The 135,797-nt window shown below is 43.3% G+C and overlaps 1 protein-coding gene across 1 annotated transcript; it reads left to right on the forward strand.

Annotated features, from left to right (window-relative positions):
* Positions 1-31,870: 31,870 nt before the first annotated feature.
* On the forward strand, positions 31,871-109,277 carry NAT8L (N-acetyltransferase 8 like). The gene is made up of 3 exons (XM_040335296.1): positions 31,871-32,254; positions 57,302-57,466; positions 107,048-109,277. The coding sequence occupies exons 1-3, from the start codon at positions 31,915-31,917 to the stop codon at positions 107,413-107,415; spliced, it is 873 nt and encodes a 290-aa protein (XP_040191230.1). The 5' UTR covers positions 31,871-31,914; the 3' UTR covers positions 107,416-109,277.
* Positions 109,278-135,797: the final 26,520 nt, after the last annotated feature.

Genomic DNA, 135,797 nt, shown 5'->3' on the forward strand with positions numbered 1-135,797 from the left:
TAGAGACAGCCAGCCCCCAGTGACCACATAGAGACAGACAGCCCCAATGACTACATGGAGACAGCCAACCCCTCGATGATCATATAGAGGCAGCCAGCACCTGATGTCCATATAGAGACAGCCAAACCAGCCCCCTGATGGCCACTTTCAAACAGCCAAGCCAACCGCTGATCACCACATAGAGAGAGCCAGCCCCCCCCTCCCCCGATGACCACACAGAGACAGCCAGCCTCTGATGTCCATATAGAGAGAGCCAAGCCAGCCCCCTGATCACCACATAGAAATAGCACAGCTAGCCCCTGATGACTACTTAGAGACAGCCAGCCCGCTTAAGACCACATAAAGACAGACAAGACAGCCCCCCGGTGACCACATAAAGACAGCCAGACCCTGATGACCACATAGAAACAGCCAGACTCTGATGACCACATGGAGACAGCCAACCCCCGATGACCACATAGAGACAGCCAGCCCCCGATGACCACATAGAGACAGCCAGCCCCCGATGACCACATAGAAATAGCCAGACCCTGATGACCACATAATATAAGTGTAGTGTAATATACTGTAGGTCTCATTTATGTGCCTGCAATATGAACTGTGCTGTTCAACTACAAATATTTGAGCCCAACCTAAACTGGACAATAACAGCAGGAATCTGAGAACTGAAATCTGATTGGTAGTTGTGGCGCAGAAGATAAAGTTTCCATTTCAAGTAGACTGATAACTGAAGCTTAGTGTCCTCTGTGTGTTTCTAGGTCCCCTTCTAATAACTGAAGCATATACATGAATCCATTCCAGAGGGGATGCGTATATATGCGGTGGCGATGAGATCAAGCTGCATGCACTGCAGCATTAAGATATGCTGTTATCACTGGGAAACATGAATGAGAGGGAGCTGCTTTCACTGTGATTCAGCTTCCTCCAGGACGAGGCTGCCGCAAGCTGCAGCGTCACATGTCCTCCAGCTCGCCTTCCTTGCCCACAGGCTCGCATTGTGTGACTATGCTCAAGTACAGACATCTGTGCCACTGATAAGAGCTCCAATCTTCGACAGCAATACCTAATGTAAATAAATGGCCCCTTCATCTCCTGGGCACGGCATAAAAATAGATTGCATCGAAGCACAGTGTGGTCCGTCTCGCAAGCATCTGTCAGTCAGTGCACAAGCTATTACAAGAGGAAATGTGGCATTGTGAATGAAACAGAGGAAGCCAATGTAATGTAATTCCTAAATGTTGAACTCCAGGAATGATCTGACCAAACAAGAGTCTAGTAGGCATCCCGGGTATGATTTTTTTTTTAAAAACAAAATTATAAATTATAATATAATAAATAATTATAAATAATTATAACAAATAATAATATAATTATAATAAAAATTATTCAATAATGTAATCAACTCAAAATCACAGAAATTTGCTCAGTTGCAGAATTGTCGCTGTCATTACTTTTATTTTTTTATGACGCATTTTCCCACAAATCGCTATCGCACAATTCTGCAAGTGATTATAATTTATTATCGCTGTTTTCTAGCTGCTCTAAAACCATTTTTGACATAAAGGGACACTTTTGGTTGTTATGGACAATCTACAGTTTGCAGGCAGAAAGAACAGTTTTTATTATATAAAAGAACATGTAGGGCACTGGGCAGACCACTAGGGACAAGGGGGGGTGTGTATTTTTTACATACAGTACTGTAATCTATAAGATTACAGTATACTGTATGTAATGTGTTTGTTTACTTTTTTGAATTTGGCGCCGTTCTCCTCCCCCGTGCGTCGTAACGTGCTTCCAGCATTGCTGCAGAGGTTGAAGGGGTGGGGGGTCAGCCTGTCAGTGCTCAGACCATACGCCACACACTGCATTAAATTGGTCTACATTTCTGTCATCCCAAAAGGAAGCCTCTTCTAAAGATGATGCACAAGAAAGCCCGAAAACAGCTGAAGACAAGCAGACTAAGGACATGGACTATTGGAACCATGTCCTGTGGTCTGATGAAACCAAGATAAACTTATTTGGTTCAGATGGTCAAAAGTGTGTGTGACATATACTTATATACAAAAGTGGGACTGAATTTATATACAAAAGTGGGACTGCATTTATATACAAAGGTGGGGCTGCATTCATATACAAAAGTGGGACTGCATTCATATACAAAAGTGGGACTGTATTTATATATACAGTGGGGCTGCATTTATATACAAAAGTGGGACTGCATTTTTATACAAAAGTGGGACTGAATTTATATACAAAAGTGGGACTGAATTTATATACAAAAGTGGGACTGCATTTATATACAAAAGTGGATCTGCATTCATATACAAAAGTGGGACTGCATTCATATACAAAAGTGGGGCTGCATTCATATACAAAAGTGGGGCTGCATTTATATACAAAAGTGGGACTGCATTTATATACAAAAGTGGGGCTGCATTTATATACAAAAGTGGGGCTGCATTTATATACAAAAGTGGGACTGCATTTATATACAAAAGTGGGAATGCATTAATATACAAAAGTGGGGCTGTGTTCATTTATACAGTGGGGCTGCATTCATATGTACAGTGAGGCTGCAATGATGGGCACTCATCGGCTGCATTGATCTCTTGTACCATGTCTTCAGTCTCTGACCATCTCTTGTACCATGTCTGCAGTCTCTGACCATCTCTTGTACCATGTCTGCAGTCTCTGACCATCTCTTGTACCATAAGTGAAAGAATTAGTGAAAGAATTGAAGGGGTTGTGGCGCTGTCTGAAGCGGCTACACGCACACCCACACGCACTCCCGGACCGATCAGCTGTCTTCCAGTGGAGCGCACGCCGTTCCCCAGCTGGAGCTGACACTTTCGATTCACCGGCTATCAGTGCTGTGGTGGGAGGCTTATGCTATCGTAAGATAGCAGCCTGCTATTTTGTTTTTGTTTTTATCAATTTGTCCTTCCTTTTTCTTTTATTTTACATTTTTTATCTCTTATGGAACCCGGTTCTAGAAGTTTTTTGTAACTGCCTGCTGTGTTGCACATGCCTACTTGGCAGTGTTAAATAAAACTTTTTTACTCTGAATATACTGCGCTATGAGATTATCTTTTTCCTTGGAGGATTCCTGGATAACCTAAAAAGAAGTGGAGACATCCAGACCAGGAAACCCGTGCACCCATAGGATCCAGGAAGACGAAATCGCAGTTGCTGGAGAGTAATCTTACTTGCACTTTACCCCTGCAGGGGTGAGTGCCTTCGGTGAGTAGGGACCCAGGAGGGGGAGCACCGGAGCACTGTGCGAATTCACACAATTGTATCTTGTGATTTATCACCCAGAGTGGGTGCACCGGTTCACGGACACTTTTATTGTTACTTAACTTTTACTTTTTGACATAGTTTTGGACTGATGAGCTTTTTTGCTATACCATAACCACTGGACTTTTATATTTATCCCTATTTACATTTGTTTATAGCTTCACAATTTTCACTGTTGTGCTATACACCTATTGGTTATTCACCACCACGTTGGTAATTTTTGATTTCACCTATCGCTGTATGGCGATCACGGCTTAGTCTGATTTCAGTTTATGTGATTTTATTATTTTTGTACTACACTCTAACCTCTGGTGGCTATTATATTTAGTAGCTCACCTAGTGGGTGACCACCTTTGTGGCCAAGTGCCACTATTGATTCATTTTGTATTTTTCAACACTTGTTGTATATTATTATATATGCTTTTATCACATGCTTGCTAGAGTGCACAGTACATGCCAATTAGGATTTCACGTACTAATACACTCAGGCACTTGTATTTCTTTCAATTTTTTGATCACATACAAGTCTTTTTTGTACCTCTCTATTGGTACATTTAGCCTCTAGTCCAGACAGCGCCACAACCCCTTCAATTCTTTCACTTATTTTGTTTGTGTCCCCAAGGGGATTACTCATTAGGGGGGCTGCAGTCTATAGCCACACTCATACTTAGTTTGAGTTCACTTATATTATTGGTACCACCCTAGTTCTTTGCTCCACCCATACTATTCGTTCCTAAGCGCGGCACCCCCCCCCCCCCCCCCACTTCATCTCTTGTACCATGTCTGCAGTCTCTGACCATCCCTTGTACCATGTCTGCAGTCTCTGACCATCTCTTGTACCATGTCTGCAGTCTCTGACCATCTCTTGTACCATGTCTGCAGTCTCTGACCATCTCTTGTACCATGTCTGCAGTCTCTGACCATCTCTTGTACCATGTCTTCAGTCTCTGACCATCTCTTGTACCATGTCTACAGTCTCTGACCATCTCTTGTACCATGTCTGCAGTCTCTGACCATCCCTTGTACCACGTCTGCAGTCTCTGACCATCTCCTGTATCATGTCTGCATTCTCTGACCATCTCTTGTACCACGTCTGCAGTCTCTGACCATCTCTTGTACCACGTCTGCAGTCTCTGACCATCCCTTGTACCACGTCTGCAGTCTCTGACCATCTCCTGTATCATGTCTGCATTCTCTGACCATCTCTTGTACCACGTCTGCAGTCTCTGACCATCTCTTGTACCACGTCTGCAGTCTCTGACCATCTCTTGTACCACGTCTGCAGTCTCTGACCATCTCTTGTACCATGTCTGCAGTCCCTGACAATCGTCTACAAACTATGGGATAGATTTATGGCATTTATATTTAAATATTTTTTACTAGTAATGGCGGTGATCATTGATTTTTTTAGCGGTACTGCAACATTGCAGCGGACACACCGGACACCTAATTGAGTTCTTGAAGCAACACCTTATTTTCTGGCAGTGCCCCTCCCGAGACTAGACTCTGGATCCGCCCTTGCCTGGAGGAGGCACAAGTGCGACCGCAGCTAGGAGTGCATTAAAAAGGGAGCTTCATGGGAACAATCACATCACTGGAGGAACCCTGTTGGAGTGTGGAATAAGGTAAGTATTACTCTTTGGGGGTTATTTACTAAAGGCAAATCTACTTTGCACTACATGTGCAAACTACAAGTGCAAAGTGCATTTGCACTGAAAGTGCACTTGGAAGTGCAGTCGCTGTAAATTTGAGAGGTGGATCTGAAATGAGGGGAAGCTCTGCTGATTTTATTATCCAATCATATGCAAGCTAAAATGCTGTCCCCCCTCCCCCCCCCCGCTTTGCATGTCCCCCTCGGATCTACAGCGACTGCACTTCAAAGTGCACTTTACACTTGTAGTTTGCACTTGTAGTGCAAAATGGATTTGCCTTTCGTAAATAACCCCATTTATCCCTATACCCAAAGACTGAACAAGCAGTTAACGCTTGCAGGGTGGGGGTCCCACTACTAAGAGAGATTTTATCTAATTCCTGGAGTTGGGCTTTAAAACTACAGTTGGTCTAGTCGAAGGCAAAAAACAATTATGCTCCAACCTGCTCTAACAGAAGAAATAATCCTTCTTGATCCCTAAGGCAATCAAACATTTCTTAAATCAACAATCTAATGCATCCTTTCCTAACCTTTTTAATATAGAGGAATCCTCAGTATAAAGTTCAGGTCTCAGGGAACCACTGCTAATAACTGCTATATCTACAGCTTAGGGTTCAGTGGTGTGAACAGTAGGTTGAGCTATAAGGATAAATAAACGCATAAAGGATGTAGTTTGGTACCAGTATTTGATCGCATGGGCTGATAAATTTTCAGTAAAATTATGAAACAAAGGATAATGGCAACAAAAGAAATGCAGACAGTAAAAATTGCAGGTTTCCTTTACATTGATGGTAAATGGAGAAATGCCCCCCTTGGTGGTTAGTAGAGAAAAACTCTTCACATTGGTAGTCAGTATAGAGATGCCCCCTTGCAATACTGGTTAGTGAAGAATTGCCCCCTTACGCCGTGTTCACGCGATCGGAATTTCCGACAAGAAAACCATGGATTTTTTTCCGATGGAATGTTGACTCAAACTTGTCTTGCATACACACGGTCACACAAATGTTGTCAGAAATTCCGAACGTCAAGAACGCGGTCACGTACATCACTACGACGAGCCGAGAAAAATTAAGTTCAATGATTCCGAGCATGCGTAGTATATTTGTGTGTCGGAATTGCATACAGACGATCGGAATTTCCGACAAGAACTTTTCCCGTCGGAAAATTTGAGAACCAGCTCTCAAATTTTTGCTGTAGGGAAATTCCGACAGAAATTGTCCGATGGGGCCTACACACGGTCGGAAAATCCGACCAAAAGCTTGCAGCTTGCATCAAATGCGTTTCGTGTCATAACACGTCATCTGGGGGGTGACGTGTTATGACACGAAACGCGTCGGGAAGACTCCATTGCCGCCTCATCTTTAATCATTACATGCGCTGTTATTTTCAATTTCATGTAAGTGCAATTGCATATTTTACGGTATTACGCTATGTTGCCTCCTCTCTTCTTCTCTATATTCTCTTATTGTTGAATAACCTATCTGAGGCACGCTGTAAGCAATTTGAGCCAGTGCTTACTCATCACCTGGGCGCATGCAACTCCGTTGAGGAGCGATTGATCGATTCCTTGTTTCACAAAAGAGATCCTTCTGGAATGTATGTCGATCCTTAAGCCTGTTTGACTCATGAAATATACATTTCTTTGAGTCCATGATTTCTGGTAAGCCTACATCCTTATCGGTGGTGGGTCGTTTTGCCGCACTTGAGAAGTCACTTGTAACAGATTTATGTCTCATCACTTCAATGTTTGAGTTCTAATCACAGTTGTGACACGTGGTGGATGTTTTGTCACATACAGTTATATATGGACATTCAACCATTTGGTTCAATTATTGCACACTAATTACAACCTTTGTGCGATTTACTGGACTAATTTTATGATTCATTTGTTATCCACTGTGTATTATTTTTTATTCATTTGTATATAATTATTTCACTATATATTATATTTCACCAAGCGCTACACATATACCCACATAATTTTCTATTTTGTTTTTTTTCAATTAGCTGTGTTAGCAGCTTTACTTTTACATTAGCAGCCCAGTGTTACTCACCTATTAATTGTTTGTACGCAGCATTACATTGTTTGTCAGTGAAGAAATTCTTCTGTGCAAAGGTGTTTAGTAGAGAATTACCCCCTTATGTTGATGGTCAGGGAAATGCTTCCTTGCGTTGGTGGTCAGTGAAGAAATGCCCCCTTACCTTGGTGGTCAGTGGCCCTTGCATTGGTGGTGAGAAAGGAAATTCCCCCTCACATTTGTGGTCAGTGAAAAAATGCCTCCTTACATTGGTGGTCAATGGAGAAATGGTCCCTTTCATTGGTGATCAATGAAGAAATGTCCCCTTAAAGTGCAGAAGAACCACCTTTTTTTAATATACTGATGGTCAGTGGATAGAAGGGCCAATTATTCTGATGGTCATTGGATACAAGGACCAATTATTCTGATGGTCATTGGATACAAGGGCCAATTATTCTGATAGTCAGTGGATAGAAGGACCAATTATACTGATGGTCAGTGGTTCGATGGGCCAATTACAATGGTGATCAGTGGGAAGAATGACACATACATTGTTGGTCAGTATGCCCCCTTACATTGGTGGCCAGCAGGAAGAATACACCTTACTTTGGTGGTTATTGAAAAGAATGCACCTCTTACAGATAACTAGAAAGACCATTGATGTCAGTGGTTACTTATCTGAGAGGCAGATATTGGGGAGCCCATAGCGACCTCAGGAGGAATCCTAGGGTACCACTAAATGCTCGTTGAGAAGAAAAATAATAAAGATAAAAATTGCAGCACTTACCACCTATGTGCATAAATGCCTTAAATGATATCTGTGATTTACTAAAAACACACATTCATAAACTGTGAGCTGTAAATCCACACCTCAAACAAACAGCAACAATCAATAAATGGTGTTGAATACTGATTTTATCATCAAATTTCACTGGCCTTCACCTTCTGTCATAAAGTTTCACCATGCACCATAAATTCCAATGGGAAGAAGTCACTGAAACAACAGAAATCTACCAGTGAATAATTGTGTGAAGCAAACAACCGATCCTTCACTCCTTTCACCTCATCAGAAATGTACAATCAGTAAGTACCTTGGATAGAATGGCTGAAGCATGTAACGGCCAAAGTAAAAAAATAAATAAAAACCAGTGGTGCTGCGCTGTTGGATGACTGGTGATAATTGCTAAATAAAAATCTTCCGTAAAGTGCAAGTGCAAATTGCATTGATGTGCCAAGATGTGTAAATAATCCCACAATGAAGTAATTACAAACACAATAAACATATAATGTACAATAAATAAGTAAAAAACATAAGGTGCAAAAAAGACAGGTAAGTAAACACGGTGCAGTGAAGTCAAATGTCCCATGTGCCACCCTAGGCACAGAAACAATCGAAAAGTAATAATATAAGTCAATCAAAGGATGATGGATAAGTGATGAATCCCTTCACCAAGAATAGTGAGTAAAATGCCAATGCCTAGCCAATGTGATGACACCTCAATGTGCACTAGCCTCTCACTTACTGCTGTAAGGTAACATCATAGAACAAAGCCAGATACTGCGGACTGCCTCGGGGGGTCCTCTAGGGGTCCCTCTCAGCAGGTCTGACTGGTGGTTCCTTATGATGAACAGTTAGAATTTATTAAAAGTAAAATATAGCTGATGCACTCACTTTAACCACTTCATTACCCGCCCATAGTCATATGACGTCCACAGATGGGATCTCCCATCCTGGGTGGACGTCATAAGATGTCCTTGAATTTGTGGGGGGATATCTGAATGATGCCTGCAGCTAGAGGCATCATTCAGATATTATTCTTTCATGCCGGCGATTCTGTGCATGATAAGAACGATCATAGCAGCAGTCCTGCCGCTTGATCGTTCTTATAGGCGACAGGAGGGGACACCCCCCCTCCCACCGCCACTCGGTACTTCTCCGTGCTCTCCCGTGCCATCGGGGGCCCGGAGAATGAATCGGCCAGCGTCGCATGAGGATCATAGAGATTTCCGGTCACCAGTCATCTCTATGCCCGTCAGAGGCCCGAGTGCAACATTACGACGTCACGCCCAGGCTCCAGGAAGTAAACATATGTAAACGCTGTTCAAACCACACATGTGAGGTATCGCCGCGTGCGTTAGAGCGAGAGCAACAATTCTAGCACTAGACCTCCTCTGTAACTCTAACTCCTCTGAAAACCTGTAAAAAATTTCAAAGCGTCGCCTATGGAGAATTTTAAGTACCGAAGTTTGGCACCATTCCATGAGTGTGCGCAATTTTAAAGCGTGACATGTTAGGTATCTTTTTACTCAACGTAACATCATCTTTCACATTATACAAAAAATTTGGGCTAACTTTACTGTTTTGTTATTTTTTAATTCATGAAACCATTTATTTTCCAAAAAAAGTGATTGAAAAATTACCGCAAATACCATGCAAGATAAAAAGTGGAAATGACCGTAATTTTATTCCCTAGGGTGTCTGCTAAAAAACATATATAATGTTTGGGGGTTCTGAGTAATTTTCTAGTAAAAGAATGATGATTTGTACATGTAGGAGAGAAGTGCCAGAATAGGCCCGGTATTGAGGTGGTATAAAAGCCCTGTATTGAAGTGGTTAAAAAAAAAACCTCACAAACAATCACAGAGCGGCAAGCTCGTACTTCTGCGTCACTTACGGTTTTGCCTCAATCCCGACACGTAGCATCACATCCACGTGACTTCATCGGGGGAGTGGCCAACATTCAGATTCCACACATTTCCCAAATAAGGATTCCCAGCCGGGACCACTTTCTACCCAGTTAAACATAAAAAAGATACCTAATGCTCTCCGTAAAGTATTTAATAAAATTATAGATGCATGAAATATACTCACATAAAAAAAAACGGCCCACGTATCAAAAACTGCTGTATATTAAGCTACTGACGGGGCTCGGTGGAGATTACGTGTTGGCCTGCTGACGTCACACAGGGGCACAGCGCCTTCCAAGTGAAACTTCTTCAGAGGTACACCAGCACGTAATTTCCAGCGAGCAACCCCCCACTCTCCTCGTCCGTTATCGCTTTTCAAAATCGACGCAGCTGTGCGGGGCGCTACCCATATAGCCGTGTCTTTCTTTGACAGGAATCTGTGAATGAAGAATCTGCATGAAGCAAGGTCCCGGACCTCTAGAGGCCTAATGGTGACCTCCAGAGTCAGGGAGAGCTGAAATCCTTCTTGGTAGAGTGGGTTACAAGGCATGGTGTCCGTAATGCAAGCTGAAGTGATGGGTGTAAGACACTTTTTGAATGCAAAGAGATTTATTGTCTCTTGAACAAGAACTGTGGGAGAGAGGGTTAGGGCCAGGACACCCTTAGGTAGATGCAATGCTAATTGGCAGACTCCGAGACTTCTATAGGTAGACAGCTATACAGTGGAAGGCCTCCAGCCGGACACCACTTTTGTATAGGTATTACCGCTGTCTCCTATAGCAACAAATCTTGTAGAAGTCACTAACTGTACTTGCATTTAACTATTGGTCACACAAATAGTTCTCCTCGCCCTCTACAGTCTCTCACTGTAGGTCTTTACTCCCTAAGCTCCTAGTCTTATATTAGACTCTCAGACCCAATCGCCACTGGATCCCCTGAGCTCTTCTACTTCCATAACTCGGTATCTTCCTCAAGCGTCACCTCCGCTTCCCTGCTGGGTCCCTGGCTTGGCACTTACATATACTCCTCAAGCATCACCCCTGCTGACCCGCTAGGCCCCTGGCTTGGCACTCACTGATGCTCCTCAAGTGTCACCTCTGCTGTCCCTGGCTTGGCACGTGCTAAAGTTTTCCCACTTCTTCACCATCCCCGGCTGGTGAGAAGACTGCCCTGGTACTGGCTACAGCTTACTCACAATGGTCTCTGGTGACAAGGTGGATGTTCCCTTAGTGGCGACAGCTTCCCCTCTACCTTCGACCACAACTGGTTCCCCATCTGGGAGAACCGTTACTCTTGGTTGGACTCCAATCCTGCACTGCTGCTCTTGCTTCTGTATAGGCCCTCAGACAGCCTAGCAGCCAGATGTCCCTGGGATAGGCCTCAGGCTTATGGCCTAGCAGCCCGGGGCAGCATAACACACATCCACTCAGATAGCCATCCCGGTGGCACAGAACCCTGATCACCTGACTCCACCCAAATAAATAGGCTCTCCCAGGAGGCCAAGGGACTGAAGAAACCCCTGCCAATTGGCGGAGACACCCCATCCCTTCAAAACCTGACCTTGCTAAGCCCCAGTCTATCTAATGTCACCAGCATAATGCCACCTAGTGAAAGAAGAGAGAAGGTGCAGCAAGTACCAGAACTAGAGAGGAATCAGTGGATCTACTAACAATTAACCAGGGCAACTACTGCCTGGCAAACTAAATTTACTAGCATCCCTGCCTAAACACCAGGGTGCTTCATCCAGTAGACCTCAACCTTCTTCTACGCTGGCGGCCTGCAGGCTATGATGAGGGGTGGTCGGTTTTGGTCCATGTCTCTGTCAGGTGGGGGGCCCGGTCAGGTAGGGTTATGAGGCCCTGTGACTTCTAATGGCAGCCCTGAAACCAGGTGTTCAGTCTGCATGAGGTATGGGCTGCACAGCAGTTGCTCAACTGCCATTGTAAAAGAGCTAATCGAGGGAGTACTTAGCAGGACACTCCTACAAATCAGCAGCGTTGGGACCTTGTAGAGGTTTTTCATTTTTCTTTCCGAAAGTGGATTTTTTTTTTATAAAAGACACTTACCATAACAAGAGAAGGCAGCATCCAGACGATAGATTTATTTTTGTAAATGAAGTGTTGAGTCGGGATGTGTTATGTACATGTGGGGGCACAGCAGCAAGCCTTAGATAGCAGCTACATCATCTTGAGTGCTCTAGTGACATTTGCTGAAGCTGCATTCTGTTTATTTGTCATTTGTCAGGATCTGGCTGATCTAATGTCTTGTGATAATTTGCAGCATACAGCTTGAGAAGTTCAGTTCCAGTGATCAAGGCTCAAGGATATGAGTTCTCAGCCAGTAGGGTACTTTTTATGCATCCAGGGGTTTATTATGATTAAACGCTAAGTTCACCTTTTCAGGCAGAATTTAACTTTTAGTAATAAATAGAAGCCTTTTCTAATGTCTTTTCTGCCCAAGCCATCTCTCTCTTTCCTAATCCATGTCAGCTTTGAGTCTGCACCTCCCTGTTCAGAATTTCCAGGAAACTTCATGTCCCATCATGCACTGCCTTACTGCATCACATAATAGAGCATGTTTACCTCTCTGGACCACATCGTCCTCATTACAATACCACCTCTTTTTTTTATCTCCACCCACTTTCCTACTTTTTCCTTTTGGGTGGCCATATACTGTACAATCTGATTGTATAATCTCCCTTAGATCTACCATCAGCTATATAGTTGTAGCAAGGTCCCAGGCCTCCTTCGGTCTAATTAGAACCTCCAGAGCCAGACATAGCAGACATCCTTCTGTATGGAGTGGGTTGTGAGGCATAGTGGGTGCAAAGATGGTGACAGTCATTGGGCGCCAGACACTTTTTGGATGTAAAAGAGGTTTTATTTCTCTTAACAGTCCTTTTTGTATTTTGGGGGAAAAGAGGGTTATGGCCAGGACACCCTTAGATAGTTGCAAACTCAATTAGCAGACTCCGAGACTTCAATAAGAGGACAGCCGTACAGGGAAAGGCCTCCTGCAAGAAGCCACATCTGCAAATGCAGGAATGCTGTCTCCTATGGCAACAGTACTTAACCACTTAACTACCGGCCGCCGTCAATTGATGGCGGCACGATAGCTCCATTGTTCTGAAGGGACGTCATATGACGTCCTCGTCTTTAAGAGCCACTAGGGGGCGCGCCCGCCCCCGCCACGTTACTGGGGACACGATGCGTGTGCCCGGCGGCCGCGATGGCCGCCGGGCACGCGCGGTTGCCCAGTAACTGAGCAGGATCGTGGATCTCTGTGTGTAAACACAGAGATCCACGTCCTGTCAGGGAGAGGAGACCGATGCTGTGTCCCTTGTACATAGGGACACAGATCGGTCCCCTCCCCCCACAGTTAGAAACACTATTCAGGGCACACATTTAACCCCTTCCTCGCCCCCTAGTGTTAACCCCTTCCCTGCCAGTCACATTTGTACAGTAATCAGTGCATATTTATAGCACTGTTCACTGTATAAATGTGAATGGTCCCAAAAATGTGTCAAAAGTGTCCGATGTGTCCGCCATAATGACGCAGTCCCAATAAAAATCGCAGATTGCCGCCATTACTAGTAAAAAAAAAATAATAAAGAAAAAAAAATGATGTCCCCTATTTTGTAGGCGCTATAACTTTTGCGCAAACCAGTCACTATACGCTTATTGCGATATTTTTTTTTTTACCAAAAATATGTAGAAGAATACGTATCGGCCTTAACTGAGAAAAAACATAGTTTTTTAAAAAAAAATTGTATATTTATTATAGCAAAAAGTAAAAAATATTGTGTTTTTTTTTTTTTTGTTTATAGCACAAAAAAAAAAAAAAAAAAAACGCACAGGCGATCAAATACCACCAAAAGAAAACTCCATTTGTGGGGAAAAAAAAGGACGTCAATTTTGTTTGGGAGCCACGTCGCAATTGTCAGTTAAAGCGACGCAGTGCCGGAAACTGAAATTTCGCCTGGGCAGGAAGGGGATATATGTGCCCAGTAAGCAAGTGGTTAACCACTTAGCGACCGGCTCATGTACCTATACGTTGGCACTTTAAAGATGCTGCTGCTGCCACAACCAAGATATCCATCTTTTCAGCGGCCGGTCCTGTAAACGATAATGGTGGTCTCTGCGGCGGATTCGCTGAGAGATCATTGTTATCGGTGGCGGGAGAGGGCCCCCCTCCCACCACTCACCTGTGGCCTCAGCCGCTTACCGGAGCGGTCGATAGCGGTGGAGGTGGTCGGGACCAGTCAATGGCTGGGTATGGATATGAGTGAGGGCAACATGCCCCCCCCCCCTCCATACCATAGCAGGGCGGAAGCCACGTCAAAATGTCACTTCCACCTATACGTCTTAAAAGGGAATTTTTTTTGTTGTCATTTCTTTTTCTTTTTTTCCAAATATGAGATCTGAGGTCTTTTTGACCCCAGATCTCATATTTAAGAGGACCTGTCATGCTTTTTCCTATTACAAGGGATGTTTACATTCCTTGTAATAAGAATAAAAGTGATCAAATAAAAAAATAAAAAAACTGTTTTAAAATCAATAAAATAAAGTAAAATAAATAAGAAAAAAAAACCTATTTAAAGCGCCCCGTCCCGACGAGCTCATGCGCAGAAGCAAACGCATATGTGAGCAGCGCCCGTATATCAAAATGGTGTGTGAGGTATCGCCGCGATCGTTAGAGTAATAATTCTAGCTCTAGACCTCCTCTGTAACTCAAAACATGCAACCTGTAGAATTTTTTTAATGTCGCCTATGGAGATTTTTAAGGGTAAAAGTTTGACGCCATTCCACGAGCGAGCGCAATTTTGAAGCGTGACATGTTGGGTATCAATTTACTCGGCGGTACATTAGCTTTCACAATATAAAAAAAATTTAGCTAACTTTACTGCTGTCTTATTTTTTATTAAAAAAAGTGAAATTTTTCCAAAAAAAGTGCGCTTGTAAGACTGCTGCGCAAATACGGTGACAAAAAGTATTGCAATGTCCGCCATTTTATTCTCTAGGGTGTTAGAAAAAAAATGTACAATGTTTGGGGGTTCCAAGTAATTTTCAAGCAAAAAAAAATTGTTTTTAACTTGTAAACACTGGCCCGGATCCAGATAGGAGATACGACGGAGTATCTCCTGATACGCCGTCGTATCTCTGAGTGCGGGCCGTCGTATCAGAGAATCAGTTATGCATAGATTTCCCTAAGATCCCTAAGATCCATAAGATTTCCCTAAGATCCGACCGGCGTAAGTGTCTTACACTGTCGTATCTTAGGCTGCATATTAACGCTGGCCGCTAGGTGGCGCTTATGTATAGTTACGCAAGGAATATGCTAATTAGGTATTTACGCCGATTCAGAAACGTAGGTCCCGCCGGTGCATTTTTTTATGTCGTTTACGTTAGGCTTTTTTCGGGCGTATAGTTACCCCTGCTATATGAGGCGTAGCTAATGTTAAGTATGGAAAGTAGCAAAGGACGGATGGACGGCCGCACACCAAAGAACTCTTGAGTTGTCTTTATTGAAGGAACATGAGCAGACACCGCAAATACACAGCAGAAATCAAAAACAGCCGACGCGTTTCACACTTAGTGCTTATTCATGGCCAGTGTGAAACGCGTCGGCTGTTTTTGATTTCTGCTGTGTATTTGCGGTGTTTGCTCATGTTCCTTCAATAAAGACAACTCAAGAGTTCTTTGGTGTGCGGCCGTCCATCCGTCCTTTGCTACTTTCCATTGCCTAGTGCAGTGTTCCCCAACCCCCGGTCCGCGGCCCACTACCGGGCCGCGGCACTTCTGCAGCCGGGCCGCGAGCAGGCGGCATGAGAGAGCCCCACATGCGGACCGCGGCACTCTGCCATTCGGACCGCAAGGAGACTTTTCTTTCTCCTGCGTTGCTCATAAGAGCCGACAGAGGGAGGCGGAACAATTCTGGGTGGAGGGCGGAGCTGCCCGAGGTTATCAAACAGGCGATTGGCTGCTAGGACTGTCCTTCATCCTAGCAGCCAATCACCTGTTTGTTACCTCGGCCTCCATCCAGAACTGTCCCGCCTCCCTCCCTGCAACTTTTCTCCTCATGCTGTGCCTCCCTCCGATCTGTCCCTAAGTGTGGGGAATGGAACCGAGGACTGTAATGTGTGGGGGATGGAACCGAGGACTGTAATGTGTGGGGGATGGAACCGAGGACTGTAATGTGTGGGGGACGGAACCGAGGACTGTAATGTGTGGGGGACGGAACCGAGGACTGTAATGTGTGGGGGATGGAACCGAGGACTGTAATGTGTGGGGGATGGAACCGAGGACTGTAATGTGTGGGGGACGGAACTGAGGACTGTAATGTGTGGGGGGCGGAACTGTGGACTGTAATGTTAGGGGGGGAAGGCTGAGGACTGTAATTTGGGGGGAGAGGCTGAGGACTGTAATGTGTGGGGGGGGGGGAAGGCTGAGGACTGTAATGTGTGGGGGGGAAGGCTGAGGAATGTAATTTGGGGGGAGAGGCTGTGGACTGTAATGTGTGGGGGGGGAAGGCTGAGGACTGTAATGTGTGGGGGGGGAGGAGGCTGAGGACTGTAATGTGTGGGGGGGGGGAGGCTGAGGACTGTAATGTGTGGGGGGGACTGAGGACTGTAATGTGTGGGGGGGGGAGGAGGCTGAGGACTGTAATGTGTGGGGGGGGGGAAGCTGAGGACTGTAATGTGTGGGGGGGACTGAGGACTGTAATGTGGGGTTATGATATAAATAGGGGCAGATGACAGTACTGTTAATGGGGGAGCCCAGAGTATGACAACACTACCAGTGACAGGGTGAGTGTGAGCAGGGCCTAGTGAGGGCACTAGCTTCATCTGTTGGGGCCTTACCAAATCTGGTGGCAGGCAGCATGGCAAGTGACAATCCGCATCTGGTGGCAGGCAGCATGGCAAGTGACACACTCAAAGCTCCCACTGATTCTGCATTATGGTGGGTTTAACTTTATTTTTTACTACAATGTAATAGATAGAAATAATGCGCTGACAAATTGCCCGCGAAAAATCGCTTACCCCCCGCATGCCATCCCCAACCTCCCCCCAACCGGGCCTTGGAAAATGTTCTTCCATGCAGCCGGTCCCCGCTGCCAAAAAGGTTGGGGACTACTGGCCTAGTGCATTGCCAGCGCCCACATCCACCAGGACTTATCCACAATTGCACTTGGGATTTTCCTGGAGCGGTGAACACCACCTCGCTCTGTTCTAATGTTAACTATGGACGTCGTTCCCGCGCCGAGTTTTGAAAATGTTACGTTGTTTGCGTAAGTCGTTCGCGAATAGGGCTGGATGTCATTTACGTTCACGTCGAAACCAATACGTCCTTGCGGCGTACTTTGGAGCAATGCACACTGGGACATTTCACGGACGGCGCATGCGCCATTCAAAAAAAAGTCAAAAACGTGGGGTCATCTTAAATTTAAATAAAACACGCCCACAACATCCCCATTTGAATTAGGCGGGCTTACGCCGCCACACATACGTTACGCCGCCGTAACTAAGAGCGCAAGTTCTTTCTGCATACGGAACTTGCGCCCAAAGTTACAGCGGCGTAACGTATCTTACGCCCGCAGATAGATAGAGCATTCTATCTGAATCCGGGCCACTGAGTCTGAAAAACAGGCAAGGTCCTTAAGTGATTAACTGTTCCTAACACAAAGCGTTAACAGTTCTTTCAGCTTCACCACAACTTCTCCTTGTAGTTCTTCCATACACTGAGCTCCCAGTCTCTCACTAGACCCACTGATTCACTGCCACTGAATCCCTTGAGCTCCTCTAATCTTCAAGTGGTATTTTCCTCAAGCGTCACCCCCGCGTCTCTGCTGGGTCCCTAGCTTGGCACTCTAGATGCCTATCAAGCTTCATAGGGACAACTTTTTATTTTCTACAACAGAGGTACATTATTGGTATGTTGGTACATAGGGAAGCTGTACTTTAGTGGAAAAACGTGAACTTAGCCTTTAATTGCACCAGCGCATTTATAGTGCACCAACAATTACATTTACGCTTTACAGTACTGTACATTTACATCTGTCCCTGCCCCAAGGAGCTTACAATCTAAGGTCCCTATCTCACATTCATACATACTAGAGCTAGGTTAGACAGGAACCAATTAAGCTACCAGCATGTCTTTGGAGAGTGGGGAGCGCATGGAAAACATGCATACTCAATGCCTTAGTTAGATTAAAAGGGGCCAACGTCAGATGCATTTTTTTACATTAAGTACATGTATACCCAGGGCAGGTGCAAGGATTTTTGTCTACTAATGCGAAGGTGCATTTTGGTGCCCCCACCCCCACCCCCCAACCGTCAGAGACTGTATACATGGCACAAGAGACTGTGGACATGGCACAAGAGACGATCAGAGACGGCATACATAGCACAAGAGACGGTCAGAGACTGTGGACATGGCACAAGAGACTATCAGAGACTGCGGACATGGCACAAGAGACGGTCAGAGACTGCGGACATGGCACAAGTGACTGTAAGAGACTGCAGACATGGCACAAGAGACTGCAAGAGCCTGCGGACATGGCACAAGAGATGGTCAGAGACTGCATAGATGGCTCAAGAGATGGTCAAAGACTGCATACATGTCTCATGAGATTGTCAGAGACTGCGGACATGGCACAAGAGATGGTCAGAGACTGCGGACATGGCACAAGAGATGGTCAGAGACTGCGGACATGGCACAAGAGATGGTCAGAGACTGGGGACATGGCATAAGGGACTGTAAGAGACTGTGGACATTGCTCAAGAGACTGTAAGAGACTGCGGACATAGCTCAAGAGACTGTAAGGCCTCGTACACACGGCCGAGTTTCTTGGCAAAAACCAGCAAGAAGCTTGCTGGGTTGTTTTTTTTGCCGAGGAAACCGGTCGTGTGTACACTTTTCGACGAGGAAACCGACGAGGATCTCGTCGGGCCAAAAAGAGAACATGTTCTCTATTTCCTTGACAGCAACGAGAAAATTTGGGTCATCGAGATCCTCGGTGTAAGAGACTGCTTACATGGCTCAAGCGACTGTAAAAGACTGTGGACATGGCTCAAGAGACAATCACTGCTAATCTTCTGTCTGCAGCAATTGCAAAAATACCTCTTCTCAGCTGAGGGCCGGGGGAAGAAATTGGACTATTTAGCCCCCGGGCTCAAGCCCTTACCTCTAGTAATTCTGTTTACTATTCAGGGCAGCAGCAGGCTCTTTTTGCAGTGGTTAGGACAAATAAATTAGAGTAATGATCTCCTCTTCTATACCACTCCATCTGGGCTTTGAAATTGCCAGGAGCCGCAGCACAAGGATTACTCCTCCTCTGCCCTAAATCATCAAATAGTCCCGGCGGAGAAATCTTTGTGCTGCGGCTCCCAGCCCGCAATTTCAGAGCCCCGGTCCTCCCACACACCCCGCCCTACCTGCTCCGCTTTGAAGCCCAACGGGGCAGAGGGACTCCCTATAAGGGAGTGAGAGGATTTGCCCGCTCCACCAGCCCCGTTAGTCCTTCGCCTCTCTTTTTAGAGACCGCGTGGTCAAAGTGCGTGCATGTTAACCCAATTTCGAGTGCGTGTAAGTGTGGTGGTTTTTGTGGGAGGGTGGTGGGCGTACTAAGCGCAGGCTTACCTCGCATAGCACACCCACCGGGAGCCGGGCTGAGACCACCAAACTCAATTCACATGTAGCAGAGACCGGGATCCGAACCCCTAGCTGCAGAGGTGAATGGCTTGTCAGCGCAGTGCCAATCGCGTTGAGCCACCACAGCTCCCTGGTACAATTCCAATTTGTCATTGCAGTGGTGGGACATCAAGTTCTCAATGGAGCACAAGTGGTCCATTGATACTTCCTCCAGTTCCATAACAAAAGGTCCTTACCTCTGTATAGACCTGGGGATGGAGGACTAGTCTGCAGGAACTTGTGCATGGAACCTACAAGCCACTGATCATCAGGGGTCAAGTCCTGGGGAAAAAAGTGTGGGAACTCCCACCCAAGATCCACACCCCTACCAAAAAAAAAAAAAATGATACGCTCATATGCATAATTACTAAACCGCATGTTTGGTTTTTTTGATCCACTGTACCTTAGTAATCCTTTATGTTACTGGCCACTTCCTGTATATGGATTCATCGGGTATTCCGTCACTTCCTCGATGCCGCAATGTCTCCTGGGAGCTTTTGTCATTGTTCCCAGGAGACATTGCGGAGGTCTGCCGCGAGTTATTGCAGGATTTAGAAAGAACTTTAAGCCAGTGACTCGAGCTGGGCATCGCCGCTTAGTGAAGGATTGGCTCGGACGGCTCGGCTGCTCTCGGCTGCAAAGGGAACTGCGTTCCTGCTGTGAAAAAAGTGCAGGGACTCCGTTCCCATGCGTTCCCGCAGGACTTGAGCCCTGCTGATCATGGTTGCAAAACTTTGCAGGCTCCAGTGCAGAAAATTAATAAATGTACATTTTGTTTTCTTTTTGCAATATGGGAGCATCTATAATTATTTTTATTTTTTTTACAAAAACGAAGACTGTGCCTTTAAATTAGAAGTGTGGATAAAGGGTGATTTGTGGTTTAGCTGGTCTGCACTGAAAAGCAGAGGAAGACATCCCTGGAACACTGGCTGAAGCTTGATATAGCAATGTTAAGCTGTTCCCTGTATGGTGATAGTGCAATATTAGTATATAATTTGTCATTGATCCTGCAATATTCTGCTCTCATACCCAATATGATCCTTATGCACCAAGTCAATAATCACATTTTTTTACTGCAAGTAGCATAATGCTGAGTGTGACACTGCAGTAATGTTCGTCTCTTATGCCCTCTCTGGTCCACATATAATGATACACAGTGAGTCAATAGTATATTTGTAGCTCTGCACGAAGCTTAAAGTACAACACTCTCCTTCATTAATCCGCTGTCAAGTCTTGTGTGATCCATGTGAAGAGATCTGTCTTCTGTGCTCCACTGCATTCAGTATGTGTTGAAAACATCATTCAGTAGCAATGGGGCGTGCACAGGGGGTGTGCCATATGTGCCTGGTCACACCCTAATCACTACGTGCAGATCCCCCCCCTTTGCCCCCCTCCCTGCCCACAGAGTGGGGGAAGGGGCTAGTAACTATGTCATTTACCAGAGCCTTCTATTTCTACATGAACACATTCACTCACTGTGTTCATTCATAACTGAAGCACAGGAAACTGCGTTTCCTATCATTTATTTTTTGAGTGAACAGGAACAGCTCAGCACAGAGCACTTCCTATTCATTCACTGTCCAGTGCAGCTGAGGCTGCAGAGAAAGGCGCGTGTGTTTGAGCTTTGGGGTGCACATCCTAATGCAATAGTCTGTGCACAACTATGTTCAGTAGAGTGATAGAGAAAAAATGTTCGTCTGCCCTCTCTACCCATGTGCGGTGAGTCAGTTTAGTCATTGATCATCAATCATTTTTGTCTTCTCTCTGTGTCCCATCTGTAGAAAATCAATATAGCTGAATTCCAGATATAGACTTTATTGCATAGCTATGGCCACTGTTTTCTTTGCATCCTAAACAATGTTCCTGGCAGTTGTAGCTGAAATTTTAGTTGGTCTACCTGGCCGTGGTTTGGTTTCAATAGAAACCCTCATTTTCCACTTCTTGATGAGGCCCCGTACACACGACCGGATCGATCCGCTGGGATTGATCCGCGGATCCGTTCCAGCGGATAGATCCGGTCGCGTGTACGACCTAGCGGACATTTTCAGGCGGATAAAAATCCAGCCGACGGATTCCCAGCGGATAAAAATTTCTTAGCATGCTAAGAAATCTATTCGCTGAAATCCAGTCCAGCAGACTGATCCGGTTGTCTGTACAGACTCACCGGATCAGTCCGTCCGCTCCCATCCCTCGCATGCGTCGTAAAGATTCAACGAATGCGTGGAAGTATTTACCTTCCAGGGTCGCGCACATCGCCGCGTCATCATCGCGGCGACGGCGTGGCCACGTCACCGCGGATGTATTCCGCGGGGATTTCGATCTGATGGTGTGTACAGCCATCAGATCCAAATCCGCCAGAGGATTTATCCGCTGGAAACGGTCCGGTGGACCGTTTCCAGCGGATATCCTCTCGTGTGTACAAGGCCTTAGAGTTTGAACACTGCTGATTGGTATTCTCAATTCCATGGATATCTTTTTATATCCCTTTCCTGTTTTATACAGTTCAACTACCTTTTCCTGCAGATCCTTTGACAATTATTTTGCTTTCCCCATGACTCAGAATCCAGAAACGTCAGTGCAGTACTGGATGAAAGATGCAAGGGTCTGTCAGGAGTCCAGAAACTCATTGACCTTTTATACACATACACTAATTGCAAGCAAACAGATCACAGGTGAGGATGGTTACCTTTAACCACTAGCTGACCAGCCGCCACAGTTCTACGGCAGCAGGTCGGCTCGGCTGCATGAAATCACGTAATATAACGTGATTACGCATTTCAGCCACTAGGGGCGCGCACACCCCCTGCTCGCCCCTGGTGCCGATGCGAGTGCTCGGCGGGCGCGACCACCGCCGGGCACCCGCGACCGCTCGTTACAGAGCGAGAACCGGGAGCTGTGTGTGTAAACACACAGCTCCCGGTCCTTTCAGGGGGAGAAATGACTGTTCGTCTGTATGAACAGCGATCTGTCATTTAACCTAGTCAGTCCCACCCCACCCTTCAGTTAGAACACACCTAGGGAACATAATTAACCCCTTCCTCGCCCCCTAGTATTTCATATAACTACCCCCTATTTTGTAGACACTATAACTTTTGCGCAAATCAATCAAAAAACGCTTATTGTGATTTGTTTTATGAAAAATATGTAGAAGAATATGTATCGGCCTAAACTGAGGGAAAATCGTTTTTTTATATATTTTTGGGGGATATTTATTACAGCAAAAAGTAAAAAATATTGTTTTTTTTTCAAAATTGTCGCTCCATTTTTGTTTATAGCGCAAAAAATTAAATCCGCAGAGGTGATCAAATGCCACCAACAGAAATCTCTATTTGTGGGAAAAAAAGGATGCCAATTTTGTTTTGGAGCCACGTCGCACGACCGCGCAATTGTCAGTTAAAGCGACGCAGTGCCGAATCGCAAAAAGTGGCCCGGTCATTGACCAGCAAAATGGTCCAGGACTGAAGTGGTTAATAGCCATTCAAACCCATTTGTGTCAACTTGTGTGCATGTTATCAGGCCAAAATCACCAGGGTATGTAAACTTTTGATCAGGGACATTTGGGTAGTTTCTTTTGTCATTATGATTTAAAAAGAGTAAACACAGTTGATTGATAATAAATGTCTTCAGCCAAACACTAAGCATGAGTGGAAGAAAAGTTTTTGTGTTATCATTCATATTCTCTGAAAAATGGGCAAGAAATCATAAATTCTGCCAGGGTATGTAAACTTATGAGCAAAACTGTATATATATTTTTGTTTGCATGTAGAGTAATGTGATGGGTAATGGTGGCACAGTGCACCTTTCTGCGCTCTATGCCCATGTGCAATGGATCATTAATTAATTGGTATAACTGCATGTTGTGTGATGTACAGTGTGATCCTATAGTACTAATCTTATGCCCTTTGTGTAATGAACAAATCAATATAATTCAAATGACTGCATGTTGTGCATTGTGCAGTGTGATTTTAACCTCTGCTCCCAGAAATGATTTGGTGCAGCACTGGATATATATCTATAGATTTAGATATATATCTATATCTGTATATATACAGATTATAACATAAGAGAGTACACCCCTCACATTTTTGTAAATATTTTATTATATCTTTTCATGTAACAAAACTGAAGAAATTACACTTTGCTACAATGTAAAGTAGTGAGTATACAGCTTGTATAACAGTGTATATTATCTGTTTCTTTCGCAAGTCAGTGGTCGTCTTGGAGGTGTATTTGGGGTCGTTATCATGTTGGAATACTGCCCTGCGGCTCAGTCTCTGAAGGGAGTGGATCATGCTCTGCTTCAGTATGTCACAGTACATGTTTTCATTCCTGGTTCCCTCAATGAAATCTAGCCCCCCAGTGCCGGCAGCACTCATGCAGCCCTAGACCATGACACTCCCACCACCATGCTTGACTGTAGGCAAGACACACATGTCTTTGTACTCCTCACCTGGTTGCCACCACACGCTTGACACCATGTGAACCAAATAAGTTTATCTTGGTCTCATCAGACCACGGGACATGGTTCCAGCAATCCATGTCCTTATTCTGCTTCTCTTCAGAAAAAGTTTCAGGGCTTTCTTGTGCATCATCTTTAGAAGAGGTTTCCTTCTGGGATGACAATAATGCAGAACAATTTGATGCAGTGTGCGGCGTATGGTCTGAGCACTGACAGGCTGACCCCTCACCCCTTCAACCTCTGCAGCAATGCTGGCAGCACTCATACGTCTATTTCCTAAAGACAACCTCTGGATATGATGCTGAGCACGTGCACTCAAATCCCTTGGTCAACCATGGCAAGGCCTGTTCTGAGTGAAACCTGTCCTGTTAAAACGCTGTATGGTCTTCGCCACCGTGCTGCAGCTCAGTTTCATAGTCTTGGAAATCTTCTAATACCCTAGGCCATCTTTATGTAAAGCAACAATTCTTTTTTTTTCAGATCCTTAGAGGGTTCTTTGCCATGAGGTGCCATGTTGAACTTCCAGTGACCAGTATGAGAGAGTGAGAGCAATAACACCAAATTTAACACACCTATTCCTCATTGAGTGAGTGAGTGAGTGAGTGATAAAATTATATAGCACAACCTGAGACCTTGTAACACTAATGAGTCACATGACAATGCAGAGGGAAATGGCTAATTGGGCCAAATTTGAACATTTTCACTTAGGGGTGTTGTTGCCAGTGGTTTGGACATAAATGGCTGTGTTAAGTAATTTTCACGGGACAGCAAATTTAAAATTAAAATTTTCGTGTTCGATTAATAGATTTTTTTTTAATCGATTAATCGACTAATTTCAACATCTCCCCCACTGTAATATCCACAGACATCTCCCCCACTGTAATATCCACAGATATCTCCCCCCACTGTAATCCACAGACATCCCCCCACTGTAATATGGTCCACCTCTCCCCCACTGTATAGGAAGATTAGTGCTTGCTTAGTCTTACCAGAGAAGTCGGCTGAACACGAGCAGTTGAGGCCGGGTGGTGACGTCAGCGCGCCACTCTAGGCTCACCTAGGCCGCCAACGGGTGGACAAAGATGGCCGTTACTCCGGGAGCTAGGCTGAAGTCGTGGCCTTTCCTATGGCTGAGGCAGCAGTGGAGCTCCGCTCTGCGGATCACGTGGTGTGCCGATCCGCATATGGTGACCCGTTCGGATCACAGATCATTTACGATTCGTTGCACCACTAGTTCCAATCAAAAGAATTTTAATCGATCAAAAAAATTTACGATTAATCGAGGAATTAATCTTTAATCTCCACAGCCCTAGTGTATACATATACAGTATTAGGGCTGCAACTAATGATTATTTTCATAATCGATTAGTTGGCCGATTATTGTTTTGATTAATCGATTAATCGGATAATAGCCTTTAAAAAAAATATTACATTTTTTTGGGCCAATTTGTTGTTGGGCAGATTACAAAACACAAATTGCCACAAAAACACATTATATGTTTTTCTGCAGCTTCTCCATTGAAGTATAGTGAACTAAAAAAAACAAAATAGCACCGCTTTGCGTTAAAAAGTCCTTGCCCTTTCCAAATTACGCAGCAGCTGAAAAAAAATCATGGATGTGAACGTGTCCCATAGGAAAACATGTAAATGAACTGTAGTGTGTTTCTGCAAAAAGCACCAAAAAACAGAGGTGTGAACCCAGGCCTGAGATGTTTAGTAACATAATGGGGTTAAAAAAATAAAATAAAATAAGTACAAAAAGAGCAAATAATCGCTACTGTAAGGGGTTCATTTTTTTACTGTGGGACAGTGAAAGTAATATTTACAGTAGCAATTTGCTTTTTTGTACTATAAAGGGCTAATTTTAGTTGTTTTAACCCCATTATGTTACTGGCCGATTATGAAAATTGCAATCGATTAATTTCATAATCGATTAGTTGTCGATTAAATGATTAGTTGTAATATATATATATATATATATATATATATATGCATGATATAAACATATACTGTATATTTAACGCATGTACAGTAACTTGCAGAGTGAATCTACTTTTCTGCCCTCATTAATTATTGTAATTATAATGGCTACATGTTGTGTAGTAGGATCCTGTACATGTCTGCCCCCTTTGCCCCATGAATAATTCTATATTTATGTGCTGGATGATAATGACATAATGTGCTCTTCTGCCTTCTATGGCCCCTCTGCAGTGAGTATTTGTAGTAATTAATATGTCATTTATTATATGACTGCATGCAGTGTAATGCGCAGTATCATGCTGCACAATACATTAGTGCCCTATGGCACATGTGCAATGACTCAATAGGGTTGATTTACTAAAGGCAAATCCACTTTGCACTTGGAAGTGCAGTCGCTGTAAATCTGGGGAGAAGGTCTGAAATGATGGGAAGCTCTGCTGATTGTAATATCCAATCATGTACAAGCAAAAAGATGTTTTTGATTTTTCTTGCATGTCCCCCTCGATCTACAGCAACTGCACTTCCAAGTGCACTTGTAGTGCAAAGTGGATTTCCCCTTAGTAAATAAACCCCAATATAATTATAACGACCGCATGCAGTGTAATGAGTAGAGTGATCCTACACCAATATTGTTCTGCCTTCTGTGCAGTCATTAATACAGAATACCTTCATGTATCGCAGAATGATCCTACAAGAATAATCTTCTGGCCTCTGTGCTCCATGTCTAGGTATTACTGTAATTCTAATGATTGCATGCAGTGCAATGTGATGTGTACACTTCTCCCTCTGTGCCCCATGAGTGATTCAGTGCAACGATTATTATAAAGGGTCATGTACTGTATGTGCAGGGGTATAATGGCACAATGTGCTCTTGTGCCCTCGCTCTGAGCAGTAATTACTGTAATTATAATGACCACATGCAGTGCACTGTGCAGTGTGAACCTGCAAGAATATTATTCTGTTCTCAGTGCCCAACGAATGCATATATATAGAATTGTTATGGTATCATGTAATTTGCAGAGTGACCCTGCACTAATATTATTCTGCACCATGTGCAACCATAGGCATTGAATGAAGTACAAATGTAATCCAGTATAGGTCTCCAGTAATGATTCTGTGCGGCAAATAATATAACTGGTATGTATGCATAGGGTAATGATGATAGCCAATGTGCTCTTCAGCCCTGTGTGTGGTCTTTAATGGAAATATAATGACTGCATGTAGTACAATGTGATCCTGGACAGGTCTGCCCTCTGTACCCTATGAATGATTCTGTGCGGTGATTGATAAAACTAGTGAATGTGCCTGTATTGATAATGACACAGGGGCAGATCCACAAAGAGAGTACGCCGGCGTATCTACTGATACGCCGGCGTACTTTCAAATTTCCTGCGTCGTATCTTTGTTTTGAATCCTCAAAACAAGATACGACGGCATCTGGGTTAGATCCGACAGGCGTACGTCTTCGGATCTAAGATGCAATTTTTTCGGCGTCCGCTGGGTGGTGTTCCCGTCGTTTTCCGCGTCGAGTATGCAAATTAGCTATTTCCGACGAACCACGAACGTACGAGCGGCCGTCGCATTTTTTTACGTCGCCTCTAGTCGGCTTTTTTCGGCGTATAGTTAAAGCTGCTATTTGGTGGCGTACTCAATGTTAAGTATGACTGTCGTTCCCGCGTATAATTTTAAAAATGTAATTTAGTTTGCGTAAGTCGTCCGTGAATCGGGCTGGATGTAATTTACGTCCACGTAACAAAAAATGACGTCCTTACAAAGTGCAATGCACGGCGGGAAATTTAGGAACGGAGCATGCGCAGTTCGTTTGGCGCGGGGACGCGCTTAATTTAAATGAAACACGCCCCCTACTCGTCGATTTGAATTACGCGCTGTTACGCCGCGAGAGATAGACTACGCCGCCGTAACTTACTGCGCAAATTCGTTGAGGATTCGAACCTAACAAAAGTAAGTTACGGCGGCGTAGCGTATCTCAGATACGCTGCACCGGGGCAGATCTTTGTGAATCTGCCCCACAATGTTCACTTTTGCCCACTGTGCAGTGACTCATTACTATATATTGTATATCGTTTTAATGACAACATGTAGTGTATGAAGATAGTAGAGTTGTGGTAATGGAATAGAGTGCTCTTCTGCCCTCTGTGCAATAAATGTATATAGTTATAATGAGTCTAAATAGTGTGCGGTAATTACATATAACTGATATGTATGTGCAGGGTGGTGAATGGCACTTCTCTGCCCTATAGTGTAGTGAACCATTAATATGATAATATCTAATTATAATGACTCCATGTAGTGCCATGTGCGGGGTTTTAATGGCACAATATGCACTTCTACCCTCTGTGCAATGTGTCAATCTAATTACAATGACTCCATGTCATGTGCCAGGTGATGATGATGGCACAATGTACACCTCTGCCCTCTGAGGCTGTGTAGTGTGTAGTCATTTAATATAACTGGTATGAACAATATATTCTGGGTGGGTGATGATATTGACACTGGTGCACTTTTGCCCTCCCGGTAGTGAATTATTATTATAATTATAATGTCATATTATATACTGGGTGATGATAACTAGGTGCTCTTCTGCACTCCCTGCAGTTAATAATTAATATATCACTGTAATGACTGCATGTAGTGTCTTATAATAAGTGACGGTGAGGGCATATATGAATTATATGAATATTAATTTAACGAGGTGTGCAGTAGTTTATATAACTTGTATATAATGTGCAGGTAGATGACAGTGGCCCCATGTGCACTTTTGCCTCCCTTCAGTGAATTATTATAATCATATGGCTGCATGTGGTATTATGTGCAGGATAGTGATAATGACCCCTAAGTGCACTTCTGCCCTCCCTGCAGTGAACTATTATTATAATTATAATGACTGCATATATTAACTGGGAGGTGATAATGGCACTAGGTGCACTTCTGCCCTCCCTGCAGAGAATTATTATAATCAAATGGGTATATATACTGTAGTTTCATCTGCAGGATGATGATAATGGCCCTATGGGTGCACTTCTGCCCTAGCTACCTGCAGTGAATACAACTATAATGAGGCCATGTAGTGGGCAGTATTTAATACAATTTGTATGTATGTGCAGGGGGGGGGGTGATATTAGCCCTAGGTGCACTTCCGCCCTCTCTGCGGTGAGTATAATTATAGTTACTTATAGAGTAAGGGGTCGATCCCAGCCCCTTACCACGTGATCAGCTGTCAGTCAATGACAGCTGATCACGTGATGTAAACAGAAGATCGGTAATCTTTATTTTTTCTAGGAAAAAAGCCAATCACCGGCTCCTGTGTAAGGGACATCGGCCAACCAGTACCGTCTGCCAGTGCCCACACAGTGCATATCAGTGCCCACCAGTGTATATTAGTGCCACCAATAAGTGCCAACTATCAATGCCCAGGAGTGCCACCTATCAATGTCCACCAGTGGTGCCAATCACTTCTTCATCAGTGCCACCTAGCAGGGCTGCCTATTAGTGTCACCTACCAGTGCCCATCACTGCCACCCATCAGTGCCAGCTATCAGTACCACCTATTAGTGCCCTTTAGTGCCACCTATCAATGCCCTTCAGTGTCGCCCATCAGTGCCACCTCTCAGTGCCCACCATTGATGCCTCATCAGTGCCCACCAGTGCTGCCTATCAGTACCCACAAGTGCCGCCTTATCAGTGCCCATCAATGCAGCCTATCAGTGCCCATCAGTGCAGTCTCATCAGCGCACATAAATGAAGGAGAAAAATTACCCGTTTGCAAAATTTTATAACAAAATATAAAACTGTTTTGTATTTTTTATTCAAAATTTTCGGTCTTTTTTTATTTTTTTAACAAACAAACAAAAAAAAAAAAAACAGAGCTGATCAAAATACCACCAAAAGAAAGCTCTATTTCTGGGATTTTTTTGTATAAAAAATGTAATTTGGGTACAGTGTAGCATGACTGCGTAATTGTCATTCAAAGAGTGACAGCGCTGAAAGCTGAAAATTGGTCTGGGCAGGAGGGGGGTTTAAGTGCCCAGTAAAGAAGTGGTTAATATAACTGGATATATGCACTTCAGCCCACCGGGCAGTAAATATAATTATAATGAAGCAATGTAGAGGGCAGTATTTAAAACTTGTATGTATATGCAGATAGATGATATTTGCCCATGGTAGATGATATTGGCCCTAGATATATGATATTGGCCTTAGGTAGATGACATTGGCCCTAGGTAGATGATATTGGACCTAGGTAGATGACATTGGCCCTAGGTAGATGATATTGGCCCTAGACAGATGATATTGGCCCTAGGTAGATGATATTGGCCCTAGACAGATGATATTGGCCCTAGGTAGATGATATTGGCCCTAGATAGATGATATTGGCCCTAGGTAGATGATATTGGCCCTAGGTAGATGATATTGGCCCTAGGTAGATGATATTGGCCCTAGGTAAATGATATTGGCCCTAGGTAGATGATATTGGCCTTAGGTAGATGACATTGGCCCTAGGTAGATGATATTGGCCCTAGGTAGATGATATTGGCCCTAGGTAGACATTGGCCCTAGGTAGATGATATTGGCTCTAGGTAGATGACATTGGCCTTAGGTAGATGACATTGGCCCTAGGTAGATGACATTGGCCCTAGGTAGATGATATTGGCCCTAGGTAGATGATATTGGCCCTAGATAGATGATAATGGCACTAGGTAGATGATTTTGGCCCTAGGTAGATGATATTGGCCCTAGGTAGATGACATTGGCCCTAGGTAGGTGACATTGGCCCTAGACAGATGATATTGGCCCTAGGTAGATGACATTGGCCCTAGGTAGATGACATTGGCCCTAGGTAGATGATATTGGCCCTAGGTAGATGATATTGGCCCTAGATAGATGATAATGGCACTAGGTAGATGATTTTGGCCCTAGGTAGATGATATTGGCCCTAGGTAGATGACATTGGCCCTAGGTAGGTGACATTGGCCCTAGACAGATGATATTGGCCCTAGGTAGATGATATTGGCCCTAGGCAAATTATATTGGCCCTAGGTAGATGATATTGGCCCTAGATAGATGATATTGGCCCTAGGTAGATGATATTGGCCCTAGGTAGATGATATTGGCCATAGATAGATGATATTGGCCCTAGGTAGATGATATTGGCCCTAGGTAGATGATATTGGCCCTAGGTAAATTATACTGGCCCTAGGTAGATGATATTGGCCCTAGATAGATGATATTGGCCCTAGGTAGATGATATTGGCCCTAGGTAGATGATATTGGCCCTAGGTAAATTATACTGGCCTAGGTAGATGATATTGGCCCTAGATAGATGATATTGGCCCTAGGTAGATGATATTGGCCCTAGATAGATGATATTGGCCCTAGGTAGATGATATTGGCCCTAAGTAGATGACATTGGCCCTAGGTAGATGATATTGGCCCTAGGTAGATGATATTGGCCCTAGGTAAATTATACTGGCCCTAGGTAGATGATATTGGCCCTAGCTAAATAATATTGGCCCTAGGTAAATTATATTGGCCCTAGATAGATGATATTGGCTCTAGGTAGAGGATATTGGCCCTAAGTAGATGATATTGGCCCTAGATAGATGATATTGGCAGTAGGTGCACTTCTGCCCTCCCTGCAGTGAGTGTAATTATAAAGAGTCCGGTAATTAATATAACTGTGTGCTCTCCATGCAGTGAATAATGACTGGCTACAGTGTCATTTGATGGTCCAGTTTCCTCTCCTTTCCCCCGAGCTGAGTAATGTGACAGCTCGGTCCCGGGCTCCACCTGCAGCGTCATGCTGGTCCCTTGTCATCGCCTGGATGGGGGGTGTAAGCTGGGGTGATGGTTCCTCCCAGGCATCACATGGAGGGTTCTGGCAGCCAATGTGGTCGGTGCTAGGGCCCTGGAAGCTCGGTGCTCGCACAGTGTACCGGCATTGCTGCAATATAAATAGTGGTGTAACATGCAGAGCACATTCTTTACCGCTTCCCGGCCGCTCAGTGCACATCGTCCCCAGCCAGCCCAGCTCTCCATCCCAATCCCCACTCTGCAGCTCTTGCCCCCCCACCACCACCACCCCCTGTGCACCCCTCCGCACCCCCTATCTGCATGCATTTCCTGCCTCCAAAGATGGTTTGTGAGACGGGAATCCTGGCAGACGATCCCAGCTCCATAGCGGCGCCCCAGAAGGACCCCCTGATTGTCCCCCCGGCCCAGATGTGGCCCCCATTGCCCAGCTGCAGCAGCAACTCCTCTCTGGCGCCCCCTAGCTCCAGGGCCGAGGATGGCATCAAGGAGCAGCAGCTGTATATTCGTGAATTCCAAGCCGCGAACCAGGAGGTGGCCAGGAGAATTTTCTACGAAGGGATTAAAGAGAGGATCCCCAGCTCGGCCTTTAGGGGGTTAAAGTACCAGCCGGTGCTCCAGTGCGTTTATGCGGTGCTCACAAGTAAGTAACAGATTCCAAGGATGGCCATGATGGCTCTGACCCATCCATCCATCCATCCATTGCACCTCTGCTGACTGCAGTGCAGGCCTCCCCATCCCTTCCAGTGTGCCAGGGCAGGGTGACAGTGTCTGGTCTGTAGAGGATGGGTGGCACCAGCTGACATTTGGGGAAGGGTACACTGGCACTGTCTGCACACTTTGCTGGGTCACATGCTTGCCCGCTGTCATCGGATGCCACCAGCGTCCAATCAGCAGCCCCCCTGACTCAGGTTCACTGGAGGACTGCATTAGTGTGGTCACCTACTGCAGTCTTTTCCATCTCAACATCAATGATTGCAGAAGAGTTGGGGGGAAAATGGTAACCATAAAAAAAGGATAGTTGGGTGGCTCCATTCACCTCCAGATTTGTCATCATTCGTTAGTACAATTGCATCAAACGGATCTGGTAAAGTTAGTCGAAAAATAAATAAATAGCCTAAGCGGTCCTAATTGCTTCCATAGACCTAGAGATCTCTGTACAATCCAACCAAAGAATTGTATCTCAATAATTTCAATAGACCTTGAGATTTCTGTGCAATAGACATTACAATGGCTTTACTATCCATCCCAAGAGTTGTATCTCAATCACTGTCATATACATTGGGATTTCTGTACAATTCAGGGCAAGGGTTGCCCCTTAATTGTTTCCATAGAACTGAGTATTCTGTACTATCCATCCCAAGAGTTGTATCTCAAAAGCTTCCATAGACATTGAGATCTCTGTACAATCTGACATAGGGGGGGTGTATCTAAATTGCTACCATAGACATTGAGATCTCTGTACAATCTGACACAGGGGGGTGTATCTTAATTGCTTCCATAGACATTCAGATGTCTATACAATCCAACATAAATTGTACAAGCTGATTGCAGTATGTGTATCAGGCATGCAAACAAACTTATTCACGTACTTGTAGCAGGATCTGGGGCATTGAGCAAAGTGCAGTATCCCTTAGGAGCTAATCCTTTATTACAGGTATTTATATAATGCCAACAATTTATGCAGAAATTTGCATATCGTACATTCACATCAGTCCCTGCCCTCAGGAGCTTACAATCTAAGGTCCCACCTCCCGTACAGACTAGGGTCGATTTAGACAGTCATCCTCCCAGTATGTCCCTGGAGTGTGGGAAGAAACCGGAGTAGCCGGAGGAAACCCATGCAAGCACAGGGAGAACATGCAAAGTCCAGTGTCTTGGCCCAGATATTAGGAATCATCCTCCTGCACTATGCTAACGAGATCAGCGCGGATGGCGCAAGGGATGTGAAATGATCCTCTGTGCTCTCTGCATGACCGTGTGATGAAGGGGGTGTGTGATTGTCAGAGACTTCAGCCGCTATGCAGAACTACCGCTGCACTGATCGGAATAGCAGAACCTCCAAATCATTTTTCTCCTTTTCACCGGTTTAATGCGTCCTGATGAACACCGAGAATGAGCATTGAGGTATCAGATTGGTATGGGTATGAACCAGTTGGATCCGGTCTGGCCTCACTTACAGGGCTGCTGCAGTGAACGGGGCGTCCCATTGGGTTAGCTGCAAAGTTGTGCTGGGTTAATCACGCTGGGGGTGATTGCAGCCGTATTAGTGCACTTGCAACAAAATAATAAAAGAAGTACTGTCTGTGATACTTTCTTTGTGCGAACGGTTACATTTTCAGGACACGATTTCAGGGTGTTCTCTGGCAACGCCACAAACGCTTGTCCTGAAAATGTAACAATTATTGCAAATTGGGGAAAAAAAATATCATGGACAGTACTCGATTGTTTTGCTGGGATAAGGCTTATTTGCACCATATGCAAACAAACGCTTTTCATGATATAAAAGAAACATTTATGTATTTTGATAAGCCTAGTTTACATCATTGCGGTGTTGTTACGGGCGAAAAAAAAGAAAAAAAGTACAGCATGCTGCATTTTTTGCATCAGAATATGGAATTAGTAAAAAAAATAAGCCAAGAAATGCATGTGGATGTGGACGCAGGACCGCACAGGGACCGCACGGTGACTGCACAGGGACCGCGGGGGTTGCAGTGTAAATGAGCCCTTAATCATACATACTGGAAGCAGTGCACTTGGGAAGTTCCAGTCATGTACGGTTAGGCTGGGATACCTCTGGTGGTGCAGTACTGGATCACACCTATCCCTCTGATAGAAGAGACAATGCTGCAGTACGACTCTCCTCTCTATATCACATCTCCAGAGTCAGAAGGAAAAGTTTATAATATTTTATATTAAGGTGTTAGTATTAGGATGTTATTATTGGGTGTATCAGAGCTCTGATGACTTGCTTTGGCATCACTGTAACATTTAAAAACTCGCTTTTATTATTCAATATATTTATTTTGTTTTCTAAAAATAGAAAACATTCATACAGTTTACAGATAATTAGAAGTGAATATACAGGCATACCCCACTTTTAAGTACACAATGGGACCAGAGCATGTATGTAAAATGAAAATGTACTTAAAGTGAAACAATACCTTTTTTCACTTCTAGGGTGTAGTGGGGGGTCAGGGGCTGTAGTGAGGGTGTCAAAAGCTGTAGTTTAGGTCTCAGGGGCTGTAGCGGGTGTGTCAGAAGCTGTAGTTAAGGTCTCAGGGGCTGTAGCGGGGGTGTCAGGGGCACACTGGAACAGGGCGGGCTATGCTCTGGCAGCTTCAGCTCCTTATACTGCGGCTGCACAATGTCTGTACAGTACTTGTAAGGCACTTTACATACACTGACGGGTATGTCCTTACTCACGAGTGTATGTAAAGTGAGTGTATGCCTGTACTATATTAGTATAGGACTTTTTACAAATGTGTAGTACCTGACTGGATACAAATTGAGTATATTAGTTATGTACCCATATTACATTTTCCAATTTTTAAAGGTTGATTGTAGAAAGAATGTATGGTCAGATTATAATGATGACTCTAAAGCCCCGGCCAAATATCGGGCAGTTTAATAGAAACCAACCAACATTCAAGCTGGGGGGAAGGCAGCCGGTTTGGCTTCTGTCGAAGGGGCATGACCAAAAAAGGTCTGCCAATCGGCATCCAATCAACGCTTTCAGCCAATGGCTGTGAGCAATGTTTGGAGTGTTCTGGCTGGGGTGGGGTGTCCCCCTAATAGGGGGACCCTATCAAAACACATTGGGGGTTATTTACGAAAGGAAAATCCACTCTAAGAGTGCAAAGTGTACTTGATATTGCATTGGAAGTGCATTGGAAGTGCAGTCTCTGTAAATCTGAGGGAAAGATCTGAAATAAGGGGAAGCTCTGCTGATTTTATCATCCAATCATGTGCAAGCTAAAATACTGTTTTTTATCTTCCTTGCATGCCCCCCTCGGATCTACAGCGACTGCACTTCCAAGTGCACTTTCAAGTGCAATTTTCACTTGTAGTGCAAAGTTGATTTGCCTTTCATAAATAACCCCCCAAAAACTCATTAGGGGAGATTGCTGTACTAACATCAGATTGTTAGTACATGATTTCCTCCTGAGCTCTTCCGTTTTTTTTTTTTTTCATTTAGCCTGCTGGGTTGAAAATAAATAAATAAGTGTGTACCAGGGGTAAGGCTCACCACATACGGTAAAATCTGACTATACAACCTCCTTTAGACCTACCAACAGCTGTGTAGTACAAGGGCCTGTCTGATCAAATACAGGTGGGATAGTTGAGGTAGGCCCTTGTATTACATAGATTTGGTAAAGTTGATTGTACAAAGTTTGTATGGTCAGATTATCCTTCATAACTTTTTTAATGGGCCTTGCCAGACTTGCATATAATCACAGGGCGACTAATCACTGTGAATGCACTCATTTTAATGTACCGACGTCCGGGGAAAGTGACTATGGAAATTAATGGACTAATAAATTAGACTTTTGGCGGTACAGGTAGTTAATGTAAAAGATCTATAAATATTTATTTTGTAAACAATGCATAAATAGAAACTTGTATACATTATTTCATAAAACAGTATCAGCATATGATATCAGTGCATCTAACACAATGTAAGAGATACATTTGTACCTATACAGATACATTCATGGCATAAAAGCACATAGCGTCAAGAAGGTATAGAACTCTTAGTCTTTGAAGCTGAATCCGATATGCATAATGGTAGATCTTGCATTTACTCTTGACATGTTTCGCGTACAGGACGCTTCATCAGGAGCATAAAGGTAAATCAATCGAATCTCAAAGAGTCGATCCAACTACTGATTGTGTGGTAAAGAGTGTAGAATGCTTTTAACCTAACCAGCCTCCTGGGCATGTGGTAGGTACTCGTTGTGTCTAAAGGTACAAAGGTAGGACTATGGTACAACAGAACAACAGTTTGTACCATAGTCCTACCTTTGTACCTTTAGACACAACGAGTACCTACCACATGCCCAGGAGGCTGGTTATGTTAAAAGCGTTGTACACTCTTTACCACACAATTAGTGGTTGGATCGACTCTTTGAGATTCGATTGATCCACCTTTATGCTCCTGATGAAGCGTCCTGTAAGCGAAACATGTCGAGAGTAAATGCAAGATCTACCATTATGCATATCGGATTCAGCTTAAAAAACGAAGAGTTCTATACCTTCTTGACGCTATGTGCTTTTATGCCATGAATGTATCTGTATAAGTACAAATGTATCTCTTACTTTGTGTTAGATGCACTGATATCATATGCTGATACTGTTTTATGAAATTATGTATACAAGTTTCTATTTATGCATTTTTTCCAAAATAAATATTTATAGATCTTTTACATTAACTACCTGTCCAATTTATTAGTCCATTAATTTCCATTATCCTTCATAACTACCAACCTTCCTGGTTGGATACTGTTTGATTGGATAGTTTAGGTAGGTCCTCATGTTACGTTTGGTAAATCTATGGGTCACCTTACATGTTACAATCTGATCATATAATCCTTGTACAGTCAGCATTAGATGTATCAAAACGATGTAATATGAGAACCTACCTAATATATCCAATCAAATTGTATCCAGCTAGGCAGACCTTTGCACTGTAGTTGTTGGTAGATCCAACGTCGCCCTTGAAGTAGCCAAAAGTAGTGCAGGAACTACCTTTGGAAATCGGGGTGGCGTTGCACCGATTGGGACGTTCCTATTGCCGGGGTCCTGTCGAGAAATGCCCAGCCGGAACTGCGCATGCGCAGTATGGAGCCGCCGAAAGTCGCCAAACATCAGAATTTAGGATCAGCTGTAGACTGCGCCTGCGCACAATAGCTGACATTGTGCCACACGCTCCTGATGCTCGTGCAAGTCTGTAAGGGGCCGATTTCTTCATGATGGGCATGTGTGAGGGACGGATGCCTACAGAAGGGGGCGTATTTTGTAAGAATGGGCAGTGCTATTGCTTGTGTTAGCTCGCTAAATTGGCCCTGCAAACTTGCCCATCAACACTGAAAAACCCGACCTTCAGTTGGCTAAACACACCCCGCTAACACGTGTAGGCAGTATAGCAGATTAACAGCACTGACCATCATTTCAAAATACGCCCCCTTCTGTAGGCATCCGCCCCCCACACATGCGCCCATCATGAAGAAATCCGCCCCTTGCAGACTTGCACGAGGAGCGTGTAGCAAAATGTTGGCTTTTGTGCGCAGGCGCCGTCTACAGCTGTTCATAAATTACGATGTTTGGAGGCTTTTGGCGGCTTCATACTGCGCAAGCGCTGAGCCTGCGAAGTACCGGGCGGGCACTATTTGACGAGGGGCATTTCTCGTCATAATGCCGGCACTAGGCTGCGATTTGATCTGTCAAATCGCACCGATGTGAAACGGGGGGGCTAAAGCACATTTGTTTGATTACCTTCTGCAGTGCAAACACTCAGCAGCCATCTGCTGCAAGCACTCAGCTCTAAATGGATAAATCAGCATCTCTGTGCTATGGATGAGTGCACTTTACTCTTTATATCAGCAGCACTGCTAAGTTCAGAGAGTCTCAGGGACTGCAGTGGGGATCAGGGATGGGCATGATTTGCTGATGCCTGTCGGCTGCAATTTCATGCCAACCAGTCAGATTGCAGACTAGGTAACCTAGTGCCCTCTATTGCGCAGGGCATGCTGGGATTTAGAGGTTTGCCAGAGCTGGAGGGCACCAGGAGGGACCTGATTGGCTGTGGTCCTTCATTGTTTCTCTAATGGTTGTTTGGCAGTAGACTATTGCGTTTATGTAATAAAGGAGTGTGAAGTGCATTTAAAGTGCCATGGCTTGTATCGACCAATCACATTTCAGTGTAGTGCATTGTAAGGTGTTTCTGGTTATCACTGCAGTTTTCACATCCTCATTGCCCTTTGCATAGCAGTGCTGAATAAATCCCAATGACCTCAGGGATATGGGAAGGTGGTGCCAGGGGGTGTGCCCTGGAAGTTTCTCTTAGTCATAAGGACTTCACAGTGTTGGCACAGCTTTTTGCCACTTTCCTGCCATCCTTTCTTCCTTTTGTTCTAGACTCTTTATATAGAAAAATGGTTGCTGGGAGTAAAGAGGTTACCCCAGCATGTTCTGCAGTGACCAGGAGGGTACCTTTCAGTGTAATCTAACTTCCCCCTCCAATGCAGCAGTCAGGAAATCCAGTATTCTGGGCGTGATAATGTGCAGCAGATGCAGTCTTCAGCCTGAGCAATGTGATAGCGAAGCAGCATGGAGCGTCAAGCCTGCGAGCCCCATCTCCTGAAACAGTTACCTAGTTACAGAATGGAATGTAGGCCAATGAGACTGCAAGCCTGCTGGGGCCCCGCCCCTTCTCCCACCCTTAGTGCTGTAATACAATGCAGATGCACAAAACCAGCACCCTTCGTACCTCCGCAGGGACTCCATCAGTTCGAGGAATCATGCACTGCTCTTGCCGTCCCTGGTTAATGACAGATTGTTCTTCCTTACTGAGAACAAATGGTTTTAGAAACTTCTATGCTATATATATATATATATATATATATATATATATATATATATATATATATATAAAAGTGAAAAGTCTTAAAACACGGCATGCTGGCAAATACACTATATTACCAAAAGTATTGGGACGCTTGCCTTTACATGCACATGAACTTTAATGGCATCCCAGTCTTAGTCCGTAGGATTCATTATTGAGTTAGCTCACTCTTTACAGCAGGGCTTGACAAATTTGCTTGGAATCTAGGAGCCAGCTAAAAATGTTAGGAGTCAGGAACGCACCCCGTCCCGCCGAGCTCACGCGCAGAAGCGAAGACATACGTGAGTAGCGCCCGCATATGAAAGCGGTGTTCAAACCACACATGTGAGATATTGCCTCGATTGGCAGAGTGAGAGCAATAATTCTAGCCCTAGACCTCCTCTGTTACTCAAAACATGCAACCTGTAGAATTTTTTAAACTTCGCCTATGGAGATTTTAAAGGGTAAAAGTTTGTCGCTATTCCACCAGCGGACACAATTTTGAAGCGTGACATGTTGGGTATCAATTTATCAATTTACTCGGCGTTACATTATCTTTCACAATATAAAAAGAATTGGGCTAACTTTACTGGTGATAGAACACCTTTGGGATGAATTAGAGCAGAGACTGCGAGCCAGGCCTTCTCGTCCAACATCAGTCCCTGACCTCACAAATGCGCTTCTTGAAGAATGGTCAGACATTCCCATAGACACTCTCCTAAACCTTGTGGACAGCCTTCCCAGAAGAGTTGAAGCTGTTATAGCTGCAAGGAGTGGGCCAACTCAATATTGAACCCTACGGACTAAGACTGGGATGCCATTAAAGTTAAAGTGGTAGTAAAGTCTTTACTACCACTTTTACCTACAGGTAAGCCTATAATTAGGCTTACCTCTAGGTATAAAGAATATCTCCTAAACCTGCATGGTTTAGGAGATATTCCCCTAACAATGCGCCGCTGATTGTAGCAGCCGCCGGACCTTGCCGGAATGAAATCTCCCGCGCGCATGTGCGGGAGTGAGGACATCGCTGCTCCAGCCAATCACAGCGCTGGAGCAGCGATACCCAGAAGACACGCCGAGGCAAGATGACATCTCGCTCGGCGTGGACCAGGTAAGTTCTCTACACCTCGTTCCAAGGTAAGTATTTCATAATGAGCTAGTATGCGGTGCACATTGTTGAGCTCTTATCATTCTTTGACACATGGATTACCCCATCATTGTCTAGTGTATTACTAATTGTATCCATACCTTAAAGTAAACCTGTCACCAACAGAGCATGTGATGAAGCAATGAAACAAGATGAAACACGACTAAGCTGAGACTGTGGACTTAGTGGAACCAACATGTTAGAACCATCAATAGATCCAGACATTGGTGACTCGATCTTGCCTTTTCCTGCATTACAAGCCTGCCTATTGGTCTGTGAGAGCACCCTGAACTTCCAAGGACCAATTGACTGAAAGGCAGGAGGGATGGGGGTGGACCCAAATTTTGCACATCCCCGTCACATTGTATATCTAGAAAGGTGACACCACTGTCTTTACATGTGATACTTACCAGTGCTGGATGTCTGCATTTTATCACAGATCACTGCAGCACAGCTCCAGGCTGCATGTACAGTGATGAAAATAAGTATTTGAACACCCTGCTATTTTGCAAGTTCTCCCACTTGGAAATCATGGAGGGGTCTGAAATTGTTATCGTAGGTGCATGTCCACTGTGAAAGACATAATAAAAAAAAAAAAAAATCCAGAAATCACAATGTATGATTTTTTTAACTATTTATTTGTATGATACAGCTGCAAATAAGTATTTGAACACCTGAGAAAATCAATGTTAATATTTGGTACAGTAGCCTTTGTTTGCAATTACAGAGGTCAAACGTTTCTTGTAGTTTTTCACCAGGTTTGCACACACTGGAGGAGGGATTTTGGCCCACTCCTCCACACAGATCTTCTCTAGATCAGTCAGGTTTCTGGGCTGTCGCTGAGAAACACGGAGTTTGAGCTCCCTCCAAAGATTCTCTATTGGGTTTAGGTCTGGAGACTGGCTAGGCCACGCCAGAACCTTGATATGCTTCTTACAGAGCCACTCCTTGGTTATCCTGGCTGTGTGCTTCGGGTCATTGTCATGTTGGAAGACCCAGCCTCGACCCATCTTCAAAGCTCTAACTGAGGGAAGGAGGTTGTTGCCCAAAATCTCGCAATACATGGCCCCGGTCATCCTCTCCTTAATACAGTGCAGTGGCCCTGTCCCATGTGCAGAAAAACACCCCCAAAGCATGATGCTACCACCCCCATGCTTCACAGTAGGGATGGTGTTCTTGGGATGGTACTCATCATTCTTCTTCCTCCAAACACGGTTAGTGGAATTATGACCAAAAAGTTCTATTTTGGTCTCATCTGACCACATGACTTTCTCCCATGACTCCTCTGGATCATCCAAATGGTCATTGGCAAACTTAAGACGGGCCTTGACATGTGCTGGTTTAAGCAGGGGAACCTTCCGTGCCATGCATGATTTCAAACCATGACGTCTTAGTGTATTACCAACAGTAACCTTGGAAACGGTGGTCCCAGCTCTTTTCAGGTCATTGACCAGCTCCTCCCGTGTAGCCCTGGGCTGATTTCTCACGTTTCTTAGGATCATTGAGACCCCACGAGGTGAGATTTTGCATGAAGCCCCAGTCCGAGGGAGATTGACAGTCATGTTTAGCTTCTTCCATTTTCTAATGATTGCTCCAACAGTGGACCTTTTTTCACCAAGCTGCTTGGCAATTTCCCCGTAGCCCTTTCCAGCCTTGTGGAGGTGTACAATTTTGTCTCTAGTGTCTTTGGACAGCTCTTTGGTCTTTGCCATGTTAGTAGTTCGATTCTTACTGATTGTATGGGGTGGACAGGTGTCTTTATGCAGCTAATGACCTCAAACAGGTGCATCTAATTTAGGATAATAAATGGAGTGGAGGTGGACATTTTAACCTCTTGACCACTGGGCACTTAAACCCCCTTCCTCACCAGACCAATTTTCAGCTTTCGGTGCTCTCACAATTTGAATGACAATAACTCAGTCATACAACATTGTGCCCATCTGAAATTTTTGTCCTTTTTTTCCCACAAATAGAGCGTTCTTTTGGTGGTATTTGATCACCTCTGCGGTTTTTATTTTTTGCGCTATAAAAGAAAAAACACTGAAAATTCGGTAAAAATAAAATTCTCGTTTCTGTCATATTAGAAGGTATTGCAGAGTGTGGGGGGTATTGCAGAGTGTGGGGGGTATTGCAGAGTGTGGGGGGTATTGCAGAGTGTGGGGGGTATAGCAGAGTGTGGGGGGTATAGCAGAGTGTGGGGGGTATAGCAGAGTGTGGGGGGTATAGCAGAGTGTGGGGGGTATTGCAGAATGTGGGGGGTATTGCAGAGTGTGGGGGGTATTGCAGAGTATGGGTGTTATTTATTGCAGAGTATTGCACAGGGAGGGAGGGATGGATCTGTGACTGCATTTGTCACAGATCCATCCCACAGCAGCTGCTGCTGCTGCTGCCGCTCTCCCCCCTCTCCTCTCACACTGTACCGATCGGTACAGAGAGGAGAGGGAGGAACCGGCGTCATTACATGACGCCGGTTTGTTTACAAGTGATCGCTCCGTCATTTGACGGAGCGATCACGTGGTAAACCGCCGATATCAGCGGCGATTTACCGCGATCTGTGATGCGCCGGGTCTTCTAGACCCGGCGCTCACAGATGCTTCTGGGAGCGCGCCGCAGGGGGCGCGCGAGTGAAGCATTCTGGGAGGACGTCCCAGGGACGTCGTCCCGGAATAACTCCACCGCTCTGTAGACGTCTTTTGTCTATGGAGCGGTGGGGAAGAGGTTAAAGGCAGACTAACAGGTCTTTGAGGGTCAGAATTCTAGCTGATAGACAGGTGTTCAAATACTTATTTGCAAATAAATAGTTAAAAAATCATAAATTGTGATTTCTGGATTTTTTTTTTTGATTATGTCTCTCACAGTGGACATGCACCTACGATGACAATTTCAGACCCCTCCATGATTTCCAAGCGGGAGAACTTGCAAAATAGCAGGGTGTTCAAATACTTATTTTCATCACTGTATAGGACACACAGAAAACACTTGTTTTAGTGCAGTGACTGGTGTTTTACAAAATCGAAAAAACGCCACTCACAGCACTAGTGTGAATTGGTTCTTAACCACTTCAATACAGGGCTTTTATACACACCTCATTACCGGGCCTATTCTGGCACTTCTCTCCTACATGTACAAATCATCATTCTTTTGCTAGAAAATTACGCAGAACCCCCAAATATTATATATGTTTTTTTAGCAGACACCCTAGGGAATAAAACGACGGTCATTGCAACATTTTATCTTGCACGGTATTCGCGCAATAATTTTTCAAACGCCCTTTTTTTGGAAAAAAATTGTTTCATGAATTAAAAAAATAACAAAACAGTAAATTTAGCCCAATTTTTTGGTATAATGTGAAAGATTATGTTACACCGAGTAAATAGATACCTAACATGTCACGCTTTAAAATTGCGCATACTCATGGAATGGCGCCAAACTTCGGTACTTAAAAATCTCCATAGGCAACGCTTTAATTTTTTTTTACAGGTTACCAGTTTAGATTTACAGAGGAGATCTAGTTCTAGATTTGTTGCCGGCACTCTAACGCACGCGGCGATACCTCACATATGTGGTTTAAACGGCGTTCACATATGTCGGCGGGACTTACGTGTGCGTTCGCTACTGCGCGCGAGCTACCGGGGACAGGGGCGTTTTAATTTTTTTTTTTATTCTTTTATTTATTTTTTTACTTATTGTTTTCTTTTTTACACTTCTTTTCTAATTTTTTTTTTTTTTTTTTTTACTTTTATTCCTATTACAAGGAATGTAAACATCCCTTGTAATAGGAATGTGTGTGACAGGTCCTCTTTATGGAGAGATGCGGGGTCAATAAGACCCTGCATCTCTCCCCCAGGCTGGAAACCATGAGATCGGTGAAAAAAAATTCACCGATCTCATGAATACTGTTGCTTACTAGCCGCAATCGCGGCTTTGTTTACTTACGGGGACCCGGGTGTGACGTCATCACATCGCGCCCGGGTCCTCCGACGGTCATAGAGATGACTGGTGACCATCTATGCTTCCTGCGAGCGCCGGACGATTCTTTCTCCGGGCCCCCGAAGGCACGGGAGAGCCCGGAGAAGCACCGGATGGCGGCGGAAGGGGGGGGGATGTCCCCTCCCGCCGCCTGTAAGAACGATCAAGCGGCGGAACCGCCGCTATGATCGTTCTTATGCTGTGCAGAATCGCCGGCAGAACAAAAGAATATCTGGATGATGCCTCTGGCTGCAGGCATCATTCAGATATTCACCCGCAAAGCCCAGGACGTCATTTGACGTCCACCCAGGATGGGAGATCCCATCTGTGGAACGTCAAATGACAACGGGCGGGTATTGAAGTGGTTAAAGGAGTTGTAAAGGAAAAAAAAATGTTGTCTAAAATTAATGTCTGCAAGGTAGACAGACAGAATAGTGTAATGATTATATTAAAAAACAAGTGAATACCCATTAAATTCCTTCATCTATATCACCTCCAGCATTCTAGTTTATGCTCTCTCATTCACTTCCTGGTTTGCGGCGCTCGTTCATGTAAGAACTACATTTCCCAGTATGAATTGCGGCACGCCCAGTAATTCACACCTCCTTGAAGTCTCTAACACGTAGAGAGCGTCCTGCCGCACAGATGTAGCTCCCAGGAGGGGGTGAGCACGTTACTGACCACCGCAGTAAAGCCTCCCTTCACGGTGGTCAGTAAAATCAGACAAGCAGGAAGTGAACAGAACAGAGAAGAAATAGAGCAACTTCTGAGCAAAAACGAACAATGAGGTAAAGGATGCTTATTATGAAAAACATTTTTTTTCCTTTACAACCCCTTTAAAGAGATTTACTTTCACTTTTAGGTCCCCGCACACTAGTGGACTGATTGGGCCGCCTGGCAGTTTTTCAGGCAGACCTGATCAGACCTTTCAGTCTCCTCTATGGAGTGGTGGGTGTCAACGGACATGTTTTGACACCTCCGACATCTGAACCACTAAAAACAGACAGCTGGGGATCCGTTCCCCATCCGTCTGGTGGATCAGATTGGATGGCAGTTGGGTGTAAACGGATAAGATGTTCATTACGTCCGACCGCCTATAGAGAAGAAGAAAAGTATACCGCTCTATAAAACAATTAATCCCCGTTGCTTCCGTCCCAACAAACCAAAAGGGTGCTGGCTGTGCTCAATTAGCATGGGATGAAAGAAAAATCCTGGATCGCCGCACTCCTCAAAAAACGATGTCTTTATTCAAAACATGAAAAAACAACAAAAATTCATATGGAAAAAACAGCCAAAATTCATGCAGTCAAACAAGAAGTGGACTAGGAAAAAAGAGCTGACATGTTTCACATCATGTAATGCTTACTCGTAGCTTATAGAGAAGAGCGGGCTGTGTCTGTGTCCACTCTGCATAAGCAAAGCAGACATAAGCCAGCAATCCACCTGCTGAGCAGTGATCGGCGGACAGATTCCCCGCTGAGCAGGCACACTCCACTGGAGCCCGTCCAATGTAGAAGGGGCCTTACACGTCCATTGCTGGCAAATGTTTTACCAGAGAGGAAATTAGGGAACTCTCCTAATGTCCATAGGTCAATGTTATAACTGGGATTAGACACATGCACTTTTGCCTCTGATGTGTTTCCCATGGAAATCAATAATCAATCAATGATATTTAATATGCATGTCATCCTGTGTTGCAATGCACTTTGCATTGGATGTCAACACATAGGTGTGGATTGATGTGAACAAGCCATAAGACTTGCAATGCACAGCCAATATATTCTCCAGTATTATGTTTATCCATTCAAGCCAGAATGGCAGTAGCAGATTCCATTTATCATTTATTTATTCCAGGTATTTATATTGGGCTGACAGTTTACGCAACACTTTACAAATTTGTACATTAACATCAGTTCCTGCCCCCAAGGAGCTTAAACAATCTAAGGCCCCCTACCTCATATACATACATACACATACTGGGGCCAGTTTAGACAGGAGCCAATTAACCTACCAGTATGTCTTTAGAGTGTGGGAAGAAACAAGAGTACCCGGAGGAAACCCCATGCAAGCATAGGGAGAACATGCAAACTCCAGGCAAATAACATGGGACCCCAGTGCTGTAAGGCAGACATGCTAAGCCACTATGCTTCCCTAAATTCTATTTGCTCATTCATTAATATTTAGAATTTGGCATTCAACCTTGTGGTCAACATGCTGCTTTTTGCTGCTTAGTCTCCCTGAGTTATGCATACAGTAGATCCTAGTATCTAATGCACCAGTGTTTCTGACTAATTAGTTATGCACTATATTGATCCAGCTCAAGTTGCTGACATTTCTATTTTAACTGCCTTTTATTTTTTATTTTACTGCTTACCACTCATCCCATTAACGAGGAGGACTAGCAACACAGCATGATCAAATTGGATGTACTCCTACTGCTGCAAAGATTAGGACCATAACTAATGCACCTTTATCAACAGTTGAGAATTGTTGTAGCCGCTGACCAGCAGTTTTCAGAAGTGGCCTGTGGTGATTCCCTGTATAAGAGGATCCATTATCTCTGCTTTTTATAGCTGTAATATGCAGTCTTTTAGAAATAAGTTCTATTCCTTCACCCCAAAGGAACTTAGGGCCAGATTCACAAAAGGGATACGATGGCGTATCTGCTGATACGCCGTCGTATCCCTGTTTCTATCTATGCGACTGATTCATAGAATCAGTTACGCATAAATATCCCTAATATCCGACAGGTGTAAGAGTTTTACACTGTCGGATCTTAGGATGCAGTACCGCGGCCGCCGCTGGGGGGAGTTCGCGTCGTAAACCAGCGTCGGGTATGCAAATTAGCAGTTACGGCGATCCACAAAACTTTTTCCCGTCGTTACGTCGCCGCAAGTGTTAGTTTGCCGTCGCAAAGATAGGGCACCTTTTACAAGTGTAAAATTACTACACCATGTAAAAGTATACCCGTCTTTCCCGCGTCGCTTTTAAATTTTTATTTTTTTTTTTCCGGCGCAAGTCTTTTTCACGTTGCAATTCACAAAACATTGGCGCGTCGTAATTTCGCGCAAAGCACATCGGGAAATTTGCGTCGGGAGCATGCGCAGTACGTCCGGCGCGGGAGCACGCCTAATTTAAATGGTACCCGCCCCATTTGAATTGGCCCGCCTTGCGCCGGATGGATTTAGGATACACCGCCGCAAATTTCCAGGTTTGTGGATCGGGCACTTAGACAGAAAATTTGCGGCGGTGTAACCTAAATCGGTTACGTTACGTTGCGCCCGGGCTACGTGAATCTGGCCCTTACAGTCTAATTTCCCCATTACATTTATGCACCCATGGCCATTTTAATGAGACGTTATTTATCCTATCAGTAAGTATTGGAGGAAGCTCTATGCAGATAATGCCTCTGGATTACAGCATAGGACAGCAGTGATAGTGTACCAGCCAGGGTTAGGACAATCTAAAAAAAAAAAACAGATTCATCTTCACTTTTTGTACTGGGGACAATACAGGAGAAGGTAATTCTCTACAGCAGGGACACAGACAGTGATAAAAGCCTCCGGATGTCTTCAGGCATTGTGGAGCGCTGGATTGCTCAACGTGTATTCAAAAGGGTTTAAGTTTTTGTTTTGGAATAGACTGGCAGTTCTAATTTTCCTAAGGGGAGTACAAAGGAAATAACAACATTAAATTAGCTGTCTTTTATATACTAATATCTGGTCCAGATTTTTCCAGATTTCATCCCTGAAGAAGGAGGACTCTATCCCCTAAATGTGGTGGCATTTCCTTGGCAATTTTAAATAAAATATAATTCTGGACTTAGAGTTGTGCTTCTGTTCCTTAGGGCCCATTTACAAAGCTGTTCCTAGCTGTACACCACAGAGATTAGCGTATTTTTGTGGCGGGTACCTTCTGCAGGGGCTGTGTAACCTGTACAAATCAATGACAGGTTGAGATGCTCTGCAGCCGTCCACATTTAATCGCATATGACCTGTGGTTATGATCAAATGAGCAGCCATGGAAGCAAACAGTCTGCGTACAGAGCCACACATCTGTGCCTAGCTGCATGTAATCTATTACATATGAGCAGCCGTGGACAAAGTCAGCCAGTCATTGATTTGTACAGGCTTCAGTCAGCAGCTGATTGTAAATACTAGGCCATACTTGCTCTTCTGGAGGGGTGTACGGCCATGAATGGTTGTGTTAATTAGCCCTAATCCTAAAGCAATAAAAGCCTGACGGAGGTTCTAATCCCTTCCTACTCTACCCAAAACAGTTTTGTCTGGAGCTGTAGTTTAATGCCGCGTACACACGATAATTTTTCGGGTTCTAAAAAATGACTTTTTTTATTTTAATGTCATTAAAAATGATCATGTGTGGGCTTGAAAGGATTTTTCGGGTTCTAAAAAATGGGCAAAAAAAATTCGAACATGTTCTATTTTTTAACAACGTTTTTCGGGTTGTAAAAAATAGTCGTGTGTGGGCTTTAACGACGTGAAAAACCTGCGCATGCTCAGAAGCAAGTTATGAGACGGGAGCGCTCGTTCTGGTAAAACTACTGTTCGTAATGGAGTAAACACATTCATCACGCCGTAACAGACAGAAAAGCACGAATCATCTTTTACTAACGCAAAATCAGCTAAAGCAGCCCAAAGGGTGGCGCCATCCGAATGGAACTTCCCCTTTATAGTGCCGTTGTACGTGTTGTACGTCACCGCACTTTGCTAGAGCATTTTTTTTTCACGATCGTGTGTAGGCAAGGCCGTTTTTTCTAGAGCCATACATAATTTTTTAGAACCCGAAAAATGATCGTGTGTACGCGGCATTAGACTTTGACATATACCTAAACAAAGTAACCTAGTGAGGTACAGCAGAGTACCACCCATATGAACAGATTTCAGATTACTGTAGTCAGATCTATATTACGTTTGACTTTGTTTTCTTTAGAATTACTGCACTTACCAACTCAACACTGCTCAGTTTATTGCATACTACACAAGCCTAATAAATAATGTAGGATTGAAGAGTCAAATATGCGCGCTAGCAGGGTCTCGTAACGGTCCTAGAATATGTAACTATTTGCTTTCAGTGAAATTAATGGAAATAGCCCAACTTTTGATGCAAATCCCCAGTGCTTTGCCCACTTGGCTGATCCTGGAATTTTCCCTCTAGACCAGTGGTTCTTAACCTTGTTGGAGGTACTGAACCCCACCAGTTTCATATGCGCATTCACCGAACCCTTCATAATTGGAAAAATAAAATATGATTTTTTTAAATTCAAAACATAGGTATATATTTATACATAGGTGCACAAAATGAACACAACCATTAAAGAACAAAACCATTAAGAACAAAGAACAAAACCATTAAAACATGATTTTCACACAAAAACAAAAACATAATAATGAAATTTTACTGCAAATCAGTGTGTCTTTCAGAGCCCAGTTCAGAAATGCGCGGCTTTACCTTGGCAAGTGCCACTCTCATGTCATTTTCGCAACAAAGTCTGTTACTTTTCTTCGTTTTTATGTCCAGCATCCTCAAAGGATGGCTCGCAAAGATATGTTGTAACAAACAATATTAACATCTCCAGAGCTTTCTTAGCAATAACAGGGTACATTACCATTTGTTGACACCAAAACGTTGAGAGCGTTGTTGTTTTGAAGAGTTGCTGTTGAACCTGGCTCTGCTGAAGTTTAATGTAAATTAATTCCCAACCGAACGGCGCATGCTCAGAATCACGTCGCATATACACCCTAAGATACGTCGGCTCAATGCTTTCGACGTGAACGTAACCTACGCCCAGCCACATTCACGTACGACTTACGCAAACGACGTAAAATCCGACGGCTGTTCCGACGTCCATACCCTAACATGACTTACCCCTGCTTTATGAGGGATAACTATACGCCGGACGTACGCCTTACGTAAACGGCGTAGCTTACTGCGACGGGCGCAAGTACGTTCGTGAATCGGCGTATCTAGGTAATTTACATATTCGGCGCGTAAATCAATAAAAGCGCCCCTAGCGGCCAGCGTAAATATTCACCCAAGATACGACGGTGTAGGAGACTTACGTCGGTCAGATGGAGCCAGAATTCAGGCGTATCTGGTTTCAAGAATACGGAGCATAGATACGACGGCACATCCTAGAACTTACGCGGCGCATCAACAGATACGTCGTCGTAAGTTCTCTCTGAATCTGGCCCGTAGTTTCCGAATGCAGCCGAACGGTCTCAGAGTATTTCCGAGTCTCTCTGGTGCCCCCCACCTCTGGCCACATGCAGTATTGCATGCCATAGAAGTTGATGTGGAACAAATTATTTTAGTTTCAATTGACTTCTATGGGGAAACTCGCTTTGATATGCGAGTGCTTTGGATTACAAGCATTCTCCTGGAACGGATTATGCTCATAATCCAAGGTTCTACTGTAATCCGATTTAAAAAAAGAAATATCCATTTTTGCTCTTCCCATACCTGTAGGCCATTTGTCCATGCAGTGAAGCCTGCCCCAAATACTTCTGATATTTTTCACAGCTCTGTCCTGTCCTTTTCTCTTGTCAGGACCAGCTGTTAGGACGCGTGACCCCTAGTGGTAGAGTGAGTGAGAAGCAAGCGCTGTCCTTCTGAGCCCCCCACATACACAGAGCTATCTCTTGTTGTTGCAGATGACCTCAGTAGCTGCAACGCTCTCTCTCCCGTCACAGCTGGCCAGCTCATCTGCACAATGGGCATGTGCGGGGTTCAGAAGAACAGCAGTTCTCCTGGTATGGCACAGAGTGGTCCCTAACCTCTTCTGGAGTTCTCCACTGGAACTATTTGCTCATACTCTTCTCCCAGTGTCCCCTCAGCAAGCCGTGTGCTATGAGGGGCACCCGTGTGAGCGTCGACCTTACCTGGGCTGTGTGCATCCATAGACATGCACAGCATGGCTTAGCCATGCTCCACACCCTCCTCACAAGATGTGACTGGCAGCAGAAGGAGCCAATGCCTCCCACTGCTTTCAGTGATACCCGTGAATCCAGGAAGAGAGAACAGCACAGTTGTAGATGGGCACAGCGCTGGATCAATGGAGAGCTACCAGATAAGTGTTTGGAGGTGGGGGAAGCATTAGTGGGAAGTTTTTACCCTAATGCAGAGAATGCATTAAGGTAAACGTTCTTTAGTGTTTAGTTGATGTTTATCGAAGTTCTGCCCATACCTTCCCAGAGAAAAATACATGCAATAATGTAATGAGGGTAACAAAAGTTTTAAAATAAGGTAGATATTTAAATAAAAAATAATTATGCAAGACTTTATTATTTAATGCTTCTGGGGATAAAATGCTGAAGGTTTACCTTCAGGGCAATCTGCAAATACAGCTCTGTACTAGACATGGGCAGCTGTAGGTCTGGGGACCTGCTATAACAGGACCCAATTTAAAGGGCCTTGAGTAGCAGTTGTCCATGTCTGCTGAAGATACTGCATCCGATTTAAATTGGAAAGACATTTTTTATTTGGCTGATAGCTCAACTGATGCAAAAACATATTTAAAACAATATTTTATTACTGTGCGTGCCCCCTTTTGAAAATAACTGTGAAATCTAAAACTTTGGTGGGTGTAACAAGATGTCCGCTTGCCCCTTTCTCACTATAATTACTGTGCAGGAGTGTGGGGTGTATCAAGATGGCGACGACGGAGCGTCACTTCCGGAGCAATCTGTGATGGGGAGCAGAATGTGACAACACACAGGCAGTTTAAATAGATGCTTGTCAAGTTGCAGCAACTTTAAAAAGGTTCCTGCACTATTTTTTTACGATTTCATTGTGACTTGCATTGACTTCTGTTAACCTCCCTGGCGGTATGATTCTTTCAGAAAAAAGATGCTGAAAGCGGTACAATTATTTGCAAGGAAATTTGGTGTTTTATACTGTAGGCCTGTAATTTTTAGGAATAACTCACTTAAATCTGACCAAACAAGAGTCTAATAGGCATCCCGGGTATGACATTTTTTTAAAAACAAAATTATAAATTATAATATAATAAATAATTATAAATAATTATAACAAATAATAATATAATTCTAATAAAAATTATTCAATAATGTAATCAACTCAAAATCACTGAAAATTGTCGCTGTCATTATTATAATTTTTTTTATGACGAATTTCCCCACAAATCGATATCGCACAATTCTGCAAGTGATTATAATTTATTATCGCTGTTTTCTAGCTGATCTAAAACCATTTTTGACATAAAGGGACACTTTTGGTTGCTATGGACAATCTACAGTTTGCAGGGAGAAAGAAAGGTTTTTATTATATAAAAGAACATGTAGGGCACTGGGCAGACCACTAGGGACAAGGGGGGTGTGTATTTTGTACATACAGTACTGTAATCTATAAGATTACAGTATACTGTATGTATTGTGTTTGTTTACGTTTTTGAATTTGGCACCGTTCTCCGCTCCCGTGCGTCGTAACGTCGCAGGGAACTGAGATCGGCGGCACAGGAGGACGCTGTGTGAATCGAGTGAGGTCCCGCTCGCTCACACAGCGCGGTGGCATCGCTGGATCCAGGGACAAGGTAAGTAAACACAGTCTGTGGATCCAGCGAGGCGAGCCCGAGTCTGACTCGGGGTTACCGCTTTTGGTATGAAAATCTCACCCCGAGTCAGACTCGGGAATACCGCCAGGGGGGTTAAATGAAGTCACAAGCTGCAATGAAATGGCGAATCAAAACTGCACTGATTGGCAGCTTTGAAATTTCACTGAAGTAGTGCGATTTCAAAGCTGCACTGGTGTGAACCAGGGCTTAGGGTCCTTTTACACAGGGTGGACTCTGGCTGCGATCCACTTGCTCATCAGGGGAATCTGTCCACTGATCCCCGCTGAGCAGGCGGAACACAGGTCCGCATCCACTCTGCTTATGCAGAGCAGACACGGACACAGTCTGCTCTCCCCTATGGGCAGTCAGATGTAAATGGACCCCCTGTCCATTAACACCCAAGTGCCATCTGATCCGATCCACTTGACCAAAAGGCAAACTGATCCCCATCTGTCTGTTTTTAGGAGATCAGATCGTATTGGATGTTGGTGTGTGTAAACGGACACAAGTCTGTTTACACCCATTGCCCTATAGAGAAGAATGGGGGTTCTGATCGGGACCGCCTGAAACAGACAGGCAGACCCGATCGTAACAATCAAATGAAAGGACCCTAAAGGGGATTGCCAGACACTCTACATTTTCCAGTTAGAAGGTTTTCTTGTATGAAGGTGAAAATGAGTTGCCTAAATATTCTGGGAATGGAAATTGTGTTGACCAAAGTAACCAAACCTACCTTTTTTAAATGTTATGTTTTGGCATCTTGATTGGATCGGACTTTACACGGTAAAAAAAATGTTTACCTGAAAAAGAATTTTTTTTTTGTAAATTTACCAAATTAAACTTCAATCTAAAAATATCAAATAATAAAATTCTCTTGACCAGGGAATCAATGTGCACAGCACTCACCATCAGAGCCTTTAGGAATAACATGCTGGTGGGCTCCTCAACTTTTCAGCATGTAAATAAAAATAAAATATACTGTAGTTATGAATAAACCAGCTGTTGTGAAATTTGAATGAACATGTATTTCTTGAGTATTGCATTTCATTTTACATTTGTAAAGGCTTGTTTTTACGTTTTTTTTTATTATTATTTTTATTGAGGCTTTCTGTTTTGCATGATATTGAAGCTCAAATTCACAAAAGAGGTCTATTGGGTAAATCGGTATACATCTTCAGTTCTGCAGTTTTCCAAACCTTTAAAGTGCCTGCTTGCTGCCAAAAAGTGCAGCTAAAACGATGGTAAAGCACCACTAAAACTAGCGGCGATTTACCGCCAACGCTCTCGTCGCCCCAGTGTGAAAGTAGCCATAAAGTGATATTAAAGGCTTTTTTTTTATATTTTAAAATAATAAACATGTCATACCTGTCATACTCACCTGCTCTGTACAGTGGTTTTGCACAGAGTAGCCCCGATCCTCCCCTTTTCGGGTCCCCCACTGGCGCTCCTGGCCCTTCCCTCCCACAAGTGCTCCCAGAGCAAGCAGTTTGCAAACAGGGCACCGAAGCAGGCTTGCTCCCGAGCTGCGGCTCTGTGTGTCCATTCACACACAGAGCCCCAGCTTGTGATTGACAGCCAATGGCTCCCGCTGCTGTCTCGGCCAGGAGAAAGGAGAGTCCCTGGAGGGCTGAGGCTTTCATGCACATCGCTGGATTGAGATGGAGCTCAGGTAAAAATTGGGGGTGGGTGGGACTGATTAACAGAGAAGAATTTTTACCTGCAGAACCACTTTAATGCCTCTGTTGTGAATTATGATTATTAATTACTCCACAATGACACTAGCTACAGCAGTCAGTGTTTGCTCTTCTTAAACTGTGTTTGCTGGTTAGTTAGAATAGGCAAATACTTTAGTGTGTTTAGTCTGGGCACGGGTCTATTTAATGGCCAATCTGATTCCAGGTGACATGTTTTTTATAGCACAGCTTGAAAACTGAATGTCTCCTATTTATTGTTATGGTTACCTCACATTTGTTGTTGTTTACCGTATGTCTTATTGTATTATGTATTTATTTACTAGCGTGTTTCTGTACTATTTTACAAGCCCTTCAGTTATCCATTCTGCCCAAAGGGAAATGTTTGCATTTTGCTAACACCCTCATTGTCTACACTTTACAATGGGATTTTCATATAGACTCCTATAGACCGCAGTAAAAGAAAACATGCCCACCAGCAGTATTTTAACATTTTCTGCTGAGCTCAGTGGTATTATTAAAGTATAACTAAAGGCAAAACTTTATTTTTAATTTTGGATAGAGTGGGGAGGTATTAGAACCCACTTCCTGTTTGGCTATGGGACAGGCAGTGAAAGGAAATCTCCAAAATACCCCTGCCTTGCTCTATCCAGAATGGGGGAAAACAAATACGTTTTGCTCTTAGTTCTACTTTAAGTGCCTGTAAATACTGGTAATTAAACTAACCCGTTTCACTTTGTCCAAAAAAGGGAATATGACAGGTTCTTCTGTAAGAACTACCACTCGGCCACTGATTTAACTTTGTTGCTCTCCTCCCACAGTATCATTCCGTGGGCAGCCAGTTGCCAGACCCAGACACTGTCCCATGAGGCGGAAGCTTACCAAATATAAGCTCTGATACAGATCGCACAGGGTTTGGTCTCCTGATGGAAGGACAAGGGCTGCGTGAGCATTTGCAGGAGGTAGTTGTTTTTACAAGAGAACCCATCACTTTTCCCTGAGTCAGCAAAACCTATTAAAAGCAGAACACTGTGCAAGACTGTGCATACATCTCTATTTTGGGTGGAAAATGGCAGGATTATTTTGCTCCACTGTGTTTTTGAGTCTAGGACTCAAGTGTATAGCTCTTCCTCAACTCACAGCATGGCTGCGACAGGCAGAGAATGGTTTTTCATTTGAGCTACAGTTGTCAAAAGCACAGGTGCATTTTCCATATGTTCCTATCAAAAACTCACTACAAGGCAGATGAGGCAGCAGTTATATATTATTCTCTCTCTATTGGATTCCTAAGGTAAACATGTAGGGTGATGGTATTGGTGAACAGCCAAGACCATCTTGCCACAGTCATACTGAAGGTAGGAGGGTGTGCTACCAATGCAGTCAGAGAGCACTAAGGCCTATTCACACTAACATGTTGCCACCAAGCATGGCAATGCAGGTTACATGCATTGGTGTTATGTGGTGCTATTGTCACTCTGAATGGCACTCTTGTGCACCTTGCTGACAAATGTGCATTACAGAGTGCTGTGGTGCGTTGTGCTTCTAAGCAGTCCATACATGGTGCAAATTTGTGGTTTGCATGATTCCCCCATCAACATAGGAAGTCATCCCCACCGGGAGAAGACAGTGATTATCGCTAGTGGCTATAGCAGCCGCTGGCTATAATCGTAACAGAATCCGGCAGGCTGGTTGTACCCAAGTTGATCGATCAACTAGGTACATTCAGCCTGCCCATTAACAGTTCAAATCTGGGATGGTTCCTGCTGAACCGACCAAGATTTAAATCATGTATGGCCAGCCTAAGAGCGCATGCACAATTTTGGTGGTGCAATTGGGCAGTCCATTCTAATGATTAGGCTGTCCTAATGCAACGCACCTTAACAAGTGTCCATTTAACATACTACTGCAGACTAGGTTAGTGTAAATCGGCTCTAAAGTTCAACTTCTGCAAATACGATTTGTATAGAAGGTTTCTCCTCACTTCTTGTCTGATAGGTTGAACAGGAAGAGAGGGGAAGTCTCATCAAGGGGTTATAGACAGCAATAATAACCTGACAGTTTCTTATGAAGAAATAATTCCGGACGACTGCACTTCCAAAAATCCAAAAGTGGTTGACAGATGGAGCAGGGGACAAAGAGGTAGACGCGTTTCATGCAAATGTTAGCGATTTGTCATTACCTATTGGAACTAGTCACACATTTGCACGAAAAACGTCTACCGCTTTGTCCCCTGCTCCATCTGTCAACCACTTGTCATATGAAGCTTCAATAAAAGGATTTTTGGAAGTGCAGCCGCCCAGAATTTCTTAATGCGAGCTGGGCTAGCACCCGACTAGTGTGTGTGGGGATTAACCAGAGACTCACTCAACTGGAGCAGCTTTTCTTGTTTCATGACAGTTTCGTAAGCTATCCTACATGATCCAAAACAAACGTTTCGACTGGAAAATGATTTAAAAGAAATGAAAGCAATTTGATCTTGCTTTACTCCACACAAAACAGAGATAATGGGGGAAGTTGCTTTTAAAAAAAAAATGTTCTTTATTTTTTTATTGATATGTTTTTGACTTTATATATTTTGTCTTATATCTAATATGTTCTGATTCTTGTTGTTTGGGTTTTTCTATTCCGAAATCAACACTAAATTCTCTTTTCTGACAGGTATCGTTTATTTTTCTTCCTTATCTCCATAGTAATATGCTTTGTTGTGACCAACTCCTTGATGCTGGCGTGCTGTATGCCCATCTTTCTGTTGGGCATGAGGTACTACTACAGTAGGAAAATTATCCTCAATCACCTGGAGGGTGCTCTACGCACGGACATGTCTGATATTGAGAAATATTACATGAAACAACCGGGTGAGTATAACCCCTTCAAGGGATGATCCCCCCGCTAAACCCCCTCACATATCCACTAAACCAGACATTTAATTCTTGCTTCAGATGAATGCTGAAAATGGCACTGTCCTACTATTATTAATTCTTTTAAAAGGTCGGTCCAGCCAAAAACCTTTAATATATGATTTCAACTGGAAGTGGAAGACGGTGAGATGAACCACCCTCTCGATTCTTTGGGTGTAAAACCTCCCCAACATTCCTTCAGCCCAGTGAGACCCACCAGCTAAAACCATTAGAACTGGGAACTCGGCTATAGAACATCACTGTTGAAGTCTACAAGAGATATAAGGAGCTGTTGGGTGGTTCAACCCCAAACTGAAATATTCGTTTTGGAGGACTGACCTTTTATTTGGGAATCTGTAACCTCAACGCTTAACTGGATGAGAAGCCTCCAGCTGAATCGGCCCATCCTCTGATCCCTCGGCTGTATACGTTTTTTGGAGGATTAAAGCACCTGTACAGCTTCACTCTATGGGTGATATCATCTTGGAACTGGTATACGTCCCAGGGTTTGGAGAAGGTAATAAAATCAAGGGCTTCTCAGCCAGATAAATCTTAAAAATAATAGATTCCCACTTAATAAGCTAAGAAATGTCCATGCATGCTGCTTTGTCTAGGATAGGAATACCAATCCTGCTTTTGTGGTTATGCTTTGTATATGTATATGTGACTTTGAAGATTAAGCTATTGAAGATGATATTTCTAGGAAGAGCAATGCAAAGTAAAGGTAGGTGTGTGTGTGTATGTATATATTATTTATAATGCCAGGTTTTTAATAATTGTTATTGTATGTAGTATGTCATACATCTTTTTGTGAATTCTAAAAACATTAGGATTTACTTTGGGGTTCAGTAGCCTTATAAAAAGGATACACACTGCCACTTGTAGACAAAAACATTATTCATGGAGGAACGTAAACCGTAACGATACACACAGACATTGGCAGAACCAAACCATAACAGATAACACTTAGCAATATCCTACCAATGTCCTGCGAGTATTCCAATCAGGCTTCAGGAGGTACATAAATGGCCTACACCTATAGCAAGGACAATATTCAACTTTAGTTGCACAGTTTGTTTTTATCGACAGACGTCCCTTATCTGCATAGGCAGTTTTTTGGTAAAGGCGAACTTACCCTTTAAAGTGGATGTAAACCCTCTCCTATACCCAGTGAAGTGAACAGCCTCAGATGATACAGGGATGAAACAAATCTCCTTACATAAGTTTTACATGCATATCTGCTGTCTTCAGCTTGCTACATTGTTTAGAGTTCTCACAGTGTGTTAGAATTTTTACTTCCTCATTCATCATTAGGAGTGGTGTCTTGGCATACACGGTGTGTGAGCTGATTGGAGGAAAGGCGCACACACCCCACCTCCACATAGACAGAACGAGGAAGGAATGTGCAGAGCTGTGCTGTGACAAGACAAGCTCTCTGCTAATCTATTTATAGCACCCACCCCGACACAAATTTCAGGCTGGTTTTATCTCCCATCTTGGAGAGCTTGTCAGAAGTTATCCTAATTATAACGGCGGAACAAAACTGCAGAAAGACACAGGACTTTGTGCTTTGGAGAGAGATAAGAAAACACTACAGATATTTGTGCCCAGGTCAAATTTCATGAATCAGATTTACACCCACACAAATGTTTTACCATAAAAAGAATTCACTTCTGCTTGAGCCACATGCAGGAAAATGACACACGCTGAAGGAGGAACTTCGTTACAGTAAATTGCTTGAAAACCTAAAGTTATGCAAGTATTGGGGTTTGCTTTTGTATGTATAGATTGTTCCTAAGACCCCTTTCACACTGAGCCGCCCCGGGCAGTAAAGCGCTGCTTTTTAGCGGAGCTTTACCGTCATTTTTGCGGTGCTATTCGACCGCTAGCGGGGCACTGTTAACCCCTACTAGCGGGTGAAAAAGGGTTAAAACCAACAGCAAAGCGCTACAGGTGTATTCACCGCTCCTAATACTCTGCAAAGAAGCTGCTGGCAGGACTTTTTCTGACACCCTGCCAGCGTACCGATCCAGTGTGAAAGTTCTCTGGCTTTCACACTTGAGTGAATTGAGCCGCTCTTTCAGGGCGCTTTGCAGGCGCTATTTTTAGCACTATAGCACCTGCAAAGCACCTCAGTGTGAAAGGGGTCTAAAGGAATCCCAGAGCATTTTGAGTTAGTTAAAAAAGCATTATTACAGCAGAGGCAGCCAGCATCTAACTCATTCAGCTTGAGCCTCTTTTTTGCGCAACTGAAAGCTTAAGGCCGGCCATACGCATCAGGAACCTTCCGAGATCCGAACCATATATGGGCAGGCCCAATGTTCCAAGTCGATCAATCAATCGCTCAACTTGGGTACAATCAGCCTGCCGGATTTACTTGCAATCATCGCTAACAGCCGCTATCAATAATCACTGTGTCTCAGCAGGAGGGATTCTCCTGTCAGCACTGTCTGTGTTGATGGGGGAATCCTGCAAATTTCTTTCCTGAAACCCGTGGTTGCAGGAATGAAATTTGCATTGTCTACAGCCTGCCTATATAGCTAATAATGTGAAAATAGGACTAAATCTCCACCTGCTGACTGTGCAGAAGACTACATAAATGCATATAGGATATTTTGTATTTATCTGCCTAAAATAAATCTTTAAATGTTTAATTTTTTTTTGTTCCGTCTATAAAAATTATCATTAAGGGCCAGATTCACAAAAGGGATATGACGGCGTATCTCCTGATACTCCGTCGTATCTCTGTTTCTATCTATGCGACTGATTCATAGAATCAGTTACGCATAGATATCCCTAAGATCCGACAGGTGTAATAGTTTTACACTGTCGGATCTTAGGATGCAGTACCGCGGCCGCTGCGGGGGGGAGTTTGCGTCGTAAACCAGCGTCGGGTATGCAAATTAGGAGTTACGGCGGATCCCCGACGGATTTTCGCGTTCGCTACGTCGCCGCTAGTCTAGTTTCCCGTCGCAAAGTTAGTCGTCGTTTTAGGTGCCCTAACTTTAGTCAGCAAACATATTGCTGTCTAAAGTATGGCCGTCGTTCCCGCGTCGAAATTTAAAATTTAACGTCGTTTGCGTAACACGTCTGGGAATTTTGAAGTACGCTACGTGCGTCGCCGTTCTAAAAAATGACGGCACGGCACGCAAAGCACGGCGGGAGTTAGGAAACAGAGCATGCGCAGTATGTCCGGCGCAGGAGCGCGCCTAATTTAAATGGCACACGCCATTTGAATTGGCCCGCCTTGCGCCGGAGGCCGCGGCCGTAGTTTTCATCGCAAGTGCTTTGTGAATTAGGCACTTGCGATGAAAACTTGCGGCGGTGTAACGTATCTACGATACGTTACGCCGCCGCGATTCTACGTGAATTTGGCCCTAAGTGCTTTCAAGTAGATGTCAGCTCTTGGCAACACATTGAACAGTGTTTTTTCAGAATAATCTGTCTTTTGTTTATGTCTTAATTCTTTGCAGCATCATAATTTTCTGAGACTGTCCGTTTCTGGCCATCCTCTTCTTCTTCTGCCTTTAACTTTTGCAAACATAATTGTCTTTTCCAGGGAAAATGTATGTACTTTAAAACCTTTAGGCTGGATTCACACCTATGCATTTTTAGTGCTTTTTGCATTTTGCAGATTTGCACCACAGAACCTGACCCATAGGAAACAATGTTAAATGGACTGTAGTGCAAATCAGCAAAATGCAAAAAGCACTAAAAATGCATAGATGTGAATCCAGCCTTAAAATGTATATAAACCCAAGACCAAAAACTGATAGTATTGCTGCTACCGATTCAATAGATGTAGTGGCTGCATTCGTTTTCATTTCTCAAATCAGTTTTTAGTGGTATATTTAACAGACCATAAGGAAGCAAACAAGAGAAATTTACTGTTAGGCCGCGTACACACGACCGGTCCAAACCGATGAAAACGGACTGAAGTTCAGTTTCATCGGTCCAAACCGATGGTTAGTACACAAAAGCATCGGTTCAAACCCCGCGCATGCTCAGAATCAAGTCGACGCATGCTTGGAAGCATTGAACTTCGTTTTTTTCAGCACGTTGTGTGTTTTACATCACCGCGTTCTGACCCAATCTGTTTTTGGAACGATGGTGTGTACGCACATCAGACCATCAGTCTACATCAGCGGTGAACCGATGAAAACGGTCCGTCGGACTATTCTTATCGGATGGATCGACCGTGTGTACGCGGCCTTAGAGTTTAAACACACTTTAATAGTTAAGTGGTATTTTGAGGCTATTTGGGTTTGAATGATTGGATTGTGATGCGTTAGGGTCAGAGACATATAGGGTTGATGGATTTGCATACCAAACCCAGACAGGTTCAGAAAGTACATTGGTTTACTATCTCGGCACTGTTTGAACTATACACAAAAATATAAAGGTACTGATTAATCTCATTGTAAGTCATGCGATACACAGTGAAAGGTTATATTAGGTAAACTTTTAAAGACGCTAGGAAGGTGTTGGTGAATTTTTACTGATGCAGGAGCAGCATGAGTGAGCGTGACCAAAGCAAAGTCCAGGAATTGTTTTTTGTCTGTAAACATTCCTGAATATAAATTGATTTCAATGGGCAGGGGCGCTTTAGGAGCTGCTTCTGCAGCGCTGCAATGATGTGGTTTTGTGTCAATAAAGAGGAGATGAGCGAGACTAGGAGACTCAAAGGATATCTTAGTCCTGGTTCACACTGTTGCGTTTTGACATGCGATTTGTGCAATTTGTCAAATCGGCGGCATTTGCTGGCAATGGCAGCGTCCTAATCGGTGCGATGCTGCATCTGCGGAGCCGCACCGATTTCAAAAAGTAGTTTCTGTACTACTTTTTGCGATTTTGTGCCACGATTTACATTGACATCTGTGCAGAAACCTGCAAAGACGTCTCTGAAATCGAGTCCGAAATCGGGACTGACAAGTGGGAGTGAAAACGTGTCAGTAAACCTGAGAACAAAAACTGTCAATATATTGTGAATTACCAGTCCTTAGATTTTTCAGATAAAGTACGTTTTCTGGTACCGATGGTGTCAGAAATCTTGTGTCCTTGTAACATCTTGTGGTCTGAAATGAAATCACAAACCATGTTATCAGCTGTTCCAATGTTCTTTTATGAACCACAAAACACCTACAAAATATGTGGTGGAGATAAGAAGAGGGGAGGTCTCTCTTGTACAAATAAAAAGCGCATCCTAGGGTAACATTGTTGCTTCCCCATTCCGGTTCACATCGGTCTGTGCATTCCAGCCACTATGATACATAGTATAAGTGTTTATTTCTAGTAACCTGGCATGTAACCAGGAGTAGGCCACATTATCTACACATACTCCACATTCTTTCACTCCTAAGCCAAACAGGCCTACCGTCCCCATAAAAACAATGATCTTTCCTCTGCATAGTGAATGCACTCTGATTTTTAGATGTTGCTGTAAGCTGAAAGAACTGTCATTGAGTCATACACCTATGATAGGCACTTTCTTTCTCACTCATCGCATTCCGAGTGGATCAATCTGGAACTTATCAAACTAGCGCTTTACCACAGCAGGCACAGTCCCAACACAAAAGAGGAGACACAAAGCAGCGCCTTCTGAGCGTAGCAAGTGTATTTAATATTGGAAATGTATTAAAACATATAGATCACCTACTCACATGTCTGATGTAGGTAAAAGCATAGTCAATTTTAAAGGGTTCATCCGCGGGGGTCCCGGAGAAGACGAGATGTCATCATGCTGGCATGCAGTGTCCTGGTCCGTACTGCAGCGGCGATGGGAACCAAAAGCGCCCTCGGAACTGAAGTGCGCGGTACAGGTCTCCACTGTGTGCTGCTGTTGCTGCCGACTTCACATCCGGGCGCGGGAGGTGCACGCGTTCGAGGCTTTCAAGTCTCTTCTTCAGGCATAGTGCCTGAAGAAGAGACTTGAAAGCCTCGAACGCGTGCACCTCCCGCGCCCGGATGTGAGGTCGGCAGCAACAGCAGCACACAGTGGAGACCTGTACCGCGCACTTCAGTTCCGAGGGCGCTTTTGGTTCCCATCGCCGCTGCAGTACGGACCAGGACACTGCATGCCAGCATGATGACATCTCGTCTTCTCCGGGACCCCCGCGGATGAACCCTTTAAAATTGACTATGCTTTTACCTACATCAGACATGTGAGTAGGTGATCTATATGTTTTAATACATTTCCAATATTAAATACACTTGCTACGCTCAGAAGGCGCTGCTTTGTGTCTCCTTTCTTGTTGTTTCACAGATTGCTTCATCTGTCAGCTGGCAGCCGTCTAAGCAAGGCATCGTTTGGTTATTAGTGCTGTGGACATTTTATTGATGGACTATAGTAATTCCATATGAGCACTATATTTTTCACTTTTTGATACTCACAAAATTTGTTTGGAGTTCTATTGTTCCCATCTTTTACCCTTTGTTTATTGTCTACAGAGATATCTATAGGGAGTGCGCTTGATATTATGTTTTTTTACAGTCCCAACACAGCTTGTTTAACGCTGACCTCCAGGCAGTGCTGGTGCAAGGATTTTTGACACCCTAGGCAAGACCTCATTTTGCTGCACCCCCCTTTGGCTCCACCCCCTTTGCTTCAGTATGTCACAGTACATGTTGGCATTTATGGTTCCCTCAATGAACTGTAGCTCCCCAGTGCCGGCAGCACTCATGCAGCCCCAGACCATGACATGGTTCCAGTAAACCATGTCCTTAATCTGCTTGTCTTCAGCAAACTGTTTGCAGGCTTTCTTGTGCATCATCTTTAGAAGAGGCTTCCTTATGGGACAACAGCCATGCAGACCAATTTAATGTAGTGTGCGGCATATGGTCTGAGCACTGACAGGCTGACCCCCCACCCCTTAAACCTCTGCAGTAGGGATGAGCCGAACACCCCCCTGTTCGGTTCGCACCAGAACTTGCGAACACACCAAATGTTTACACTATTTACACTTCCTTCGTGAAATGGTAGGGGTACAGTGTACCCCATTACCAATTCACATAGGGGGGCAGGATCTGGGGGTCCCCTTTGTTAAAGGGGTCTTCCAGATTCTGATAAGCCCCCCGCCCGCAGACCCCCACAACCACCGGGCAAGGGTTGTGGGGATGAGGCCCTTGTCCCCATCAACATGGGGACATCCCCCCCATGTTGAGGGCATGTGGCCTGGTATGGTTCAGGAGAGCGGGGGGCGCACTCTGTCCCCCCCTCTTTTCTGCGGCCGGCCAGGTTAACGTGCTCAGATAGGGGTCTGGTGTGGATTTTTGGGAACTCCACGCCATTTTTTTAAAAATTTGGGGTGGAGTTCCCCTTAAAATCCACACCAGACCTGAAGGGTCTGGAATGGATATTTGGGGGAACCCCACGTCATTTTTTTTTAAATTGATGGCAGGGTTCCCCTTAATATCCATACCAGACCTGAAGGGCTTGGTAATGGAATTTGGGGGGACCCCCACGCTTTTTTTTTTTATGAATGAATTCTCTCTGAATTGCCAGAGCCGACAATTCATTATTGCCGCAAGTCCGGTTTTAAAATACTTTTTTTCCTTTCATAAATGACACTTTGTGCAGGGACAGTTCTAAGTACAGGAAACATGCAATATTTCACATGCTAAATTTACACCCCCCAGCTACGAAATTTAAAGTAATATTTCACTTTTATTGTTTCACTTTTAGCATTATTAAATTCACTGCTCTCGAAAAAACTGCAGTTTTTAAAACTTTTTTTTGCATTGATACATGTCCCCTGGGACAGGACCCAGGTCCCCAAACACTTTTTAGGACAATAAATTGCATATTAGCCTTTAAAATTAGCACTTTAGATTTCTCCCATAGACTTTAACAGGGTGTTCCGTGGCTTTTCGAATTTGCCGCGAACACCCCTAATTGTTCGTTGTTCGCCGAACAGGCAATGTTCGAGTCGACCTTGAGTTTGACTCAAACTCGAAGCTCATCCCTACTCTGCAGCAATGCTGGCAGCACTCTGGATATGACGCTGAGCACGTGCACTCAACTTCTTTGGTCGACCATGGCGAGACCTGTCCTGAGTGGAACCTGTCCTGTTAAACTGCTGTAAGATTTTGGCCACTGTGCTGCAGCTCAGTTTCAGGGTCTTGGCAATATTATAGCCTATGCCATCTTTATGTAGGGCAACAATTCTTTTTTTCAGATCCTTAGAGAGTTCTTTGCCATGAGGTGTCATGTTGAACTTCCAATGACCAGTATGAGAGTGTGAGAGTGATAACATACCTGCTCCCCATTCACACCTGAGACCTTGTAACACTAATGAGTCACATGACAACGGGGAGGGAAAATGGCTAATTGAGCCCATTTGGACATTTTCACTTAGGGGTGTACTCACTTTTGTTGCCAGCGGTTTAGACATTAATGGTTGTGTGTTGAGTAATTTTGAGGGGACAGCAAATTGTTATACAAGCTGTACACTCAGTACTTTACATTTTAGCAAAGCGTAATTTCTTCAGTGTTGTCACATGAAAAGATATATATATTAATCTAAAAAACGTGAGGGGTGTACCCACTTTTGTGAGATACTGTGTTTGTGTGTGTGTGTGTGTGTATATATATATATATATATATATATATATATATATATATATTTACATATATATATATATATTTACATATATATATATATATATATATATATATATATATATATATATATATACCGTATTTTCCGGCGTATAAGACGACTTTCTGGATGCAAAAAAATGCATCCAAAGTCGGGGGTCGTCTTATACGCCGGGTACGGTCTCTGCCATCACTCACTTTTACTCTGAATAGGTGGTGCGGTGACAGTCTCCGTGCTGCGAGCGTCAATGATTTAAAAGACGCTCCTTCTTCTCAGCGTGTTCTGTGATAGGTGGAACACAAATCTTCCCAGCAGCGCCTCTGTTCTGTGTTCCTCCTATCACAGATGCCTTCTCATCCTCGGACGAGATGAGAAGACGTCCGTGATAGGCGGAACACAGAACAGAGGCGCTGCTGGGAAATTTTGTGTCCCGCCTAACACAGGACAGTCTGAGGAGAAGGCGCGTCTTTTAAATCATTGACGCTCTCGCAGCACGGAGACTGTCACCGCACCGCCTGAAAAAAAAGTGAGTGATGGCACTGGGGGGGGGGGGGGGGGGGAGGTCAGGCACAGTGGGGGCAAGTGATGGCACAGAGAGGGGGCAAGTGATGGCACAGAGAGGGGGCAAGTGATGGCACAGAGAGGGGCATGTAATGTAATGGCACAGTGAGGAATGTAATGTAATGGCACAGTGCAGTGAGATTTGAAAAAGCCTGTTTCTGTCAGCGGTTCTGGCTCCCCCTCAGCTTCCAGAAAGACTAGTAAGAAGGGGGTAGTCTTATACAGTGAGTATATCCCAAAACCAAAATTTTATATATATATAGTCTAAATCTGTTAAAAAGCAAAACAGCAGCGACTATGTGCACCTGGAATACAATAAGATCTATTCTTATGTAATTGTTCAGCATTTATTACCTATTTGCCCAGTGCCACGCCATTAAAAAGTAGAGCTCTATCCACCGAGTCAATATTTTTCTGTTTGTGAGAGTAGACTAATCTTAATATAGGAAATGGGAAAACAAATTAATTGAAGAATAATCATACATACTGTCTGTTTAACACAATTTATGGTGAAGTGTTCTTTTAAATGCATCTCTGGCTGAGTTGGTGAAAATTGAATTACATTCTTTAATAAGCAGCCTTTGTTTTATCAAATGCAGAGGTGAATGCAGATGATGGACTAGGATTCAGATTGCCCAGCAAAATATATTATATTAATATGCATTGGAGTATACAGTACATTGGTAAAAAAGGGGAAGGGAGGGGAGGCTGACCAATAGTGATTTTACAAGCATCTGCTGTCTGGAAGAAAATTATACAAGTTACTTTTGACGTATATTCTGTATTTAAAGTGGTTTTTTCTTATGGTTATAGAACAGATAGAGGACCCATTACGCATGTTCAGTGGTGGGAAGGGGGGAAGAGATTCTATCCTTCTGACTAGAATTACTTCATCCACAAAGTACTCTAGACATTAAGGCTGCTTTCACACTGAAAGCGCCTGGGCGTTGGCAGTAAAGCGCCGTTATTTTTAGCGGCCAGCGCAGCGCCCCAGTGTGAAAGCACTCGGGCTTTCACACTGGGTTTGCAGCTGAGGCTTTTTTCCAGACGCTTTACAGGCGCTATTTTTAGCGCTAAAGCACCTGAAAAATGCCTCCAGTGTGAAAGTGGTCTTAAAGGAGTTGTAAAGAAATTTTTTTTCTCACCTTATCGCAATCTATGCATTAAGGTGAAAAAACATCTGATGATGCCGCCCGTCCCCCCCCCCCCCGAGCCCCCGTTTTACTTACCTGACCCCCCGAAAGTCCCGCGCTCGGTCCTGAGATCCTCTTCGCCGCTCAGCCTGGCCGGTTGACTGGCTAGAACGGATGGATTGAGAGCAGCGCAGCCATTGGCTGGCGCTGCTGTCAATCACATCCAGTGATGCGGCGCGCCGAGGGGCGGGGCCGAGTGATACAGTGAGTGGCTATGGCCGCTCGCTGTATCACAGGAGCGTGCCCACAAGGACTCATCACCATGCGAGCTCTCTCACATGACTGTGGTGAGTTCTTGCGGGGAGACAGAGCTCCAGCCCTCCTCTGGTCCTTCTCCAGACCCTTAGGCCCGGTACACACGAGCAAACATGTACGGTGAAACCGGTCCGTCGGACCGTTTTCACCGTACATGCCTGCCAGAGGGCTTCTGTACGATGGTTGTACTAACCATCGTACAGAAGTCCGCGCGTAAACAATACGCGGGGCGTGTCCGCGACGATGACGCGGCGATGACGCGGAGACGTGGGCGGGCCTGCCATTTAAAGGCTTCCACGCATGCATCGAAGTCATTCGACGCATGCGAGGGACGGCGGGCGCTCGGACATGGTCCAGGAATATTTGCCCGCTGGGAAAAGCCCCGGCGGGCAAATGTTTGCTGGAATTCGGCCCGCTCGCGCCTACACACGACCGAACATGTATGCTGAAACTGGCCCGCGGACCAGTTTCAGCATACATGTTTGGTCGTGTGTACGGGGTCTTACTTTCTGCTTTCAAGCAATGCATCCAGCTTCTTCCCAGCAGCAGCATAAGGAAAGGGGGGTGCATTGTAATGTAATGGAGAGTGGGGGACTCAACTTCTGATGGTAGGGGCGCTCTTGGCATCTAATGTAAGGGGAGGGGATGCGCTGGACATCTTATCTTACAGATACAACCGGCCCTTTTGAGGGCATACATAATGCTGATGCGGCCCACGATAAATTTGAGTTTGACACTCCTGCTGTAGAAGAAACAATCAACTGGAGTCTTTTGCTTTCCAACAATTAAAGACTAAAGGGCTGTACACATGGGCCAAATATCAGGCTGGATCAGCCAGATCAATAGAAACCGTCTGACATTCTACACGTGTGTACGACATGACGAAAAAGGTCTACCGATCGGCTTTCAACCAATTACTGCGAGAGCTGACTGGTGTGTTCTAGTGGGGGGGGGGGGGGGCATCCCCCTTGTTAGAACACAATAGCTCACCTGGGGAGATCACTGAACTAACATCACATACTTAGTACAGCGGCTCCTCCTGAGCTCTTCAGCTTTTTTCGTTCAGCCCGCTTGGTTAAATGAAAAAACATTTTTTTTTATTCTTGCTATGATCTGTCTGTAAAATTTTATCATACAGGAAAGAAGTAGAATCAACAGTATACCTGTAACTGGCAGCCTAACTCCAGGTTTTAATTTAACTGCTTCCCGCCTGACGTATTGTCAAATGACGGGCGGGCGGGAGCACCCTTGTTCTGGGAGGACGTCATATGACATCCTCCTGCTCTCGGCATGGTGGTTGCTGGTGCGCTCTGTCCCTGGGACACAGCGCATCACTGATCCCGGTAAAAAGCCAATAAAGAGCCTCTTTACCCATGTGATCAGCAGCTGATCACATGTAATCAAGAAAATGCCGGTAATCGGCATTCCTGTCCTCACTCTCACAGTGCATGAGGAGAGACGATCAGTGGAATTTCCTCACAGGGCAGATCTGCGCAGATAATCAATCTGTGATGCCAATCAGTGCCCATCAGTGATGCCTTTCAGTGCCCATAATTGCTGCCTATCAGTGCCCATCAGTGCTGCATATTAGTGCCTCATCTGTGCAGCCTCATCAGTGCATATCAGTGAAGGCGGAAAATTACTTATTTTCAACCTTTTATAACAAAGAAAAACTTTTTTTTTTTTTAAATGTTCTTTTTTTTTTATATAAAAAAACAGTGGTGATTAAATACCACCAAAAGAAAGCTCTATCTGTCAAAAAAAGATACAAATTTTGTTTGGGTACAGCGTGGCGTAATTGTCATTCAGAGTGCGAAAGCGCTAAAAGCTGAATATTAGCCTGGGCAGGAAGGGGGTGAAAGTGCCCAGTAGGATATTGGTTAAAATGGAATTCCAGTCTATATCTAACCAAGCCTGATGCCTCGTACACACGACCAGTTTTCCCGTCGGGACCGCTTTTGGTCGGGAAAACTGGCAGTGTGTATACTCCATGCCAGTTTTCCCGACAGGAAAAATAAGAACATGTTCGGTCTTTTTCCCATCAGTTTTCCTATGGTAAACACTGCGGTGGAGCATACACCTGGGTTTCCCGACCAAAGCTCTCATGGCATTTTTCCTGCCAGGAAAACCGTCCGTGTGTGGGGGGGAAAAGCTGCGAGCAGGTTCTCGGCTTTCCCCTCAGTTTTCCTGGTGGACTTTTTACCGCCCGGAAAACCGATTGTGTGTACAAGGCATCAAACTGCTTCTACCCCCTTCTAACTGCTATTCTAGCTACCCTGTAGAAGGAAGATGCTTACACTTAGCTATTCTCAGAGTGCTCTGGACTGGTCACGTGATTGGCTTCAGAGGAGAGGAGGGACAGAGAACAGCGGATGCCCCATAGTAAGCTTATGTGTAACATCACTGCACAGGCATTTCAGCCATTGTCAGTGATCTTTCCTTTTCCCCTGAAGCTGGCTGCCGGGGAGATAACGTGATCAGACCAGAGTACCTGGATAGTTAGAAGGGGGAGGGGGGGTGGGAGTGGTTTTAAAGTTAGTTAGATATGGACTGGGGCCAAGCTATCTATTTTCATTACTAATTCATGTGGTTGCTATCAGGTTCTGTATAAACTGTATATAGCATTACCTACATTGAGTATACAGCACTGTGATACAGTAGTGGTACACAGACTTCCCATTCTGTTCCCGGAACAAAATCAAATCAGGCTGCTCAGTCATTCACAGGACGCTTTGCATTTTATTAATGAATACAAGGCTTCCTGATTAGCTGAGGTGGAGAGGCGGGCGGATGACTGTATTCCTCTGCCCTAACCAATCTGTATATATTCAGCACAATGTGCACTTTCACTATCTTCCTTATTTTCAGCATTACGCATGTCTTCTTTAATCTAAAGCAGCATTTTATTTGACTCATGGTAATGTCCTGAATAATGTTTTCCCCTAGCATAATGACCTTTCATGTTTCATAAAGTCATGCAGTGCATCCGTGATAATAGGCACTCATGTCTGTGTATTAGTGGAAGTCATTTGTGTGACAAAATGACATAGGCCATAACAATTAGAGTGAAGCGCACTTATTTATGCAGATCTGTGAGATTTACCACTGACAGTGGGATGGAAATGGATGTCACTGTGTGTTATGATGGTCCTCTGCTATCATATATGAGAAGAAGCATGTTTAACTGCATGTCCCATCTGCCCTCTTCTAATGTCTGGTGAAGTTTAAAAACCTTTATGTAAAACATTCCCTTCAGGCAGTGGCGTATTTAGAGATAATGCAACATTCCCTACATGCAATGGCGTATTTAGAGATAATGCTGCCCTAAGGTTTGTGAATGAATATGACCTAAATGTATGACCCAATCCCCTTGTTTTATTTAGAATAAAATTTCTAACCACATAACAAACAGCGCAATTCCCCAACGATATTAAAGGCGAATTTCACCCTTTTTAACAGAAAGAAACTAAGTTCACCTTTAATTGAAAAATAATAAAGTAAAAAAAAAAATGTGCATTTTTATTTATTTTTTAAACCGGAGCCTGCAAAATATTGCAGCTCCTATCGGCAGATCACCATTCCTGCTGCTCAGGTGTCAGATTACACTGAGCTCTCTGTTCTGTGCAGTGTGTGAGGTTGGATCCATACTCCCTACCTCCTGGAAGCTAATAAATACCATCTGATCTCTGCGTACTTTGGAAGGCTTTGGAGAAGAGAATGTAGATACAGTAAACAGGTACAACTTACACTATATTACCGAAAGTATTGAGACGCCTGCCTGTACACGCACATGAACTTTAATGGCATCCCAGTCTTATTCCGTAAGGTTCAATATTGAGTTGGCCCACCCTTTGCAGCTATAACAGCTTCAACTCTTCTGGGAAGGCTGTCCACAAGGTTTAGGAGTGTATCTATGGGAATATTTGACCATTCTTCCGGAAGCGTACTTGTGTGGTCAGGCACTGATGTTGGACGAGAAGGCCTGACTCGCAGTCTCTACTCCAATTCATCCCAAAGGTGTTCTGTTGAGGTCAGGACTCTCTGCAGGCCAGTCAAGTTGTTCCACCCCAAACTCGCTCATTCATGTCTTTATGGATCTTTCTTGGTGCTCTGGTCCAAATCATTTGGCAGAGGGGGGATTATGGTGTGGGGTTGTTTTTTTAGGGGTTGGGTTTGCCCCTTAGTTCCAGTGAAGGAACTCTTAAGGCGTCAGCGTACCAAGACATTTTGGACAATTTCATGCTCCCAACTTTGTGGCAACAGTTTGGGGATGACCCCTTCCTGTTTCAACATGACTGCGCACCAGTGCACAAAGGAAGGTTCATAAAAACAGTGATGAGGAAGTTTGGGGTGGAGGAACTTAACTGGCCTGCACAGAGTCCTGAACTCAACCCAACAGAACACCTTTGGAATTAATTAGAGTGAAGACTGTGAGCCAGCCTTCTCATCCATCAGCGCCTGACCTCACAAATGCACTTCTGGAAGAATGGTCAAACATTACCATAAACACACTCCTAAACCTTGTGGACAGCCTTCCCAGAAGAGTGACTGTCATAGCTGCAAAGAGTGGACCAACTCAATATTGAACGCTACGGATTAAGACTGGGATGCCATTAAAGTAAATGTGTGTGTAAAGTCAGGTGTCCTAATACTTTTGGTAATATAGTGTATCTAATGAATGGTTAGCTCTCTCCTTAACAAGCTGAGAAACCCAAGTATTGTGGGATATATAGTTTCTTCACAGGAAGTGTCAGTTCTTAGATTACAGACAGAGGTCATGTATTAACAACAAAGGTGCACCAGCCTAGTATATTACCGTTATAACAAAATGTATTTAAATACTAAAATAAAAGACCTACTCACATGTGTGGTAGAGAAATTTGCAGTAAAATGATTAACATGGAGGCTGCAGCATATATAACCCAAACCTTACTCCAAGCGGTCATAGAGGAGGTGAAGAGGGTCACTGCCAGCTGACGCGTTTCAAAGCACAAAGATTCTTCATCAGAGCTCAGCAGTGCACTACCCTCAATTACTCCCTTTTAGACACATGCACACCTACACCCATGCATGTGCACCATGGAGTAAACAATGGAGGACCTGCCAGGGGTTTGCTCCATGGTGCACATGCATGGGTGTAGGTGTGCGTGTGTATAAAAGGGAGTAATTGAGGGTAGTGCTCTGATGAAGAAGCTTTGTGCTTTGAAACGCGTCAGCCGGCAGTGACCCTCTTCACCTCCTCTATGACCGCTTGGAGTAAGGTTAGGGTTCTATATGCTGCAGTCTCCATGTTAATCATTTTACTGCGAATTTCTCTACCACAATTGTGAGCAGGGATGGACTGGCCATTGGGACTACAGGGAGTTTCCCGGTGGGCCGGTGGCTCAGTGGGCCGGCTTCAGTGACAGCGGACCGCTGCCCCCCTCTGCTCCTCGGTCTCTCCCTTTCTGCAGCGCTCACCTCCTCTCCCTCCCTGCAGCACTCACCTGGGGGGAACAAAGAGGCAGGGGGAGGACCAGAGGAGCAGGGGGGACGACAGAGGAGCATGGGGGAGGGGACAGACAGCTGACTCAACAGCTATGGCCTGGGAGTTTCTCACTTCTGCCTAATCTTGTCCCATAAGGGGGGGCACCGAACTGATTCTTTGCCCCGGGTGAAATAATGTCTAGCTTCCCCACTGGTACTGCCTATAAGAGTACCAGTACCAGCCATTCCACTCTAATAAAGTAGAACGGCTAGTGAAGGGGGAGAGGGGGCTTGGGTGGCTGGGGGGGGGCGGGAGTTGTCCGGCCGCCATGGGAGAGACCTGTCATAGTGGGCCAGTCTGGACGAAGTCCAGGGCCAAATTTTTGTCCCAGTCCAGCCCTGATTGTGAGTAGGTCTTTTATTTAGTAATTCAATACATTTTGTTATAGCGGTAATACACTAGGCTGGTGCGCCTTTGTTGTTTTTTCTTGTCTTACTAGGATACCCCATCCATGAAGGGCAGCAAGGCCAGTGTCATCGTTATTATTGTTACCGCCAGACTCTTTGATCATCTGACAATCCACTCATGCGCAGGGGCATTTTGTTTTCTGTTATCAGAGGTCATGTATTAACCTGTGCAGTGCCATGCCACACGCCTCATGTTTGAACACAAACTGAAACAGCTGACACCAGAATGTGGAGATTTACGCTACTACAGGCTGTGCTTACAGAGCAACAAATTACAAAATACGACTACGTAATCAATGCACATATTATATAAGTAAAACACAAAATGCAGGTAGGTAGGTTTATGAAATATTTTGTTATGTCTGTTCGATAGTTGTAAAAAAAATACCTGTTGATTTTGACCCTATTCTGTGTTATCTCAAAGATTGTGTTTAGTGATTCCTGTTATCTTTGGACTACAGGCCAGTTAAAGCGGCGTTAATCCACTCCTCGCCCCCTTACATGCCACATTTGGCATGTAATTTTTTTGGGGAGGGAGTGGGGGCTTCAGGAGGAGTGGGACTTCCTGTCCCACTTCCTCCTTCCGCCGAGAGGCTGATAAGGCGAATAGTCATATCGCCTTTTGGCAGCCCCTCCCTGTAGGCGATCTCCTGGGGCACGTGACAGGTCCCAGGCGATCGCCTGTCCAATCGGGTGCCCACACTTAGAATGAAGACGCCGACCGGAGAGGGGGGGAGAGGAGCGGAGCTGGAACGTGGAGCAGGTGAGTGTATGTTTATTAAAAGCCAGCAGCTACACTTTTTGTAGCTGCTGACTTTTAATAAACATTAAAAATGACTGGAACACCCCTTTAATGCCTGTACTTTAGAGATGAAGATAGTAGGATGAATTTAGCAAAAGAAAATTGGGCAGGGCTGATGCCATTTAGTCCATAAAAATGCTGTGTTTTTAAGCCCACACAAGTTTATTTCTGGCAGATTAACAGGTATTTTTCTGTACTTGCAGAGTCTGTAAAAGGGAGAAAACACAAGGAAATGTGTACTACATATATTTTTGTTATTACTTAATATTCACTATAAAAAGTAACAGTGCCTAAACGATAACTGTACAAGAACTAAAAGTTAATATAATTCAGTTTACCAGTCCTGAAATATGGAAGCTGTCTGGGTGACAACCATGGCTCCCTCCATAGCAGTGGTGGTGCGTCCATAAAGAGCGCAGGAGCGCCGCCCCCCCCCCCCTCATCTGCCACTTACCATAGATAGATTCATGCATTGCATGAATCTATCTATGGTCGCCACTGCCGCTGCCGCCCACTATTCGTTTGCCCGACCCCTTGTCGGGTGCCGGGCATATGAGATACAGTGGCGGCTTTTGTATGGAAGCGACTGATTAGAGCCATAGGCTCTAATAGGCTTCCTGATTAGAGCCGTGGGATCTAACAGGCTTCAAAAAGGATAAGCAGCGGGCGCAATGCTGTGCGTTCGCTGCTTACTCAGTGTTGTGCTAGGGTAGCTTCCTTAACACTGACCCGCCTCTCAACCAATCAGGTTGCCGGGTATGTTACCAGTCACCTGATTGGCTGAAATGACAGGCGCTGTGATTGGACGTTGCCTATCAGGCGTCCAATCTTAGCAGAGACGGGTAGAGAGGACGGAAGATTAGAAAACATCAAGGAGCGAGGAGCGTGGAGGACCATGACTGGGGCCCCACCGAGACAGATAAGTGTCGGGTGGGGGATGCACAGTGGCAGCATTTGATGGGCACAGTAGCGGCAATTAATGGGCACACTGGCAGCAGTTGATGGGCACAGTAGCGGCAGTTGATGGGAACACAGAGTAGCAACAGTTGATGGGCACACTGGCAGCAGTTGATGGGCACAGTAGCAGCAATTGATGGGCACACTGGCAGAAATTAATGGGCACACTGGCAGCAGTTGATGGGCACACTGGCAGCAATCGATGGGTACAGTAGCTGCATTCGATGGTACATTGGCAGCGTTTAAAGGGCACACTGGCTGCTTTTGATGGCACAGTGGTGTACAGTTCCCAGAATGCAGCGCGCCCCATACACAAGAAGAAACCGAGTGTAGGAGGAGGAAGAGAATCCATCGCGGAGGATGAAGAGGCAGATTCTGGACTTCCGCATAGCAACAGCTATTTCGGGTAAGTAAATACTTTTTTTTTTTTTTTTTTTTTTTTTAGATTTTTGGAGGAAACATTTTTTTCAGGGTGGAACTCCACTTTAACAAGCCTGGCATCACTGATCACAGAATGTTGGGAGTAAAAGAATTTTGGGTGTAGAGAGAAAAAATGATGTTGACAGGAAAGCAGCACACTTATCAGCAAAGAACACTGATACTCCTTCAAAATGAAAATCATTTTGTAATATATTTGTCCTTGCAACTTGTACTGTATACCTGACCAGCAGTTACCTGTGCTACCCACATTCTGTCACCTGCACACTGCACCTGCTGTCACCTCTGCTGCCTATCATCTGCCACCTGTACACCCCACTAGCTGTCTCCTGTACGGTTTACAATCTGCCACCTTTACACTCCGCCATCTATCACCTGTACTGCCTAATTTTGCCATATGCACATCCAATCATTTGTCACCTGTACTGCCTACATTCTGCTATCTTTACACCTGATCAGCCTACATTTTACAACCTGTACACTCAGCTAGCTAATACCTGCACAGCCTACATGCTGCCACCTGTAGATCCTACTACCTATCACCTGTGCTGCCTACAATCTTCTACTTGTACACCCATCCAGCTGTTAACAGTACTGCCTACATTCTGCCACCCAATTACCCCACATAAACTACCACCTGTGCACCAGACCTGTTGTAACCTATACTGCCTGAATTCTACCTACTGTACACCTGAGCAGCTGCAATCTGTAATGCCTGCCTTCTGCAGCCTGTGTACCCCACCAGATATCACCTGTGCTGCTTATTATCTTTCACCTGTACACCTTACGAGCCGTCAACTATGCAGGCTATCTTCTTCCACCCATACACCTAGGAAACTGTAACCAGTACTTTGTACTTTATGCTACCTGCAAACTTAAAATGGTTATAAAGTCTATTGTTTTTCATAAAATAAAAGTTATACTTACCGGCTCTGTGCAGTAGTATTGCACAGAGCGTTCTTTTATCTCCTTTTCTGGAGTCCCCTGCCAGGACTCTCTGCTCCCCCTCTTTTCCATGTACCCCAATAGCAATCCGGCTGCTATAGTGCACTTGTGCAGGCAGGTTCCCAAGTGTGCTTCCATTGACCCTGCACCCCCCCCCCCCCCCCGGTATTTGACTGGAAGCGGCAGGAGTCTCTGTGTCATGTGAGAAGAGGAAAGCGCACCACTGCAGATGGGTACAGCGATGCAACAAGAGAGGGGAAGGTCCATATAACTATTTTATTTTTATTTTTTACCCTAATGCAGTGCAATAAAGTAAAACATGTTTTGACTTTAGAACCACTTAAAGCAGCTGTCAACTGTATTACCTACATTTCACCACCTGAACACTCCACCAGATGTCACCTATACACTTCGGCCTTGTAATACTACATATCATCTTCTGTACCTTTTTATCTTATGAGTTCTGTATTATATTGCTATCTTTTTCTGAGCTAAGACATGACATTTATAGCCGGATTCTCAAAGACTTACGACGGCGTATCAGTAGATACGCCATCGTAAGTCCAAATGCGCGCCGTCGTATATTTAAGCGTATTCTGGAAACTAGATATGCTTAAATTTGGCTAAGATACGACCGGCCTAAGTCTCCTACGCCGTCGTATCTTATTTGCATATTTACGCTGGCCGCTAGGGGCGTGTACGTGGATTTACGCCTAGACTATGCAAATGACCTAGATACGCCGATTCACGAACGTACTTGCGCCCGATACGCTGTTTACGTAAGGCGTTTATCCGGCGTAAAGATAAACCACCAAAAAGATGGCGCAGCCCATGCAAGGTATGGGCGGCGGAACAGCAGTAGTATTTTATGTCGTTTGCGTAAGCGTACGTGAATGGGGCTGGGCGTAGGTTACGTTCACGTCGAAAGCAATGAGTATTTGCGACGTGATTCTGAGCATGCGCGCGCATGCGCCGTACCAACGGCCCTCATTTACATGGGGTCACGGGTAATTTACATGGTGCATGCCCCCTACCTGCCTATTTTGAATTAGGCGGGGTTACGCCGGGCCATTTGCGCTACGCCGACGTAACTTAGGAGGCAAGTGCTTTGTGAATACAGTACTTGCCTCACTATGTTACGTTGGCGTAGTGCAAATGGGATGCGCTACGCCGGCATAAAGATACGCGCCTCTACGTGAATCTGGCCATATGTCTCTATGTTGCCACCAACACATATAAAATATATAAGAGAGGTGTTTCATTTACCATACACAAGCACAGTCTGCACATGACCTTGAACAAAGATAAGCAACAAGATACTGTGTTTTATGAATTTTCAACACATCCAAACCCATTTAGATCTGCAAAATACATAAATGTCTTGCAGTTTAGATTTCCAGAAATAAATTAAGAAAAAAATATTTTGCCACTACCCCTCATTTATAAAAAAAAAATTCATGATAATAAATGCAAGGTTGGATGCAGTATAACATTTTTAGTAAATAGTATCTTTTGCATAGCAGTCGATTTAGCCTAAAAAAGAGGGATAGCTGAGGAGGAATGTGGGATTTGGTTCCAAAAGGAGGGACAGTCCTCCAAACGAGGTTCATTGGTAGCTATGCCATTGATGACCTTCCCCTGTGGATGTGTGGATGCTACTTCACTTATAGAATATGTATGGCTTCAATATTTTACAGAACAATTATGCAAATGAAAAAAAGAAAACAGGAAGAGACGGGCTACACATTGAGACAATGAGGGGTTTTTGACTGTTTATACAACAACTGTTGCCTGTTCATTCAAAAGCTTAAAGTTCACATTGCAGTAAAACAATAACATTTAATTTCAGTAAAAAAAGAATTGCAGCAATGTAAATCACAATACGATTTTAGCTATGGACTGCTCCACTATCACTGTGTCACATCATTGGTATCTGTGGGCACAATAGCGTCCCATCATTGGTGTCAGTGGGTGGAATAGTGCCCCAAGAACCAGATAGCAGCAAGCAAAGGGCCATATCTGGCACCTGGTTCACAGTTTGGCGACTACTGTTATATGCAATGTGAAATCACAAGCTGTATCCTTGTATTTGCCCAAACTTTTTTTGTGGGGAAACTCAGCCACGTACAACAGAGCTATGAAGGACCAATGTGTATGTTTTTTCTCAGAGTAGACTGTGTTTTTGTTACTACATTGAGGTCATGGCATGCCCTCAGTCTAGATACAAATGCTGCTTAATGAGTACAATCTACATGCTGATTCAGAGAATGAATCCAGGTGATGACCTGTACAGGAAATCTTATGTACTCATTTAGGGAGCAATGAGATGTAGATTATACATTCCCAACTACTGCTCTTAATGTGCCAGTTAATTTCTAACCAGAGTGTAGATATGGAAACCTCAGCTATGCTCATTTTATAATATATGACTTCAGCTGTGTTTCTCTGTTAATGTGGACCTCTGTGGGCTTAGCCATTTTCATGTTGTTTTACTAACATGTAATTTATTAGTTAATTTTTCATAACATAAAAAGCCTGATGTATCTAAATGTTGGGGCTTCGTTCTAACTCTTTCAGTGGAAAAAGCTGCTGCAGGCATACACAGGCCCTTGAAAATTCAGATCTGCTGTCCAAACCTAAATCATTTGAGACTGTTGCAGTAATCTATACTGGTATTACTCTCAGAGAAGACCTAAACCGATTTCCCATACAGATAGTCTGTGTAACTAAGGCCTCGTACACACGACCGAGGAACTCGTCGGAAAAGACACATCGTTTTCCTCGACGAGTTCCTTGTTAGGCTTGTCGAGGAACTCGACAAGCTCGCTTTGCATACACACGGTCAAGACAAAATCTCCTCGTTCTCAAACGCGGTGACGTACAACACATACAATGTCAGGGGAAGTTCGATTACACTGGCACAACCCTGGGGGCTGCTTTTGCTAATCTCATGTTACTGCGTGTTAAAGGAGTTCTCTGACCTAAAACTTTTAACCGCCGCTGTGCCCGGGCTGTAAAACTATACAAAATAAACTTTCACTTACCTGCCTACGATCCCCCGTTGTTCCGATATCGCCGTCCCGTTCTCCGGTCCCGGTCTCTTCTGCTTCCTGCGTGTCGGTGACTCACAGTGCGCTCAGCCTATCAGCGGCCGCGACGGGACATTGCTGCGGCCGCTGATAGGCTGAGCGCACTGTGAGTCACCGACACGCAGGAAGCGGAAGAGACCGGGACCGGAGAACGGGACGGCGATATCGGAACAACGGGGGATCGTAGGCAGGTAAGTGAAAGTTTATTTTGTATAGTTTTACAGCCCGGGCACAGCGGGGGTTAAAAGTTTTAGGTCAGAGAACTCCTTTAAGTAAAAGTTTGGTAAGACGATTTGCACTTTTCAGTCTGTTACAGCGTGAAAAATGTGTTATCTCCATTACAAACGCTACTTTTACTCCCGTCTCATACTTTATTCTGAGCATGCGCGGGTTTGTTAGCATACACACGCTCAAGTTTCTTGTCGAAAACCAGCCCGACGAGGAACACGACGAGGAAATTGAGACTCCCGTTGAGGAAAAAGAGAACTTGTTCTCTTTTTTTCTCGTCGAGTTCCTCGACAGTTTCCTCGATGAAAAACGTACACACGACAGTTTTCCTCGGCAAAAAAGCTCTCCCACCAAGTTTCTTGATGGATTCTGTTGAGTTTCTCGGTCGTGTGTACGAGGCCTAAGATGTAGAAACTGCCTCCCCTTCTGAAGCAGGAAGAGAAATCTGGTGACCACAAAAGTGTCGGAGGGTCAAGAACTTGTGAACACAGCATGCAGTACTGCTAATGAAATTCTTACCCATTTTCTTATTAGCAGAGAATGATAGCTAAACCAGGAAATCATTTTTGAGCTTTCAGTTAAACGCTAAATTACTGCCTTTAATTTCCCCAGGGAAGGAAGCGTGGAAGAAAAAACTCCCTCGGGTGAGAAGCTACAAAAAGTGATTACAAAGTAAACTAGATTAATGAAAGAAAATAGATATTTATTATAGCAAAAAGTAAAAAAATATTGCATTTTTTTCAAAATTGTCACTCTATTTTTGTTTATAGCGCAAAAAATTAAAACTGCAGAGGTGATCAAATACCACAAAAAGAAAGCTCTATTTGTGGGAAAAAAAGGACGTCAATTTTGTTTGGGAGCCACATCGCACGACCGCGCAATTGTCAGTTAAAGCGACGCAGTGCCGAATCGCAAAAACTGGCCACGTCCTTTACCTGCATAAAGGTCCGGGTCTTAAGTGGTTTAGCTCCTTAAATCCACTTAGGTGAAAGAGTTGGCTAATAGCTGACAACAAATAGCTTTCAATTTCACAGAGTCTTCATTTCCTGGTAAAGGAGGTAGGACATGACCACTCTATGGCCTCGTACACACGACCGAGTTTCTCGGCAAAAACCAGCAAGAAACTTGCTGGGAGATATTTTTTTGCAGAGGAAACCGGTCGTGTGTACATTTTCGTCGAGGAAACTGTCGAGAAACTCGACGAGCCAAAAAGAGAGCAAGTTCTCTATTTCCTCGATGGTTATGGAGAAACTTGCCTTGTCGAGTTCCTCGACAGCCTAACAAGGAACTCGACGAGGAAAACGATGTGTTTCGCCCATCGAGTTTCTCGGTCGTGTGTACGAGGCTTATCTCATGGTAACCTAGGCCTGAGTAGTTGGTAGACCTACGCATTATCAAGAGCAGGGCTGTCTTTTGTATTTGATAAGTTAACTTTGCAATGTTTCCTGGGCAAGCATGGCTCTGGCCAACACTGGTAGAACAGAAAATGGATTGGGGAAGTTTCATACAAGGTGCACTCATGAAACAGCATTTCCACAGCACTATGAGTTTTCTAAAGAGAGAACATAGCAGAAGCTGTTTGCTTTCAGACTCTCTGTGTCTGACTAAAACTTTGTACAGAAGTGTCTGAAGAAGGGATCAGTATATAGGAGGAGTCACTCTGATAAATTGTGTAAATTTCAGCTAGAGCAACAAAAGAGGAGTTACTCTTTAACCGTTTGCCGACCGGGGCATAACCGAATGACAGCTACAGCGCGGTCGGATAACTCTGGTAGGGCGTACTATGACTTCCTCCCAGAATCACACTCCCGCGCGCACCCGGGAATGTCAGTGACTGTCGGGTCTCCTAGACCCAACGTGTCACGGATCGGATCAGGGAAAAGGGACAATTTCCACCGAACCTTGTCTGGTTTGGCTCCTCACCTCTCCATACACTGATCGGTACAGCGCATGAAGAGAGGGGGAGAGCTGGGTGCAGCAGCAGTGTGGGCAGTATCTGAAGAGCCCATAGTGCTGATCTGTGCCCAGCCATGGATCATCCATCCATCTATGGCTCATACATGTCTCATCCTGCTCCATTCATGGCTCATACATGTCTCATCCATCTATTTGTGTCTCATCCATGCTCCATCCATCCATTAATGCTCCGTTCATGGCTCACCCATTGCTCATTCATGCTCCATCCATGTCTCACCCATGCTCCATCCATCCAAATTTATGGCTCATCCATCCCCATCCATAGCACAGCCATGGCTTATTCATGTTCACCCATCCCCATTTATGGCGAATTTGTGCCACATCCATGATCATCCGTGCCACATCAGTGCTCATCCGTGCCACATCAGTGATCATTCATGCCAAATCCATAATCAACCGTGCCACATCAGTGCTCATCCGTGCCACATCAGTGCTCATCCGTGCCAAAACAGTACTCATCCATGCCTCATCAGTTTTCATCCGTACCACATCAGTGCTCATGGCACATCAGTTCTCATCTGCGCCACATCAGTTCTCATCCGTGCCACAACCATGCCACATCAGTGATCATCCATGCCACTACAGTGCCCATCAGTGCCCCACAAAAGTGTAATAGGTAGGCAAATTAGATTTGAAATGTATGCCCCTAGAACACATGATGGTGCTCCCTGCATGTTGGGCCTCTCTATGTTGCCTGGCTGTGTAAAAGTAGCACACATATGGTATCGCCATACTAGGGATGAGTAGCAGAATATGTTTTGGGGTGTAATTTTTGCTATGTACATATTATGTATTAGAAATATCTTATAAATGGACTACTTTGTATACAAAAAAAATATGCGTTTCATTTTCTTTTCACATTTTCCAAAAACTTGTGGAAAAAAATGACATATTCAAAAGACTCATTATGCCTCATAGAATATACGTTGGGGTGTTTACTTTCCAAAATGCCCTCCTGTTTTTTGGAGCAGTTCCATTGTGCCCTCCAAATCCCTATAGGGGTCTTTCTCATCCCAAACTACCTCAACTACCCTTTGGAAACAGGTTGTATACCCTGTGAGCTCTGGTCTGTTCCACTGATCCAGGATACCCACCATCCAGGGTCTTCTGCTGAGGATTATTGGGTCCAAAAGATCAAGTTTGTGGTTTCAACTGCACAGAGTCTCCAATTAAATTGAGCCGATTCGCTTCGAGATTTCCTATGCCTACATGATCTGTTGTCGCTGACAGGTAGATCCATTTGGTTCTGGTAAGCGCAATTCAACTATTTATTTAGTTGGAAGGAATATTTTTTTCCATGATGATCTGATGATCTACGTGGCTGCATGTTTAATTTCTTCACTGTTTAACCACAAGTTCTATTGATGGACATTTTATTTCTTCTTTTTCACATGTGGACTTATTAGTACATTTATTTCACATATTTTTGGTTGTTTTGTTTATATTATCACTGTTTTCAGTATAGTTATCACATATGAACTTAGTGAGATATTACTGTCTCTCCTCAATCACCAGCGCTACATTATATATATATATATATATATATATATATATATAATCACTTTTGTAATGTGTAGCAGCTTCTTTTTTGTTATTATTTCTTTAGACAAGTGCAATATTTTTTCTTCTTTATAGGTTAATTAAACACTTCAGCCCCGGATCATTTGGCTGGTCAAAGACCAGAGCACTTTTTGCGATTCGGCACTTTAACTGACAATTGCGCGGTCGTGCGATGTGACTCCCAAACAAAATTGATGTCTTTTTTTTCCCCCACAAATAGAGCTTCCTTTTGGTGGTATTTGATCACCTCTGGGGTTTTTATTTTTTGCACTATAAACAAAAATAGAGCGTCAATTTAAAAAAAAAGCAATATTTTTTACTTTTTGCTATAATAAATATCCCCCAAAAATATATATAAAACATTTTTTTTTTCTGTTTAGGCCGATACGTATTCTACATATTTTTGGTAAAAAAACGCAATAAGCGTTTATTGATTGGTTTGCGCAAGTAAAGTTATAGCGTCTACAAAATAGGGGATAGTTTTATGGCATTTTTATTAATATTTACTAGTAATGGCGGCGAATATCGATTTTTATCATGACTGCGTCATTATGGCGGACACATGGAAAACTTTTGGCGCTATTTTGGAACCATTCACATTTATACAGCGAGCAGTGCTATAAAAATGCACCGTTACTGTGTAAATGTGACTGGCAGTGAAGGGGTTAACCAGCAGGGGGCTAAGTGTGTCCTAGGGATGTGTTCTAACTGTAGGGGGGATGATGGGAATAATGTATTCAGCGCCAAACTAAAAAATAAACTAATTATATAAAAAAGCTGCTCCTCATAAGCAATATGTGATTGCAATGAATGAAGGTATGTGTAGAGGGCGCTAGACTACAAGTCACACAGATTAAAAGTATCCCCTATAATCGTGAATTGAAAAATAATACAAATAATAAAATAATTACTATATCAATCATACAAAAATACTCAAATACACCAAAAAGGAACTCTGCGCTCATGAAGGTTCACCAATTCTAAATCCACTAGATATTAGTAAAGAAAAAATATACAATAAAACTCTGATTTTTCGGAAGATCCAGTCCTTTATATAAAAAAAGAGAAATTTCCAAAGTGTATACAGCACAATGCAAAATAAATGAAAAAATCGTTCCTAATGTCTGCATAAAACCAGCAATCTCTTGGGACTTCAAATGGTTAAAGCTTGCGGTTTCAGTTTGTGGGCTGTCTTGCACGACAGGATTAATGCAGGTAGTAATAGCAGTACATTGCAGTACATTACCCAGCCAAATGCGGACATCGATAGGGTGTCCCTCTCCTAGCCGGTGTTAGATCGTCCGGGGTCCTGGGCACTTTCCTGTGCGGGTCTCGAAGTTCTACAGACCCGATGAATGCAGCCACCGGAGACACGGCGTGGAGAGGCCAATAGAAGAGGACGCTCACCCTGGATAGACGTACAGGCGTCCCACGTCTTAGACGCCGTCTCAGTCAGCAGGATGTAATGCAAGGGAAATTTAGGCGCCCTCTCGTGGACAAAATGCAATAGGCACTATTGGAAGATCAAAAAGCTGTACATGGCGTTTTGATGGAAATCGAATATAAAAGTTCTTATTGATGGATAGAATCTTCCATAATGAAGGAAGGGTATTTAAAAAGGTCCTAGACGACGCGTTTCGCCCTTAAAAGAGCTTTGTCACAGTCAATAGGACCTGGATATAAAGTTTAATTAAATAGACTAAAAAAGGGGGAGGAATTTAGGGAAGGGGAGGGAAATTAGGGAAGGGGAGGGGAAGGGGGAGTGGATCATAAGGACATGTATACCAAACCGTGGTCTCTTCTATGTGGGTCGAACTATCAGAGCACTACGTGCCCGAATCGGCGATCACCGTCGCTTGATCAAAAAGGGTTGTACAGAACACAGTGTTCCACCGACATTTTGATCTTTGTCACAACAGAGATTCCAAACATCTTGAAGTCTAGGACCTTTTTAAATACCCTTCCTTCATTATGGAAGATTCTATCCATCAATAAGAACTTTTATATTCGATTTCCATGAAAACGCCATGTACAGCTTTTTGATTTTCCAATAGTGCCTATTGCATTTTGTCCACGAGAGGGCGCCTAACTTTCCCTTGCATTACATCCTGCAGACTGAGACGGCGTCTAAGACGTGGGACGCCTGTACGTCTATCCAGGGTGAGCGTCCTCTTCTATTGGCCTCTCCACGCCGTGTCTCCGGTGGCTGCATTCATCGGGTCTGTAGAACTTCGAGACCCGCACAGGAAAGTGCCCAGGACCCCCAGACGATCTAACACCGGCTAGGAGAGGGACACCCTATCGATGTCCGCATTTGGCTGGGTAATGTACTGCTATTACTACCTGCATTAATCCTGTCGTGCAAGACAGCCCACAAACTGAAACCGCAAGCTTTAACCATTTGAAGTCCCAAGAGATTGCTGGTTTTATGCAGACATTAGGAACAATTTTTTCATTTATTTTGCATTGTGCTGTATACACTTTGGAAATTTCTCTTTTTTTATATATAAAGGACTGGATCTTCCGAAAAATCAGAGTTTTATTGTATGTTTTTTCTTTACTAATATCTAGTGGATTTAGAATTGGTGAACCTTCATGAGCGCAGAGTTCCTTTTTGGTGTATTTGTGTATTAGTGGTACTTCATGGTATCTGGACTTCTGCAGCACGGACTGTTTACAGCCCATACGAGTGTTTATAAGTAATTTATTGGACAATAGTTTTTTTCCCATAGAGCGCCAGTGATTTTTTTGTATCCATACAAAAATACTAATAATGCTTAACATATCAATATTCATATAGTGTCTCTGTGACATAAAGTCCCAATATTAAGTGCAGTAAATTGAGTGATCCGCTCTTCTTATCTGCTGTGATCTTGATTAAAGTGAAAAATGCCACCACCACACTTGAATATTTTTTCCCCAAAATGTGCTGAAGAAAATGGATGCGCTTACCAGAACGATTTGACTACTTTAGTGAAAAAGATAGTCAAATGAGCTTTAGCAGGATTGTGCCTGCACACATGCTGACAGGATAATGGTTGTGTAACCTCGTTCCCGGCATTCCAAATTAGGACATGTGAAAAAAACAGGAGGGGAAAACCAATAGCGTAATACTGTTTTGTTTTAAAACTTAAAAACACAAAGAAAAGCCAAATGGCCTCTTACTTTAAAAGTGCCTCCCGGCACTGGGGCTGCAGACACGTCACCGCTAGGTATGCGGTTAGTTTAGGGTCGTCTGGGACCGTTGCCACCTCCGTAGCGAACGCACAGGTTCCCGGCTGCTAGCTCCACAGGTCGGAGAGCACAACACGTGACCAGGTACCGCCGACGACGTATGTTTCGTTAGTTAACGTCTTCAGGGGCGTACCTGGTCACAAAGCATCATGGTATATGTAGTCTCAAAGGACTACTCATTGGTTCAAATGGGGAAGACATTGTACAGGCACACAAACCAATTAGAAAAGGGGGGATGGCCTACGTGTGATACGACACTGATCACCACTCCCGATCGCAGGGAGCTGTGATCAGTGTCCTGTCACTAGGCAGAACAGGGAAATGCTTGTTTACATTAGCATTTCCCCATTCTTCCTCTCCATGAGACGATCACAAGACTCCCGGCGAAAATTGAGTCCCACGGTCAGACTCAAGGAGCTCGCAGTGGGCACGCGCCCACAACCCCGGGCCTTAAAGGCAACGTATATGTACGTCGATCTGCCCAGCCATGCCATTCTGCTGACGTATATAGTCGTGCAGCGGTCGGCAAGGGGTTAAGAGTCTAAATTTTACTAGTTGTCATGGATTATAGCACTGTATAGACCATTATTGCTCATTGCATGGCCTTATTGAAAAGCACCATTCAGCGGCACCTAGCTCAACATCTCTTTACTGCAACTAAATTGACCAACGCAAAAGCCTGGAAATCCCCTGCACTCAGTTTTGAAGCAGTTAGAAATTGTATGAATGAGGTCATGGTAAACAAGAAGCTGACTGCCATCCTTTTAGACACGCATGACAAATTCCTCAGAGTTTGGCAGCCATGGATCACGTACTTCCAACCCTCTTGATTTGACGGCACACTTCTCCCAATCTGATACTCCCCTGACACACATCCCATGGAATCTCCTCCTCCCTCCTTTCCCCTTTCCTCACTCTCCTCTTTTCTACTGGACTTTCCTTCTTTTTCCCTTACAACGTTTCCTTCTCTTCGCTATGCTTTATGCCTTTATTAGGCCGCCAGGTATGGACCGGGCCGAGATGGTTATCATATATATATATATATATATATATATCAGTGGCGGCTGGTGCTCCATTTTTTTGGGGGGGGCGCAAACAAAACCCCCGTCAGCCCCCCCCCTCCCCCCCGCCACTCGCAGACAATGGGACCTGCAGACAGACATAGAGACAGATATTCCGATAGATAGATAGATAGATAGATAGATAGATAGATAGACAGACAGATAATAAAACAAATAGATAGATAGATAGATAGACAGATAATAAAACAGATAGATAGATAGATAGATAGATAGATAGATAGATAGATAGATAGATAGATAGATAATAAAACACATAGATAGATAGATAGATAGATAGATAGATAGATAGATAGATAGATAGATAGATAGATAGATAGATAGATAGATAGACAGATAATAAAACAGATAGATAGATAGATAGATAGATAGATAGATAGATAGATAATAAAACAAATAGATAGATAGATAGATAGATAGATAGATAGATAGATAGATAGATAGACAGATAATAAAACAGATAGATAGATAGATAGATAGATAGATAGATAGATAGATAGATAGATAGATAGATAGATAATAAAACACATAGATAGATAGATAGATAGATAGATAGATAGATAGATAGATAGATAGATAGATAATAAAACAGATAGATAGATAGATAGAGGGAGGGAGCGAGAGATAGAGCTATATATAATTAGATAGATAATTAGATAGACAGATAGACAGACAGACAGATAGATAGAGAGACATAGCTAGATAGAGCTATAGATAAATAGATAATTAAACAGATAGATAGATGGAGGGAGGGGGAGAGAGATAGAGCTATAGATAATTAGATAGATAGATAGATAATTAGACATACAGATAGATATAGATAATTAAATAGATAATTAGACAGACATATAGATATAGATAATTAGATAGATTGATAGATAGATAGACAGACAGACAGATATAGATAGATAATTAGATAGATAGTGATAGATAGATAGATAGATAGATAGATAATCAGACAGACAGGTAGCTATAGATAATTAGACAGATAGATAGATAGATAGAGACATAGAGCGATAGATAGATAGATAGATAGATAGATAGATAGATAGATAGATAGATAGATAGAGAGATAGATAGAGACATAGAGCTATAGATAGATAGATAGATAGATAGATAGATAGATAGATAGATAGATAGATAGATAGATAGATAGATAATTAAACAGACAGACATATAGATATAGATAGATAATTAGATAGATAATTAGGCAGATAGCTATAGATAGATAGATAATTAGACAGAGGTAGCTAATAGATAGATAGACACACATAGATAGATAGATATATAGATAGATAGATAGATAGATAGATAGATAGAGACATAGATAGATAGAGACATAGATAGATAATTAGACAGATAGATATAGATAGACAGACAGACAGATAATTAGATAGATAAATACATAGATAATTAGATAGATAGATAGATAGAGACATAGAGCTATAGATAGATAGATAGATAGATCTATAGATAGATAGATAGATAGATCTATAGATAGATAGATAGATAGAGAGAGAGAGAGGACAGTCAGATAGATTAGATAGACAGACAGAGATAAGAGATTTGTTCACAGCTACAGGACGCAGTTCTCAGAGCCCGTCTCACACACATACAGGAGATGTGAAGCACGGCACCCTCCCCCCTCCCTCCTGTCCTCTCTCAGTCCGATCACAGTACAGGCTGAGCATACAGCACAAGGTGCTGGACATGATGGGGTGGACAGGGACACTGGACAGGACAGACAATGAGACAAATAAAGTATTTTAATAAGTTACTTACCTTGGAGTCCTCCTGGAGTCAAAAGCGAAAGTAACACTGCCCTGCCCTGGGGAAAACACCGCCCATTTCCTTCTGCAGTGAGGAAGCAGCAGGACCCAATTAGAGAGGAGAGTGGAGACACTGGAGAGTGATTGGCTCGTGGCGCACAGCACATAGCCACAGAGCTTAAAAAAAAACTGCAAATGAAGCGTCTTGCCTGCTGCATTGGCATGACGCTTCAATGATGCTATAGCAGAGCACTGAGTCTGTGACCGGCGCCCACCCTGAACATGCACTGTCTTAAAGGACCTTTTTTTTTTCTTAAAGGGCCCAAAAAAAATTTTTTTTCATTTTTTTTTTTTTACTGGCTTTGGGGAGAGGGGGGGCGGCGCCCATGCGCCCCCTATGGACGGGCCGCCACTGATATATATTCATATATGTCAACTTTTAACCATGTATTCTGCCTGATAAGGAAACTTTTGACCACAAAACTTTGTTGGCATATGTCCAGGCAATATAAGTGGACATTTTGATTATAGACACCCTTAGGCCCTGTACACACGAGAGGATCGATCCGCTGGAATTGATCCGTGGACCGGTTTCAGCGGATAGATCCCCTGGTGTGTACGATCCAGCGGATCTTTTTCCGCTGATTTTTGTCCCCGGGGATGGATTTCCAGCGGATGAAAATTTCTTGACATGCTAAGAAATCGATCCGCTGGAATCCAGTCCAACGGATTGATCCGCTGGTCTGTACAGACTCACCGGATCAATCCGTCCGAATCCATCCCCCGCATGCGTCGTAATGATTCGACGCATGTGTGGAAGTCCTTATATCACAGCGTCGCGCACGTCGCCGCGTCATCATCGCGGCGACGGCGCGACACGTCACCGCGGACGGAATTCCGCGGGGATTTTGATCTTATGGTTAGTACAACCATGAGATCAAAATCCGCCAGAGGATTTATCCGCGGAAACGGTCCCCCGGACCGTTTCCGCGGATAAATCCTCTCGTGTGTACTAGGCCTTATCCTCCCATGGACACTTCGGAAGGCAAATTTTGGTCTTCCATCTTTTTGTTTAATTTCATGGGACATTAGGTTTGTTACCTGCATGTTTCTATTACTTGTGCCTCTTTGTACCATTATGTATTTTCTGCCTTGTCTCTTTGATGGCTTATCATGCAATGTAACCACCTAAATACTGTTGTGATATGTTGGATTACATGATAATAAAACCTTTGTAAAAGAAAAGCACCATTCAAAAAGGAATTGTCTTGATCATCGCAGGCCACCAGATTCCATGTTTCATATACAGGTACTGTGAAACTAACAACTGAAATTTCCAGTGGTTATTGTAGGTGACAAGATATTTTGTGCCTGAGATGTAACTCATGGCTGGCACTTTTATCAGATTGCCTTGCATGTGAGAAGTCTCCAGTCAAATGAGAAAGGAGAAACGGTTAAATTATGCCCCTGTAATCTGTATATCCATTAGGCTTTTAGAAATGAATTGGGAATACAGCTCACAGCCTTTTATATCTGAGAAAAACGTGAAAACTATAGAAAGCAATGGTGTGTAAAAAAAATCCATCTCAAATAATCGTATCAAACACTTGTCTTAGCTGCCCTTCTGGAGGAGCATAGCTATTCATATCAATCTTTCCTTTGTGTCACGTATCACTGCTCAGCAGCAATTTTGTCACATGGGTTGTAATGGGTATGCTAAGTACACTTTTTCATGTTTAACTTAAAAATGAAATTAGATTTTTCTTTCTATTAGTCTTAGGCCCAGATTCTCAAAGGGCTTACGACGGCGCAACGCAATGTACGCCGTCGTAAGTCCTAATCTGGGCCGTTGTATCTATGCGACTGATTCTTAGAATCAGTTACGCATAGATATCAATTAGATCCGACAGGCGTAAGGCTCTTACGCTGTCGGATCTTAAATGAAATTATTTTTTTTGCCGCTAGGTGTCGCCTCTGTCGTTTTCCCCGTCGAGTATGCAAATTAGCTAAATACGCAAATTCCCGAACAAATGCGCGGTTGACGCAGTGAAGTTACAACGTTTACGTTAGTTTTGCGCGGCGTAAAGTTGCCCCTGCTATATGAGGGGCAACCAATGTTAAGTATGGCCGTCGTTCCCGCGTCGAAATTTTAAAATTTATGCTGTTTGCGTAAGTTGTCCGTGAATGGGGCTAGACGCCATTTACGTTCACGTCGAAACCAATGACGTCCTTGCGACGTCATTTGGAGCAATGCACCCTGGGATATTTTCCGGACGGCGCATGCGCAGTACGTTCGGCGCGGGAACGTGCCTAATTTAAATGCTACACGCCCAATACCCGGCTTATTTGAATTAGGCGGCTTGCGCCGGGTGATTTACGCTACGCCGCCGCAACTTTACAGGCAAGTTCTTTGTGAATAAAGCACTTGCCTGTAAAACTTGCGGCGGCATAACGTAAATCAGATACGTTACGCCCGCACAGTTTTACTCCCATACACGAGAATCTGGGCCTTAGTTTATAATTCAGATAGTGACTCTATTTTACTATACTATAACTATAGAGGCATTTGCAACCGTCATTGAGAAAACTCTAGTTTTTTTAGAAGGCATGACTCCTAACACAGAACAGCACCCTGTGCAAGTTGATGTATGTATATATATTTGGACATCTGGAGAACAGTTTCTTGTCAGTCTGATGCCAGAGTGTAAACAGTTTAAAGAACAGGACAAGGAAAATGATGCCAACTCACTCTAAAACCTCTTTGCTGTTCTGAAAAGGGAAACTGCCGCTCCAGGTGAGTGCACTCAGCAATCAGTGTCCTCTCAGAAGCGTGGGTGCAGGCAATGCACGGAGCAAAGACTGGAGAAAAAGACTGGACAGCCGCACTTCCACGAAATTCTTAAAATGTTGCTTTTAATAGTAAAAAATGGAAACAGCACTACAAGTCACAGCAGACAATGGGGTGGATAGCTGACGCGTTTCGCACTGGGGTATCAGCGCTTAGTCATAGCCATAGGCGTGCGCAGGGGGTGTGCCAGGTGTGCCTGGGCACACACTAATCCCCCTGGGCACCAGTGTACAGAAGTGTGAGCCTCAGAGACCAGTCTGAGGCCATGATTGTGAGTAGCAGGCATTCTGAACACCCCCTTTCTCTCATCTCTCTTTCACCCCCCCCTCACACACCCTCTCACCCCCCTCTCTCTCATCCCTTTTTATCGCTCTCATGCCCCCCTCACCCCCCTCTCTCGCCTCTCTTTCACCCCTCTCTCTCTCTCACACACACACCCTCTCACCCCCCTCTCATCCCTTTCTATCTTTCTCATGCCCCCCTCTCACCCCTCCTCACTCTCTCGCCCCTTCTCTCTTGCCCTCTCTCTCCCTCTTTCGATCTCTCTCACTCCCTCACCCCTCCCCCCTCTATATTTCTCTCACCCCCCTTTCTTTCACACCTCCCTCCTCTATATTTCTCTCACCCCCTTTCTTTCACACCCCCCTCCTCTATATTTCTCTCACCCCCCTGTTTCCACCTCTCCTTCACACCACCCCTCCTCTATATTTCTCACCCCCTCTCATTAAAAAAAACATGTGTGTTTATATTTTTTTTAAAGAGTGTGTGTGCCTGTATGCGTGTGTGTATTAGGTTTGCACACCCTAATGTAAAAGGCTGCGCACACCTATGGTCATAGCTATGACTAAGCGCTGATACCCCAGTGCGAAACGCGTCAGATATCCACCCCACTGTCTGCTGTGACTTGTAGCGCTGTTTTCATTTTTTACTATTAAAAGCAACATTTTAAGAATTTCGTGGAAGTGCAGCTGTCCAGTCTTTTTCTCCAGGCTTCGCTCTTTGCTGTTCTAAACCCCATCCAGATACTTACTTTACCTCCATATCATGGTGGTGGCCCTACTGTCTCCTGTAAAGATGTAGAGGTCAGTGAGATAAACTAGTGAAAGCTTGCAGGGACCCTGTTCTCTGGAATGGAACATGTTTAGCGGGAAAGGTTGATAATGTATGTACACTCTTAATGGTTAATCTGACCTGAGTAACTTCAGAATAGTAGCAGGGTCATTTTAAAGCCTAGTACACATGAGCAGGTTTTTTTCATTCAGTCCAGCAGGTTAAAACGAAAAAAAAAAAGAGCTCAGAAGGAGCTGCTGTAATAACTGATCTAATGTTAGTACAGTGATCTCCCCCACTGAGCTATTGTTTTCTGACAGGGGAATGGCTCTCCTGCTAGAACACAGCGGTCAGCGCTCTCAGCCATTGGCTGGGAGTGCTGATCAGATGCCCATTAGCAGACCTTTATCGGTCATGCCCCTTCGACAGAATCCGGACGTTTGGCCAACTTCTGTCGGACCGGCTGCCGTACACATGGGCTGAATGTCCACCGTTTTCCATTGAAGGAGCCGATACCACCCAATGTTCACCCCATGTGTACGGGGCTTAAGAGTGTCAAATGTCTGAGCTAATGACACAGTCCAAACAACTGCCACTGAAGAACAAAAAAAAAAGGATAAAAAACAGCTTGATGGATTTTTTTTTTTTACAAAAATTACAACAAAGGTAACTTGATAAATTGAATCCAGTCCATCCTTTTTTAAGCTCGATGACTTGCCACCCAGATACAGTAATGCCACAATAAAGGCGCTTTCAAAAGGGTCCATGGTAGTAAAACTGATTACATGAATGCAGATGCAGGATACTGAGCAGCAAATAGCCTGGACAGGCTGCACAAAACTGGCCAGCCCTAAAGCCCCGTACACACGACCAGTTTTCCTGCCAGGAAAACTGCCAAGAGAGCTTTTGACCGGGAAAACCGGACGTGTCTATGCTTCCTCACAGGTTTCCTGACAGGAAAAAAATCCGGGAATCCCGGCGGGAAAATAGAGAACCTGCTCTCTATTTTCCCAGCATTTTTTTCTGCTAGATTTACTAATACTTTCCTATGGGAAACATTGCAAAACAGTGCCAATGGAGCCTACACACGGCCGGGATTCCCTACCAAAGCTCTCATGGCAGTTTTCCTGCCGGATTCTCGGCTTTCCCCTCGGTTTTCCCGGCAGACTTTTTACCGCCGGGAAAACCGAGCATGTGTACAGGGCTTTAGGCTATGGATGCTTTACATTCTTGCATTACCACCATTTTCCTAGCTCTGCAGCACAATAGATATTTTACATATTTTTGTTTTCTCTTATGCTACATCAAGGAAAAAAGAAAATCAATATTTAAGACAATTGACCTTTCCTGGTGGAGAATTTCTTAGAAACCACTGAAGTGGAAAGAAAAGGAATGGTATTTATAGAGGTGTGATACAGCTAAATAGAGATCTGTGCTCAGCTCCCATCCAAGTTAATGGGAATGATGTCAGCAGCTAAAAAGATCCATGGGATTCTTCAAGATTGTTCTGCCAACCTTGAAAAACTAAGCACATGTATGTTTACTGGTCTTTTTTTTTAGCATTGTGCATGCACTGGTTTGTCATCTAAAAAAAAACAGTGGACATCAGTCGCAAAGTGTTTCTGTTTTGGACTAAATGCTTGAGTTTCCCATAGAAGTTAATTCGATGTTTGTGTTACTTTTTGAATATTCACAGCAGAAGCGGTGTGTCGGTGGTGCACACATGCCACCTGCAGGCAGAAATGCCAAATTCTGTATAAATACACATGATCTGGCGCACAGCTGCTGCCCTGTAGTAGTAGAACCACTATAGGGCGGACAGCAAGTGGTCAAGGGTCCCATGGCAAAATGCAGCTTGTTTTTAGGTGCATTCCACTTGCCTTTTGAGATCAGTTTGAAATGCTTCTGATATGAGTTTAACAGTGCAGTTTACCTCCTTCTGACCTGTATTTGAACAACTTCTAAGTCGCATCAACTTGCTTCAAGCTGTTTCTGCATTCCTATTAATTTGTATAAGTAGAGAAGTTCTGACACACTCAGCAGCCAAATAATACCCAATCGTGTGCAAACAATCAACCCTTAAGTGTCATTGGATGAACTGTCATTTAGCCCAGAAGACTACTGCAAAACCAAAAACGTTCACAACCTTTTCACTTTGTAATGCCGCGTACAAACGACCGTTTTTCGGGATGTAAAAAATTAAGTTTTTTTTTTAATGTCGTTAAAAACGATTGTGTGTGGGCTCCAGAGCATTTTTCACGACATAAAAAATGGGCATTAAAAATTTAGAACATGCTCTAAATTTTCACGTAGTTTCTAACGTTGTCGTTTTTAACGTCGTAAAAAATGGTCGTGTGTGGGCTTGCATGCTCAGAAGCAAGTTATGAGACGGGAGCGCTCGTTCTGGTAAAACTAGCATTTGTAATGGAGATAAAGCACATTTGTCACGCTGTAACAGACACGAAGACTGAAAAGCACAAATCGTCTCTCACCAAACTTTTACTAACACGAAATCAGCAAAAGCAGCCCCAAGGGTGGCGCCATCCGAACAGAACTTCCCCTTTATAGTGTCGTCGTACGTGTTGTACGTCACCACGCTTTGCTAGAGCACTTCGTTTTTTTTAGACCATTAAAAATGGTCATGTGTACTCGGCATAAGTTTCTTTATTGAAAGAAGAAAAGCATAGTATGTGTGTGTAGGGGGGTCTGCTTTATCCTTCCAAAATAGTGTACCCAAAAACCTATTATACCAAAACAAAGGGCCAGATTCACAAAAGAGATACGACAGCGTATCTCCTGATACGCCGTCGTATCTCTGTGATCCGGCCGTCCTAACTAGGCGACTGATTCATAGAATCAGTTATGCATAGCTAGCCCTAAGATCCGACAGGTGTAATTGAATTACACTGTCGGATCTTAAGGATGCAATTCTAGGCCGGCCGCTAGGTGGCGAGGCCATTGCGGTCGGCGTAGAATATGCAAATGACTAGTTACGGTGATTCCCGAATGTCCGCGCTGCCCGTCGATCTAACTTTACGTTGTTTCCGTCGAGTTACGCCGCGTAAAATTAGGGCTGAGCCCTAGGTGTTCTAAGCCATGTTAAGTATGGCCGTCGTTCCCGCGTCGAAATTTAAAAAATCACGTTGTTTGCGTAAGTCGTCCGTGAATGGCGCTGGACGCCATTTACGTTAACGTCTAAACAAATGACGTCATTTAGCGCAATGCACGTCGGGTACGTTCGGCACGGGAACGCGCCTAATTTAAATGGTGCCCGCCCCATTTGAATTAGGCGGCCTTGCGCCGAACGGATTTACGTTACACCGCCGCATGTTTACAGGTAAGAGTTTTGAGAATCAGGCACTTATGCTGTAAACCTGCGGCGGTGTAACGTAGATGGGATACTTTACGCCGCCGTGGAGTAACGTAATTCTATGTGAATCTGGCCCAAAGTGCTTAGTGATGGGGTTGGATATGTACAGTTGTGCTCATAAGTTTACATACCCTGGTAGATCTTATCATTTCTTGCCCACTTTTCAGAGAATATTATTATACGGGATTTATATAGCAAGGAAAAGTTCTCGCGCCAATTAATTAAACTAAGTGAATAATTAATTACTTAAGTAAATGGGTGGAGCTGCTCCCTAAAAATTACAGGATGCTGAAATTTTCATAAATGTGATAATTGTAAGTGGCCACTCGGCACTGTGATTTTGATTGTAATTTTAATTAAAAGTTTTACACTATGGCGGCATTTCCTCTCCTTTTTGGTACCGATTCTGCTATCTGCTGCTGACACTGGAACCATATGAGATCCTGCTGACCCATAATAACAACAAGCTACTTTTGACCTTATTTTAATTAATTTGGTCAACACCGTTTGGTAAGGAGCCATCTATCCTTATTTCTGGTGACCCATTGGTGAAGATGGACCAAAACCCCCCCTTTTTTTAGCACACTGGATTTGGAAGATATTTGAGCACGTTGCACTTTGCACTTTACTTATCCAATCGGGACTGTTCAGTTGGATTAGTTTGCACATGGACTTATTTCAATTAGCAGACGTAGCATTACAATGAATTATGTGTATTAATTTCATTGGTTGATTTCACATTTGGACACTATTTAATTTTCAGCTGGTATATTAGATTAATAGCACTTAGTTTGCATATGCAGTTAGGCTGCAATTTTACCGCATCTCTTATCACTATATAATCTAGCACTATAATCTTATGCAGCGCCCCTCACCTATTATCACAGGATTTATATAGAGCCAACAGTTTGTTCAGCACTTTACATCAGGGAAGACAGTACAGTCACAATACAATTCAATACAGGAGGGTTCAGAGGGCCCTGATCGTTAGAGCTTACTGTCTAAAAGAGAGGGTCAAGTGGAACAAAGGGTAGTAGCTGTGGAGGATGATCAGATGGTGAAAATACAGTTGTTAGGTGTGGATAGGATAGGCTTCTCTGAAGAGGAGGGTTTTCAGGGATCCTCTAAAAGCTAATAGAGAAGGGGATAGACAGACAGATTGGGGTAATGAGTTCCATAGGCTTTGAGAGGCTCTGTAAAAGTCCTAGAGATGAGCATGGGAACAGGTGATGAGAGAGCTAGAGAGCAGGAGGTCTTGAGAAGAACGAAGAGAACGATTAGGTTGGTATTTAGAGAATAGGAATGAGAACACAAAAAAAAATTCTTTCACTCATGGTTAGTGTTTGGCTGAAGCCATTTTTTATCAATCAACTGTGTTTACTCTTTAAATCATAATGGCAAAAAAAACTACCCAAATTACCCTGATCAAAAGTTTACATACCCCAGTTCTTAATACCAAGTAATGCCCCCTTTAACATCAATGACAGCTTGAAGTCGTTTGTGGTATTTGTAGATGAGGCTCTATATCTTCTCAGATGGTAAAGCTGCCCATCTTCTTGTCAAAAAGCCCCCAATTCCTGCAAATTCTTGGGCTGTCTTGCATGAACTGCACTTTGAGATCTCCCCAGAGTGGCTCAATGATATTGAGGTCAGGAGACTGAGGTGGCTACTCCATAACCTTCACTTTATTCTGCAATGACAGGTCGACTTGGCCTTGTGTTTTGGATCATTGTCATCTTGGAATGTCCAAGTATGTCCCATGCGCAGCTTCCTGGATGATGAATGCAAATGTTCCTCCAGTATTTTTGATAACATACTGCATTCATCTTGCCAACAATTTTGACCAAATTTCCTGTGTCTTTGTAGCTCACACATCCCCATAACATTAGCGATCCACCTCCGTACCTTTCATCATAGGCCTTGTTGACTCCTCTCCAAATGTAGGGCCAGATCTAATGTAGAGCGTATCTATGCGCCGTATCCTCAAAACGAGATACGCCTGAAAACCAGCTTTTTCCGACCGACGTAAAACGATTACACCGGCGCATCTTGGGGCGCAAAAATACGCTAGACGCACCATTGTTTTGCTAGTCAAATACGCAAATGAGGGAGATACAGCGATCCACAAAAGTACGTTTGTGCGGCACAGGCTACGCCATGTGCGCATCAGCTGAATGTCCGGTCTAAAGTTACCCCTTATAAAAGCAGGCTTGACTTCGCACCAGACGTGTGCAGGTCAGCTAAAGCAACACCGTTAGGGACGAGCTGAGCACACACACTTGCAGGACAGCAATCTGTATGCCAACATGCCAGGGGCATCCATGCTCATAGCTATACTAGTGACTTTAGAGGCGCGCAGAAGGCACCTTTGCACGTTAAACACACACATTAATCATGGCACAACGAGAATGCATGCATGCACACCACTGTGGTCCCTAGCACAGACACATCACATCCTCATCGAATTGCATTAGACCAAAGTACACCGCACGGTACTAGGGAGCAGCAACGCCACGCCAAGGCTCCAATTATGTCACTGTACATTCATACACCATTCACATGGACCTGGGATCACTTCTCCCTGGTCCTGGGGATCCCTTCTCCACCAAAACTGAGGGTGACACCCCTTTTCCGGCAGGAATGTCACCCCCACATTTATACATCATTCACAATCATAAAACAAATCATAATCACAGTAAAAACAAAAAAATAATAAAAATTACTGAAAACAAAAGTACATCACAAATTAACATCAGCGTGACCCACGCCTGGGCCGGCCACAGCCACGCCCCCCAGCCCCTCAGGGGAGACTCATGGGGGGGGGATCAGGGGAAGGAGGAGCCTCCCCTGGTGTCTGTCCACCTGCTGGCCTGCCCTCCAAGGCCACGGCTATCCTGTTGAGGCCAACATTCAGGGCTGCCGTATTGGCCTGGACAGCCTGGGTCAGGGCATGCCCCTCCTGACCCACGCCTGCTGTGGCAGTCTGCAGGTCATTAAAGCAGTTGATGAATGCCAAGGAGTTCGTGATCACGTCCATCACGGAGTCCTTTATGGAGACCAGGCTCTCCTCCATCTGGGCCAAAGTCTGGGTGACCTGACCCAGATGGCGGGTCTGAAGGGCCTGGTCTCTCCTAAGATTGGCCGGCAGAAAGTATGCCACCCCCCTGGTCTTCCGGGTGGCCTTCCTGCCTGCAGATGAGGCTTGTGGCCTGGGAGAAGGGGAGCCCCCTGGGGGGGAGAAGTGGGAGGGGCTACCCCTGATGGAGGCCTGACTGCTGCCAGCCACAGGTGGAGCCTCATCCAAAAGGCGAAATATCTCCCTGGCAATAGTGACCTCCTCCTCAACCTCCTCCTCTTCCTCATGAGGTGAGTTGTGGCCACTCCCCTCCCCTGAGGACTCCTGCCTTTCCTGGGGATCTTCAGCAGCCTGATGTCCGGGGGATGGTGCAGACTGGCCAGATGGCCCAGCACCCTCCTGGCCATCTGTGGATGACACAAAACATACACAGGTTGGAGGATCCACACACTTGTCACATATTCCCTTCCCCCCCCACACATGCTACTCGCCAGATAGAAAAAAATAAATAAAAACTTACCTGTCATCACGGCCTCATCGGAGTCAAAGCCAAGCAGGCCCACCACTTGCTGGCTGTTGAAGCACTTGGCTACTGCACGCTCCTCGGCAGTCAGCCTGATGGTGCAAGGTGGTCCCCCTCCAGTGCCCCTGGAATGTGCCGTTAGCTTGGCCAGCTTCTCACGGACCACGCGGCGGAGGTCATTGATCTTTTTGGAGATCCCACTGACGGTCCTCCTCTCCCCCCCAACGCATTGATGTCATCAGCAATGTCCTGCAGGATCTGCTTCTTCCTGGCCGGGGTGGTGTCCCGGCTCTCAGGGCCATGCAAAAATCGCCCATTTAGGGTGATGGCCCTGGCAAGGATCTCCTTCTTACGGACTGAGAAGTTTAGCTTCCTCTTCTTTGGTGCCATATCACCACCAACCACTCACCACAAACATACACAAAAACAGACAGCACACACAGACACAAAAATAGACAGCAAAAACCAGACACCAAAATCAGGCAGCACAAACAGACAGCTAACACAGACACCAAAAAACACACAGAAAAAACAGACACCAAAAAACACACAGAAAAAACAAACAGCTAATACAATCTCCTACTCCAATAAATCTTTCTTATAACACTCCTACACAAATCAACACACAGCCACAGACAACAGAACAAAAGCACCTTGCTTCAGGAAGGGAAACACATGGATGTACTTTTGCAATGGAAGGGCGTTTGTCTGGGCCTATTTATACACAGGGCGTATCTCACTAAGTACGCCGGGCCTAGTTCCTATCTCACTGATTGCGCCGGGCCGTGTTCTGAGCATGCGCAGTAAGGTGCAGAATCATGCGCGCATGCGCAGTCCGTCCGTCCCTTCATTTGCATGGGGTCACGGCTCATTTAAATGGAGCACGCCCACTTCCTTCCCACTTTCAATTACCCTGCCTTACGCCTCGGAATTTACGTTACGCTGGCGCAAATCTGGGCGCAAATACTCTGTGGATACGGTACTTGCATCACGAAATTGAGCCGGCGTAACGTAACAGATATGCGCTACGCCGGTCTATATATGCGCCGCTCTACGTGAATCTGGCCCGTAGTGTTTATGGTTGTAGCCAAAAAGGTAAATTTTGGTCTCATCACTCCAAATGTGCCAGAAGGTTTGAGGCTTGTCTCTGTGCTGTTTGACGTGTTGTAAGCAGGATACTTTGTGGTATTTGTGTAGTAATGGCTTTCTTCTGATGACTTGACCATGCAGCCCATCTTTCTTCAAGTGCCTCCTTATTGTGCATCTTGAAACAGCCACACCACATGTTTTCAGAGAGTCCTGCATCTCCCCTGAAGTTATTTGTGGATTTTTCTATGCATCCCAAACTATTTTCCTGGCAGTTGTGGCTGAAATTTTAGTTGGTCTACCTGACTGTGGTTTGGTTTCAACAGAACTCCTCATTTTCCACTTCTTGATTGGAGTTTGAACTCTGCTGATTGGCATTCTCAATTCCTTGGATTTCTTTTTATATCCCTTTCCTGTTTCCAGTTCAACTACATTTTCCCCGCAGATCCTTTGACAATTATTTAGCTTTCCTCATGATTCATGATTCAGAATCCAGAAACATCAGTGCAGCACTGGATGAAAGATGCAAGGGTCTGTCAGGAGTCCAGAAATGCATTGGCCTTTTATACACATACACTAATTACAAGCAAACAGATCACAGGTGAGGATGGTTACCTTTAATAGCCTTTAATAGCCATTCAAGCCCCTTTGTGTAAACTTGTGTGCATGTTATCAGGCCAAAATCACCAGGGTATGTAAACTTTTGATTGTCAGATTCTACGTTTGCACGTTAAAAACCTTTTTTTGTTAGAAATTACTTAGAACCCCCAAACATTATATATTGTTTGTTTTTCTTACACCCGAGAGAATAAAATGGCAGTCATTGCAATACTTTTGTCACACCGTATTTGCGCAGAGGTCTTACAAGCGCACTTTTTTTGAGAAAAAAAAGCACTTTTTTTAATTAAAAAAAAAACGTTTTATAATAAAAAAATTAGACAACAGTAACGTTAGTCCAATTTCTTTTTTATTGTGTGAAAGATAATTTTATGCCGAGTAAATTGATACCCAACATGTCACGCTTCAAAATTGCGCCCACTCGTGGAATGCCGTCCAACTTTTACCCTTAAAAATCTCCATAGGCGACGTTTAAAAAATTCTACAGGTTGCATCTTTTGAGTTACAGAGGTCTAGGGCTAGAATTATTGCTCTCGCTCTAACGATTATGGCAATACCTCACATGTGTGGTTTGAACACCGTTTTCATATGCAGGCGCTATTCACGTATGCGTTCGCTTCTGCACACAAGCTCGTCGGGACGGGGCGCTTTAAAACATTTTTTGTTTTTGTTTTCTCATTTATTGTACTTGATTTTATTTATTTTTACACTGCTTTTTTTCTTAAAAATGGGTCACTGTTATTCCTATTACAAGGAATGTAAACATCCCTTGTAATATAAAAAAGCATGACAGGTCCTCCTAAATATCAGATCTGGGGGTCAAAAAGACCTCAGAGCTCATATTACACTAAAATGCAATTAAAAAAAAAATGTTTCATTTGAAAAAATTACAACAAAAAAATTTGCCTTTAAGACGTATGGGCGGAAGTGACGTTTTGACATCACTTCCGCCCTGCTATGGTATAGAGACGGATGGGGGGCATCTTGCCCTCACTCATTTCCATACCACAGAGGAAGAAGGACCTGATCGCCTCCGCCACTACAGACGGCTCCAGTAAGCGGCACAGGGTGCAGGAGAGCGACGGGAGGGGGGCCCTCTCCCGCCGCCGATAATGGTGATCTTGCGGCGAATCCACCGTTGAGACCACCATTATCGTTTACAGCACCTGCTGCCGTTACCGAGATATCCCTCTTCAAAAAGAGGACGTATATAGTCGTGCGGCAGGGCTTAAGTGGTTAAAAAGAGTAAACACAGTTGATTGATAATAAATGGCTTTAGCCAAACACTAACCATGAGTGAAAGAAACGTTTTTGTGTTATCATTCATATTCTCTGAAAAATGGCCAAAACACAACTGTGATTGCTGTTTTATTTGTGTAGTAACAGAAAATATTATGTTGGGTTAAACTTTCAGTTAAATATCTACACAGCCTATTTTCAGGCTATTTTATACTTTAGTTCATAGCTTTCTGTATTCTTTTTTTTTACTTTGCAGCAGTTGCAACTTCTGACCTAGTTATCTAGCAGTTTGCTGACCCCCCCAACAACTATGCTAATCAAGCAGGTCAGAAATAAGTTTGAATGCCTTGTCTGCATAATTGTTTCAGGTCAGTGATTCAGTTGTGAAGCAAGAATAGCAGCATTACAACATGACAACTAGCATTTTCAGGAAGGGTCAGCAATGGAAGACCTTCCTTTGTGAAAGGTTTACCCAAAGCTTATATCAAAAACAAAATCTCATGTTTATCCAAAGAATTATTCAGAGTGTAGGCAGTACATTTCTGTGGATGCCAATCTATCAGCTTCACGTTTCACTTATCAGCTCTGTACATGCTTAACTCCTTCCTGCTGGCTGTACACATATATGCTGCTTCTCGGCAGATGGACCTTGACACCAAGAGGGCGCACCCTGCGTGCTCCTGACACAGTTACTGGCTAACGAAAAGATCACGGCCTCTACTTGCGATCAGGAACTTTCCGATCATGTGGCTGCTGTGACAGCCAATCACAGTGGTCACATGATCAGAAATCCCATCCCGCCTCCTGGCATCACAAATTCCTTTAAAGGGCCAGGATGTGCCAGCGCCAAGGGGTTAAACTGCTGAACAGCATTCATGTAGGAATCACAGAGAAAGATGGGACTTAGAATGAAGGAATCAATTACTCTAAGGCCCCGTACACACGACCGAACGTGTCTGCTGAGTTTCAGCAGACATGTTCGGTCGTGTGTACGGCCGACCGGACAGGTTTCCAGCGGACATTTGTCCACCCGACCGTTTTCGAGCGGACAAATGTTTCTTAGCATGCTAAGAAACATGTCCGCTGGAAGCCTGTCTGTCGGACATGTTCGGTCGTCTGTACAGACTCACCGTACATGTCCGATCGGCCGCCATCCCCCGCATGCGTCAAAGTGATTTGACGCATGCGTGGAAGCTTTGAACTTCCAGGGCCGCGCACGTCGCCGCGTCATCGTGTACGCGCGGATTTCTGTCTGATGGTGTGTACAACCATCAGACAGAAATCTCCGGGCTGACATGTCCGCTGAAAACAGTCCGGCGGACCGTTTTCAGCGGACAGTCCGTCCGTCTGTACGAGGCCTAACCGGTCCATTTTTATCCAGTTCATATCCTCAATAAGGACAGGCACATTAATGGACTTGAAGATCAAAGTATTCAGGATTTTCTATGTGTGGGATATACTACAAGCAGATATAAAAAAAAAATCTCAAAATACGGCTGCTCTCATTACATACTCATATATTACTTCAAAACTCTCCTATACAAGTAATACACTTTTTTGCAAAGTTGACTATTTTCCCGTGCTACCTCCCATTATAAAATTTTCAGGAAAAATTAATTCCATACAAAGTGCACCTGTAAGACTTTTTAAAGGTCTATCTCATAGTAGGTACTACAACATTATGGTTGCCAGCCAAAAAAATCCTATTCTGTGTGCGTTCCTTAACCCTCGTGGCGGTATTCCCGAAGTCTGGCTCGGGGTAAGATTTCTGTACCAAAAGCGGTATCCCTGAGCCAGACTCGGGCTTGCCTCGCAGCAGCAAGAGACAAAGTTACTTACCGGTACCTTGTCCCTGGATCCTGCGATGCATCCCCGCTGTGTGAGCGAGTGGGTCCTTGCTCGATTCACACAGTGTCCCCGTGTGCTGCCGATCTCCGTTCCCTGCAACGTTACAACGCATGGGGTCGGAGAACGACGCCAAATTCAAAAAAGTAAACAAACACATTACATACAGTATACTGTAATCTTATAGATTACAGTACTGTATGTAAAAAATACACACACCCCTTGTCCCTAGTGGTCTGCCCAGTGCCCTACATGTTCGTTTTATATAATAAAAACTGTTCTTTCTGCCTGCAAACTGTATATTGTCCATAGCAACCAAAAGTGTCCCTTTATGTCAAAAGTTGTTTTAGAGAAGCTAGAAAACAGCGAAAATAAATTATAATTACTTGCAGAATTGAGCGATAGCGATTTGTGGGGAAATTCGTCATAAAAAAAAAGTAATGACAACGACAATTCTGCAACTGAGCAAATTTCAGTGATTTTGAGTTGATTACATTATTGAATTATTTTTATTATAATTACATTATTATTTGTTATAATTATTTATAATTATTTATTATATTATATTTTATAATTTTGTTTTTCAAAAAATGTCATACCTGGATGCCTACTAGACTCTTGTTTGGTCAGATTTAAGTGAGTTATTCCTAAGAATTACAGGCCTACAATATAAAACGCCAAATTTCCTTGCAAAATAATGGTACCGCTTTCAGCACCTAAAATCTGAAATAATCATACCGCCAGGGAGGTTAATCCTGTTTACAAGATATCACTACTTTTTTCTGAGGCACACCCACCATTGCAGTATTTAAAGGGTGTGCCACAATTGGTTAATGTCTCATTGTCGGGGAAAGCTGAGATTTAAAGTCAGATAAGGTGAGCATTTAGTAACAAAATTAAATCATGATCACAGAAGCACAGAAGAGGCATTTCAAGTTATTAAAATTAAAAGCAGAATTCTTGTGGTTCCTGCTCTTAGTTGGGATTTTATTTTCAAAGGTTAACAATTGATGGAATTGTTTAAACTATAATTTTTCTGTTTACTTGTAACCCCATTTGTGTAGTACCTACAGCTGCATATATTAGAAGTACTAATGGCTTATTACTTATTATTTTATATTTATTGCTACCTCAAGGCCGTAGCTGGGGAGATCAATCCCCCTTCATGCAATATTAAAAAAGGTCATATTAAAAGAGGGATCTCCCTCTCTTTTAACACTATTTAGAGACCACCCCTTGTCTGACATGTGTACTTGTGTTCTACAGGTTCCTGCTTCTGGGTGGCAGTCTTGGACAGCAGAGTCGTTGGAATAGTGGCAGCCAGAGGCAATGAAGAAGACAACGTAGTCGAACTTAGACGGATGTCTGTAGACTCCAACTACCGCGGGAAGGGAATCGCCAAGGCTTTAGGCCGCAAAGTCCTGGAGTTTGCCATGTTAAACCACTACTCCTCTATCATGCTTGGCACTACAGCTGTGAAAATTGCAGCTCACAAGCTGTATGAGTCTTTGGGTTTCAAGCATGTGGGTGTAATTGAAAACCATGCTGTCCCAGGGATGACACATTCATTACTAGAGAAAATGTTCTTTCAGCTTCGCTACCACCGCTACTGTCTACAGCTTCGTGAAGAGTAGAAATAAATTCAACCCCTGCCTGATCTCCCCACCTCAACTTCCATTCTCTCTTAACACATCACTGCAGTGATGGCAAATAGCGTCATTTGCCTGTCATCACCTTCATATTCCAATCGATTTCTTCCTTCTTTGCGAATGTACAACAGGCCCTTGCAAGGACATTGTAAGATAGAGGCAGTGTGGTCCTCCCTCTCACATGTCTAGTATTAACTTTCTAATTAGGATGGCTCTTCTATCAGTTAGGTAAAGCCTAGCTAGGTATTGTAAAGCACAGGAACCGGAATTCTGGCCTGCAGTAAATGTAGTATTTTTTTAAATTGTAAATATTGACATATGGGAAAGGGGAGTGGGCTCCAAAATTAAGAGTGAATGCAATGTAAAATACCAGTAGAGTGTAGTATAAATAGATCTTCTAGTTAACCTATTTTCAAGACAATGTGAATACCAATGCTTGGTCCAATGCATGAAGAGGAAGTGTCTATACATTCACACAGCACTGCCACTGAAGCATTGAGGCTGCACTTTTAAAAATGTGTCAACAGTTCTGCCAAACCTCTCAATGAACTTGGGCACATCAATCTTCTGTGACCTTACCGAAGATGTCAAACTCTTTCTAAGCCAGCAAACTTCCCATTACGTCTAACTGAGCCCATCTGTAAGATACCATGTAGCTAGAGATCTTGTATTATCAAAAGGGGACTTGCAGATCCAAGATCCACACTTCTTAACGTGCATCAAAGTGTTAAAATAATTTCCTCAAATTGTCTCATACTGATGTCACTGAGCACAAGAGAAGTTAGGAGTACATTGGCAATGCATTTGAATTCTCTTCACCAAATCTTTGACAAAAGCAATCAGTGAAAAATAAAATGTATTTTTTTTTTTTTTTTTTTTAGGAAGGGGAGAGAAGGAATGTATTAATACTAATGAACTCCCTATGTAATGTGTATATATAATGGAGGTGCAAATTTCCTTGTAAATATAACTGCTTTAAATATATCAGAATTCTGACTTGTAAAATGCAAGTAGCAATGCAAAGCAAATTTGGCATGTTTCTGTACATGGTATGTACGTACAGTGCCTGCCAAAGCAATCTGTCCAAGTCAGCAGCTTCTGTCTTGAACTGTATAATTTTTATAAATTGTTTGAGGGATAGAATATTTGCATGTAGTATGTTTAAGAAGCACTGGGTAGATATTTAATGGTAAAAAAAAAGTCTAAAATGCTTTTGAAAATTATATATGTTAAAGCATTTAAGTTGCTTAGTATTTGATAGTTTATTTTTTTAGAATGCATTCCAATATTATAGTATGCTAATGACTATATTAGATAATAAATGTCAACTTGCATTATCACAAATAGAGGCTGGAATGTGCACAAAAAGGCAAGTCCACTTGAAACAGTTTGGTTTTGAAGAAATGGCAATGAGTTAAGACCCAAGTTGGTTTCTTATAGATCTCTGAATCCTCTCATTGCATTCTCCATAGAAGAAACAAATGGTGGATCCAGTATTACAAGGAGACTTCCTTGTAATAGTTGGAGTCACAGAAAAATAATGGAAACCAGCAGGTGAATAAACAATCCAGTATCAATCCAAATCTGAAATATTAGTTTTCTATTAAGCTTAATGTTTAGACTGGTAATACCCTGAAGTGTATTTCATTAAATATCCCTTTTGTTTTCAATGCAGTCATTTAACCCAGTTGGTTTCCTTGCCCACACTCGTAAAAAATATTGTAATGCCCTGTACACACTATAGGATTTTCACATGGGCTAAAATCTGAAGGAATTTTCTGTCAGAATTCCGTTCAAGCTGTCTTCCATCAGTCTTGCATACACACTGTCAGACTAAATTCCGACCGTCCAAAACGCGGTGATGTAAAACACTATGATGAGCCAAGAAAAATTAAGTTCAATGCTTCCGAGCCTGCGTTGACTTGATTCTGAGCATGCATGTTTTTTTCTCCGTCGGAAGTTCCACGCAGATGATCGGAATTTTCCAAAGGATTTTTTTCCAACATGTTCTATTTCCAAACTATGATGGAAAAAAATCCTATGGGGCCCAAACACGATAGGAATTTCTGATGAAAAAATTCCATCAGACTTTTTTCATCAGAAATTCCTATCGTGTGTACAAGGCATTTGAGTATGTTGAGTGATACTGATACATAATTATATCTGCTTTTATGGTTGGGCGAAAACACCCTACACTTGCAGGAAACTGATTTGCAAAAAAGTAGACAAAGTAGAAAAAGGATGAGCAAATCTTCAGAGTATTGCACCTTCATGTGTTAAAACATATAGCCCTGTCTATGGCTAGCTGCAGATAAAACACACTTCCTAGAGCCCAGCTTGAAAACCTGGAGGACAAAATTAAGCTATCAGATTCCTCTTAATAATTGAATTCTCAAGCACCTCCACTGTTTTGACCTCTCTACACCTCAATAAATTGCCTATGTATTTTTTAAGAGATGCGCTGAATGTATACAACTTTGGGGTTTGTCATTTTAACATTGTACAAATATACCAGTGTCATAGACAATGATACTAATATATTTTTAATTACATGATGGGCAACTTTATTGTTCTGCACATAACATTGATGTGAGAATCATCATACAGACATAATAATGAATATTGTTTACACGCTGAAGCCCTGTACACACGATCGGATATCTGATGGAATCAAATTTTTTGTTGGATATGCGATGAAGCTGACTTTCATCAGTCTTGCCTACACACCATCGGTCAAAAATCCGAATGTGTCCAAATTCCGTTACGACGTGCTGAGAAAAAGGAAGTTTAATGCTTCCGAGAACGCTTCGACTTGATTCTGAGCATGCGTGGATTTTTGACCGATGGACTTCCACACAGACGATCATTTTTTTCTATCGTTTTTTTTATCCATAGGAAAATTTTAAAACATGTTCTATTTTTTTTCACCGATGGAAAACAAACCAATGGGGCCCACACATGATCGGTTTGTCCGATGAAAACGGTCCATCGGTCTGTTTTCATCAGACAAACCGATCGTGTATACAGGACTTTAGTCCATTGGAAAATAAATGTGCAAATGTATGGAAACTTTTTAAATGTTATTGGGTTTTAGCCACATTTTGAAGGACTGTTTTCAGTTGACTTGAAAAGAAAATGCACATCGCTGGAGGAAACAATTGTGTCAGTGACACATGTCCTCCACCTGTGTTGGCCTAGCTCTAGGGTGTTAACGTAGACTGCCCTTATTAGGCTCCATTTACACCTGAGCGTTTTTCAGCTTGTAAAACCGCTCCAAAAGCCCAACAAGCAAAATTCCATTAATTTCAATTGCCTCCTGTTCACATCTGAGCATTCTTTCACCTAAAGCAAAACACCTGAAGCTCAAAAAAGTACATGAGCTTCTTTTTGGCAGATTACAATCGTTTTTGGCCCCATAGACTAGAATAGAAACGAGAAAAAATAAACAAAGGGCGCACCAGCATAGTGCATTATCCTTTGGATGGATTCGATTAAAATAGATAAACAGGAAAACTACTCACAGACATAGGTGAATGGCTTGCAATGTATATAGTTTCCACAAGTAGCAGAAATGAGTCAGACCCAAGTACACTCCAAATGGTCACTGAGGAAGGGCCACTGCCGGCTGACACGTTTTAATAAAATTCATCCAAAGGATAATGCACTAGGCTGGTGCGCCCCTTCTTTCTTTTTTCTTGTTTATCCTTAGGATACCCCTATCCCTGAGGGTAGCAAGGCCAGTGACATGCACTATCACAACATACAGACTGTCTGGTAATCCACTCGGGCGCAGGAGTGTTTGTTTTCTGTTATCAGAAAAATAGAAACTCCTGACTTGAGCAGAAAAACGCTTGTAAAACAATTAAATAGCAGCTCTCTAACCCTAATTTCCTCTCCCTCTCCTCCCATTAGTGCTTTCTATTGGCTAAATAAAAATGCCTAAAGCTGTAAAAGGCTTGTAACATACTTCTAAAACGCTTTAAAAAAAGCTTGGGTGTGAATGGAGCCTTAAAATTTAAATGCATTTGCCTTTTGAGTGCACGCCAGACTGCTTCAATGCATGTTGACAGTGAACTAGTGGGACTAAGCGCTCATATCACAGTTTGTGAAAAATTATTTCCATAATGTTGGGACTACTATACATCATCTTATGTTATACCACAAAATTACTCTTTTATAAATTTTGCTGGCCCTGGGGCTGCAAATTGTCCATGGCCAAATTGTTCTATCACATCTTTTCTAAAGGCTTTTTTGTTTTGTGAAAAATAAATATACCCAGCCAAATACATCAGTTAAATATGTTTTCACAATTCAATGAAATCAGTTTTTATTCATTGTTTTTTCTAAGATTATGTCTACTAAATGTGCCTCTGCTATTACATTAAGTTTTAACTACTGGGTATACCAGCCTTAATCCAAAACAAAAAGTGGCTTTGGGCCACATTAATGGTTCTATATACTGTAAATGTTCAATTTAAAATTCAAACCACTTTCACCCAGGATTGACACTTTTCCATTTGAATCAAATGACAAAAATGTGTGAATCTTGGTTGAAAGTTGTGAAAATCTTGTGTGAAACCATTAATAAATGTCATTTTTTTGCAAATAAGGAAACATTAACTAGCAAACCATGAAACAGCTTAAAAGGTAAATGCTTTAAAAAAAATGTTTGGCTGAAGTTACACTTTAATATTTATGGCTATAACAGAGGGAGGCAGTATTTTTGTATTCACTTCATGTAGGTTGTATAGATTTTAAAATTACTGCAGGGAAAAAAACATCTGAATGTCTTTAAGTAAATGTCATATGGTGTAAGAGGTGGAGAAGTTTCATATTTGAAAATGAATGCAAAAAAATTATTACAAGCCTCTAAATGGTCCCTTTTCTCAATGATTTGGCTCACAATGACTGGAGTTTAGCAATAGCGAAACTAGTTGGGGGTGGGCTCTAATTTTTCTCTAGTTGGGGGTGGGCTTTCGGCAGTTTGTAGCAGGGATTACAATTAATTAATGTTTCATCATATGCTTTTTCTTTTGTATGTCTGAAAGAATAACTTTGTTTTTGTTTTTTTTTACATTTAAACCATGCCCTGTTAAAAGATTTGTGTTGTGAGCATTTTGAAATATGTAAGGTGAACCATTGCTGGGTATAACCATTATTTTAGCAAAATTCTTCTAGTCCTTCTTAAAGAAGGATTCCTCTGTAAAGAAAAGGATGATCATAAAACACATAAAAATCCTTAACACTTGAGCTCAAAATGTTTATTTTGTTTTGTTTTCAGTTTTTATATATATATATATATATATATATATATATATATAATACTTAATGGTGTTCTTCCTTAAGAAACCATGAAAATAGTACATTCTGTGGTTTACTGTAAACGAATACACTGCAGTGTAGTCTATAGGTCGCTTGGCTGTGCACATGTAGGCTGTAGGTAGTTACAAATATATTGTGCACATATGTTTTGTCAAAGTCTTCTACAATGGGGTTTTATAGATAACAATCTATCATGTCAAAGGACCACTGAACTAAAAATCCAAGTTTTAACTTTCAGAAGCACACACAAATGTAAATGTAATGATCCCATAACTATACAGAGCCTGAGGATATTTTAGATTATGCAAACACTTCCTAAATGCAACCTATTGTTTTAAGCCGCCAATTAGGAATGATAGGACAAGAAGCTGGTAATAAAACATTGCCCCTCTCGCCTAATATCTTGCCTTAGTAACCTCTGGAAACATCTGAAAATGTTCTTCAAAACTTTTATTTTTTCTTTCTTTAAGCCAACCTGTATTTTTGGTTTATTGGCCCTTTAACATGTTTTTATTATCCTGAATGTATAGCCTGTTTTTTTAATACGATAGCAAAATGCTGTGTCATTTGCCTTCTTACTTACATTGCATGGATTATCTGAACATGGGTATAATCTGCTTTTACATATTTGAGTCTATGCTTTGTTAGTTTATTGTATGTATATAATTTACATGTACAGAAGACACTTATGTACTATCAAAACAATTGCTATTAAAAGAACAAAAATTCTGCTGGCAAAAATATATATTGTCAAGTATGCACAGTACTTTTACTTTATAAGTACATCCTATGCCCGCTGCAGTTGTAGGTTAAATGCTACTCTTGCATTTCAGTACTGCCTTGAAACACGAGGGCTACAGCCAGCAAATGGGGGAATAATTGTGCATGCTTGGATTGCAGTAATAATTGCTGTATTATTGCTAAATTTGTAAATACACTGATGTCAGCCTATTATTGTATATGTACATTTCACCAGATGACAATATAATGTACAGTGTATAGAAATTGTCAAAGTATTTTCTTGTTGCTTTTAGTCACTGGGAAGTATAAATAGACAGGAGGAGACATGCGGGAAAACAGTGTGTGCCTTTCTTTCTGTGCAGTTCTTTCTCTATACTGGCAACGTGATTACAGCTTGCTGTTGCTGCTAGTATACATTGTTACTGGTAGCATATCGGATAACAGAAGCACTTGCATCTGTCCAATGTTTATGTTCATTTATGTGTGGAAGACGAAAGGGTGTTTTGTAAAAGCATTTGTAAAATATTGATGGGTTTCATTCAAATGCAATTATTACCATATGGCCACAATGTTATCAAGGACAGGAGCATTTTTATAATATGTGTGAATTCTGATAATGTCAGATTGAATTTTGCAGAAAATGTTAGTCAATTTCTGGGAGAGGAGCAAATTTAGTAGGTAGGCCTGTCTTGCTTCAGAATTATTGTTGGGGTATTTTTTTGGTTTTACATCTACATACTTTTTATACTCTTTGCACTGTATTTAAAGGGAAAATTTATTCAAAGTAATATTTTAGTTTTTGGTGGATACTAGTGTATTACACCACCCATCGGCCTTTTCTGTATTTTGGGATTTTTTTTAGCAGAGAAATCTGCAGATTTTTTGCAATCTGCAGAATCCAGCAGTAGAACAGAGCATCCTATGATTGGTTTGTAATGGTCATGGCATGAGAGAGGTAGTGGGAACTGGGGCCCAGATTCACATAGAACTGCGGCGGCGTAACGTATCATAGATACGTTACACCGCCGCAAGTTTTCATCGCAAGTGCCTGATTCACCAAGCACTTGCATGAAAACTTACGCCGCCGGCCTCCGGCGTAAGCCCGCGTAATTCAAAGGGGCGTGTGCCATTTAAATTAGGCGCGCTCCCGCGCCGGACCTACTGCGCATGCTCCGTTTTGAAATTTTCGCCGTTCTTTGTGCGAAGTGACGTAATTTTTTCGAACGGCGACGTGCGTAGCGTACTTTCGTATTCCCGGACGTCTTACGTAAGAACAAAAAAATTTTACATTTCGACGCGGGAACGACGGCCATACTTTATACAGCACATACGTGGGCTGTGTAAAGTTAGGGCAGCTAAAACGACGACTAACTTTGTGACGGGAAACTAGACTAGCAGCGACGTAACGAACGTGAATAACCATCGTGGATCACCGTAACTACTAATTTGCATACCCGACGCTGGTATTGCATCCTAAGATCCGACAGTGTAATTCAATTACACCTGTCGGATCTTAGGGCTAACTATGCATAACTGATTCTATGAATCAGTCGCATTGTTAGGAAGACCCTAAAACAGAGATACGACGGCGTATCAGGAGATACACCATCGTATCTCTTTTGTGAATCTGGCCCTTTGATCGTAGATCTTATTGCCGGATTTCCTGAGACATATTAAAAGACAGTGGGGGTTATTTACTTGAAAGTGCAGTCACTGTAGATCTGAGGGGGACATGCAAGGAAAAGCTTCCCCTACTTTCAGAGCTTCCCCTTAGAGCTACAGCGACTGCACTAACAAGTGCACTTGCAATGCACTTGTAGTGCAGAGTGGAGTTCCCTTTAGTAAATCAACCCCAGTGTTTTTACTCAACTCATATTGGAATTGGACTGCAAATATTTCTTGTTCTTGGCTACCCTTTGGAACCAAACTGACCAAGATAAAGGGTTGATTTACTAAAAGCAAATAGACTGTACATACATTTGGTAATTTTGGACTGCCCTATGGTAGATCTACTGCCTCTTCTAATCAACAGGAATTTATGGGAGGTGCCTTAAGGATTTTAAGGTGGCCACACACAAAATGTTTTGTCAGCATAGGGATCAACACTTGTCTAATGCAGTATTTTTACAGAGGGTTATGGTGGTAATATATGGCTCAAATTTTGGGCAACTTTTGCTAAATCATCTGAAATGCTAGATCAGGGTGGCCTTGTTGGTACCACATGGCTAGACAAAATTATATTTAAAAAAGAGACAGATAAAAAATTGTCAGACAAACAGTGATTGCATCCAAGCAGCTGTAGTCACTGTTCAGGTATCGAGACAACTAACGCTGTCTGAATACAATAGCCAGCAGAGAAGATTGCTCCACTCACCCTGCTTAGTGTGGATATGGAAATTAACCTGAAATCTAAGCTTTTATTGCTAGCCTTAGGCAGGCCATACATTATACAATTTTTTTATTCAATTTCTTTTAGATGTACCTTCAACAATGTAGTAAAAGGGTCTGCCTGACTGCATACAAATTGAGTGTTTAGGTTTGACCTCATATTATATGGTTTTGGTAAATCCAAAGGAAAATTGTATAATGTATGGCCAGCCTTAGTTTGTCTGATATATGCATCATAATTGTTTAGTGTGACAGGTTAACTCCATCAATGGGTGCGCTGTGAAAGTCTACTGCTGGAGCTGTTCAAGATAGCTGTTTTCCCTGTTGAGTACAAATATTTGGCAGGTTTCCATTATATTTGGTCTATTTGTAGTGTATATTTTCTTGAATGTTCACTGAAATAAAAGAAGAGCTCTACTTACAGATGTGTATCTGATTCTTCCCAGATAGTGGCCACAGATGACTGTAATTTTATCAACATTGGTTTTCAAAAATGATTTGTCTTCTATAGTGAAAATACTGCATGAATTAATGCAATACGAATTGTCAGTTATGATATGTTTGTTTGTTGTATAATAATAGTTAGGGAAAAAAAACTTCTACCACAGTTCTGAAAGTCAAACTTGAAAAAGCTGATCCTCTGTCCTATGCTAGCACTTTTCCTTACATCATTCTCCTGATGTGCACCCAGTTTTGCTATCTGTTTTAATATGGTGCATTTTGACAATTTATATTATTGTGCCTTTTTTTTTTATCCCGCCTCTGTAGAGATGAACATAATGCATAGCAAGTAGTCACAAAGAAAGAGTACAGCCTGCTTTTTCAAGGGTCAGTCTCAGTTGAGGAGCTTACGTTATCGCAATATCACCTAGCTATATGTGCATAATATGGAAAAGACTGCAGACTTGGCCGTTTTTGTATACATAGCCCTATATACAGAGCCCCAGGGGCACTGGTAGTTTTTCCTTGTTCAAATATTTTATTGGTGAAGATTAGTGCACCAATTTTGTAGGGATGCAGGCCATAACAATATGATAGGCAAAGCACTGAAAACAAAAAAGGTAAACGTTTGGTAACTGTAGTATAACATTTTATAGGGTAGTATGGTTGACTGGGCACTGGCAGTTTATTCCACAAATAAGCTAACTGCTGGTATTATTTGGGTATGCACCAACTTTGAAATGTGCTATGCAGATAAACTAGGGCTATGGAAGTGAGATTCTGACTGGTTGGCATGGTAAAGTGGACAGCTCATCTTTCATATTTTGCTGAGGAAGACCTCAAAACCCCACCAGGCTTATTGAATAATGCAAACAGAACTGAGTTGCAATTCATAGCAATCAATTCGAATGCACTCTTAACCTCCCTGGTGGTATGATTATGTCTGGAATTTTGTACCAAAAGCGGTACAATTTTTTGCATGGAAATTTGTACTGTAGGCCTGCAATTCTTAGGAATAACTCACTTAAATCTGTCCAAACAAGAGTCTAGTAGACATCCCGGGTATGATAAAGTTTGAAACACAAAATTATAAATTATAATCTAATAAATAACTACAAATAATTATAACAAATAATAATGTAATTATAATAAAAATTATTCATCAATGTAATCAAATCAAAAACCTTGAAATTTGCTCAGTTGCAGAATTGTCGCTGTCATTATTTTTATTGTTTGATGACGAATTTCCCCACAAATCACTATCGCTCAATTCTGCAAGTGATTCTAATTTATTATCACTTTTTTCTAGCTGGTCTAAAAGCACTTTTGACATAAAGGGACACTTTTTGGTTGCCATGGACAATCTACAGTTTTCAGGCAGAAAGAACAGTTTTTATTATATAAAAGTGCATGTAGGACACTGGGCAGACCACTAGGGACAAAGGGGGTGTGTATTTTTTACATACAGTACTGTAATCTATAAGATTACAGTATACTTTATGTGTATTGTGTTTTTAAATTTTTGAATTTGGCGCCGAACTCCGTCCCCGTGCGTCGTAACGTCGCAGAGAGCTTGGCGGCACTGTGAATCGAGCGAGGAGACAAAGTGGAGGAGGCCGCACACACAACAGGGAGGCATCGCAGGATCCAGGGACAAGGTAAGTAACTTCCCCAGTATCCTGCAATGGCTCGGGGATACCGCTTTTGGTATAAAAAATTCACCCCGAGCCTGACTCGGGATTACCGCTAAGGAGGTTAATCTATAAGTAATAGAAAAATCAGATTGTTATGGAATACTGCACTTTATCTTTTTAAATTCATATTTTTCTGTGGTTTGATCTCTATTAGACAATGACATTTAAGAGCAAACGTCAGATCGTAACCAGAGCAGAAGTGGGCATTGAAGCACTTCCACAAATATCGTTCCACTGTGCTTACAAAGTTTAACCATGTATACAGTACAAAGTTGAGCCTATTTGCTTTATATTCGGGGCTACTTTCTACCCTCAGGATGACCTTTCTTTACTAAAGAAGGACAGTTATTGAACAGTATAAGGAAGCTAACTAGTGGTATTTAGTGGTATTTTACCCACCCAGGGATAAGCAATTAGCGGACCTCCAGATGTTGCCAAACTACAAGTCCCATGAGGCATAGCGAGACTCTGACAGCATCAAGCATGACACCCAGAGGCAGAGGCATGATGGGACTTGTAGTTTGGCAACAGCTGGAGGTCCGCTAATTGCTTATCCCCGCACTAACCCATAGTAATTTGTTTTCTGTTTGTGCAGAACAGACTACAGATGCTTGAATCTGTATCACAACAGTATAGATTTAGGACTCTGAGGTGTTTTCTCTGATGGCTGTTCAACTGTGTACATATAATGATTTTTTTTGCCATAGCATTTCGCTCATCTCTACCTTTCAAGATTTATAAACCAGATTTATGTAAAAATCTACTATTGTTATTAAAAAAAGATGTTATTAAGTCGCCAAAGCCATAGCGGGTACGCCGAGTGGAAAGAGTCCGGGCCCATATGGCTTCACTCCCAAGTTCTATAAACTATTTTCTGCCCTTCTCGCACCCTTTCTTACTAAAGGTGTTCAACTCTCTGACAGGGGGCTCTGTGTTTCCTCCACAAACACTTGAGGCCCACATATCCCTCGTTCCAAAGCCGGGCAAAGACCCTACTCTTTGCGCTAACTATAGGCCGATTTCTTTGATTGGTGTCGACCTGAAAGTCTTTGCTAAAATACTGGCAAATAGGCTACAACCACTTTTGCCAGGGATAATACACCTAGATCAGGTTGGCTTTGTGAGTGACCGTGAGGCTAGGGACAATACCCTAAAGACCCTTCTTTTAACCGATTATGGTCTCACGATGTCCCATTATGCCTCTTAACGGTTGATACTGAGAAGGCATTCGACCGAGTAGACTGGCAGTTCCTTCGACTATCCCTGCAACAAATTGGCTTGGGACCTAATATGATAGCGAGCATAATGTCCCTTTACTCTTCTCCATCTGCTAGGGTTAGATTGAATGGCTCGCTATCTCCGACCTTCTCTATATCCAACGGGACTCGACAGGGATGCCCACTGTCCCCCCTCCTCTATGTTCTTACAATGGAACATCTAGCCATTGCTCTACATAACAATCCTCGGTCCAGGGCATAACAATCAGGCCCACCCATACTAAACTCGCCTTTTCGCGGATGATCTGCTCTTGTTCGTGACACACCCACATACATACTTGCGCTCAGTGTTGCAGGAGTTTCAGAAATTTGGAGCAGTTAGCCATTTCAAGGTAAACGACACTAAATCGGAAATCCTTAACTTATCTTTGTCCAAGTCAGACCTACGGAGACTATCGAACGCTTTTTCCTTCAAAACTGGTTCTACCTCCATCAGGTACCTCGGAATTCAAATTCCGGCGGATCCTTCCCAACTCTTTTCCCTGAACTTTACCCCCCTACTTCTTAGGACCCAAGCAGATTTAATCACTTATGTGTCCAAATGGCTCTCATGGCTATGTAGAGTGAATGCCCTGAAAATGGATGTTCTCCCTAGGTTCCTATATTTGTTCCAAACCATTCCTATTCATATACCTAATTCGTACTTCAAGAAGCTGCGCCGGATGTTCTCCAAATTCATTTGGAATGCTGCCCGTCCCAGAATACAATATGAAACATTATCCCTTCCCAAGGTTAGGGGGGAAGCTGGAGCCCCAGACGCCTCCTTGTACCATAAGGCTGCGGTGCTCACTCGTATACTGGATTGGTTCCATCACTTTTCAACCAAGCTCTGGGTTCAGTTGGAAAGCCACATGAACCCAGTTGAACTCTCCGCTCTCCCATGGACCTCACCCACGGTTCGGGGGGGTTCAGGCACTCTCAGCGACCTTACCCTTCAAACGATCCAGAAGGGGCTTGTCGAACCACATGGGGCCTATGACTCCCTTCTTTGGGACCCCGGCCTTTCCGCCGGCCATGTCCGTAACAAGCTTCGGACCATGGCGAAAGGAGGATCATAGGAGACTTGCCCAGGTCCTTCGAGCAAACCCCACTTTGAGGACTGATACCCCGAGCTACCCGACCTCCCGACACTCCATGCGGTGGCTTCAGAGGCAACAGGTTACTTCTTATATTCAGACTTTCCCATCCATTCCGGACATCCTTGCTCAAACGGGGTTTGAGGCGCTGCTTCTGCAGGTGGAACCTCCAACACATGTGGTATCTCAACTCTACTCCCTGTTGCTCAGTATGTTCTCCCCTGACCCCCCGCCATTTACGGTGGCCTGGGAGACGGACCTACGTCACTCTATCTCCCTTATTGACTGGAAGAAATGTTTTATCCTGACACACAAACTATCCTTGGCCACTAAGACCCAGGAGAAGGGGTTCAAGTTACTAACGAGATGGTACAGATGCCCAACGACTATTCACCATTTCAATTCGGCAGTGTCGGATGCCTGCTGGCAGTGTCTTAGATCCCGGGGAACCATGCTCCACATCTGGTGGGAATGCCCTCCTGTGCAGGGATTCTGGCAGCGGATTTTTAAACTATACTGCAAACTGATGGCGACCTCTATTCACCCTTCCCTTGAGATATCTATACTTCCTGGCACGTTCAAATCCATCAAAAACGATGTACTGCGACACTTCCTGGCGGTGGCCAGAGTGGTGATCCCCCGTCATTGGAGATTGGCGACCGTGCCTTCCCTGGGGGATTGGGCTGTTGAAGTGGACCGCATAAGGGACCTTGAGCGTCTGTTGGCGGAAGAGGGTGGTAAAAGCGAACAGTTTTCTCTCACCTGGACTTCATTGTCCATGTTCCGATACTCTTCTGAGTTTATCTCTTGGGCCGAGTGTGGCCTGGATGATGTGACCCTGATGCCATGATGGAGTGATTCTTGTCCCTTGATTCTTGTCCCCTATCTCTATGCCCCCCTTTTGTCTGCTCCTGCCTCTTCTCCTTTTCTTGATCTCTAAATACTTCCTTACAAATTCATTGAGCTAACATATCATGGCCTTGACCCGCTCATTGTTACTGATTCGTTATGTGACCCCATATGTCTTATTATACTTGCAGATTCATGTATAATCTCTCCTAATGTGCCGCATGCGGTGCAACACTGACCCCCTCACTAATGTGAGGTTGGTGGATACAATTACTGTTTATTTTATATATCTGGGGACTGCTAAATTGAACGGCCTTGTGGTGGTCCATGTACACATGCTCTCATTCCCTTTTTTTTTTCTTTTTTCCCTTTTTTTTTCTCTTCACGTAACTTAGACATGCTTTTGATATGTCAACCACGATGCTTACTGTTGATGTCATTGTTTTCACTGTATGTATTGTTTGGAACGTTATCGGTCTTTCTGTCCTTTTTTTATGAATAAAATAAGATTGAATTAAAAAAAGATGTTATTAAATACTAGGAAGTGTAGAAGTAATTGCATGGTGAAAATGTTATGTATTAGTCACTGTCTTACCAATAAAATGAGCTTTAAATGCGCGATTTTAAATCTGAACCCCAGAATCAAGGCTCTTTCTGTCTTCCAATCTCCCTCTCCCTATGCACAGCTGCAAACAAAAAATACATTTTAAAATTATTTAGACTGCTTTCACACTGATCAGTTTTTCTTCTGTTTTATTGCGTTAAAGAAAGACTCATTGGATACTATGGATCTCTCACACTGATCAGTTGCGGGTCCCTTGCACTTTGCAAGTCCTACAAGCTGCATTTATGGTACGTTTGGTGTGATAAAGAACTGCATCAAAAATGCAGCAAAAGCGCATCACAGCCACGTTACAACACGTGGGATTCCGGGGACCCTTCCTGCAGGCGATTCGGCACCTATATGCAAACCCCTCCTCCCAAGTTAAGACTCCCTTCGCCCTCTCCCCCTCGTTCCCAGTGACAAATGGCACCAGGCAGGGCTGTCTGCTTTCCCCCTTGCTATTCGCATTATGTGTAGAACCCCTGGCGGCCACTATCCGAGGGAACGCTAGTATTAAGGGCATTATGGTCAGAGATCGGGAGTTCAAAATCTCGCTGTTCGCAGATGACGTGATTTTTACTCTGACCCAGCCTAGAACATCCCTTCCGAATCTCCACGCGGAACTCGATCGGTACGGCGCTATTTCGGGGTATAAAATGAATGCGTCCAAATCGGAGGCGCTCCCGCTTAACATGCAGATTGGTGAAGCGACCCATCTGCAAATGAACTTCCCCTACACGTGGAAAACAATCGCCCTAAAGTACTTGGGTGTTTATATTACCCCGAGCTTTGGCACACTTTATCAGGAAAATTTCCCCCCGCTCTTCCGCTCCATCAGAGCCCTCCTGTTACAGTGGAGAAAGCATCATATATCTCTCCTGGGGAGAGTCACATCGGTGAAAATGACTATCCTCCCAAAGGTCCTATACTTGTTCCAAACACTACCCATCCAAGTCCCGTATGCCCACCTGAGAAAACTCCAGACAGATCTGTTGCAGTTTACAAGCGTCATAGGATACCACGGTCAGTCCTGACGGCGGCACGTACGGATGGAGGCCTGGCCTTCCCAGACCTTGTCAGGTACTATCAAGCGGCCCAGCTGCGAGTCATAGCGTCTTGGTTTACACTGCGTTCATATAACAAGTGGACAGAAATTGAGAAGCTATGGCTGGCCCCAGTTCACCCCAATAGTCTCCTGTGGAGCGCAAATGCGGACGTAGACCCCGATCGCATGCTTGGCCCAATGTCGGTGCTCCGACGGATGTGGCGTAAGCTAATACCCCACCATAGGCTGACCTCCAGTGGCTCGCTCCTGACCTCTTTTGCCTGTAACCCCAAGGTGCCGGACAGCCTCACCCACCGCATGTCATTCCTGTGGACCTCTAGGAACCTCTTCCACTTTGGCAATCTGGTTGACCCTTTGACCCGTAAATTACGCTCCTTTGCTGAACTGCGGTCCCAACACGGTCTCCCGAACCGGGAATTCTATGGGTATCTCCAAATACGCCATTATGCCTTGTCGATAGCTCCAAAATTGCAGTTTTCCCCCCCGATCCCGTTTGAGCGTTTGATTCTGGCGGGGTCGGCTCAGAGGGGATTGATCTCGGGGATATACTCTATACTGAATGCCTGGCCCATGGAGGCGAAGGGCAAGCATGCATACATGATTAAATGGGAAAAGGCTCTGGGCGAGGAGATCCCTGTGGAACAATGGCACAAGATCTGGGGGCAGGCGACAAAGAGCTCGATTTGCACGTTATACAAAGAAAACATTTATAAAATTCTGTGTTTCTGGTACATGACCCCGGACGTCCTCCATGCCATCTATCCCACTAGCTCGGACCGCTGCTGGCGGTGCCTGGGGGCGAGGGGCACCCTCCTCCATGTATACTGGGAGTGCCCACTGATTGCTCCTTTCTGGGACTCAGTCCGGCAGCTGCTGGAGCGGCTCCTAGAGAGGAAGATCCCTTCCTCCCCAAAATATTTCATCCTGGGACTTCCTCCAGTAAGACTACCGCCTCCATATAAGAAACTGGCCCGACACATTCTCACGGCAGCCCGCTGCCTGGTGGCGTTGCATTGGAAGCGCCGGTCTCCCCCTCCCCCTGAAGCCCTATACGCCAGGATTAAAGACGTGGAGATCATGGAGGGGATGACGGCCAGGTTACGGGATCGGCAGGAGGCTCACGACAAGGTCTGGGAACTGTGGCACCGCCAGGAGGATCCACCCGGTTGCTTTGATACTTAGAAGTTAAGTCTACTGCTCAGTTTAGCCATAACATGTGGTTAGTCCGGAAGGACAATGTCCAGCTTGCACTTCGCCATGTTGGCGGCACTGGTTTTAATAGGCAAGCTGGCATACTTGCAATTGCTAGGCAGAGATAACATGCACGCCCTAAGGCTATTGTTAAGGTGTTTATTCTTTATGTTCCCCCTGCGGGACTAGGGCTCTGTATGGCTGTATGTTATGTACATTTGAACCATTGACCAATAAAATTGTTATTGATAAAAAAATAAAAAGCGCATCACACCCCCCCCCCCCCCCCATGCACCGGAAATGCTATAAAAACAGGTAAGCGTTTTTTTTTGCATTTTTGCAATTGAGCAGTGTGAAAGTAGCCTTACTTCTGTGGCCAGAATTTTAGGATTTACTTCCTACTGATGTCACAGCAAATTCTTGCTCAGTCTGTTGATCTCCTGCCACCAAGAGGGGGGTTCTGTGAGGTGCCCCGCTTCTTATCCCACAGACATAAACATAGTCAAGTTTAAATAATCCTTTGGGTCTGTGTGGTGTTTGCTTATGTGGGCGGAGAGAGGAGTTTTGACTGAACCGATCCACCAATTTTGAAAAGCGCTGCCATATTGTTCACAGGGCTGTTACTGAGACCGGTTGCCCTGGTCTTGAGGAGAAAGCAGTGATGACCAGGTTTTATTACTAGAAACAACTGCCCTATATGACTTTCAATATCAGAAAATAAAAAAATAAAGTGTTAAACTAAACAAAACTGTTACCTAAGCAATCATTTAATATTACTATTGAACGGAGTTCAGCTTTAAAAAAGAGCCTATCAGTGGAAAAAAATGGTAGTTAACATGTGCATATCAACTGGTGGGACAGTGACTCATTAAGCCTAGGTTCACACTGCTGCGAATTCAAAATCGCGGTAAAATGCGCGATTTTACCGCGATTTCGCGGCCGCGATTTCGGCCGCAATTTAATGTAAATCGCAAAAAGTAGTACAGGAACTACTTTTTGAAATCGCAGATGCGGCGTCGCACTGATTAGGACAGTGCCATTGCCGACAATTGCCGCCGGTTTGAGATGCGATTTGACATGTCAAATCGCATCTCAAATCGTTCCAAATCGTACCCAGTGTGAACCAGGGCTAAACAACAAAGAGCCGAAACCAGGTAATTTTTAAGGGTTTTCCATTTTAAACAAAAAATAAACTACTTGTTTAAACCTCTTTTATGTAATTACTCTCCACAAGCTACAAGTTCAAGAAAGCCCTCTTACAGTGCCTTATCCACACTGTCATTATTTGAGGCATTTAAAATGCTGAGATTTAACCTTTCATGTAACTGATTCTATTTGTCAAAATAAGATATCAAAATAAATTAGTTCTGCTAGCAGTTTTTATCTACTTGTGAAATAGTAGAAGTTCTAGTAACTTCAAAACAAAAAGGCTTGAAAGGTAACAAGGGGATTGCTGCGCAGAGGTTTCTAAGCAGGGTGTCAGTTTTAAAGTGGAAAATCCATTTAATTTCAAAGATAAACCCCTATGTATTGTAAATGTAGCACACCTATTTTTGGAAAAGCTCAGTTAAATGTCATTGCAAGAAGCATTTTGCTATCTCACAGATACATTCTATGCACCTCTTCTGTTGGTAATAAAAGTCCTGTCTGTAAATCTCTTTTATGGTTATGTTAACATCAAACTGTTCTAAACTGTTCAGTATGCAATCTGTACATCACCAGGCTTATTTAATAATGCAAAGTACTACAGTATATGTAAAATATGGTAACTCATAGCAAGCAATTGTAAATCTTTGTTTTCAAGAAGTTTTTATTGAAACTTGAACCGGTGAAACACCGAAAGCCACAGATAAAGCCAATACAGCAACAGGTTCGAGTAGTATAAACAATACATACAGGTTAGGGACAACATATCCATACTGACAAGCAAAGAAACCCGTACATAGTCCATCCCAGGTCCCTGGGAGGAAATCAATATTTAAGAGTAGAGGGAGCATCTTATATCAAACCTATACAACATATGTGGCTAAAGCCAACGTGAAAGAGAATATGAAAAAAAAAAAAAAACCACACATATAAAAGTAAAAAAAATTAAAGAAAATAAAAGAGCAAGACACAGAAAACCAAATAAAATCAAAACATTTCAAGGTCACTTATTTCTGGAGTCTATATAGAAACCATGGGTTCCATTTGGCGTCCAATTGTAAATCTTATGTTATCTGACTACAGTTAACCAAAATCAGATTGGTTGTTTTGAATTACTCTGCACAAATATATATTTCTGCATGCCTTCATTACCAAGCCTTAAACATAGAAGGGTGCTTCTCAGAAATGAGGTAAATTAAACTGTACATTCTGTAATATGTAAGAAGTCAAAACGCAAAGATTAAGTGCAGTAAACTTTAGAAAATAACCAATCACCGACATGACTCCAGACAAACCAAAATGTGGTATGGGTTACTGCACTTTATACACCACTACTTGGTTTTTGGTTTCCTATGGCAACTACAGTTGTGTAAACCGTTAACTGCAGTTATAAATACCCCTAAATTGCTATGGACTCCCAGACCAAGGAGATGGAAATTTCATTTCTGAATCCTCCATGGTAAATTCGTTTTTTTTATACAAATGATCTAATACTTTTCTTCTATAGTTTCTTTACATAAGGCCTATTACTTGTTACAGAGAGCCATAGGAAAAGATTTACAGTGATTATATGCAAGAGCTGTCCTGAGACCATTTATTCTATTCATAGCTATAGGGGTATGGTCCTACTGAGCCCTACCTGAAAGCACCCATCAATACAAATTTATAGTGCTATTCAGAATCTAAATAAACATATATAAGGCAGGTCCCATATGACTTCCCTTCAGCTTCTGCAGAGTTGGTGTATTACTTGTTCCACCAGTATATAGGCACGCCTAATATTGGGTAATGCTTGGCTGATTCAAACACTGCCAAGACAAGGAAACAAGGAAATAATATGTTTATAGATTATACAACATTGTTAGAGTATTTTTTTAATTGATAAAGTATAACTACTTAGACCACGACCCCCTCTTCAATACATTGTTTCTAAAAGTGGGGGGCATGTACCACTAGTGGTACTCATCCACACTCAGGGTTATATGCAGTACTGCCTTGTGGAACAAAAAAAAAACACACACTCCATCAGTTACTGTATGTATAGCTGGCACTTGATAGACCATAGGGACTAAAATATATATTTTCTTCTGAGAATTCCAGGGCCATTTTGAGGAAATTGGTTTACTAAGTGCCAATGACTCTCTAAACAGTAGGGTGGGAAGGAGAGTGGTACACATAAAAAGCTCATAGAAAGGCTGGCAGAGGTACAGGTGTCTCTTCTGAAAACTGCATTAACCTTCAGTTTGAGCAGTGTTTTAGTAGTATAAGTGTAGCGTAACATTTATTAGTACAGGTGGTACTCAGATACTGCCATAGTTCTGATGGTGGTATACAACCAAAGTTTAAAAAGCACTGCTGTAAGGCTTTATTTGCACAATTAACAATTTCACTGAAGATTTTTTATATTGTTCCTTTCACATTCCTTATGTGACCGCCAAGAATGCAGCATGGTTATGATTATGATATTATTACCACGACAATCCAATCTTAACCACTTCTCTCATTAGAAGGATGTCACAACCTGCATTGCTTACAGTTAGTAAGCTATGTTGTGCTATGGAATATGAACTGGCAAACTTTCTCTTTATAATGACTGGTTGAAAGTATGGGTGCAACTTGTACTCGGTCCTAAAAAAGTGGTATCGGGACACCCGTACATGTCACCCCGTCTTATGAAAAGTGCGCTATAAAGACTGAGCTAAAGTGTATCTGTAGTAAAAGGAAAGTTTCTAAACTGATAGCAGAAGTTGCTGCCAGTTTAGCATCTTAGTTTTTCTACATTTTCATTACAATTTAAAGCGGGGGTTCACCCGTAAATAACATTTTTTCCCCTTAGATGGATGCTCGTTTTGTCTAGGGGAATCGGCTAGTTGTTTTAAAATATGAGCTGTACTTACCGTTTACGAGATGCATCTTCTCCGCCGCTTCCGGGTATGGGCTGCGGGACTGGGCGTTCATATTTTGATTGACAGTCTTCCGAGAGGCTTCCAACGGTCGCATCTGTCACGATTTTCCGAAAGAAGCCGAACGTCGGTGCGCAGGCGCAGTATAGAGCCGCACCGACGTTCGGCTTCTTTCGGCTACTAGTGACGCGATGGATGCGACCGTCGGAAGCCTCCCGGAAGACTGTCGCTCCCGAAGACCCATACCCGGAAGCGACGGAGAAGATGCATCTCGAAAACGGTAAGTACGGCTCATATTTTAAAACAACTAGCCGATTCCCCTAGACAAAACGAGCAGGAATCTAAGGGGAAAAGAGAACAAAAAAAACATCATTGGGTGAACTCCCGCTTTAATAAAGTGAAAGCTAGTTAAAGGGAATCTGTAATGAAGGTATTTTCTATATTTGAGAATCTGTAACGAAGTGCTGATTTTATTTAAAATTTTTTTATCTAAAGTAACTTACAATATTTTATAATATCTGATTTAAATGTAAAAAACACAATGCCTTTTTAAAACCACAAAGTGTAGCGCTAAATATATGTGAAAAGGAGATTGGATATAATGACAATTGTCCAATCATATATGACCGTATATGTGAATGTGATGATAAATCCACAGATACAGATAAAAAACTGAAAAAAAAGTCTCTACTAGATAAAACCTTAGAAACAGTTAAAAATTGGTGATTGTGCAAAAATAGAAGTGACTAATCTTCGCAGATATGAGATGAAGTAAATCCAGCACCGAAGTGAATGGAGGCTTACCGGAAACAGTGGACCCAAAATAGGCTTATACCTAATGGTTCATACACGCTTGTAATTGGTGGTACCCAGCATGAAGGTGAAGTCCAATGCAGGATCAGGGAAAAAAACGACTTGAAGTCAGCTTGTGATGTTTATAGACTCAGATCCATAAGGAAGGTTCAGACACACAATTCAAGGGAAGGAAGGAGAAAGAAGGCAAAGATGATGATCGATTAGATCGAAACGCGTCGGGAACCTGCTGACATTACTGCTTATTGTTATATGCCTGATACAAGTGCTGAAAATGTGAGTGTAACTTTTTAAACTTTGCGGCCAAGTAAACATTTTTAAAGCGGATTTACACTATGTGCATCTTTGCCTTCTTTCTCCTTCCTTCCCTTGAATTGAGTGTCTGAACCTTCCTTATGGATCTGAGTCTATAAACATCACAAGCTGACTTCAAGTAGTTTTTTTCCCTGATCCTGCATTGGACTTGGTACCACCAATTACAAGCGTGTATGACCCATTAGGTATAAGCCTATTTTGGGTCCACTGTTTCCGGTAAGCCTCCATTCACTTCGGTGCTGGATTTACTTCATCTCATATCTGCGAAGATTAGTCACTTCTATTTTTGCACAATCACCAATTTTTAACTGTTTCTAAGGTTTTATCTAGTAGAGACTTTTTTTTCAGTTTTTTATCTGTATCTGTGGATTTATCATCACATTCACATATACGGTCATATATGATTGGACAATTGTCATTATATCCAATCTCCTTTTCACATATATTTAGCGCTACACTTTGTGGTTTTATTTGTTTGTTTCTTACAGGATTGATCTATTCTGTGGTGTTGGCTGCAATTTATATGGTTAATTTAGTAGCGCGGTGTTGGCTATACTGTTTAGTATAAAATTTTTTTACAATGCCTTTTTTAACTGAGTATGTCCAAATGTGTTTATTAGATAGCCAAGCTGCACTAACTGTTAGTAGTCCAATCAGTTTATGTCAACTGCTGGATAATGTATTAGAAGGGGTTTGAGACAAGAACAAAAAGAGCACATGGCTTTCCACCTGTTGGTAATTGTGTGATACAATATATATAATGTGGGATACAATATGTATATATATATTATATAGTGGACTGTATCATTAAACACAGGTTCACTGACCTAACATATATATATATATACACCAATATGCAATAAAAATATTTCACTATGGATTCCCTTTAACGTCAAGAGTACCATAAAAATCGTTTTTAATATCACAGCTGTTTAAATGAATATATTTTTAAATTTTTACTAAGTATTTTTGTGAAACGTTTACTGGAAAGATTCCTTTGTGAACAGGAACTGGAAAACTTTTTTGAAGCCTTTTTTTTTCCCAATAAGAGCTGGTGGGATTCTGAATATCGGGAATGTACACTCAGTCTAATGTAAAAATTAATGTTTGCAGAACTAAAATGCATGTCTCCTGTGAAAAACCTTAGCATTGGGTTACTTTTTTTCACTGCTCAGCATTAACTGTAGCAGCATATTTTTTTTTTTTTTTGCTGAAATGGCTACTGAATATTAGTCTCCACCTTTCTCAGCCTTAACTTAAGCATTTTCTGGGAAAGTCTGCATGAAAGCCGGGATCCACCCAGATGCCTGGACCAGCAGGTAGCTCAGCCTCTCAGCGATTTGGTGAGAGGCTGAGCCAGTCGCTCCCACCCTGCAGCCCAGCACTGCAGTGAGTGCTGGAGTGGCAGAGCAGAGATCCTGTGACTGACAGTCATGAAAGGGGACAACTGAGCGATCAGCAGCATTTGATTGCTCAGTTTTCACAGCAGAGCCAGAGAGCAATAGATGCAGCATTGATGCTGCATCCACCTAGCTGAGTATAAATGTTTTTTTTTTAAGTCCATACTTCTCTTTTAAGATAAGGGATCGCTGTTCTAGGGAAGATGACAGAGGATAAAAGACCGATGAAGACCAGATATTCTAAATAAACTTCCTTCGCCATCTTCAGCTTTAAGTCAGGTCAGCCAGATTTTATGGAAAGAGCCAAATTTTGAAAATAACTATTTTTGGCATAAGGTACAATTCAAAACATTTCACCAATCAGTAATGACAATAGTACAATAGTAAATATAAACCAAGACATGGCCAGTATAGTCAGTTGTCCGAAATATTTATTGGTCATTACAAAATAGTCCACTCTACAAGATATTTTTAAAACCAACAATAAGATGCACAAATATGCTTGCATCTTATCTTGTGGATTTTTTTCCTTTTTACTTGAATTCTGTGGATTTTCTCCTATGTATTGTGAGACGTGGCACCACAAGCATCTTTGGTCTCACATGGCAGGACAAGCCCAAAAATGTCCTAGCCAGCTGCAGAGGAGGTGACTAAAAGACATGTTGGTATAGTAGACATGCATACAGTTCTGACAGAGAATTGCAAAGCAGTTCATGGGGGTTCTTTTACTAAAACTGGAGAGTGCAAAATCTGGTGCAGCTGTGCATGGTAGCCAATCAGCTTATAACTTCAGCTTGTTCAATTAAGCTATGACAAAAAAAAACATGAAAGCTGATTTCTATGCAGAGCTGCACCAGATTTTGTACTCTCCAGTTTTAGTAAATAAACCCATTGGTGTGGCATTGTAATTGGCTAAGTATACATGGCCTGTTACACATTACCCAAGATCCACCTGTTTATGGCAGCTCTCGGTGTAGCTCGAATGCAAGCTGGAGCAAAACTTTTACCTACTGCTATTAGGCTCCAGCATGCCCAATGTGTAAACGGACAACTGAGGCCTCGTACACACGACAGAGATTCTCGGCAGAATTCGCCGAGAAACTCGGTCAAAACCCGGATTCTGCCGAGAATCTCTGTCGTCTGTACAGTTTTGGCTCGATGGAGCCGCCGAGGAGCTCGACGAGAAAATAGAGAACATGTTCTCTATTTTCTCGTTGGCCGCGTTGTTCTATAGGAGAAGGCGGCCCGCCGAGCTCTTCGGCGGCTTCATCCCAAAACGAGACGAGGAACTCGACGTGCCAAGCACGTCGAGTTTCTCTGTCGTGTGTACGAGGCCTAAGAGATCTAGGCCCAGATTCACGCAGAGCCGCGTAAAATTGTGCGGGCGTAACGTATCTGATTTATGTTACGCCTCCGCAACTTACACGGGCAAGTGCTGTATTCTCAAAGCACTTGCTCCGTAAGTTGCGACGGCGTAGGGGAAATCGGCCGGCGTAAGCCCACCTAATTCAAATTTGGATCAGGGGGGCGTGTTTTATGTTAAACTACTGTGACCTGACATGATTGACGTTTTTGCGGAATGGCGCATGTGCCGTCCGTGGAATTTCCCAGTGTGCATTGCTCCAAAGTACGCTGCAAGGACGTCATTGGTTTCGACGTGAACGTAAATGACGTCCAGCCCCATTCACGGACGACTTACGCAAACGACGTAACTTTTTCAAATTTCGGCGCGGGAACGACGGCCATACTTAACATTGGCTGCGCCTCATATAGCAGGGGCAACTTTACGCCGGGAAAAGCCTAACGTTAACGTTGTATCTCTACTGCGTCGGCCGCGCGTACGGTCGGGAATTCGCATATCTAGCTAATTTGCATACTCAACGCAGAATTCAACGGAAGCGCCACCTAGCGGTCAAAAAAAATGCAGTTAAGATCCGACGGCGTAAGAGACTTACGCCTGTCGGAGCTAATGGATATCTATGCGTAACTGATACTAAGAATCAGTCGCATAGATACGACGGCGCAACGCAGAGATACGACGGCGTATCTGGAGATACGCCGTCGTATCTCGGTTGTGAATCTGGGCCCTAGAGTCAGGCAGCACAGAAATGACAGAATGCACTATAGAGCCAAGGCAAATATTACAGACTACAATTTCACATAGGCATGCGCAGGGGGGGGTGTCGGGTGTGCAGTGATGTATTGAGGTTTTGTGCTGCCCTAGGCCTGACTAAAGTTGTGCACCCCCTAATTTAAATATGACCCACCTCTTCCTTTCTGTTTAAGACCCACCCTGACATTTTCGAGTGGGGACACTAGTTCTCAATGCCTGGGTGGGGGGAATGGATTCCCTTAATTTTCATAGATTTCCTATCACTTTCTGTTTAGCTATGGGGCAGAAAGTGAAGAGAAATCTCTGCAATGGGACAGGAATGGTAAAAAAAAATAAACTGACAGGGGCTATAACCCTCTCTTACTCTATCCAAAATGAAAAAAAAAGTGTTGCCTATAGTTCTACTTCAAGCAAAAATTTCTGATAAGTTTATGGAGAGGACTAAGAAGATATAACCATGCCAATGGCACAGCAGAAAACATATAGCACAGTGAGGAAGGTTTGTGGTCCAGGATGGTAGGACAGTCAAAATTAGAAACAGCTTGCGTTACACCAACAGTGTAGCACAAGCCAGCGGGGACACTTTCCATGCTGCCCCCCTGCAAAGTGCTGCCCTAGGCCTGGGCCTCGTTAGCCTAGGCCAGGATACAGCGTTGCGGGTGTGCCTGGGCACACCCTAATCACCCCGCGTGCAGTGGCATGTACTCCAATGTGCAGAAGTGTGAGGGGCACACTATGCCCTGTCAGGGTATTACACTCCCCAAGTAATCCATTCTATTTCATCAGCAGCACTGCTCTCGGCATCATCTCCACGTCATTACCAGTCGGGGCATTTCTGCCTGTGAGCTGGGGGCAGGCGCACTGTGCTGTGCCGATCCTGTAATATCTCACTCGCAGGAATCCTATGAATGAGACATAGAGACACACAATTGGCAGTGACAATGTGTTAAATGAACAGGACAGAGGAGGCTGAATCTGACCCCCCATGCACCAACTTGCACACACTGCTGTGAAATGGCTTGCTATGGAGGCGACAGGTTTAATTATAGAGCACATAGCAGTCCTAGATCCTGACTGCCTGAGCCTAGGGGAGACCAGCTTGCAGCCATAATTGTTCAATGCAGGTATACCCTCTCTTTCTCTCACCCCCCCCCCCTTCTACTTTACAAACATACACTGAGAGTGTATGCGTAAATATATATAGTTGACTATGTGTCTATTAAAAGTTTTAAAAATCATACAAATAAAGGCATAAACACAACATTTTGCAGGAGTGTGTGTGTGTGTATCTATATATACAGTATATATATATATATATCTCTCTCTCTATCTATATATATATATTTAGGGTTTGTACAGCAAGGAGACCAGGCACGTAGCTGCACAAGGGAGCTGAGACCAAACCAAAAAGTATATGCAAGTCAGATTTATTAACAGTGAGACACAGCAAACAGTAACAAGCAAAACCAAACCCCACACTGACAAGAACCTGAACAACTAACTATATACAAACCAAACAAGGGACAAGGGTGCAGGGGATGCAAGGTTGCAAGAAAGGGGGGATCTTGACAGGGTACTTAAACAGAAGCAAGGCAGAGGGAGGCAGGAACAAGGCAGAGGGGTACAGGCTGGATCAGGTTAGGCATCAGGAACAGGAAGCAAGGATGGGACCAGAATCTTGATGTGCCAGGGGAAGGGAGGAGCAGCCTTAACCTCCCTGGCGGTCTTCCCGAGACTGACACGGGGTTAGATTTTCTTGCTACTATCGGTAACCCCGTGTCAGTCACGGGCTTGCCTCGCTAGATCCACAGGCACTTTTTACTTACCTTGTCCCTGGATCCAGCGATGCCACCGCGCTGTGTGAGCGAGCGGGACCTCGCTCGATTCACATAGTGCTTCCGTGTGACGCCGATCTCCGTTCCCTGCGACGTTACGACGCACGGGGACGGAGAACGGCGCCAAATTCAAAAACGTAAACAAACACTTTACATACAGTATACTGTAATCTTATAGATTACAGTACTGTATGTAAAAAAAACACACCCCCCTTGTCCCTAGTGGTCTGTCCTGTGTCATGCATGTCATTTTATATAATAAAAACGTTTCTTTCTCCCTGCAAACTGTAGATTGTCCATAGCAACCAAAAGTGTCCCTTTATGTCAAAAATAGTTTTAGATCAGCTAAAAAACAGCGATAATAAATTATAATCACTTGCAGAATTGTGCGATAGCGATTTGTGGGGAAATTCGTCATAAAAAAAAAAAAATAATGACAGCAACAATTCTGCAACTGAGCAAATTTCAGTGATTTTAATTTGATTACATTATTGAATAATTTTTATTATAATTATATTATTATTTGTTATAATTATTTATAATTATTTATTATATTATAATTTATAATTTTGTTTTTAAAAAAATGTCATACCTGGGATGCCTATTAGACTCTTGCTTGGTCAGATTTAAGTGAGTTATTTCTAAAAATGACAGACCTACAATATAAAACGCCAAATTTCCTTGCAAATAATGGTACCGCTTTCAGCACCTTTTTTCTGACAGAATCATACCGCCAGGGAGGTTAAGTAGCCCCCCGGTAGCTGAACACATTAGTGACTGATTAATACAGCCTGCTGGCTTCTGGGCTACACCCGCTGGTGGACACTGGAACTGCATCCAATGGATCTGGGAGCCACAGTATATAGTATACAGTGTTTATATTTATATATATTTTCACATACACACCTATGTGTGTGTGAGCCCTAATGCAATAGGCTGTGCACACCTATGCAACTTCAGAACTATTAGGAACAGCCTGACCTCTCTTCATCAAGAAATACATTTTCATACAAAGTACAGAAGTCTGATGATCAGTAAAAGTAATGTCTTGAAGAAGGCAAAAACAGACCAGACAGACACTCAGCCTGTAGCTTTGAAATTGGCCTATTTCTGTTTAAAAATTGCATTAGACTATTACAAGCAGTCCCTGGGTTACAAACCAGATAGGGTCTGTAGGTTTGTTCTTTAGTCAA

This window comes from Rana temporaria, chromosome 1 (assembly GCF_905171775.1).
Source record: "Rana temporaria chromosome 1, aRanTem1.1, whole genome shotgun sequence".
In the NCBI taxonomy this organism is placed as follows: domain Eukaryota; kingdom Metazoa; phylum Chordata; class Amphibia; order Anura; family Ranidae; genus Rana; species Rana temporaria.

What these genes read in the sequence shown, in the direction of transcription:
- NAT8L (XM_040335296.1), top strand. Translation starts at nt 31,915, where the DNA reads ATGCATTTCCTGCCTCCAAAGATGGTTTGTGAGACGGGAATCCTGGCA. An exon ending in CGTTTATGCGGTGCTCACAA is followed by an intron (nt 32,255 to 57,301) that starts GTAAGTAACAGA and finishes TTATCTCCATAG; the next exon opens with TAATATGCTTTGTTGTGACC. An exon ending in ATATTACATGAAACAACCGG is followed by an intron (nt 57,467 to 107,047) that starts GTGAGTATAACC and finishes TGTGTTCTACAG; the next exon opens with GTTCCTGCTTCTGGGTGGCA.